At 50.6% G+C, this 142,150-nt stretch overlaps 1 protein-coding gene and 1 pseudogene across 2 annotated transcripts; one reads left to right on the top strand and one right to left on the bottom strand.

Annotated features, from left to right (window-relative positions):
• Positions 1 to 30,153: 30,153 nt before the first annotated feature.
• SBK1 (SH3 domain binding kinase 1) lies at positions 30,154 to 97,648 on the bottom strand. 2 transcript variants are annotated; one of them, XM_009196208.4, is made up of 4 exons: positions 96,736 to 97,648; positions 36,472 to 36,704; positions 34,808 to 35,010; positions 30,154 to 33,902 (listed from the first exon to the last, which is right to left on the bottom strand). In XM_009196208.4, the coding sequence occupies exons 1-4, from the start codon at positions 96,828 to 96,830 to the stop codon at positions 33,057 to 33,059; spliced, it is 1,377 nt and encodes a 458-aa protein (XP_009194472.1). In that variant the 5' UTR covers positions 96,831 to 97,648; the 3' UTR covers positions 30,154 to 33,056. The 2 variants fall into 2 exon arrangements, with proteins under 2 accessions (XP_009194472.1, XP_021787550.1); XM_021931858.2 differs by lacking the exon at positions 96,736 to 97,648 and adding an exon at positions 62,705 to 63,475.
• Positions 97,649 to 115,651: 18,003 nt separating this feature from the next.
• On the top strand, positions 115,652 to 117,321 carry LOC101026317 (annotated as a pseudogene).
• Positions 117,322 to 142,150: the final 24,829 nt, after the last annotated feature.

Consider the following 142,150-nt stretch of genomic DNA (forward strand, 5'->3'; position numbering starts at 1 on the left):
TTGCTATTTTATTGCTAATGTTAAAATCTTTTTTTTTTTTTTTGAAACAGGATCTTGTTCTGTCACCCAGGCTGGAGTGCAGTGGCACTATCATAGCTCATAGCTCACTGTAGCCTTGACCTCCCCAGCTCAAGTGATCCTCCCACCTCAGCCTCACTAGTAGCTGGGACTGCAGTGACACAATGCTCAACTAATTTAAAATTATTTTTGTAGACATGGGGTCTTGATATGTTGCCCAGACTGGTCTCAAACTCCTGGACTCAAGTGATCCTCCTGCCTCAGCCTCCCAAAGTGCTGCTGTTACAGGCATGTGCCACCGTGCCTGGCCTTGTTTAAACCATGAATGTAATTTATCCTGGTGTAAGGTATGAACTATGAATCTGCATTATTATTATTATTTTCAGATGGCTAAACTTTGTCCCAAAGCCAACTTGTTGCATAATCCGTATTTTCTCCACTCACCTGAAAAGGTGCCTTATCTGTGCTAAATTTCCTTGGCCTATTTCTGGATTTGCTGGTCTATTCTGCTAACTGCTGTCTATTCATGGGGACATTTTAGTTGGCACCACCAATTTATTGAGCAATTCTGTGCTGTGTGTTCTACATATAAGCTGTGGTAGTTAACACAGTTAGAATACCGGGCTGGGCTACGTGGCTCACGCCTGTAATCCCAACACTTTGGGAGGCTGAGACGGGCAGATCACTAGCGGTCAGGAGTTCAAGACCAGCCTGGCCAACATGGAGAAACCCCGTCTCTACTAAAAATACAAAAATTAGCCAGGCATGGTGGTGGGTGTCTGTAACCCCAGCTACTTGGGAAGCTGAGGCACGAGAATTGCTTGAGCTGGGAGGCAGAGGTTGCAGTGAGCCGAGATCGCGCCACTGCACTCCAGTCTGGGTGACAGAGCAAGACTCTGTCTCAAAAAAAAAAAAAAAAAAAAAAAATTAGAATACTGACTCAGTGGCTGTGTGAACTTTAGCAAGTGACTTCATCCCTCTGCCTCAGTTTCTTCAGCAATAAAGTGGAAAATGATAATAGTGCCCATCTCATAGGCTTGTTGGGAAGATTGCGTACACTTTTTTTTTTTTTCCCCAGACAGAGTCTTGTTCATCCTATCACCCAGGCTAGAGTGCCGTGGCATGATCTCCGCTCACTGCAACCTCTACCTCCCAGGTTCAAAGTTCAAACAATTCTCCTGCCTCAGCCTCTTGAGAAGCTGGGACCACAGTGTGCGCCACCACACCCGGCTAATTTTTGTATTTTTTGTAGAGACATGGTTTTGCCGTGTTGGCCAAGCTGGTCTTGAACTCCTAGCTTAAAGTGACTCACCCGCCCTGGCCTCCCAAAGTGCTGGGATTATAAGCATGAGTCACCATGCCCAGTTGGGATTCAAGAATTGAATGTACTATGCAAAGTGCCTAGAGCAGTGTCTGGCATATAATATACACTAAATAAATGTTAGTCATTTATTTTTATTATTTAGCGTCTTTTTTTTTTTTTTTTTGTACAGACGGGTGTCTTGCTATGTTGCCCAGGTTGGTCTTGAACTCCTGGCCTAAAAAGGTTCTTGTGCTCTGGTCTCCCAAAGTGCTGGGATTACAGGTGTGGGCCATCACACCTGGCTGTAAGGCCATTTTTCCTACTTCCTTCAGCCCTGTGACTGTTGACCCAGTTCTTTGGATGAGGAAACTGGGGCTTGAGGCCCTGAGACGAGTTGCCCAGGACCTTGGTGAGTGGTGTCACTGGTTTGGAGAGAGGCTTCCCTTGTTCTTGAGACCCGTGTGCATAAGCCTGGCCACTTTGAGCTGTCAGATCTCTCTGAATTCTCGTGGGAGAGATGGGGCCTTTTCTTCCTTCCTTTCTGTCACCCCAGCACCGCGGTGGCTGATCCCCGAAGAGGAAATGTCACATGAGATTCCAGCAGCTGGAGCCTCAGTAGCTCGGCCCCTCCGTGCCAGGCCTACAGGGATCCCAAGTCTCTGAGAAGGTGGTGGCCTGCCTGGGCAGCCCTGGGGCCTTGGAAAGAGACCCCCACAGCCCATCCCTCACCAGCAGCAGGGGGACCTGGGGCAAAGGCCTTCCCCTGTCTGAGGGTCAGTGTCCTCTGTGAAATGGGCAGGTTGTAACAGGGCTCAAAGAAGGTGATGGGGGCCTCGAGGGCTGGTGTGGAGATTTGCAGTGGGCTAGTGATTTAAAATGGCAAACAATGTGTTCTGTTTCCTACCGTCCCCACCCCACAAAAGCAGCTGGGTATGGAGACAGAGGGCCCAAACTGCCAGTTCAAAGGTCTGTGTGCCAGGTGTGAGGCAGAGAGGACCCAGGAAGCGCCAAGTGGGAGAATGAGGTTTCTCCTGCCAGCAAGAGGGAAGATGTAGTGAGCTGGAAAGGGAACCCAAGGGAGGGTCTGGTCATGGGGGCAGGTGGAACTTGGGGCCAGTCCAGGGGGAAAGAAGGTGGCGTGGGGGAAGAGGTAGATGGAAAGGGAGGAAATACAGAGGAAGGGCGCCCCCTGGGGATTTTGGGGTATTTGAGGGAGAGGCGGATTGGCATCCTCCTCCCTAACTGGAGTGGCTGGGCTGTGTCTTTACAGACAAATCCAGCTCTATGGGTTGGGCTGGCCCGATTTGGCAGATAAAAATGCAGGATGCAATTGCTGGGACATACTTATACTAAAACATTATTGCTATTATTATTATTACTATTATTTTAGAGATGGAGTCTTGCTCTGTTGTCCAGGCTGGAGTGAAGTGGCATGAACATGGCTCACTGCAGCCTTGACCTCCTGGGCTTAAGCAATTCTCTTGCCTCAGCCTCTCAAATAGCTGGGACTACAGAGGTGTGCCACCACACCTAGTTAATTTTTAAATTTTTACAGGGACAGGGGTCTCGCTATGTTGCCCAGGCTGGTCTTGAATACCTGGCCTCAAGGGATCATCCATCTTGGCCTCCCAAAGTGTTGGGGTTACAGGCATGAGCCACCGTGTCCAGTCACTAAAAGATTATTTGTTGGTTATCTGAAATTCAAATTTAACTGAATGCCCTGTATTTTATCTGTCTCACCTACCCAGGGGGCCTGAGGAGGACAGGGCCAGAGGGTGGTGATGAGGTATTACATGGCCTGTGTATGGTGCAGAAATGCTTCAGGAGCTTCTGCAGGCTCTGATAGGGATATAGAAGGTAGCTGGGAGGACATGACCTTGTAGCTGACGGCTGGTCCCAAGCAGGCGTCGAGCGGGAGGCTTGAGAAGCCTTAGCAACAGCAAAAACGAAGAGGAAAGCCTCCAAGCTGCAAGAGAAACCGCAGTGCTCCTGCAGGTGGGAGGCTCGGGGAGCAACCTATCAGCCAGCAGCTTTGTCCAAACTCTCTCCCCTCCCCCCCGTCACCCAGCTACATTCGTGGGCTCCCACCCTGTGGCCTGGGGGCTGAGGCTCTCCCAGGGGCAAGTGAAGCGGAAGAAACAACACCATGACGGTCCTCAGAGAATGACTGGGGCTTGGAATCTTCAATACAACTGAAAAAAAAAAAAGTCACAGATTTGGACTGAATTTACCCAAATATGTCTCAATGATGTTGTCAGAGGTGGTGAAGGTTGGAGTCAAGAAAATTATGTTTGGGCTGGGTGCAGTAGCTCACAGCTGTAATCTCAGCACTTTGGAAGATCAAGGCAGGAGGATCACTTGAGTCCAGGAGTTCAAGACCAGCCTGGGCAACATAGGGAGACTTCATCTCTACAAAAAATAAAGAAATTAGCCGGGTGTGGTGGTGCACACCTGTAGTCCCAGCTACTTGTGGGACTGAGGTGGGAGGATCACTTGAGCCTAGGAGGTTGAGGAGGCTACAGTGAGCTATGATGGTGTCACTGCACTCCAGCCTGGGTGACACAGGGAGATCCTATCTCAAAAAAGAAAAGAAAAGCCTTTGCGTGGTGGCTCATGCCTGTAATCCCAGCACTTTGGGAGGCCAAGGCGGGCGGATCATCTGAGGTCAGGAGTTTGAGACCAGCCTGGCCAACGTGGCGAAACCCCATCTCTGCTAAAAATACAAAAATTAGCTGGGTGTGGTGGTGCGCCCCTGTAGTCCCAGCTACTCAGGAGGCTGAGGCAGGAGAATCCCTTGAACCCGGGAGGCAGAGGTTGCAGTGAGCCGAGATTGTGCCACTGCACTCCAGCCAGGGCAACAAGATTGAAACTCCATCTCAAAATAAATAAATAAAAATAAAATAAAATATAAAATAAGGTTATGCTGTTTTCTTCTACTCTGGTGCCCTGTGCCCCGTCTATTTGCTCCATGTTGAGTGCCCGGCATGGCTCCTGACACCCAGTCCCCGGACACGGGGGCATGAGCAGGGCATTGAGGAGGACTTGAACACCCAGGGCAGACGCCCAGAGAAGTGCTCCTTGTGATGCAGACTCTGAAGTCACTGGCAGAGGGAGGTGAGACCTGCTTGAATGTAGAACGAAGTGCTGGCACTTGAAGGGGTCACAGTCACTTGTTCCTATTTTCCCAACACTTCTCCAGCATTAACTGTGGCCCAGCCCTGTCTTAAGTGCTTTATAAATATCACTTTATTTTTTTTTTCCTTTATTTTAAAATTTGTTTTTAAGAGACACTGTCTTACTTTGTCACCCAGGCTGGAGTGCAGTGGTGTGATCATGGCTCACTGCTGCCTTGAACTCTTGGGCTCAAGGGATCCACCTCCCTAAACCTCCTGAGTAGCTAGGACTACAGGCATGCGCCATCACACCTGGTGAATTTTTTTTTTTTTTGAGACGGAATCTCCATCTCTTGCCCAGGCTGGAGTGCAGTGGCGTGATCTCGGCTCACTGCAACCTCTGCCTCCCGGGTTCAAGTGATTCTCCTGTCTCAGCCTCTCCAGTAGCTGGGACTACAGGCATGTGCCACCGTGCCCAGCTAATTTTCTGTATGTTTAGTAGGGATGGGGTCTCACCACGTTAGCAGGATGGTCTCAATCTCCTGACCTCAAGATCTGCCTGCCTTGGCCTCCCAAAGTGCTGGGATTACAGGTGTGAGGCACTGCACCTGGCCCACCTGGCTAATTTTTAAAAATTGTTTTGCAGAGATGGGGTCTCACTTTCTTGCCAAGGCTGGTCTTGAACTCCTGGGCTCAAGTGATCCTCCTTTCTCAGACTCCCAAAGTGCTAAAATTACAAGTGTGAGCTACTGCGCCTGGTCCTTTTCTTTTATTTTCATTTAAAATTATGATGATGATGATGATGATGATGATGATGATGATGATGATGATGTAGATAGAGTCTCGCTCTGTGGCCCAGGCTGGAGTGTAGTGGTGCGATCTCAGCTCACTGCAACCTGTGCCTCCTGGGTTCAAGCAATTCTCCTGCCTCAACCTCCCGAGTAGCTGGGATTACAGGCACACTCCACTATGCTCGGCTAATGTTTTTGTATTTTTAGTAGAGATGGGGTTTCACCATATTGGTCAGGCTGGTCTCGAACTCCTGACCTTGTGATCCACCTACCTCAGCCTCCCAAAGTGCTGAGATTACAGGCGTGAGCTGCCGTGCCCAACAAAAAAATTATTTTTTAGAGACAAGGTCTTGCTATGCTACCCAGGCTGGAGTGTAGTTGCTATTCAGAAGTGCAGTCCCACTACTGATCAGCCTGGGAGTTTTTGTTTGTTTATTTGTGTGTGTGTGTGTTTGTTTGAGATGGAGTCTTGCTCTGTCACCCAGGCTGGAGTGCAGTGGCGTGCCACTGTAGCCTCAAGCTCCTAGGCTCAAGCCGTCTTCCTGCCTCAGCTTCCTTAGTAGGCTGGGGCCACAAGTACGTGGCACTACGCTCGGCTCATTTTTAAAACTTTTGTAGAAATGGGGGTCTTGCTCTGTTGCCCAGGCTGGTCTTGAACGTCTGGTTTCAAAGGATCCTCCCACCTCAGCCTCCCAAAGAGTTTGGGATTACAGGCATGAGCCACTGCACTTGGCCCCAGGTCTTTCATTCAATGAACAGGCTGTATGAGACGGCCTCTGGGGCGGGCCCTGTGGCTGGGCTCTGAGGACAAGCACGGAAATGAGATGCTGGACAGACACTAATAATTACAATCCAACATGATCAATGATATAAAGAGCCGAGTTTACTGTGGGCCAGGCCATGTTCTAAGCACGTTGCCCTGCTCATTTCTTCGTCCTCACAACAACCCCCTGAGATATCACTGGCCTCATTTTGTAGATGAGCAAACAGAGGCTCAGACAAGTTCAGTCATTTGCCTATGGTCGCAGCAAGCAAATGGCAAATTTGGGATTCACACCTGGGAGCTCTAAGTGTAGGGCTCTATGGGGGCACATCCCAGAGGGCTTCCTGGAGGAGGTGACACTGCCCCCTGGAGTAGTACAGAAGGGGTAGTGGAGAGAAGGGGAAGGTGTCGTAAGCAGAGGGAACTGCCTATAGAGTCTGGGAGGTGACCAGCCTGGCACTGGAGGAGTTGGAGGTAGTTGTGGGGCTGGAGCTAGTGCAGTGCCTGGTCTAGGCTCCTTGGTGGTGGGCAGAGCTGGTGCCCACCCACTCCTTCCTCAGAAGGTGGTCCCTGCTCACCATTCTCAGGGGCTCTGGCTGGGCTGGGTGGAAGGGGAAGGACAGGACAGGACTCAGAGCAGGCAGGAGTCCGAGTCTGCAGGGGAGCCATGAAGGCGCCACTGCACTCCAGCCTGGGTCACGTAGCAAGAATCCATCTTAAAAAAAAAAAAAAAAAAACACCCAGGGCAGGACCCCACCTTGCCTGGCCCTTGGGACAGCGTTGAGGCAGGAGCACCCGTCATGGAGGGGCAGGATTGCATGAGTCTCCACAGGCTGCCTGAGTTTGCTGCCTGCCCTGTCCTTTGCTGGCTCTGTGACCTTGAGCAAGTCACTCTCCCTCTCTGAGTCTCAGTTGCCCCATCTATAAAACAGACAAGAGTATCAGATTTCTTAGCAGATGCAGAGGTTTAGAGCAGGGCCTGGAAGTAAGTATCTGTGGTGTCAGCTGTTATTAGCACTGACACAGTGACCTTCAGCAAGTTCTCTGCTTTCCTTAGGGGGAGGGGAGCCCGTGGCAGTTGCAGGGCTAGTGTACCCCCTGCCTCCTTGCGACACCTTGGGATCAGGCCTCGGCCCTTCCCTAGGGCCCAGCCCTGCCACACGCTTGGGTCTGAGCCTACTGGGGGTGTCGTAGGCAGCTCCCGGCAGCCGGGGGAGGGGTGGGAACCAAGAGAAGTGGTGACTAAGACGGGAACCTGAAATGCACTCATATGGAGGCCTCCCCCAGGGAGGTGGGTTTTCACTCTGCTCTGGTGGGTGACTCATGCGGGGGCAGGTACGGAAGGTGCCAGGACACAGGGGTGATACGCATCCCTCCCAAGAAGCTGGTGACGCAGGGGGCTGTGGAGGGCTGGTGGTGTCTCCCACATTCTGGGGGCAGAGGGATAGACTCTGTGACTGGGAGGCCTGGAGTCAGAACGACCTGGGCTCCAGTTCCAGCCCTGTTAGCTTTGTGACCTTGGGCAAGTAACTTCCCCTCTCTGTGCCTCAGTTTGCCCATCTGTAACATCAGGTTCATCTCACATCCACATCCCAGCACTGAGTCGGCTCTTGGCCACTCCCCTCCTCAAGAACCTGCACTGGCTCCACATTGCCCAACAACAAAATGCAGCCCTTCTCTGTTAGGGGGTGGTGAGGAGGACCAAGGAGGAAACACGTTTATGGGATATCTGCTCTGGGCCTTGGGCTTATTTATTTATTTTATGTATTTTTTTAGGGTAGAGTCTCGCTATGTTGCTCAGGCTGGAGTGCAATGGTGCAATCTCAGCTCACTGCAATCTCCACCCTCCGGGTCCAAGCGATTCTCCTGCCTCAGCCTCCTGAGTATCTGGGATTCCAGGTGCCTGCCATCATGCCCGGCTAATTTTTGTATTTTTAGTAGAGACAGGGTTTCACCATGGTGGCCAGGCTGGTCTCGAACTCCTGACCTCAAGTGATCCACACACCTCGGCCTCCCAAGGGAGGGGATTATGGATTGGGCCACCGCACCTGGCCCTGGGCTTATTTGAACCCCACACAAACCTATTTTACAGCTGAGAAAGCCAGGTCCCTGCAGGTGTCCAAGTCACCCAGGGCCACGCCGGGGACAGAGCTGGGCTTCAAACCCTTGTCCATCCCTCTCCATCCCCCAGAGTCCATCTCTCTCCTTCCCACACAGCTTCAGATCCAGTCAATAAAACGGCAGGAGTTTAAATGTGAGAGTGTTTTTATTACAAAGAAGAAAAAAAGAGGAAAGCAGAGAAAACCACCAATTGCTCTTCAGGGTCTCACCTCCTCGCAGGTAACATATGGTGACAATATCTGGCCTACTCCTGAGTGCTGACACCAGAAGACAGCTGTTAAGAGGAGGCGGTGGGTGTCCCCTCTCCCTTGCCCTTTTAACCAAGCTGAACCTTGGTGACACGATGAGTAAGTTATAAATGTACTTTAACTCGGCTCTGGGGTCTTCATTCTGTGCCTCCTAACTTACATGTATGTTACATGCCATTTTGTGTGCACAAAATTGTTTGTAAAGGCACCAACCCCTGATGGTTTCAAAGGTGAGTCTAGTGGATCGTCAGATAAAGTGAAATGAATTTAGCTAAACTATTCTAGGTTATAGAAAAAGATAGAAGGCCGGGCGCGGTGGCTCAAGCCTGTAATCCCAGCACTTTGGGAGGCCGAGACGGGCGGATCACGAGGTCAGGAGATCGAGACCATCCTGGCTAACACGGTGAAACCCCGTCTCTACTTTAAAAATACAAAAAACTAGCCGGGCGAGGTGGCGGGCGCCTGTAGTCCCAGCTACTCGGGAGGCTGAGGCAGGAGAATGGCATGAACCCGGGAGGCGGAGCTTGCAGTGAGCTGAGATCCGGCCACTGCACTCCAGCCTGGGCGGAAAAGCGAGAAACCATCTAAAAAAAAAAAAAAAAAAAAAAAAAAGAAAAAGATAGAAACTCTTGGATTTTTTTTATAAAGGCAGCATGACCTTCCTATGAAAATCTCATAAACATAGTAGGCTGGGCACGGTGACTCATGCTTGCAATCCCAGCCTGTGGGAGGCTGAGGTGGGTGGATCACCTGAGGTCAGGAGTTCGACACCAGCCTGGCCAACATGGAGAAACCCTGTCTCTACTAAAAATACAAAAATTAGCCGGGCATGGTGGCGGGTGCCTGTAATCCCAGCTACTTGCTATTCAGGAGGCTGAGGCAGGAGAGTCGTTTGAACCCGGGAGGTGGAGGTTGCAGTGAGCCAAGATCGTGCCATTGCATTGCACTCCAGCCTGGGTGAGAGAGTGAGACTCCCTCTCAAAAAAAAAAAGAAAATCTCATAAACATAGTAAACCAACAAGCAAATTACAACAAGAACAAAAAACCAAAAACAAGCCAAGAAGAGGAAATTGAAGATTAATGATTTGGGTATAAAAATTCTAAATAAAATGTTAATAAAGTACAACTGTATATCAAAGAGTAACATACCTTGAGCAGTTTACTTCAGGAATGATCAAGTACAGTAATTGATCAATATAATCGCATAGGGAAAGTACAATGTGATCACATCAATTGATATTGAGAAGTCAGCTGGAAAATTCAACAGCTTTTTCTAAAAAAAAGAAAAACAAGGCCGGGTGCGGTGGCTCATGCCTATAATCCCAGCACTTTGGGAGGCTGAGGCGGGCGGATCACGAGGTCAGGAGATCGAGAACTCGATCTGGCTAGCACGGTGAAACCCTGTCTCTACTAAAAATACAAAAAATTAGCCGGGCGTGGTGGCAGGTGCCTGTAGTCCCAGCTACTGGGAGGCTGAGGCAGGAGAATGACCTGAACCCGGGAGGCGGAGCTTGCAGTGACCCAAGATAGCGCCACTGCACTCTAGCCTGGGCGAAAGAATGAGACTCCGTCCCAAAAAAATAAAATCAAAAAAAAAGAAAAAAAAGAAAGAAAGACAAACAAAACCCCCAAAACTCAAAAAAGGAAATAAAAATTAACTCCCCAGGCTGGGTGAGGCAGCTCCTGCCTGTAATCCCAGCATTCTGGGAGGATCATTTGAGCCCAAGAGTTTGAGACCAGCCTGGGCAACATAATGAGACCCTGTCACTACAAAAAAAAAAAAAAAAATTAGCTGGGCAGGTGGTGCATGCCTGTGATCTCAGCTACTCGGGAGGCTGAGGTGGGAGGATCACTTAAGCCTGGGTGGTTGGGGCTGCAGCAAGCTGTGACTGTGCCACTGTACCACTCCAGCCTGGGCATGAGAGGGAGACTCCCTCTTAAAAAAAAAAACAAAAAGTCTCATAAGAAAATTTAGGAAACTATATATATATAACATGGAAATTGTGGAAGATATTTGTTATTTATTTATTTATTTTTTTGTGACAGAGTCTCACCCTGTTGCCCAGGCTGGAGTGCAGTGGCATGATCTTGGCTCGCTGCAACCTCTACCTCCCGGGTTCAAGTGATTCTCCTGCCTCAGCCTCCTGAGTAGCTGGGACTACAGGCATGTGCCCCCATGTCTGGCTAATTTTTGTACTTTTAGTAGAGACGGGGTTTCACCATGTTGGCCAGGCTGGTCTTGAACTCCTGACCTCAGGCAATCTGCCCACCTCGGCCTGCCAGAGTGCTGGGATTACTGGCGTGAGCCACTGTGCCCAACTGGGAAATTGTTAAACCAATAAAAGAAGCCCAGAAATCACCAAGAATCTTTTAGATGAATCTTTGTTAAAATTGGAGGAAAAAATTATGGGAAAATATCCTAAGCAAAGTTAAAGGGTGACTTGGGTTTGCCAATATGGCAAATGAACAGCCTGAATCTGTGGCGCATAGACGGGCCTTGCAGACTGTCAGCAAAAAGACAAACAATACGAAAGAAAAACAGCCAAGAGGAGGAAGCACAAGAAATTCACAGAGGAACAAATTTAAATAGCAAATAAATAAGCAAAAAATGTTCAGCCTCATTAGTAACCAGGGAAACACAAATTGAAGGACCAATGAGGTAGCAGTTTATACCCATCAGGTAAGCAAAAATTAAAGAGCTAATGAAGTTTTAGGGGAAGCATAGTCATATATTGCTGGTGAAAATGCAAACCCCAGTGGGCATTTTAGAAATCAGTCTGATAAGATCCAACGAAAAATTTTTTTTTTTGGCAAGATCTCAAAAAATACTCCATTTATTTATTTATTTATTTATTTATTTATTTATTTATTTATAGAGTTGGACTCTCGCCCTGTCACCCAGGCTAAAGTGCAGTGGCATGATCTTGGTTCACTGCAACTTCTGCCTCCCAGGTTCAAGTGATTCTTCTGCCTCAGCCTCCCGAGTAGCTGGGAATACAGATGTACACCACCATACCTGGCTAATTTTTGTATTTTTAATAGAGATGGGGTCTTACCATGCTGGCCAGGCTGGTCTTGAACTCCTGACCTCAAGTGATCTGCTTGCCTTGGCCTCTAAAAGTGCTTCGATGACAGGCGTTTTTTTTTTTTGAAAGCAAGGTTATTAAGAAAGTAAAGGAATAAAAGAATGGCTGCTCCGACTGGGCACGGTGACTCACGCCTGTAATCCCAGCATTTTGGGAGGCCGAGGCGGGTGGATCACAAGGTCAAGAGATTGAGACCATACTGGCTAACACAGTGAAACCCAGTCTGTACTAAAAATACAAAAAATTAGCCAGGAGTGGTGGCGGGCGCCTGTAGTCCCAGCTACTTGGGAGGCTGAGGCAGGAGAATGGCGTGAACCTGGGAGGTGGATGGAGGTTGCAGTCAGCAGAGATTGCGCCACTGCACTCCAGCCTGGGTGACAGAGCGAGACTCCGTCTCAAAAAAAAAAAAAAAATGGCTGCTCCATAGGCGGAGCAGTCAAAAGTTACTTCTGATGCGTTCTTTAACTGGGTAACTATAGGAGAATGCACTCCACCAAAACAAGAAAACAAACCAAGTAAGAGGAACATAATGGCATCTAGGAACAGGAGATTCAACATACGAAACAGGGGAAAGGAGGTGGGGCGGGGTGGTTCACGCCTACAATCCCAGCACTTTGGGAGGCCGAGGTGGGTGGATCACCTGAAGTCAGGGGTTTGGGACCAGCCTGGCCAACGTGGTGTAACCCCGTCTCTACTAAAAATACAAAAATTAGCTGGGTGTGGTGGCGCACACCTGTGATCCCAGCTACTTGGGAGGCTGAGGCAGGAGAATTGCTTGAACCCGGGAGGTGAAGGTGGCAATGAGCAGAGATTGCCCCACTGTACTCCAGCCTGGGTGACAGATTGAGACTCTGTCTCAAAGAAGAAAAAGACAAAATAGGGGAAGGGTCTTCTCGGGGAAAGGATGAGATGAGAAAGACCCCACGGTGACATCGTGCAGCAGGCCTGGGCAGGAGTGCATTCATGTTGGAGCATGGCAGGAGGCAGCAGCAGAGATTTTTTCTCCAAGAAAATGAAATTCACAAACCACTTAATCTAAGTGAACATCTTGAGAAATGATATAAACAACTGATGGAGAGCTTTGGATTGAGTTAATAAGCGTGTCGAAAATGCTAAGCAAATGAAGAAAATGAAAATGACTAACCCTAGGAAAACAAAAATTGTGCAGAAAGGAAAGGTAATAGTAATTTACTGCACAGCTTAGCTCTGAGTTGTGTTTACATGTCAATAATGATATTCGCTAAGATTTTGGTAGTTTAATGTTTTTCATCACATTTAGGATGCTTTCAGTCATTATGTATTTATTATTATTATTTTTTGAGACAGAGTCTTGCTCTGTCACCCAGGCTAGAGTGCAGTAGTATGATTTCGGCTCACTGCAACCTCTGTCTCCCCAGTTCAACTGATTCTCCTGCCTCAGCCTCCCGACTAGCTGGGATTACAGGTGTACACCACCACACCCAGCTATTTTTTGTATTTTTAGTGGAGACAGGGTTTTGTCATGTTGGCCAGGCTGATCTCAAACTCCTGACCTCAAGTGATCCACCTGCCTGGGCCTCCCAAAGTGTTGGGGTTACAGGTGTGAGCCACTGTGCCTGGCTGGCTTTCAGTCATTATGTCTTCAATTTTTTTCTACGCCAATATGCTTTAAAAGCTGAGTATTACAGCAGAGTTTTTGCTGCAGGAAAAACTGGAACCGAAGTGAGCGTCCACCCAGGAGGAGATGTTTGAGCCATTTGTGGAGCATCCACATGGTAGAATGTTACACAGCAATGAGACAGAATGAATCACACATCTATCCTGGCTGCCCTGGCAGGATTCCATCAAGTGTTCTTGTTTTTTGAGACAGAGTCTTGCTCTGTTGTCCAGGATGGAATGCAGTGGCGCGATCACAGCTCACTGCAGCCTCCAACTCCTGGGCTCAAGTGATCTTCCTGCCTCAGCCCCCCTGAGTAGCTTGGACCACAGGCAGGCACCACCACAGCCGGCTAATTGTTTTGGAAAGACGAGGTCTCAGTATGTTGACTAGGATTATCAAGTGTTCCTACAGGAAGAAAGTAAGATGGTGAGAGATATGAATAATAAGACTACAGTTTTATAAAACAAAAGCGACCTTCTTTACATGAATATATGGACTTGGCTATGATCAACAGTAGAAAAGGTATGGGAGGGAACACATTGAATTGTTAGCTTTGGTCACTAGTGTTAAACTAGAGCTCATAATACTGATGGGGCCAGATGCCATGGCTCATCCCTATAATCTCAACACTTTGGGAGGCTGAGGTAGGAGAATTGCTTGAGGTCAGAAGTTTGAGACCAGCCTGGGCAACATAGTGAGATTCTATCTCTTCAAAAAATTGAAAAAACTCAGCAGGGCATGGTGGTACGTGTCTATAGTCCAAGCTAGTCGGGAGGCTGAGGTGGGAGGATTGTTTGAGCTTGGGAGGTCAAGGCTTCAGTGAGCAGGGATCATGCCACTGCACTCCAGCAGGGGTGACAGAGCAAGACCCTGTCTCAAAACAAAAACAAACAAACAAACAAACAAAAACAAAACGAACAAAAAAGTAACATTGACAGAATGGACTCTTTGTGGCAATAAGATACCAAATTATAACATGCTGGGTAAAGGTTAAGTCATGCAGTTCCACACTTAAAGAATAAACTGGCTGGGCATGGTGGCTCACACCTGTAATCCCAGTACTTTGGGAGGCTGAGGTGGGTGGATCACAAGGTCAGGAGTTTGAGACCAGCCTGGGCAACATGGTGAAACCCCATCTCTACTAAAAATACAAAAATTAGCCGGATGTGGTGGCGGGCGCCTGTAGTCCCAGCTACTCAGGAGGCTGAGGCAGGAGAATCGCTTGAACCCAAGAGACGGAGGTTGCAGTGAGTCGAGATCGTGCCACTGCACTCCAGCCTGGGTGACAGAGCAAAACTCAGTCTCAAAAAAAAAAAAAAAAAAAAAAAAGGAATAAACTATGCTCTAACTGCCACAAGGGTTTTCTTTTTGTCTAGTAGCTAAACAAGCAGTGGCCTTGTTGCAACTGGACCACCAGACGGTGACTAATAAACACATTTCCTCATTCCATAAGCCATAGCCACAGCATTGCCTGGACAAGAGACTGATTTCAGCAACTTTTTTTTTCTTTTTTTGAGACAGTCTCACTCTGTCACCCAGGCTGGAGTGCAGTGGCATGATCTCGGCTCACTGCAACCTCCATCTCCCGGGTTCAAGAGATTCTCCTGCCTCAGCCTCTCAAATAGCTGGGATTACAGGCACCAGCCACCATGCCCAGTTAGTTTTTGTAGTTTTAGTAGAAATAGGGTTTCACCATATTGGCCAGGCTGGTCTCGAACTCCTGACCTCAAGTGACCCACCCACCTCGGCCTTCCAAAGTGCTAGGATTACAGGCATGAGCCACTGCACCCAGCCTGATTTCAGTAACTTTCTCCTGACAAGAGGCCACTGACATAGACTGGTCCTGGCAGGTTTACAGAGGCTGTGCACTGAATGCTTTCGGGCCCTCTGCTTTACCTACCTTCTGACATCTAGGGCCTCACTGTAATGCACTTACATGTTAAGTCTCCAGCTCAAAGTGAACATGGGATGCATGTTTGTTTACTGAGTATGTGTGCGCCCTCTCCTTCATGAATATTCATAGCTCCTCCTGTAACCTCTTAAATATCTGATATAGTTTGGATATTTGGTCTGCCCTAATCTCCTATGGAAATGTAATCCCCAGTGTTGGAGGTGGGGCCTGGTGGGAGGTGTTTGGGACATTGGGGTGAATCTCTCATGATGGCTTAGTGCTGTCCTCAGGGTAGTGGGTGAGTTCACACGAGATCTGGTTGTTGGAAGGTGTGTGGTACCTTCTCCGCCCCCTTGCTCCTGCTTTCAAGATGTGATGTGTCTGCTCCCACTCTGCCTCCCACCATGAGTAAAAGCTCTCTGAAGCCTCCCCAGCAGCTGAGCAGATGCCCGCACCATGCTTGTACAGCCTGCTGCACTGTGAGCCAATTAAACCTCTTTTTAATTTTTTTGAGATGGAGTCTCATTCTGTCGCCCAGACTGGAGTACAGTGGTGTGATCTCTGCTCACTGCAACCTCTGCCTCCCAGGTTCAAGTGGTTCTTCTGCTTCAGCCTCTAGAGTAACTGGGATTACAGACACCCACCACCATGGTTGGTTAATTTTTTTTGTGTGTGTGTATTTTTTTAGTAGAGCCTGGGTGTTACCATGTTGGCTAGGCTGGTCTTGAACTCCTGAACTCAGGCAATCTACCCACCTTGGCCTCCCAAAGTGCTGGGATTACAGGCATGAGCTACCGCACTCGGCCAGACCTCTTTTTTTTTTTTTTTTTAAATAAATTACTCAGTCTCAGATATTTCTTTATAGCAATGCAATAACAGACAATATGTATACTTAGCCAATCTGTTTGGCATACATTTCTCTTCCACTTTTCCCTCCCTTGAAGTGCCTGCTTTTGGTCTCTACTGGAGGCTATGCTTCCCAGCCTGCAAGCTGCAACTTTTTATAAGAAGCAAAATCTCCTCTCAAATGGAGGAAGACCGTATTATTTTTCAGTTGACACTGGGGAGGGATGCCATGGGGGAGAGGGAGGGTGGGACGTAAGTCAAGAGAAGGAAGAAGGCTGCCCATGATGAACGATGCTCATGCATATGACCCGCTTACATACATCTCTGTGTGTGTTCGTGGGTGTTTGTTTTCATGAGGAAATGCTTGAAGGGTGCTCACTGAATGAAACAGGGGCTATTTCAGGGTAATGGGATTCTAGGTGACTTTTACTTACTTTCTTGTTTTTTTTGTTTTCTTTTTGGAGACAGAGTCTCACTCTGTCACCCAGGCTAAAGTGCAGTGGCAGGATCTCAGCTCACTGCAACCTCTGCATCCTGGGTTCAAGTGATTCTCCTGCCTCAGCCTCCCGAGTAGCTGGAATTACAGGCGTGTGCCAGCATGCCCAGCTAATTTTTGTATTTTTAGTAGAGACTGGGTTTCACCATGTTGCCAGGCTGGTCTCAAACTCCTGACCTCAGGTGATCCACCCGCTTTGGCCTCCCAAAGTGCTGGGATTACAGGCATGAGCCACCACACCCGGCCTATTTATTTTCCTTCCTGTACTTTTTAAAAAATACTTTTTTTTTGGAGACAGGGTCTCACTCTGTCACTCAGTTTGGAATGCAGTGGCCTGATCACGGCTCACTGCAGCCTCAAACCCCTTGGCTCATGTGATTCTCTCACCCCAGCCTCCTGAGTAGCTGGGACTACAGGTGTGTGCCTCCACGCCTCCTGTTCGGTTTTTTTTAAATTTTTTTTTTTTTTTTTTTTTTTTTTTGAGATAGAGTTGCTCTGTGGTCCAGGCTGGAGTGCAGTGATGTGATGTCTGTTCACTGAAATCTCTGCCTCCCAGACTCAAGCGATCCTCCTGCCTCTGCCTCCCAAGTAGCTGGGACTACAGGCATGAGCCACCATGCCCAGCCTAATTTTTTATTTTATTAGAGACAGGGTCTTGCTGTGCTGCCCAGGCTGGTCTTGAACTTCCTGACCTCAAGCAGTCCTCCTGCGTCGGCCTCCCAAAGTGTTGGGATTACAGGCATGACCCACTGTACCAGGCCACTTTTTTTTTTTTTTTTTGAGATGGAGTTTCACTCTTGTCACCCAGGCTGGAGTGCAATGGCGTGATCTCGGTTCACTGCAGCCTCCGCATCCCAGGGTCAAGTGATTCTCCTGCCTCAGCCTCCCAAGTAGCTGGAATTACAGGAATGTGTCACCACGCCTGGCTAATTTTGTATTTTTAGTAGAGATGAGGTTTCTCCATGTTGGTCAGGCTGGTTTCAAACTCCCGACCTCAGGTGATCCACCTGCCTCAGCTTTCCAAAGTGCTAGGATTACAGGTGTGAGTCACTGCGCCTGGCAAACCAGGCCACTTTTATTTTAATTCTTTCCTATGCATATGGATCATTGACATCATCAGAGAAGTCAATTTGTCAAAAGAAAAGGATTAAGAGATCCCCAAGCCTCAAGAGGACAGGTTTCTTTGACCCGGGTCCTTCAGAGCCAGGGTCTGTCTGTACTCATAAGAGGTCCAGAGTGTGACAACATGGTCTTGCAACCTTGTGCTCAGGGACCCTGGAGCCAGTCTGTCATAGGCCTACTGGACCTCGCCACCCCAGGACTGCAGGCTCTGCCTGGCTGCAATCAAGAATCCCCTGGGGCCAGGTGTGGTGGCTCGTGCCTGCAATCCCAGCACTTTGGGAGGCTGAGGTGGGCAAATCAGCTGAGACCAGGAGTTCGAGACTAGCCTAGCCAACATGGTAAAACCCTTCTCTACTAAAAATACAGAATTAGCCGGACGTGGCGGCGGGTACCTGTAATCCCAGCTACTCAGGAGGCTGAGGCACAAGAATTGCTTGAATCCAGGAAGTGGAGGTTGCAGTGAGCTGAGATTGCGCCACTGCACTCCAGCCTGGGTGACTGAGCAGAATCCACCTCAAAATAAATAAATAAATAAATACATAAATAAATAAATCCCTGGGGATCTTGGATTTGATCCCGGTGCCAAGGGAATCGGGTTTCTTTGGTCTGGGTGGTGCCTTGGCATCTGTATTACGATTATCATTTGTCAATGATTATGAATTTTTAAATTTCACACAGCTTTGGGGAAGCAAAGAACCTGGGCTTGTTCAGAACAATCAGCTATTGACACCAGAGGCTGCCTCTGGGTTATAATTGGACAACTATCCTTTCCTGGTGCAGACATTAGTGGCTCTCTTGTGCTTGGCCATGAACCATTTGCTACATCCTCCATGTGGCCAAGCATCAAAAGGATAATGTTTTCCTTTTTTAATTTTTGTGGGTAATGGTAGGCATATATATGTATGGGGTGCATGATACCGGCATGCAATGCGTAATAATCACATCAGGGTAAATGGGGATCCATTACGTCAAGCATTTATCCTTTGTGTTACAAACAATTCAATTACACTCTTTGAGTTATTTAAAAATGTACAATTGACTGGGCACAGGGGCTAACACCTGTAATCCCAGCACTTTGGGAAGCCAAGGTGAGCGGATCACTTGAGGTCGGGAGTTTGAGACCAGTCTGGCCAACACGGTGAAACCCCGTCTCTACTAAAAATACAAAAATTAGCTGGGCATGGTGGTGCTTATCTGTAAACTCAGCTACTCAGGTGGCTGGGGGCAGGAGAGTCGCTTGAGCCCAGGAGTTCGAGATTAGCCTGGGCAACCTAGCAAGACCCCATCTCAACAACAAAGCTACAGATTCAAAAAAAATCAGACCATATCACTCTCTGCTTAAGGCCTTCAAGGGTTTCCTCATGCATTCAGGATAGAATCCAAACTCCTTAGAATGACCCAGAGGGACTGACACAGTTGGGCCTGGCTCATCCCATGGCAGCCTCCTGCTTGTTCAATTAGGTTGTGATGCACTAGTCCCTCCCCCACACCCTCCCCAGATTTATTTCATTTTATTTTACATGTTTTTGAGACAGGGTCTTGCTCTGCTACCCAGCCTCGAGTGCAGTGGTGCGATCATAGCTCACTGCAGCCTTGAACTCCTGGGCTCAAGCTATGCTCCCACCTCAGCCCCTCAAAATACTACGATTACAAGCATGAGCTACTGCATATTTATAAACAGCTTTAAGTATTTAAAACATCCAAACATATAAGAGTTGGAAAAGGTATAATGGTCACTCATACACCTGTCCTGAAATTCAGTAATTACCATTTTGTCATATTTTCTTTGTGTGTATGTATGTATTTTGCTGAAACATTTATTTATTTATTTATTTATTTATTTATTTGAGATGGAGTCTCGCTCTAATGCTCAGGCTGGAGTGCAGTGGCACGATCTCGGCCCACTGCAACCTCTACCTCCTGGGTCCAAGTGATCCTCCTGCCTCAGCCTCTCAAGTAGCTGGAATTATAGGTGCCTGCCACCATGCTCAGCTAATTTTTTTGTGTTTTTTGTAGTGACGGGGTTTCGTCATGTTGGCGAGGCTGGTCTGAACTGCTGACCTCCAGTGATCCACCCGCCTTGGCCTCCCAAAGTGCTTGGATTTCAGGCGTGAGCCACTGCGCCTGGCCAACATTTAAAAGTTAGTTGTAAGCCAGGCATGGTGGTGTGGGCCTATAGTCCCAGCTATTGGAGAGGCTGAGGCAGGAAGATCACTTGATCTCAGGAGTTTGAGGCTGCAGTGAGCTACGATCACGCCACTGCACTCCAGTCTGGGTGACAGAGCAAGACCCTGTCTCTAAAACAATAATAATAATAGTAATAATAAATAAATAAATAAAATAAAAGTTAGCTGTAGATATCGTGCCACTTGACCCCTAACGACTGCAGTGTGAATCTCCTAAAAATAAGCGTCTTCCCTTATAGCCAGCCGCATGTCAGCACCCTACCCAAGAAAATTAATATAAATTTTCTAATATTGAGTCCACGTTCAAATGAACCCAGTTATTCCCTGAATGCATTTTAAAGATGTTTAATTTCCAAATCAGGACCCAATCAGGTTTGCACATTGTGGTTGGCTCCAGTTTCTCTTTGGAGTCTCCTAGTCTGGAACTTCACAGTGTGGTTTGAGAGCAGCAGCATGAGTATCACCTGAGAATTTGCTAGAAATGCAACTTCACAGGCCTCACTCCCAACCTGAATCAAATTCTGGGGTGGGGTCCAGGAATCTGTTTTAACAAGCCAGGTGATTTTTTTTTTTTTTTTGAGAAAGGGTCTCGCTCTGTCGCCCAGGCTGAAGTGCAGTGGTGTGATCTTGGCTCACTGCATCCTCCGCCTCCCAGGTTCAAGTGATTCTCCTACCTCAGCCTCCTGAGTAGCTGGGACTACAGGCACCTGCCACCATGCCCGGCTAATTTTTGTATTTTTAGTAGAGATGGGGTTTCGCTATGTTGGCCAGTCTGGTCTACAATTTCTGACCTCGAGCAATCTGCCCACCTCCGCCTCCCAAAGTGCTGGGATTATAGGCACGAGCCACTGTACCTGGCCTCAGCTACTTATCTTCATGGCTGTCTCTTCCCTTTCTTTTTTTTTTTTTTTTTTTTTTTTGAGACGGAGTCTCGCTCTGTCGCCCAGGCTGGAGTGCAATGGCCGGATCTCAGCTCACTGCAAGCTCCACCTCCTGGGTTCACGCCATTCTCCTGCCTCAGCCTCCGGAGTAGCTGGGACTACAGGCGCCCGCCACCTCGCCCAGCTAGTTTTTTGTATTTTTTTTAGTAGAGACGGGGTTTCACCGGGTTAGCCAGGATGGTCTTGATCTTGTGACCTCGTGATCCACCTGTCTCGGCCTCCCAAAGTGCTGGGATTACAGGCTTGAGCCACCGCGCCCGGCCTTCCCTTTCTTTTATTTAATAATAATAATAATATTATTTTTGCAGAGATAGGGTCCCACTATGTTGCCTAGGCTGGTCTTGAACTTTTCGCCTCAAGTGATTCTCCTGTCTTGCCTCCCAAGGCCCTAGAATTACTGATGTGAGCCACTGTGCCTAGGCTGTCTTTCTTCTCTGTGCTCATTAGTTCTTCTCTCTTTCTCTCCCTCCTTCTATTTTCCTCCTTTCCCTCTCTTCTTTTCCTTCTCTCCTCTGCAAAGAAACTGATTCCTTCCCTTCCTGGGCATGTATTTCCCAGCCTTCATTGCTGTTAGGTGTGGTCACGTGACTGGTTTTTGCTGATGGAAGGTGGGTGGAAACGACGCGGCCCCCGTCTGGGGCTGAGATGGTTAAGATCATGGATCTGTCTTTTCCTCTCTGCATTGTTTGCCATCTACCAGTAGAGGCCCCGAGAGAGAGCAGAACCACAAGGTAGTGGTCCCTGAATGGCCATGTGGCAGACCTGCCTTAGACTGTTATCTGAGCAGGTAATAAAATTCTGTAATGTTAAGCCACAGAGATTTGGGGGCTTATCTGTTCCAGCAACTGGCATTACCGTAAGTAACAAACACATGGACTCTCTCCGCTTTTCTAGGCTTTCAACTAAACACACCTGCCCCACGACTCCTAAGTTCTCATATTTTTCATTATAACAGATACTGATTGGCTTCTCATCTCAATTGTAACCCTCCTTGTAATGGGCCCAGTTTGGGACTCCTTGGAGCCACTCCTAAAATGATCAGCTATAGCTGGTGGGGACAGTCCTATGATTTGGAGATGACAGGAGGCCCCCCCTACTCTTCCCTGCCAGTAAACGGTAGGGCCATTCTGTTTTTTTTTTTTTTTAATTATTATTATTATTTTTTAAATAGAACTGAAATCTCATTATGTTGCCCAGGCTGGTCTTGAACTCCCTGGCTCAAGAGGCAGGGCCAGGCATGGTGGCTCACACCTGTAATCCCAGCACTTTGGGAGGCTGAGGCAGGCGGATCACCTGAGGTCAGGAGTTCAAGACCAGCCTGGCCAACACAGTGAAACCCTTTCTCTACTAAAAATACAAAAATTAGCTGGGCGTGGTAGCGGGCTCCTGTAATCCCAGCTACTTGGGAGGCTGAGGCAGGAGAATCTCTTGAACCCAGGAGGTGGAGGTTGCAGTGAGCTGAGATGGCGCCATTGCACTCCAGACTGGGCGACAGAGCGAGACTCCATCTCAAAAAAGAAAAAAGAGGCATCAGGTCATCCTGCCCATGAGAGAAGGGCACTGCAAAATTACATGGCCAAGGGCATGGGTAGGGGAAGGGTGAAGAGTTAGGGCCAAATAATGTACACCTTACCTAATTTCCCACTGAAGAACACCCCCTTTCAGTCAATTACTTTGGGTGGGGCTCCAGCTCAGGGGTGGAGCAGGTGACAAAGACCTCAGCCAATCAGAGAACAGCCTTGCCCATCTGGAAGGCCGAGGCTCCATTGGGGACTACAGGTGCGCACCATCACGCCTGCTAATTTAAAAAATTTTTTGTAGAGGCTGGACGCTGGTGGCTTACGCCTGTAATCCCAGCACTTTGGGAAGCCAAGGCGGGAGGATCACGAGGTCAAGAGATCGAGACCATCCATGACAACATTGTGAAACCCTGTCTCTACTAAAAATACAAAAATTAACTGCCCCTAGTGGTGCGTGCCTGTAGTCCCAGCTACTCGGCAGGCTGAGGCAGGAGAATCGCTTGAACCTGGGAGGCAGAGGTTGCAGTAAGCCTAGATTGCGCCACTGCACTCCAGCCCGGGCGACAGTGTGAGACTCTGTCTTGAAAAAAAAAAAAAAAAGAAAAAAGAAAAAAAAAAAGAAGTCATAGAAGGGCTCAGTGGCTTCCAGTGTTCAAGGCTATTGGATTGCACAGGAGCTGTTATAGGGCAAGCCCCGTGGATACTGGCGGCTCAGGGGTCTTACAGATGAGGTTTCACTGGAAACCAATCAGAACTCCCTTATTTGCAAGTAACAGACATCAAACTCGAATGGATTTGTGAGAATATGTTGGCTCATGTAATTGAAACAGCCACTTGAGGCTGGGAGCAGTGGTTCACGCCTGTAATCCCAGCACTTTGGGGGGCCAAGGTGGGGCAGATCACTTGAGGTCAGGAGTGCAAGACCAGCCTGGCCAACATGGTGAAACCCTGTCTTTACTAAAAATACAAAAAGTAGTCGGGTGTGTTGGTGCGCGCCTGTAATCCCAGCTACTCGAGAGGCTGAGGCAGTAGAATCACTTGAACCTGGAGGCAGAGGTTGCAGTGAGCTGAGATCGTGCCACTGTACTCCAGCCTGGGTGTACAGAGCCTGGGTGACGAAACAGAAAAGAAAAGAAAAGAAAAAAAGCTATTTGGATTTCAGACACAGATCCTAGTACTGATATAATGCAATCAGAATCCATTTCTCCTCATCTCCTGGCCCAGCTTCATTTACTCTGTGCGGGCTTTATGCCTGGCCAGAATCTCCCTAAGCAGTGGCAAAGGCAGCCACCAGCAAGTCCAGGCTTACATCCCACACGCTTAGCAACTCCAATGAAAAGGGAACACACTTTCCCCTAATAGGTGCAGAAGTCCAGGAGCAGCCTAGCTTGGACTAGGGGCACACAGCCGCGGCTTAGGGATGGAATGTGCTGATTAGCCAGACCTGGGTCATGTGGCCACCCCACAGAACGAAGGGGTGGGGTCGGCCTCCGCTGAAGGAAGGGCTGGTTCAAAGGAAGCTTGGGGTGCTATCACACAAAGCAGAACCAGTGGATGCTGAACAGGCAAAAATAGCAGACGTCCGCTACATCTCATTACTCTTAGCACCTTGTGGTCCTTATTACAATTGTAATTATCACTCCAAATCCTCTACCTGCTACAATCACCTCCCATTTTCCTTTTTTAAAAAAATATTATTATTATTTGTCTCTGTCAAAAAATAATAATTATTATTATTATATTGTCGCCCAGGCTAGAGTGCAGTGGCGCGATCTTGGCTCACTACAACCTCCGCCTTCCGGGTTCAAGCAATTTTCCTGTCTCAGCCTCCTGAGTAGCTGGGATTACAGGCACCCACCACTGTGCCCGGCTAATTTTTGTAGTTTTAGTAGAGACGGGGTTTCACCATGTTAGGCCAGGCTGGTCTCAAACCCCTGACCTCAAGTGATCCACCCAGCTCGGCCTCCCAAAGTGCTGGGATTACAGGCATGAGCCAACGTGCTCGGCTAATTTTAGTATTTTTAGCAAAGATGGGGTTTTGCCATGTTGGCCAGGCTGGTCTTGAATTCCTGACCTCAGGTGATCTGCCCCCCTGGGCCTCCCAAAGTGCTAGGATTACAGGTGTGAGCCACGGTGCCTGGCCCCATTTTCCTTTAACATCAACATTGAATGACTTGAGCCCACATACTAAGAAAAATCAAGGCCTAGTGTGGTAGCTCATGCCTGTAATCCCAGCTCTCTGCGAGGCTGTAGTGGGAGGATCACTTGAGGCCAGGAGTTTGAGACTAGTCTGGGCAACATAGCAAGACCCTGTCCCTAAAAATTAAGATATTAGCCAGGCCTGGTGGTGTGTGCCTATAGTCCCAGCTGTCTGAAAGGCTGAGGCAGGAGTGTCAGGGGCATTTGAACCAGAGCGACTCCATCCTGAGTAGGGGCTAGGTAAAATAAGACTGAGACCTGCTTGGCTGCATTCCCGGGAGGTTAAGGCATTCTAAGTCACAGGATGAGGCAGGAGGTCGGCACAAGATACAGGTCATAAAGACTTTGCTGATAGAACAGCTTGTAGGCTGGCCACGGTGGCTCACCCCTGTAATCCAAGCACTTTGGGAGGCCAAGGCAGGCAGATCACCTGGGGTAAGGAGTTTGAGACCAGCCTGACAAACATGGAGAAACCCCGTCTCTACTACAAAAATACAAAATTAGCCGGGCGTGGTGGCACATGCCTGTAATTCCAGCTACTTGGGAGGCTGAGGCAGGAGAATCGCTTGAACCTGGGAGGTGGAGGTTGCAGTGAGCCGAGATTGTGCCATTGCACTCCAGCCTGGGCAACAAGAGAAAAACTCCATCTCAAAACAAAAAACAAAAAACAAAAAACAGGGCCGGGTGCAGTGGCTCATGCCTGTAATCCCAGCACTTTGGGAGGCCAAGGCAGGTGGATCATGAGGTCAGGAGTTCAAGACCGGCCTGACCAATATGGTGAAACCCCGTCTCTACTAAAAATACAAAAATTAGCTGGGTGTAGTGGCATGCGCCTGTAGTCTCAGCTACTTGGGAGGCGGAGGCAGAAGAATCGCTTGAACCTGGGAGTCAGAAGTTGCAGTGAGCCAAGATTGCACCACTGCACTCCAGCCTGGGCGACAGAGTGAGACTCTGTCTCAAAAAAAAAAAAAAGCAATAAAAATAAAAAATAAATTAATAATAATAATAATAAATATTTTCAAAAAGGAAAGCCAAGCCCCCTCCACGATGTCTCTGAGGCATCCCAAGATGGGGCTCCCCGTCTCCTGAGTCCACCATGCTCGGCCCACTTCCTGGCTGTCCTTGTCTGCTCTTGGCCTCTGGACCCATTGTCCCCTTTCTTCGCCTCCAAATCAAAACCTCTGTTTTTGTCCATTACACCAAAGCTCCACTAACCCAAGGCTGGGTGAGGAACAGTCTCCTCCCCTCAGTTGCCAGTAAGTACCTCTAAATTACTTTTCTTACACCCACATTTCCACCCTAAACCAGACACTAGATGGGTGTATAGATGTTGACATTTCTGAGAGAGAGAGATGCCGTTTGGTGACTCTCCCATGGTGATGTGACTGTAAGTTGAGTAGTCATCTATGGCTGTGTGTGAGGGGTGTCATGGGGTCTTTGCAATCACTTTGCAAATCACTTCGCCTTGGCCCGCTTAGCTGTGACTGCTGAGGAGTTGGGAACATTTGCATAGACCTCAAGGAGTGTCTTGGGAAAAAAGGAATCAAGGCTACAACTCCCTTTCCTTCTGAAGTTTAATGTTTTTTATTTTATTTTATTTTATTTTAATTTTTTGAGATGGAGCTTTGCTCTGTCACCCAGGCTGGAATGCAATGGTGTGATCTCAGCTCACTGCAACCTCCACCTCCTGGGTTCAAGTGATTCTACTGCCTCAGTCTCCCCAGTAGCTGGGATTACAGGTGCCTGCCACTATGCCCAGCTAATTTTGTATTTTTAGTAGAGATGAGGCTTCACCATGTTGGCCAGGCTGGTCTCGAACTCCTGACCTCAAGTGATCTTCCCACCTCAGCTTCTCGAAGTGCTGGGATTATAGGTGTGAGCCACTGCAACACTGCAACCGGCCTTGAAGTTTAATGTTGTTTTTTTTTTTTTAATTTATTTTTTATTTTTGAGACAGTTTCACTCTTGTTGCCCAGGCTGGAGTGCAATGGCGCGATCTCGGCTCACCACAATCTCCGCCTCCCAGGTTCAAGGGATTCTCTTGCCCCAGTCTCCCAAGTACCTGGGATTACAGGTGTTAGCCACCACACCGGGCTAATGTTGTATTTTTAGTAGAGACGGGGTTTCGCCATGTTGGCCAGGCTGGTCTAGAACTCCTAACCTCAAGTGATCTGCCCGCCTTGGCCTCCCGAAGTGCTGGGATGACAGGCGTGAGCCACCGCAGTCGGCCGGAAGTTTAATGTTATTGGAACCTTTTTGATGGACTGATTAGTCTGGATGGCAGACTATGGACAGGATACCAGCACCCTCAAGAAGGAATGTGCCATGATCAGGGGAGGTGACCAAGGCTAAATTAAAGGACAGAAGGGGCCACAGGGACAGGGCTAGTTATCTTGCAGCGTGTGGGTGAGATTAGAAGCCCTTCCAGTCAAGCCATGGGCATGGCAGGACAAAAGCTTTGTAGCCTGGAGGATGCCTGATATTGTCCAAGTGAATTCAGCGGTGACATGAGTGAATGGCGGAGACAGAAGCCATGGCTGCCGAAAGCCGGGGCCCCCTGGTGGCGAGTTCCGCCACTCTCTGACTCAGTGGGGGATCTGAAGAGGTGATGTTTGTCCACCAAGCTGGGGAACCAGTGATGCTCTTTTGCGTTTGTAGATTTCTCCTCCATCCCTAACAATCCATTAAAGTGGACGACACCTTTATCATGGCAGGGAAGTGGCAGCCATTCTGAAATGACAGAGCTTTCTTTAACATATCCCAAATCAAATACTTGGGTAGGAGTCCTTTCTGCCCCGTAGGGCTTTTTTCTGTTCTTTTTGGCCTCCCTCTCTTTTTATTTCTGCCCCCGCCCCATCATTTCATATATAATTATGTAACTTATAGAATGTCTGTTTTCCTCTTTAGAACAGCAGCCCCCAACCTTTTTGGCACCAGGGACTGGTTTTGTGGAAGACCATTTTTTCCACGGACCGGGGGTGGGGTGGGGTAGGGTGAAGCGAGGATGGGGGTGGAGGGATGGTTTCGGGATGATTCAAGCACGTTACATTTATTGCACACTGTATTTCTTTCTTTCTTTCTTTTTTTGAGACAGAGTTTCGCTCTTGTAGCCCAGGCTGAAGTGCAGTGGCACGATCTTGCCTCACTGCAACCTCCGCCTCCTCGGGTTCAAGCAATTCTTCTGTCTCAGCCTCCTAAGTATCTGGGACTACAGGCTCATGCCACCATGCCTGGCTAATTTTTGTATTTTTAGTAGAGATGGGGCTTAGTAGAGATGCCTGTAATCCCAGCTACTTGGGAGGCTGAGGCAGGAGAATGGCTTGAACCCAGAGGTGGAGGTTGCAGTGAGCCAAGATGGCGCCACTGTACTCCAGCCTGGGTGACAGAGTGAGACTCCATCTCAAAAAAAAAAAAAAAAAAAAAAAAAAAAAAAAAAAAAAAGACTGGGCGTGGTGGCTCAAGCCTGTAATCCTCCAGGCTACACTTTGGGAGGCTGAGGTGGGTGGATCACTTGAGGTCAGGAGTTCAAGACCAGCCTGGCCAACATGGTGAAACCTCATCTCTACTAAAAATACAAAAGAATTAGCCGGGCATTGTGGTGTGTGCTTGTAATCCCAGCTACTCAGGAGGCTGAGGCAGGAGAATTTCTTGAACCCGGGAGGTGGAGGTTGCAGTAAGCCAAGATTGAGCCACTGTACTTCATCCTGGGCAACAGAGCAAGACTCCATCTCAAAGGAAAAAAAAAAAAGAAAGAATTAAAAAGGAAAAAAAAGTAAGTCTCAGAGGATGTGACAGGGATTGTGTGTCTTGTTTATTACTGTTTCTTTGGTCCCCAAAATAGTAGTGGGCATGCATTCATTCATTTGACAAGTTGTTATGGAGCTCCCATCACCATACCAGGCCCTGTCCCAGGCGTGGGGGCTGGAGGGAAGTAGCAGTTTGCCAAACACTGCCTCTGCTCTTATGGAACTTCCATTCTAGCGGGGAGAGATGGGTAACAAACAAATACATGGTCCTGCAGGTGGTGATGAGCGCTCAGTGTGCAGCGAAGCAGGCTAAGGAGGGCTTCTCTCCACTAGGCTGCTCAGGAAGTTTGCTCTGACCCTGAAGGAAGGGCGGGAGGGAGCCCTGGGGGAGTATGAGGCAAAGGTGAAGGCTTCCAGGTGAGCACATTCTCAGCAGGCAGTACAGGGATGAGGCTGGAATGTGCCGGGATTGAAACTTGACCTCGACATAGGCTCTAGGCCTCCTGTGACCTCTCGGAGCTCGTGGGACCTTGGAGACCACTCTAAGCACTTCAGCTTTGATTCGGGGTGGAACAGGAAGCCATTGTAGGATTCTGAACACAGTGACAGATCTTATCAAAAGGATCTGTCTGGCCGGGCACAGTGGCTCATACCTGTAGTTCTAGCACTTTGGGAAGCCAAAGCAGGAGGATCGCTTGAGCCCAGGAGTTGGAGACCAGCCTGGGCAACATAGTGAGACCCCGTCTCTACAAAAAGTAACAATAAAACTAAAATAGTCCAGAGCAATGGCACGTGCCTGTAGTCCTAGCTACTGGGGAAGCTGAGGTGGGAGGATCGTTTGAGCCCAGGAGATTGAGGCTGCAAGTGAGATATGATTAGACCCGGGAGGTGGAGGTTGCAGTAAGCCAAGATTGAGCCACTGTACTCCAGCCTGGGCAACAGAACGAGACCCCAACTCTTGGGGAAAAAAAAAAAAAAAAAAGAAGAAGAAGAGCCTGTAGAGTCTCAGGAGAGGAGGCTCCTGCCCTAGGCCAGGAAGGCTACGTCCAGAGGCAGTAATGCAGGCGATGGGCAGTTGCTGCCTTGGGATGTGTCTGTATTTGAAGGCAGAGCCAACAGAGCTGCTCTGTTGTCACAAGCAGGTAATTAACAAATATTTGTTTGAATGCATGTTGAATCATGAAACTCCCTACAGCCCACGGAAGCTCCCCCTCCTTCAGAACATCCACCTCGCCTGTTACTGGAGTCTACACCTGCAACCAGCCCTTTTAGCTTCCTCCTGTCCCTTGCTCTGGCCTCACCTTCAGGGAGCATCTGTGGGCTCCTCCAAACTCGATGAGTCTCCCAGTTCCGTGCTCTCACTGAACCCAGCCTGCTGTTTGGGCAATGTCTGCCTTCATCATTAGATCACCAGCTGCCCAAGGGCAGGGGCCCTGTCTGTCCTGCTCAATGCTGTGTCCCCAGCCCCTAGGAGGAATCCCGGTAAACAAAAGGTGCTCAGTAAAAAGATGCTGAGTGGTGAACTGGCCTGCACCATCCCTCTGGGCTTTTGCCTCTATTTTCTGGCTAGGCAGAAGGGCTACAAGCTGAACTCCAGGCAAGGGACAACTGCCTGCCCCTTGTCCCAGAATCTGGGTCCTGTTCCCCTCACCCTCAAGCTCTGAGAGGTCACAGGAGTCCTAGAGCCTATGTCAAAATCAAGTTTTCTTTTCTTTTTTTTTTTGAGATGGAGCTTTGCTCTTGTTGCCCAGGCTGGAATACAATGGCACGATCTCGGCTCACTGCAACCTCTGCCTACCGGGTTCAAGACCTCCTGCCTCAGTCTCCCAAGTAGCTGGGATTACAGGTGTGCGCTACCGCGCCCAGCTAATTTCGTATTTTTAGTAGAGACGGGGTTTCACTGTGTTGGCTGGGCTGGTCTTGAACTCCTGACCTCAGGTGATCCGCCCGCCTCGGCCTCCCAAAGTGCTGGGATTATAGATGTGAGCCACTGTGCCCAGCCCAAGTTTTCATTTTCTAGAGTACCTGTGTGCCCCCACCCCCCCCGCCCTCTCCACCCCCACCGCCCTCTCCACCCCCACCGCCCTCTCCACCCAAACCTGAGAAAAGACAGCCACCCAGTGGTCATTTTTCTAAACTTTTGTTTATTTTTATAGCAATCGTCATGTTTAGAGAAGTAAATAACACATTTAAAAACCTTCTCAGGGCCAAAGGATGCCAGAGTATTTACAAACACATGGGGGAAGGGCAGCAAGACATGAGGGGCTAGGGCTCTGGGGCTAGGACTCCATCCAGGACCCTGCCCCAGGCCCTGAGCCAAGCATGGACGCTGATGCCAGCCACCAGGACTGTCCCACCAGCCACAGCGTGGGCTCAGGGAACATTTGGGCAGCCATGGGGCTCTGTTCAGTGGGCCTGGTAGAGACCCTCTGGTCGACCTGTGGCCCCGCCTCCCACCCAGGGGGCTCCCCGCACCCCACAGGCCAGCTCAGAGGGGTCTCTGGGAAGCACCGAAGGACGGGGGCCAGTGTGGGGGACACCGGGTCTGGGACAGAGGCCAGGATGCCCTGGCCTGCCTGGCGTGGGACAGAGACACGCACACACACACACACACGCACACACACACATACACACTGTACCTTCACAGAAGAATCGCAACAGGGGAGATTTTTTTGTGTGTGAGTTTTTTTTTTTTTTTGTCTTCTAAGTCTTCATGTCTACAGTGTTATTTTTTGCTATTATTTTTTGTTTCTTCGACAGTGACATAAACTGAGGTAAACATCTGTGACCAACACCTCTCCTAAGGGGCAAAGGGTCCCAGCCCAACCAGCAGAGGAGGTGGCAGCACCAGGGCCCCAACCTGGTGTTCCGGTTCCGCTTTGAGGTCAGGCTGGTGGCTGGCCCTCTGGGTGCCTCTGGGAATGAGGGGGCTGGGCTACATAACTACGGTCCCCTCCCAACTCTAACATACTAGATACTACAACGGCTGAGGGAAACTCCCGAACAGGATCTTAACAGAGAGAGAGAGAGAAAGAGAGAGAGAGAGCACGGCAAGGGACGTCTACTGTGGAATCTCGATTCCTTGTTATTGCAGGAGAGATCAGGATGTCGCGAGGCCTAAGGCAAAAGGAGAAGTCGCGGCTGGGAGAGGCAGCCCCGATGGGCTCCAGGTGGGCCGGGGGCAGTGATGGGGGCCTTCTCTGAGACCTGGCCCTTGGAGGGAGTGGGGGTTTGCTACTTACCTGGCATGTAGAGGGCCCATACCCACTGGGGAGGTGGGGTCTGGAGAGGAGTGGGCACAGCGGGGAGAGCGGGGCCAGGCCCTGGGGCCACCCCACACTGTTTGTAAACTGGACCCGGGCAGGGCAGGGGACCTATAGCCCTTTTTCAAGGTGGGAATGAGTGGGGAGTGGGGGCATCAGCCAGAAAGTGGTCAGAGTTCACTCTGGCCAGCCTGGCCCATCAAAGAGCCCCTCAAATGGCCCAGAACCCCAGGAGGGACCCTGGCAGGGGTGACCTGGGGCAGAGGGCCAGGCACAGGGACAGCCTCACCCATGTGGAGCTTATTGCGGGGGTCCCAGGCCTCCCCAGAGAGGGGCAGGGAGTCAGGAGGGAGCACTGGGGGAGGCAGGGGTCTGTTGTCTCTGTCTTGCTGCCTGGGGGCCTGAACCAACCTGCAGGGGCCTCCTTGCGGGATTCCCTGAGGGGTGTGGTGCAAGGCAGGCCTGGGCGCCCTGGGACAGCTGCCTGGGAGCACCAGGGTGGTGGGGGCGCGGCTGAGGTGTCTGGACGCACAGTCACTGAATGCATAGGAGGACACCCACGTGTCTGCACCCTATGCGTGTGCACACACACCTAGTCACACACTCGCCCCCTCGCTTCCACCGCCCCCGTTCTCACACCCACACATGCAGGTCCTACACCCTGCACACTCCAGTGCCAGAAATGTGGGAGACGTGAGGATGGGGTCTTGGAGGTTGGCATGTTTGACCCCAAGAAACCTAGGAGAAATTTCCAGCACGAACCAGCTCGCCACCTGCTGGAAGCCCAGGCTACTACGTCTAGGCTGGTGCGGCAAGGGCTGGGAGGACCTGGCAGAGGTCCCTGGGCCTAGGACGGTGCGGCCGGCAGGGGGAGCTGGGCCCTGCCCTCAGCTCCACACTCACTCCCCTGCCCTAAGGATGCGGGGGCAGCTGAGACTCCCGCCCTGTGAGCCCTTCTATCCCCAGAAGTTGTCAGGACAACCCCTTGTGGTTGGGGGGAGGGGCGGGGAGACAGCTCCACTTCTCGGCCAGTGCCAAGCTGCCCTCCCTCCTGGGCTGTGATTTCATTCGTGCAATGGGAGTGCGCAGGAGTCACTGGTTTCTCGGGGCCTGTCCCGCACATATACGCACTTATGCGACACCCAGACATTTGCTACATTTTCCAGGGACTTGGCCTCTCCCCTCCAGCCTCTAGGAGAAGGGAGGGCAGGACACAGCTGCCCTCCGCTCACTGCCCTGATCCCAGCCAGTACCCAGGAGCCTTAAGTCCCCTCTCTGCCCAACACTTCAGTCCCTTTCTGTACCCAGGGTGTGGAGGGGGCAGAGTGGGATGGCCAGGAGGAGGGGATCTGGGGTGGGACCGCAGGATGATCTGCCAGTGGGTATGGAGGGCCAGGAGCAACGAGTCCGGGTTCCAGGGCTCAGGGAGGCATCTGGGAGTGTGGACCGAAAGCTCCCTTGCTCCTGGCGTGCGTGTGTGTGTGTGTGTGTGTGTGTGTGTGTGTGTTGGGGGGGCTCCGAACTCTCGGGTCTGTGGGGCTTAGCTCCTCTGGGCCAAGTCCCCGCTCACCAGGCCGCGCTAGGGGTCTTTGGTAGCCCCCTCACCAGCCCGCCGGGGACGGACCGGGTGCCAGGCCGCGTCCTGCCTAGTCTACCGCTGCGCCCCCTGTCCCGCGGCGAGGTGGCTCCATTCCCCACCGCCGCACCGGGCACCGGCTGGGGCGGGCCCGGGCGGCTCCCCGGTCCGAGGGCGGCGGAGGCGACTCAGACGCAGATCTCGATGGCCGTGGCCAGCACCACCTGCCCTTTGCTCTTGTCCGCGCGGCCGTCGGTCCGGCCGGGGGGCCCCGGGGGGGCCAGGCCGGGCTCGGGCACCGGCACTGGCACGGGCACCGGCACCGGCACGGGCACAGGCACGGGCACCGACCCGACCGCGGTGGGCGCGGGCCGGGAGCCGCTGCCGCTCTCGGTCAGCACCGTCCGCTTGAGCGGCCCGGGCGCCTCGAGGCGCAGTGGCCCGGCGGCGGGCGGGCGGTCCCCGGGGGGCTTGCGCGCGCGGTGCGAGGGCCGGCGGCGCAGCTCTGACGTGAGCTCATGCTTGAGGAAGCGGAACACCTCCTTGGCCGGGCCGCGGCGCTCGGGCTCCAGGGCCAGCAGGCGCTGGAACATGCGCAGCGCGGGCTCGGTGAAGCGGCGCCACTGCGAAGGCAGACCCGGCAGGCGGCCCCGCTGCCAGCGCACGAACTCCTCAAAGAAGGCATCCGCGCCCGACGCCGCCTCCCACGGGAAGTTGCCGGTGAGCACACAGAAGATGAGCACGCCGAAGGCCCACACGTCCACGCCCGTGTCCACCGCCAGCCCGTCGGCGCGGCCCGCCTGGCACACCTCGGGCGCCGTGTAAGGGATGGTGCCACTCACGCGCTTGACGCGGCAGCCCACGCGGCGCGTCATGCCGAAGTCGGCCAGCTTCACGCGGCGGCACTCGCGGTCGAACAGCAGCACATTCTCGGGCTTGATGTCGCGGTGCACCAGCTGCCGCCCGTGCATGAAGTCCAGGGCCAGGCCCAGCTGCTGCACACATCGTTTCACCGTGTCCTCCGGGAGCCCCACCTGCGGGCGGCCGGGGGGGGAGCCGCGCTCGGTTTCCAGCTCTCCCGCGCCCGCCCCGCCGCCCTCCCCTCCAGCTCCCTCTCTAGCAAGGCAGTTTTCGCCTCCCACCCTGTCCCCAGTAACTGGAGCGACCGCGCAGACGCGAGCCTGCTGCGGCCCGGGTGCTGCTGAGCGCCCTTTCCCTCGCTGTCTCATCCAATCCTCTTAGTGCCTGCTATGCCTGCTTGTCCTATGGGGACATCGGGGCCCTCCAGGAGAAAATTGACGAGGGGGTCCGCGGCCACCTCCACCTGCTGTCATTTTGCCCTGCCTGCTAGATACTTATCTCGTCGGTCTCCCCCAACTAGAACGGGGCTCCCTGAGCTTCCTGTCTTGTTCCTTGCTGTGTCCGTGCATCTTTGTCCCCAGATTCTGGCATGTAGTAGGTGCTCAGCAAAGGAGGACCTACTCCAAAGGTCTCATCACTCAGCTAGCAAGCGGCAGGGCAGATTTAAAGTTAGTGCCTGAAACTTCCCCCACCCTCCTGGCTCCAGGGTCGCTTCCTCTGAGGGCCCCTTCTCAGGTGGATCTGACACCTCTCCTCTTGTGCAGCCCCAGGGGAGGGCGCAGTAAGACTTCATCCCATCATTGTCACTGTCCCTTTCAGGGGCTCATCTCCATCTGTTATTATCTGACCCACTGTGGAGTGTCAGTTTCCCACTAGAACAGGGACTTTTGTCTTCCTTACTGCACATCCCCAGCTCCCCGAATGGTAACTGACATACAGCAGGCGCCTAGTAAATACTTGCTGATTAAATGCTCTGACTCCACTCCCACTCTCACACTCTGGGACCCTGAAGAGTGTGACCCTCTCCCAGAGTCCTCTCTGGGACCCTCTCCCCGCCCTACGCCACCATCCCGAGTACCTGGGGAGGGATGATGTCAAATAGGTCCCCAGCAGGTGCGTACTCCTGGGCAAAGACGTAGCAGTCCTCTGTCTCAAAGACCACGTCAAAGACCTTGATGATGAAGGGGCTGGAGGAGAGGCTGTTGGTGATGCTCACCTCCCGCAGGAAGTTCTTCAGCTTGGTTTTGCTCTTGTTCACAAACTTCAGTGCCATTTTTGTGCCTGATGGGAGCAACAGCAACAGGGTTGAAGCCCCCTCTCCCAGTGCCTCCGTGCTGGATGCACCCGTGCCTGTCTCTGGAACAAGGTGCAACAGGGTCCGCAGAAGGCATGACTATCCTCATCTCACGGATGGGAACCGACCCAGCGAGAGGAAAGGACTTGCCTAAAGCGATGCAGGCAGGGTCAACCTGGGCCTTCTACACCCAGTCTGCAGCCCTCCAGGAGGAGGGGGCGAGGGGGCGAGGGGGCCTGTGGCACCCTCCACTTCTCTCATTTTGTCCTGCCCGCCATATGCTTATTTATCTTGTCGGTCTACCCCAGCTAGAATGGGTCTCCATAAGCTTCCTGTCTTGCTAAATGGATGAATGAATAAGAAATGAGACACTGCAAGGCACATGTCCACAACTCTGTGCCTGGGCAAGCATCTGTGCCCATCTGGCACATAGCTGTGTGGTACACACATGTGTGTCCACGGAGCATTTACACATCACAGGCCCTGCCTTCAGCACTGCACATTCACAACTCACACTTCATTATGACTGTATGAGTTGTGCACTACTGTTACCCTATTTTACAGAGAAGGACTATTTTACAGAGAAGGACCCTATTTTACAGAGAGGCACAGAGAGGTGAAGTCACTTGCCCAAGATCACACAGTAAGCAAATAACAAAGCTCAGGTGACTCCATGTTAGGTGCTCTTCCTGCTGCCCTCAGTTAGCACAAAGCCCCTGGACCCAGGCGTGTGCAGCTGTGGGAGCTCATGCAGCCCCAGCCCCTGGCTGACTGGGTGGCATGGCTGTGACCTACAGTATGGGAGAGGTATCAAGCTCAGTGACTAAGCAACAAGGCTCTGGAGATGACTCCTGGGGTCTCGTTTTGGTTCGCAGCCTCTGTAGCTGCAGGGCATTGGATATGTGGCTGAAATGGCCTAGGTCTCCCTGTCCTCACCTGAGAGATGGCGATGGCCATACTGACCTCACAGGTCCTTCCACCACCCATTACGTGTGGCACCCTGCTCCTGAGGAACTGCCCTCACTCTCTGTCCACCTCCCTGGGGCCAGCCATCCCTGAGACACTGGTGATACCCAGACACAGCCGGCAGCCCTGCCCTCTCCAGAGGCTCCTGACACAGCCCCTTGGCTGTCTCAAAGGCACCCCAGATGGCCCCAGAGCAGCCCATCCTGTACCCTGGCCACTCTGCCCCGGATTCCTCCCTTGCCCCATCTGCCCGGTCTCCTCCCCCGTGGGCTGCCTCAGGCCTCATTCTCTCCATCTGGCCCCTGACCCTGCCTCCTTGCTTCCACAAAGCACCAGAGAGCCGCGGCCCAGCTGGAAGGTCATGTCCCCCTACCCCGACCTCCCAGCCCTGCCCCACCCCAACCTCCCAGCCCTGCCCCACCCCAACCTCCCAGCCCTGCCCCACCTCAACCTCCCAGTCCTGCCACGCTGCACTTGCTCACCTGTGCCCTTGTAGACCACCAGGTCAACCTTCCCGTAGGTGCCTTTGCCCAGCTCCCGGACTAGTTCGTAGTGCTTGGTGACATCGCTGGCAGCCAGTGTGCGGAGAGTCAGGGCCTGCATGTCTTCAGTGAGAAGGGGCACGCCGGCACCAGGCCCAGGGGCAGCCCCTGGCCCACAGCAGGTCAGGGAGCGGGGCGGCTCAGGCTCTGGGCAGCCCATGCTCATCTTCTCCCTGTTGGGTGGGGGTGGTGAGCATGAAGTGTGACATCAGGCAAGGGTCCCCTCCTCCAGCCCCTCTGCCCTCCCCAGAACCCAGAAAACTTGAGGATGGGCCCAGATGCCAGGCCCAAGATAACCACAAGGGGGCGACAAGCATCTTGGTCTCGTCGCCTTCCCCAAAGCCTCAGGGGCCAGCCTGAGTCAGCTCCCTGAAGACCGTCACTGCTCGACCCTGTGCTTGGTGGCACCAGCCCCTCTGCCTCATGCTGCCACCCGCACACAGTGTCAGGCAAGGCCCCTGTTTATGTCACACAGACACAGCCAGATACCGAGTTCACACGGGTACTCCCATTCACAAGCGTTGGTTTTGTTTATTTGGATTGTAGAGAGGGGGTCCCACTGTGTGGCCCAGGCTGGTCTCCAAATCCTGGCCTCAAATGATCCCTCTGCCTGTCCCTCCCAAAGTGCTGGGATTACAGACATGAGCTACTGCACCCGGCTTGTTTTTATTTTTATTTCTGAGACAGTGTCTTGTTCTGTCACTCAGGCTGGAGTGCAGTGGCACGATCACAGCTCACTGCAGCTCGACCTCCCAGGCTTAAGCTATCCTCCTATTTCAGCCTCCTGAGTAGACTGGACTACAGGCATGCGCCACCATACCTGGCTAATTTTCATTTATTTATTTAATTTTAATTTTTAATTTTTAGGTATGGGGTACATGTGCAGGATGTGCAGGTTTGTTACACAGGTAAATGTGTGCCATGGTAGTTTGCTGCACCTATTACGCCTGACTAATTTTTAATTTTTTTTTTTTTGTAGAGTTGGGGTCTCACTATGTTGCCCAGGCTGGTCTAGAACTCCTGGCCTCAAGTGATCCTTCCACCTCAGCCTCCCAAAGCACTAGGATTACCAGCATGAGCCACCGTGCCCAGCTTATTCACAAGTACTGACGAAGCACCTGCTGTTCCCCAGGGCTCTCCAAAGCCCGGAGTACACAGCATGGAACGAACACCTAGGATTCCCTGCCCCGTGGGGCTTACACCCCAGGGGGAGAAGGGCAGTAGACACAGTGATCACACCAGTTGTATATTATGATGGAAAGTGATATGGGCTCTCCATAAGGTAGGAGGTGGGGAAGAGGTCTGAGGGGCATGATTGCAGCATCATGTATCTTGGCCACATGGTCTCAGGCCAAACCAGCAGGATGGTATAGATGTGGCCACACCATCCCACCACACACATGGCCACACATCAGCACAGCCTGGCAGCGCCTCCCCCACCGCAGACGACCTCACCACCCGACTAATGAACACTGCGCCCGGCCGACCTGACTTTTTAAAAAATTGTATTTAGGCTGGGAGTGGTGGCTCACACCTATAATCCCAGCACTTTGGGAGGCCAAGGCAGGCGGATCACTAGAGGTCAGGCGTTCGAGACCAGACTGGTCAATGTGGCGGAACTCTGGGAGGCCAAGGCAGGTAGATCACTAGATGTCAGGCGTTCGAGACCAGATTGGTCAATGTGGCGGAACTCTGTCTCTACTAAAAATACGAAAATTAGCTGGGCATGGTGGTACACGCCTGTATCCCAGCTACTTGGGAGGCTGAGGCAGGAGAACTGCTTGAACCCTGGAGGCGGAGGCTGCAGTGAGCAGAGATTGCGCCACTGCACTCCACCCTGGGAGACAGAACAAGACTCTGTCTCAAAAAAGAAAAAAAAAATTGTATTTGTATTGAGACAGGGTCTTGCTCTGTTGCCCAGGCTGGAGTGCAGTAGGGTGATCATAGCTCACTACAGCCTTGAACTCTTGGGCTCAAGGGATCCTCCTGCCTCAGCCTCCTGAGTAGCTGGGACTGCAAGCATGCACCACCACATCTGGCTAATGTTTAAATTTTTTGTAGAGATGGTGTCTTGCTATTTTTCCAGGCTGGTCTCAAACTCCTGAGATCAAGCGATCCTTCCACCTTAGCCTCCCAAAGTGCTGGGACTACAGCGTGAGCCACCACGTTGGGCTGAGACCTGACTTGTCACGTGGGTGACAGTGAACTAACTCTCCGCCTGTGGCCTTCATTTCTTTATTTCCCCTTATCTCATGTCATTTTTCTAGTTTTATTGAGGTATATTTAGTGTTCAAAAAACTACACGTTTGAAGTGTACAGTGTGATGATTCTGACATATGTATACATCCCTGCCGTCGAGACCATGAACACATCCATTACCCCAAAGTTTCCTTTTGCCCCTTTCTAAAACCCCATCCCTCTCTGCCCCTGTCTTCCAGGCAACCACTCTGGGCGTTCATTTCTCATCTGTAAATGGAGAGGGGTTGACTAGGGCGAACGAGCCTTTTCCAGGCGCAGGCACACATGAGTATGTGTCTGTGTGTGCAACAGCAAGAGAGGCCAGGGCTGTCTCCTTTAGAAGCTGCCACCAGCTTCCAGCCCGAGCACCTGCTTCCCAGTGCAGCCTCCCTCCCTGCACTCCCTTCTCCCTCTTTTTCCTTTTTTTCTTTCTTTTTCTTTTTTTTTTTGAGACGGAGTTTCTCTCTTGTTACCCGGGCTGGAGTGCAGTGGCATGATCTTGGCTCACTGCAACCTCTGCCTCTTGGGTTCAAGCGACTCTCCCACCTTAGCCTCCCAAGTAGCTGGGATTACAGGTGTGTGCCACCACGCCTGGCTAATTTTTGCATGTTTATTAGAGATGGGGTTTCACCATGTTGGCCAGGCTGATCTCGAACTCCTGACCTCAGGTGATCCACCCGCCTCGGCCTCCCAAAGTGCTGGGATTACAGGCGTGAGCCACCGCGCCCAGCCCCTTCTCCCTGTAATCCCAGACACGTCACTCCAGCATCCCTAGCCTGCCCCTAAGCACCCCTGTACCCTGAAGAACAAAGACCACAGCTCCATCTGGGAGAAGGCACAGATGGAGAGCCAGACAGCCTGGGTCTGAGTCCCAACTCTGTCACTTGCTAGCTGAATGTCCTTGGACAAGTTACTTCCTTTCTCTGTGCCTCAGTTTCCTCATCTATACAAAGGATGTAATAATAGTGCATTGGGCCAGGCAAGGTACCTCACATCTGTGATCCCAGCACTCTGGGAGGCCAAGGCGAGAGGATTGCTTGAGGCCAGGAGTGTGAGACTGGCCTGAGCAAGACTCTGTCTCCACAAAAATTAAAAAAAAAAAAAAGTTAGCTGGGTTTGGTGGTGCACACTTGTGGTCCCAGCTACTCAGAAGGCTGAAGCAGGAGAATCGCTTGAACCCAGGAATTCCAGGCTGCAGTGAGCTATGATCACTGCACTCCAGCGGGGATGACAGAGTGAGACCCTATCTAAATATTATAATAATAATAGTAATAATAATAATAACAGTGCCTTCTCCCAATGCGTTCTTGCGAGGGTTAAATAAGTTAATAGGCGTGAAGCCCTGGCATGTGGCATGCAGTAAGTGCTCCATAGGTGCCCGAGGTTACTGTGTTGTTCTCGTCATCATCACCGGCTTTCTCTCCGGCTGAGCAAGGGCGGGCGGGGATGGCTGGAGGCTGGGAGGGGGTGAGCACTCCACGAGCCTTGCATCCTCGCCCGGCCCGGCAGCTCCCTTCCAGGCCCCAAGCCTCTCCTCCTCCTCTGCCTTCCCCTTCACTCTCGGCACGACCCAGCCTCCCACTTCACACGGAGAGGAGGAACATCAGGAGAGAACTTCCTGGCCTCCCACCCAGCCCCAAACGGAGCTCCATCTGCACCGTCCTCTCAGCTGGCTGGGGAGGAAGGAGCCCTCCCCTCCCCGCCCTGCAGCCTGCTCCCATCCCTGTCTCCCTAGCCTCCTGCCTCCCTCCATTCATGAACCAGCTCATCTCCCTGTCAGCATTTTTTTTTTTTTTAAGACAGGGTCTTGCTCTGTCACCCAGGCTGGAGTGCAGTGGCATGATCTCAGTTCACTGCAACTTCTGCGTCCTGGACTCTGGCAATCCTCCCATCTCAGCCTCCTGAGTAGCTGGGACCGCAAGGTGTGCGCCACCACACGTGGCTAATTTTTGTATTTTTTTGTAGAGATGGGGTTTCAACATGTTGCCCAGGCTGGTCTTGAACTCCTGACCTCAAGCAATCCTCCAAAGTGTTGAGATTACAGGTGTGAGCCACCGCATCCAGCTTCCCATTGTTTTTTTAATTTTTTTAAAACAGGGTCTCGCTCCGTTGCCCAGGCTGGAGTGCAGTGGTGCCCACATGGCTCACTGAAGCCTCCAGCTCCTGGGTTCAAGCAATCCTCCCACCTCAGCCTCTTGAGTAAGTGGGACCAAAGGCATGTGCCACAAAGCCCAGATAAAGTTTTTCATATTTATTTTATTTTATTTTGAGACAGAGTTTTTTTTTTCGTTTGTTTTTTGTTTTTTGTTTTTTTTTTGAGACGGAGTCTCGCTCTGTCGCCCAGGCTGGAGTGCAGTGGCGCGATCTCAGCTCACTGCAAGCTCCGCCTCCCGCCATTCTCCTGCCTCAGTCTCCCGAGTAGCTGGGACCACAGGTGCCCGCCACCACACCCGGCTAATTTTTTGTATTTTTAGTAGAGACGGGGTTTCACTATGTTAGCCAGGATGGTCTTGATCTCCTGACCTTGTGATCCGCCCGCCTCAGCCTCCCAAAGTGCTGGGATTACAGGCATGAGCCACCGCACCCGGCCGAGACAGAGTTTTATTCTTGTTGCCTGGCGCGATCTCGGCTCACCGCAACCTCCACCTTCCGGGTTCAAGTGATTCTCCTGCCTCAGCCGCTCGAGTAGCTGCGATTACAGGCATGCGCCACCACGCCCAGCTAATTTTTGTATTTTTAGTAGAGATGGGGTTTCTCTATGTTGGTCAGGCTGGTCTCGAACTCCCGACCTCAGGTGATCAGCCCGTCTTGGCCTCCCAAAGTGCTGGGATTATAGGCGTGAGCCACTGCGCCAGGCCCACATTTTATTTTTTGTAGAGATGGGGTCTCACTATGTTGCCCAGGCTGGTCTTGAACTCCTGGGCTCAAGCAATCCTCCTCGCTTGGCCTCCTAAAGTGCTGGGATTACAAGCCTGTGCCACTGTACCCGGCCTCCTCACCCCTGTTCCAACAGGACCTTCCTATCTAGCAACTGTCTTTTCTTTCCTAGCTCATTTCCACCTAAACATGTGCCCTGGCCTCGCCCATTCCACAGTCCCCTCCACCAGAGGTAGGAACGGTGCCAGGCCCAGAGAACCCAGTCCCGCATGCCCTTCTTCTCTACCCTAGCGTGCTCACCCAAACGCAGACATGCCACTTGCCACCATGTCTCCACGCAGTCCCAGCTCTGGGCTGGACAGCACTGGGTCTTTCCCACAGCCACCAACTGGGCTTACATGGGGCGACATCTCCGCGTGATTGTCTTTCCCTGGTCTCAGGCTTGGAAAAAATCTCCTCTTCCAACCCCTGTGAAATGTCCACCCACCACCTGGGTGATGAGGCTTCCGAGTTAGAAAACTGAGGCGACCGCTGCAACACCAGCAGGGTGAGGCAAGGCTGCTTCTGTGCAGGCCTCCCCGGGGCCAGCGCGTCCTTGGGCCCTTTCTGTGTGGACTGCGGGGCTGTCCCCCAGGGGCTCTGATGAGCACGCAGCCCTCTTTGCCTCAAACTCCTCCCCACGCCCACCAGGGAGACGCTGGGCTGCTCCCCTGACCTACTTTTCCTGATGCTTGTGGAGTCCCCAAGGGCTGCTGAGGTGGGCGGTCCACGTGCGTACAGCACACGCGTCCACACGTGTGCAATCCTCCCGCCTTGGGCTTTGGCCCTGCAAGGCTACCTCAGGCTGTTCTGTGTCCCCTGGGAGCTTAATTGGTGGCCACCAGTGGCTACAAGCTCTCCTTCCCTCCCACACCCAGGGACGGGATGCTTGGCTCATCTCTGCCCTCTGGGGTGTCTGCCTCAGAGTTGCCCTGGGAAGGGCTGGGCTGGATCAGGAACACAGACCAGTGGGCTCAGTTTGGGCCCCACGTGTGCCCCCCACTGTCAGGTTCAGCCCATGCTCTGACCACTACCCCACACTGACTCTCTATGGCTTTATTTAATGAACTTATTTACTTTAATTTTTTTTTTTGAAACAGGATCTTGCTCTGTTGCCCAGGCTAGAGTGCAGATCATGGCTCACTGTAGCCTTGAACTCCTGGGCTCAAGGAGTTCTCCCAGCTCAGCCTTGTGAGTAGCTAGGACTGCAGGTGTGCGTCATGATGCACAGCTAATTTTTTTGTGTGTGTGTTTAGATGGGGTCTCGCTATGTTGCCCAGGCTGTTTTTAAACTCCTAGCCTCAAGCGACGCTCCTGCCAAACCACCGCCCCTGGCCTCTCTAAGGCTTTAGTGTCCTCTATCCTATCTTCTTGATTCCTGAACAGTCTCTCCTGCCTGTTCCACCTCCCTGCCGTGCCTCCTCATCCCCAGGTCTCACTCCTCCAGGAAAACTTCCCTGCTGCCCTCACACGTGCTGACTCCTGCCTCTGCTGAACCGCAAGATTCACAGGGGCTGCCTGTCCCTCTCTCAGGGCCCCTGTTGAATACCTCAGCTGTGTCCCCGTCTGCTCCACCAACAATCCAAGAGCTCCCCAGGGGCAGGGGCTGGATCGGGTTCACCCCTCTCCTGCATCCCTTTCCTGGGTCATAGGGCTCAGCTTTGGGGGTCCCCCTACCGTCCCCTCCCTCCTCCTTTTCCTTCTACACTTCCCTCTCCCTTCAGGCCTTTTCTCCGCAAGGTGTCAGCAGGAGACAAGGAATTAATCCACGAGCCCATCCCTGCCTCTGCGTCATCCGCCAGGTACATGCTGCCTCTGACCCAGTTCCAACGCACGTGGCTTCAGAGGCACAGGGGGAGCAATGGACCTTGAGACTTGGCCTTGATCCTAATGTGCGCCACTTTTTTGCTGGGTGACCTTGAGCAAGTCACACCACTGCTCTGGGCCTTTGTTTTCTCATCTCTACAATGAAGAAATAAAATAACAACAACAATAATAATGGCACCAACATTCACACAGGACTTACTACCTGCCTGGCCGTTCTCAGGACTAATGCACTTAATCCTCACAAATATGAGGTAGGCATTATTGTTAGCTCCACTTAAAAAAAAAAAAAAAAGGCTGGGCGCGGTGGCTCACGCCTGTAATCCCAGCACTTTGGGAGGCCAAGGCAGGCGGATCATGAGGTCAGGAGATCGAGACCATCCTGGCAAACACGGTGAAACTCCATCTCTACTAAAAATACAAAAAAAAAAAAAAATTAGCCAGGTGTGGTGGCGGGTGCCTGTAGTCCCAGCTTCTCAGGAGGCTGAGGCAGGAGAATGGCGTGAACCCGAGAGGCGGCGGAGCTTGCAGTGAGTGGAGATCGTGCCACTGCATTCCAGCCTGGGCGACAGAGCAAGACTCCATCTCAGGAAAAAAAAAAAAAAAAATAGAGACAGGGTCTCGCTATGCTGCCCTGGCTGGTCTCCAATTCTTGGCCTCAAGCAATCCTCCCGCCTTGGCCTCTCAAAGTGCTGGGACAGATGTGAGCTGCGGCACCGGCTTTTGAGACGAGGAAACAGGCACAGAGACTAGATAACTCGCCCAAGGTCACACAGCTAGCATTGGTATTGGTTCCAAAGCTGTATCTTTCACTCCGGTGCTTTCCCAAGGCAGGATGTTGGGAATATCGCACCCAGATTTCCACAGCCAGGTGGGGAAACTGAGGCCCAGAAGAGGGCTGAGTCTCAGTGGGAACTCAACCCTCAAAGTATTTCGTCATTGGTCATCCCTGCCTCCACTTGCAGGAGCAGCTGTGGATGTGACAGCTGTGAACTTGCCAGCACCAGGCAGCGGAGGCCTCTCTGACCTCTGTTCATGCCAGGCAGTCAGCGCCGCATCCACCCACACTCAAGAGGGTGGAGGAAGGGTGCACACATCTCACGCCTCAAGGGTGTGTCCTCACTGGCCCCAAGGGAGGCCTCCATCTGCCATCTGTGTTGCCCAGGGTGGGTGGGGGTCCCCCCCGACTTCATGGCAGTTGTCATGGCTCTGCCACATGCTGGGAGGGCCACCGTGGTGGGGGAGGGTTTCCCAAGCAAGAAGCAAGACTGAACCGCCCACCACTTCCTGCTGGCGGTCGGCAAGTGCTGGCACCACCTTATGAAACGACACCCAACTCATCGTCTGGCTCAGGCCTACTTTGGAGTCCTTGTTGCTCTCCCCCCCAATACACACACACGGACGCACAAGCATCCACACAGACACGCATGCACACATGCACACACACACAGACACACATGTACACACAGACTTACATGGTGTGGCCAACTTGGAAAAATTTCATTCACTGAGTCCTCGTAAAACCCCTGAGAAGGGGGGAGTGCTTTCTATTATTTTATTTTTTAAAGCATTTGCATTTGCTTGAGGTGAGGTTTCCCCATTTTGTCCAGGCTGGTCTTGAACCCCCGGGTTCAAATGATCCTCCTGCGTCAGCCTCCCGAGTAGCTAGGACCACGGGTATGCGCCACCACATCCAGCCTGAATTCTTATTTTGAAAAAACAGCTTAATTGAGGTATAACTTATATACCACCTAACTTGCCCATGGAGTGAACAATTGAATGGTTTGAGTAAACGCACAGGGCTGTGCAGTTGTCACCACAACCGAGTGATGCCTTCGATTTAACAGACAACAAAAGAGGCCCAAGAGGTGGATGATTTGCCCATAGTTATGACACAGACAGTCAACTGTCCCTCAGCAACGCATGTGTCCTTTCCTATACTACAAAGTCGGGCTGGAGAGTGGCCATCCAGCAGGGAACCACGTTTCTCGGCCTCCCTTGCATCCAGGCTGGCCATGTGACTGGCTCGCCACAGGAGTGTGCACAGAAGTGGTATGTATGTCGCTGTAAGCCTGGGGCTTCAAAGGCTCAGGGAAGGTTTATCTGTGCTCTCTTCTTCCACAGTGGTTTGATGCAGAGGACTCTAAAACCCCAGAAGATGGTGGAGCCGCAAGAGAGGAGGCACCTGGGTCTCCAGGTCACTGTGTGAAAGCCTCCTGCTGTGGAGGATTGCCCATCTGCATTGTTGTGGGAGTCACTGGGAAACCTCGATCATGTTCGGCTGCTGGGATCTGGGGGCTTGTTTGTTACAGCAGCTGGCACTACCCCAGTTCAAGGGTTATGCAGCAAGTAAGCAGAAGAGCTCAGATCTGGGGCTGCGAGTAATGGAACCTGTAGTCCCACCACTTTGGGAGGCCGAGGTGGGAGGATTGCTTGAGGTCAGGAGTTCGAGGCTGCAGTGAGACATGATCATACCACTGTATTCCAGCCTGGACAACAGAGTGAGGACCCCATCTCTATCAATTAAAAACAAAACAAAACAAAACACACACACACACACACACACACACCCCAAAGATGCCAGGCATGATAGCTTGTGCCTGTAATCCCAGCAGTTGGATTGGGAGGCCAAGGCAGCTGGATTGCTTGAACCCAGGAGTTCAAGACCATCTGGGTAACATAGCAAGACCTCCATCTCTATCTACAAAGAAACAAAAAAATTAGCTGGGTATGGTGGCACACACCTGTAATCCCAGCACTTTGGGAAGCTGAGGCAGGCAGATCACTTCAGGTCAGGAGTTTGAGACCAGCCTGGACAACATGGTGAAACCCCGTCTCTACTAAAAATACAAAAATTAGCCAGGCGTGGTAGTGGGCGCCTGTAATCCCAGATACTTAGAGGGCTGAGACAGGAGAATCGCTTGAACTCGGGAGGCGGAGGTTGCAGTGAACCGAGATGGTGCCACTGCACTCCAGCTTGGGTGACAGAGCGAGACTCCGTCTCAAAACAAACAAACCAGAGAGTTTAGATTTGAACCTTAGCGTGTTCAACTGCCTGGAATGTGGCCAGAGGAGGTTAACCAGGACGGTGACAACACTGGGCACCGAGTGACAAGGAACCAGTTACAGAAGTGGGTGGAGAGTGACTAGCCTGTAAAGAGAGGAGGGCCTGTTCCTATCCTGCTCTGTGGGAGAATAATTATGCTGGTAGATATTTGTTGAGCATTTACTATATGCCGGGCACTGTGCTAACCACTGTGGATTAAATCTACTACATAATAAGCCCAGCAACCCTGGGAGGTGGATGCTACCATCACTATCCCCATCTTACAGGAAGAGATACTATCATGGTTTGAATGTCCCCTCCAAAACTCATCTTGAAATTTATTTCCTTCCTTCCTTCCATATTTCTTTCTCTCTTTCTCTTTCTTTCTTTCTTTCTTTCTTTCTTTCTTTCTTTCTTTCTTTCTTTCTTTCTTTCTTTCTTTCTTTCTTTCTTTCTTTTCTCTCTCTCTCTCTCTCTCTCTCTCTCTCTCTCTCTCTCTTTCTTTCTTTCTTTCTTGAGTCTCATCTATTGCCCAGGTTTGAGTGCAGTGGCATGATCTCGGCTCACTGCAACCTCCGTCTCCTGGGTTCAAGCGATTCTCCTGCCTCAGCCTCCTGAGTAGCTGGGACTACAGGCATGAGCCACGATGCCCGGCTAATTTTTGTATTTTTAGTAGAGATGGGTTTTCACCATGTTGGCTAGGTTGGTCTCGAACTGCTGACCTCATGATCTGCCTGCCTCAGCCTCCCAAAGTGCTGGGATTACAGACATGAGCCACTGCGCTGGCTTGAGGTGGGTGCTTTCAGAGGTGATTAGACCATGAGGGCTCTGTCCTTATTAATGAATTAATGCTGTTATGGCAGGAGTGGGTTCCCCATAAATGGATGTCTGGCCTCCTTTTGGTTGATCCCTCCCTTCCTCTCTCTTTTTCTTGCTCTTTTGCTGTGGGATGATGTGGCAGGGAGGCCCTCACCAGATGCTGGTGCCTTGATCTTGGACTTCCCAGCCTCCAGAGCCGTAAGAAATAAATTTCCATTCATTATGAATTGCCCTGTCTGGGGTATTCTGTTATACTGAGGTGCAGATGGGCTGAGTAACTTGCCTAAGAGCTCATGATTAGCAGTGCTGGGATTTGAACTCAGGCTTTTGGGCTTCAGATCCCATGCTCACATACACTGTGTTTTGCAAGGCTCCGAAGGCCGACCCAGGCAGACATCGACTCACAGTAGGAAGACGCAGGAAGGAAGTGCGCTCTGCTCACTGGGCGTGGAGAAGCGAGGCTGGATGCTCATCTGCTGGGGACTCCGTTGGGGGTCGAGATTGCACCAAGCGATGCCAGGCCTTTCTGACTCTCACACTGGGTTCCCAAGAGATTCTCTGTCCCTACGCCCAGGTCCTCTCCCTCAGGCCGCTGGACTTGTGCTGTACCCCTAGCATGGACAGACTCCAAGGGTATCCTTAACAAGATGCTGGCCTGGAAGGAAGGCATGGACAGGAGGACTGTTCTTGGGTGGGTCACCTCACTTCTAGGTTAGTGTTATTATTAAAAGCCCCTGTGAAGAAAGCAGCCATATGGTGGAACTTTAGGCCCTGAGCACCTCTGACCTCTCTCACCTGCTTCACTTTGCTTCTCTGTAAGGCAAGGGGGCCAGAGCTGAATTCCCTTAGCCTGCAGAACCGAGCCCACTCTGCACCTCCATATGACCCCTCACCTGCCTCTAGGTTTCTCCCCGCCAGATCTTTCTTTTTTTTTTTTTTTTTTGAGACGGAGTCTCGCTCTGTCGCCCAGGCTGGAGTGCAGTGGCCGGATCTCAGCTCACTGCAAGCTCCGCCTCCCGGGTTTACGCCATTCTCCTGCCTCAGCCTCTCGAGTAGCTGGGACTACAGGCGCCCACCACCTCGCCCGGCTAGTTTTTTGTATTTTTTAGTAGAGACGGGGTTTCACCGGGTTAGCCAGGATGGCCTCGATCTCCTGACCTCGTGATCCGCCCGTCTCGGCCTCCCAAAGTGCTGGGATTACAGGTTTGAGCCACCGCGCCCGGCCCAGATCTTTCTTTCTTTCTTTTTTTGGAGATGGAGTTTCGCTCTTGTCGCCCAGGCTGGAGTGCAATGGCGCATCTCAGCTCACTGCAACCTCCACCTCCCAGGTTCAAGTGCTTCTTGTGTCTCAGCTTCCCAAGTAGCTGGGATTACAGGTGTGTGCTACCACACCCGGCTAATTTTGTATTTTTACTAGAGACAGGGTTTCACCATGTTGGTCAGGCTGGTCTCAAACTTCCGCCTGCCTCGGTCTCCCAAAGTGCTGGGATTACAGGCGTGAGCTACCGCACGTGGCCCCGATCTCTCTCTCTTTCTCTCTCTCTCTCTTTTTTTTTTTTTTAAGAGTCTTGCTCTGTTGTCCAGGCTGGAGTGCAGTGGTGCAATCTTGGTTTACTGCAACCTCTGCCTCCTGGGTTCAAGCGATTCTCCTGCCTCAGCCTCCCGAGTAGCTGAGATTACAGGTGCCTGCCACCACGCCTGGCTAATTTTTGTATTTTAGCAGAGATCATGTTTCAACATGTTTCACCATGTTGGCCAGGCTGGTCTTGAACTCCTGACCTCAAGTGATCCACCCCCCTCAGCCTCCCAAAGTGCTGGGATTACAGGCGTGAGCTACCGTGCCCAGCCCTGATCTTTCTTATATACAGTCAGATAAACTGTCTTAAAACCAGATTTGACCCAATCCTTGCCTTGCTTACATATTTTCAGTGGATTCTTGAATGGGCATGTGGTGTTTTCTGTTCCACATCAGTTTCCCTTTCTTGCAGTAATGGCCCTCTCTCTGCCCGTGAAGTTTAGAAGGGATGTCTCCTGCATGCTTTTGCAGGGAGGGCCTGGCCAATCAGCAGATCAATCCCATCTGCCAGGTCACTGTGACTTGTTCAGAGATGAACAAGTGACCAAAGGTGACCCACCGAGATCTAGCCCTAGGACTGTTGGTGCAGCCATCAGGAAAGAGGGACCCTCTCACCCTGGGCTGCAAAGCTGCAGGACACAGCTGTGCCGCTTCTGTGGGTTGGCTTTTCCATCATGGGGGAAGGGGAGAGCCCGCTTGAGAATAAAGCAACGAAGATATAAGCAGAGAGGAGAGAAAGGTGGAGAGATTTCCGATGACTTTGAGTTCTGGGGCCAAGCATGCCTAAAGCCAATTATACTCTTGAACATTTGTTTCATGAATCAATATACTTCCTTCTTGGCTTAATTCAGCTAGTTTGAGTTGAGTTTATGTAACTTGCAAGCTATTCGGGCTCAGGCACTGTGCGGGGTGTTGGCATGGGGTGCCTATGTTAGAGCAATGCAACAGACAAGTGGGAATGAGCCCACAAATCAGAGAGGCAGGTAAAATATGGACACACATAACCATGAGGCTAGGGCAATGGTCAGGGCTCCAATATGTCCAAGCAGAGCCCTGGCAATGAGGATCAGGGTGGCTTCCTAAATCAGGAGGTGGCGCCTGAATAGGCCTTGAAGGGGATTAACAACCCAGCAAGAAACCCAAGAGCTCCTTGAAAGCAAGCCCTATGCCTTCATCATCTCACTATTCCCAGCACTTAGCCAGGGTGTGACAAATGCTGGGTGAATAATTCTCTACGTGTTTGGGAAATTGTAACTTTTTATATCTTGGCTTTCCTGAATGTGACCCTGTAGGCACATAGCTATTTTCCCAAGGGCCTGCACAAAGTATCATCAGTTCCATTTCACAGGCACAGAGACTGATGGCCAGAGGGGAACGGCGATTTGCCGAAAGTTACATAGGAAGTCAGTGGGCAGGGCTGGGCTAGAAGCCAGGGCATCGCAGGGCAAGGTGCTGTCTCCCTCCAGCAGCCCCAGCCCCAGCCCCAGCACAGTGCAGTACAGATGGGGGTGGCTGTGAGTAACAGCGGCCGCTGTGAACAGAGAGGCTGGGGGTGCTAGAATAGGCTGATGATGCCAACAGGGAGGAAAGTGATGATAAATAGCTGACACTCACGGAGCCCCTGTCATGTACCAAGTGCCTCATGTAAATGAACTCACCTAATCCCCACAATGTCCTATGACACAGAGACTATTATTAACCCCGATAGACAGATGTGGAAACTGAGGCACAGAGTGGTCATGTCACTTGTTCAAGATCATACATCCAATAGGTGGCAGAGCCAAGATTCAAATCCAGGAACCATCACTCCAGTGTCCAAAAGCTTAATCACTATGCTTCACTGTCTCTGAAATGACAGAGTAAAAATTACCATTTATTGGCTGGATGTGGTGGCTCACACCTGAAATCCCAGCACTTTGGGAGGCCAAGGCGGGTGGATCACTTGAGGTCAGGAGTTACAGACCAGCCTGGCCAGCATGGTGAAAACTCATCTCTACCAAAAGTGCAAACATTAGCTGGGTGTGGTGGTGCGTGGCTATAATCCCAGGTACTCGGGAGGCTGAGGTGGGAGGATCACTTGAACCCGGGAGGTGGAGATTGTAGTGAGCCGGGATGGTGCCACTGCACCCCAGCCTGGGTAACATACTGAGACTCTCTCTCAAGAAAAAAAAAATTACCATTTATTTTATCAGTGTGCTGAGGCTTTACATTGCTGCTGTCAATCAATCTTCGTGGCAGCCCCATTTTACAGATAAGGACACTGAGGATCAGAGGGGTTAAGCAATTTGCCCAATGTCACTCAGCTCCTCAGTGGCAGAGCCAGAGACTGAACCCTGAACGTCCCCCTGCTCTGTCTCCCCTTCTTTATTCTCAGTCTCTGGTTCGCAGCACCTGCCTCTCTCCAGCTCCACTGTCTTCAGCACCGCAGGCGTGGACAGCACCCAGGCCTGTCCAGCATTAACTGCGAGGCTGGGGGAGGTTCCAGGAGGATAGGGAGCCAGGCACGGAGGAACTGCCGCAGAACTGGAACTAAGGCCCCCAGGGCTTGAAAGGCATATACGGATGTACTGCCATTCATTTAACCAAACTCTGAATGACAGACACTTGGGTCGTGACTAACCTTTTGCTATTACTATAAACAATCAGTAGCCTTGTACAGAAGTCATTTTGCCACGTGAGGTGAATCCGTGTGATAAAGTCTAGAAACAGGCTTGCTAGGTTAAAGGGTGAGTGTGTTTGGAATTTCTGGAGAGTGCCCAACACCCCTCATGCCATCCCACAGAGCTGTGGCACTGAACCTCTCCCAGCCAAGTAGGAAGGGGCTGCTTCTTGGTGAAACACAGCAGCTGTCAGTAGCTCCCTCACCCTCTCTGGGCCTCGGTGTCACTTTGGGACATGGCCAGACAGTCCCAGGTAGTTAATATGCTACCTTGCAATGGGGGAAAATCGTGGGTGTGGTAGCTCATGCCTATAATCCCAGCACTTTAGGAGGCCAACAAGGGAGGATCACTTGAGCCCAGGAGTTTGAGACCAGCCTGGGCAACATGGTGAAATCCCATTTCTACAAAACTTTTTTTGAAAAGCAGGCAGGAGTGGTGGCATGTGCCTGTAGTTCCAGCTACTCAGGAGACTGAATGGGAGGATTTCTCGAACCCAGGAATTCGAGGCTGCAGTGAGCTATGATTGCACCACTGCACTCCAGTCTGGGTAACAGAGCAAGACCTTGTCTCAAAAAAAAAAAAAAAAAAAAAAAAGAAAGAAATGGTGAGAACAGGTTTCTCATTTGTATTTGCATAAAATAACTCTAGAATCAACACTAGACATTAGCAAGGTGCTTAGCCACCTCAGCACCCAACCTGGTCACTCTCCACTCACTCCCACCTCTCTGAGCCATCATCAGTCACTTCTCAGCTACCACAGCAACCTACTAACTGGTCCCTGCCTCTAAGCCCTCTCAACACAGCTGCCAGGGAGCATCCCCTTACTCCCAGGCTCAGCAGCCTCTACTGGCTCTCATTGTGTTCCAAAGCCCTTACCATGGCCCTCCATTTACTCTTTGGCCTATCTCTTCCTCATCTTCTCCCTCCCTCTGCTCAATACGCTGGTCCCCCTACTGTTCCCTGAACATGCCAGCCCCTTGTCTGGGGGCAAGTCCCTCTGCCTGGACAGATCTTCCCCTAGATATCCACAGCACGGCTCATTTCCTACAAGTTCTGTTCAAATGACACCTTCTCAACCAGGGTTACCCTACTGCACTCCCGACCCCCCATCCCCGCTCTATTTTTTTCCTGGTAGGATGTATCACTTTCTCATGTATTATATAATGTACCAACTTCTGACATCTATTATGACTGTCTCTTTTCCTCACTAGAACTTAAGCAGCTGGAGGGCAGGGATTTTACTGTCTGGTCTTGTTCACTGCTGTATCCTCCTGCTGCTAACATGTGCCTGGAGTATAGAAGGCACTTAGTAAATATTTGTTGAATGAATGAATGAACCTCTGAGGAGAATGGCAGGAACTAGGTGAAAAGGGGTAGGGCAGGCATGAAAATTCCTACCAGGTACAATCCAGTTGGGTCTAGGGAGTAAAAAGAACCAGGAGATCAGACAGTGCCAGAGGAAAGTGCCAGGGAGGGGTTGCACCTGCCTGCCTACCTGCCTGGCACCCCCAGAGAAGGGCTAGAGAACAACTGCCCCCTGAACTCCCACAGCAGGCCAGTCTGTGCTCAGGAAGAGGGGGAGGAATCTGGGATCCCCCTTCACACCCTACCCAAAGTGGAGGCCTCCCTCTGTGTCCTGAGGTGGGTGTACCAGCCTGGCTCTCTGCCTTATAACACCTTCCCTGAAGGATGTCCCCGACCTTCGCCTTTGTTTACTCCAGTGCAGAAATCTGTTCACTTGTGGACTCTCCTATTCACTGCCAGAGGGTGGGGGGCACCAAGCCAGGCTAGTGAGGTGCTTGGAAAAATTTTGGCCTCTGCTGTTGGTCCCAGGGAGCCCTGGCCAGCCCCTCCTTCTCTCCAGTTATCCAGTGGGTGAAATGAGCTAAGCTGGTAGTTCTGCCTTCACGGAGCACCATGAGGCTCAGGACCTTCTCCCCTGAAAAATGTCCCATGTAGCACATGCATACTTCTACACACAACAGCAGGGATGGGGCTCCCGGGAGCCTACAAGCCTCTAGATAAGGCCTCTTCCTCCCCTTGGTCCTCAACACAAATACAGACGCCAGCAAGCATTCTATTTTGGCTCACAAGGAGAAGGAGGAGAATATTCTCAAATCCCCTCCTTGTCTTTCCTTCGGGGTATAAATCCTGGCTCCATCCCTTCTTAGCTGTGTGACCTTGGGCAGTTTGTGCCACCTGCCTAAGCCTCAGTTTGCCCATCAGTAAAATGGGGCTGAGAATGCTCATTTAACAGGATGGGGCACAAAGTGGGTGTCAGTAAGAAGTTGCTGGTCAGAGGGGCCTGGACCTTGGATCTGTCACTGATTCTGCAGGTAAGCCTGGGGAAGGCCTTCCACTCACTGTGCCTTTGTTTTCTGTTCTGTAGATGGAGGCCATTTGGCTTTGCTGAATCTCACCCCTGAATCCACTGGAGCCAGAAGGCACTGTGGGGATCACCTGACCCTGTTCCTCCACTTCCCACATGGGGAACCTGGGAGGAAGAGTTCAGACTTTCCCGAGATCAAGCTGCAGACATTTGGACATTCTTCCTCACTGCCCTCCCCACCAGGGGCAGCCTGGGGTTCCCAGGGCTGTGAACTTCTGTTCGGCTCCGGCCTCTGCCTCAGCCTCCCCTCCCAGCTGGTGCACAGCCCGCCCCTTCTTGGGGCACATCTTTGGTGGCTATTAATAGCTTGTGACGCTGCCTTCCTGCAGCTGGTGCCCAGAGCTGGAACAGGCTCTCCAGCCTCTCCTGCTCTCCCCAGTGAGGCACTGTGGGAGGCAGGCGCCCTGGGTCCTATCCTCCTGGCTACTGGAGGGTGCGGGGCCTGGGGCAGCCCCTGGGGGTATGGGATGAGCTGGGGAGGTCTTCCCAGCCTGGCTGCCTGGGTGAGGCAGGGGGCCCAGCACTCAGGGGTATTAACAGGATGGAGGATGCTGGGCACTGTGGGTGCCCACCACTGGCTGACAGGCAAGGGGACTGAGTTGAATGTCTACCAGTGGGCAAGTGGTGGTCTCTGGTGAGATGGCTGGGTGAGCAAAGGCCCCAGAAGAGATGGGCCCTTCTCCAGCTGCAGCCCTCACCTCCTTCGCCTCTCTGAGCTCCTACACTGGGATGGACCGAAGACAGCCCAGCCTAGGTGCCTGTGCTTCAGGTTCAGGCTTTCACCGCCACTGCTAGCCTGGAAGCTTTGGATCTGCCACTTACTGTCTCCATGGCCCCATTTCCCCATCCTCAGTAAAGTGAAATAATAAAATAACAGTGTGGGTTAGCGTATTATTAGTAATAGCCAACATTTATGAGCCACTGAAAGTATAAGCACTGTATATATATTGACTCATTTCAACCTCATGACAATCTCAGGAGAAGCTATTATTATTCCCCTTATGTCCTTTACAGCTCAGGAAACTGAGACTCTGAGATAGAAGCTCGGCTGGGCACAGTGGCTCACACCTGCAATCCAAGCACTTTGGGAGGCTAATCCAGGCAGATGGCTTGAGCTTAGGAATTCAAGATGAGCCTGGGCAACATAGCAAGACCCCATTTCTATACAAACTTTTTAAAAAATGAGCCGAGCATGGTGGCATGAGCCTGTGGTCCTAGCTAGTTGAGAGGCTGAAGTGGGAGGATCACTTGAGCCTGGAAGGTCAAAAGTGCCATGAGCTGTGATGGCACCACTGCACTCCAGCCTGGGTAACAGAGTGAGATCCCATCTCAAAAAAAAAAAAAAAAAAAAGAAAGAAAAGAAAGAAAAAGATAGGAAGCTTAAGTGATGTGTCCTGTGTCACACAGCTAAGAAGTCACGTAGAGATTATCTATCTGGCTCCAAAATATTCAATAAGTATTTGTTGGCCGGGCGCGATGGCTCAAGCCTGTAATCCCAGCACTTTGGGAGGCCGAGACGGGCGGATCACGAGGTCAGGAGATTGAGACCATCTTGGCTAACACAGTGAAACCCCGTCTCTACTAAAAAATACAAAAAACTAGCCGGGCGAGGTGGCGGGCGCCTGTAGTCCCAGCTACTCGGGAGGCTGAGGCAGGAGAATGGCGTAAACCCGGGAGGCGGAGCTTGCAGTGAGCTGAGATCCGGCCACTGCACTCCAGTCTGGGCGACAGAGCAAGACTCCGTCTCAAAAAAAAAAAAAAAAAAAAAGTATTTGTTGAGCACCTACCATGTGCTTGGTACTATTTTTGGGTCTGGAATACATTCGTGAACCAAACAAACTGTCCTGCCCTCAAAGAGCTCATATTCTAGTTTGGAGGCACACAATGACAAAGATGAGCAGATGTGTGTCAGGCAGTGAGAAGTCCTCAAGGAACAGCAGAGCAGGGAAAGAGACAAGGGAATTGTGGGTGGGAGGCCAGCCCATGGAGAAGGCTGCATACACATGGGCACTGTGGTGGGCGGGCTCTCCTGGCAGAGGGCACTGTGTGGAGGCCTAGAGGTGGGACCTGCTGTGTGCACAGGGATAAGGGAGTGAAGGGCAGGAGATGAGAGCACAGGTAAGAAGAGATGGCCGTTGTCATTCGGGGCCTCCGAAGCCATGGCGGGGACCTGGCTTCCACTCCAAGTGGGATGCACTCCAAACAAACCCTTTGGATGCAGGGCGGGATGCAGACCTGAACAAACCCTTCCTGAAGCCAACCTAGCCTGGAAAAGTGAAAAGTGACTCAGAAACTCCAAGGCCAGCTGTGGCAGTGTTGCACACTGTCCTTGGAGTGGGGCTGAGGAGGGGGTGGGGAAGCTTAGAGGTTTTCAGGGAGGCCTGGGGCCAGAGCTGCAGATTCCTCCCTGGCACAATTCTCACTGCCATGGCCCCGTGTGAGTGGAACCACAGGGCAGGAAATCTAGCCCTGGAGCCCAGGTGAGGTCCCATCAGGTCCATTTGACTGGCCTTGGCTTGTGGACCACGTGTGAATGGTATCAAGGGAGGCAGACTCTTCCCTAAATCCCAGCTACGGAACCCTGAGGAAACACCTTCACCCATACACCTCCAGTTTTCTCCATCTGTAAAGATGGGGCTCACTTTCCCTTTCTGCTCAGGGCTTTGAGCAGAAAACGAACAACAAACCCTTAATGGGTACTGGGTGCCATTCGCGGCACTTTACGTTCATTCTTTGACTCCTCACAATGACCCTAAGAGGCAAGTACTAATATCATCCCCCTTTTTTATAGATGATGAACCTGAGGCACAGAGAGATTAAGCACCTTGTCCAAGGTCACACAGCGGCATCTAGGGATTGTGCTTTTTACCACTATGCTGGGTTATCTGCGGGCCCCATTGTGCCTCCTGGATACACCTAGGGTCAGGGCTGGCAGGCACCTGAGCTCACAAGGCGGAACAGTCTCCTCTCTGCAAGGCCTTGAACCCTGGCTCAGAAAGTCACATGTTATGCTCATGGATAGGTAAAGCCCTTCCTGCTATGGTGGGGGGCCCAAACAGACCCAGAAGAGCTGCCCTGGAGGCAGTGGGGGCCCAGCACTGTGCAGCCTCTCTGGGCCCAGATCAGGAGGAAAGGGAGGATGGTCCCCTCCAGCCCCACCCCTGCCCCATCTCCCAGCCCCTTGGGGCCATCCCAAAGCCCAAAGGCAGTTGGAACATCCTCGGCCCCTCTGGTGGTTGCCTAAAGCCATGGGGGAAGGAGTGCTAGTGCAGTGCGAGGTCACAGCGGGTCTCAGGCCTGGATCGGCTTATTTGCATACCCCGGCAGGGCAGGACAGAGCAAACGCTTAAGCAGCAGGCCCTGCTCAAGCTCTTCATCTGCAACAGATCCACTTAATCCTCACGACTTTCGGAAGTGGCAGCTATTATTATCTCCATTCTACGTCAAAGGAAACTGAGGCCCAGGAGATAACTGACCTGCCCAAGGTCACGCAGCCAGCGAATGGTGGAGGTGGGCTTCAAACCCAGGCACTCAGATGTCTGCTGGCTTCACACAAACCTTTGGTGGCCCACAGAGCTGGGTGCAAATCCTGACTCTGGGGTTAACACGGTGCTGTCCTCAGGGCTAAATGAGAAAACGCTGTCCAGCACTGAGCACTCAACACTAAGAGATGTTCCACTGCTTCCTCTCCAATCCTGATGTTACATGGTTTCCCAAGGTGGGGCTGAGCTGGACCTGTTCTCTCTCCAGGTGTGGCCAGGCAACGGTGGGGCGAAGGGAGGGTGGCTGGGGAGGAGACGGGACTTTAACTGGCCTTTCCAGGCCTAGCTGCCACCGCTTCCTGAGACCTGAAAGGGGGAGCAGAAAGGGGGGCAGGGGAGGGGTGGTTTGGGGAAGACTTTGGCCTGGGGCCCATCCTCCTGGGGCAGAAAGTCTCCAGGAAAGTCTCCAGCATAAGGCAGCAGGCGCCTCACGTGGAAAGCATAGGCTGAGAAGGAGGAGGGCTTTAACCACAAAATCACGCTCCCAGCCCTCAGGAAGAGTGCTAGGAGAGCCTCAGGGAGGGCCTCCACCCTCACCCACACCCGGGGCAGGGGCAAGCTCCATGGCACAATGCTATCCTGCCTCCCAGAGATCCCTTCCCTTTCTTGAGGACAGAACCAGAAGCCTTTGCCTCCCTAGACCAGCTCCCAAGGAAGTGTAACTGTGGAGGCTCAGTCACCCACCTGCCGACGCCCCATTTAATAAGGGCCAATAGTTAGTGAGCACTTTTGATATGGGATACCCTGTCCTAGGTCCCTTTCATTCTTTAGCCTGTTTAATCCCCCTGATGATCCTGCAAGACAGTATTATTCCTGTTTTATAGACAAGGGCATTGAGGCCCAGAGAGGGTAAGTGCCTTGCTGAAGGTCACACAGCAGCACAGTGAGCTTCAGGTCCAGGCAGAGTCCAGAGCCTGAGCTCTCCACCATGGTGCTCTGGTATCTCCTTTGACCTCAGGCTGTTGGAGACCTGTGTTCAGAAAAAGGGTGCACTCCCTTCTAGAGCCATGCCCAGTGACAGGGGCCTGCTGCTGGCCCCCAGCCCAGCTACTCCACAACGCCCATCAGTTTCATTTCTGTTTAGGAAATGACAAATTTTTTTCTTTTTCTTTTGAGACGGACTCTCACTCTGTCATCCAGGCTGGAGTGCGTGGTGAAATCTCGGCTCACTGCAACCTCTGTCACCTGGGTTCAAGCAATTCTCCTGCCTCAGCCTCCCTAGTAGCTGGAATTACAGGCATATGCCACCGCGCCTGGCTAATTTTTTGCATTTTTAGTAGAGACAGGGTTTCACCAAGTTGGCCAGGCTGGTCTTGAACTCCTGACCTCGAATGATCCCCGTGTCTCAGCCTCCCAAAGTGGTGGGATTACAGGTATGAGCCACTGCACCTGGCCAATATTTTTGAGTAACTCCTATATTTAGGCCCCCAGCTCTCCCGCCTGACCAAAACTTAGACCAACTTGGACTTAGTCTTAGAAAGTTAGAAGGAAGAAACTTACAGCTGCAAGAAGCTTTCATCCAATTCTTCTCTGGTCAGAGGGGTGAATGGAACCCTGGACAGCAGTCCTGCCCCAAGAGTCCTGAGCAAGACCTGCACCTAGAACCCGGTCAGAAGAGGAAGGGAAGGACTCGAGTTTGCTGTCCCTGGGACATATGGGGCAAGTGGGACAGAGAAAACAGGTTTTTGGTTGCTGGATGTCACTAGTTTAGGGGTAAGGGTGCAAGACGGGATCAAGAGCAGAAAGTGGAACCAGGCTGGAGAAGTTCAGGCTCACTTCACCACGTAGCCCTTTAGACCCTGGATGGACACCGCTCTGTGCACCTTCTAATTTGACCATGGGGGTGGGAGGGAACACCAGTGAGTGCAGAACACACACAGACGAAGGTTGCCCACTGAACAAAGATTTTTTGGGCTGGGCATGGTGGCTCATGCCTGTAATCCCAGCATTTTGTGAGGCTGAGGCAAGTGGATCACCTGAGGTCAGGTGTTCAAGACCAGCCTGGCCAACAGGGTGAAACCTCGTCTCTACCAAAAATACAAAAATTAGTTGGGTGTGGCCGGGTGCAGTGGCTTATGCCTGTAATCTCAGCACTCTGGGAGGCTGAGGCAGGTGGATCACGAAGTCAGGAGATCAAGACCAACCTGGCCAAGATGGTGAAACCCCATCTCTACTAAAAATACAAAAAATTAGCCAGGCATGGTGGCAGGTGCCTGTAATCCCAGCTACTCGGGAGGCTGAGGCAGAGAATTGCTTGAACCCAGGAGGTGGAGGTTGCAGTGAGCCGAGATAGCGCCATGACGCTCCAGCCTGGGCGACAAAGCGAGACTCTGTCTCAAAAAAAAAAAAAAAAAAAAAAAATTTAATTGGGTGTGATGGCTGGGTCTTTAATCTCAGCTACTTAGAAGACTGAGTCAGGAGAATTGCTTGAACCCGGGGGACTGGAGGTTGCAGGGAGCTAAGATCTCACCATTGCACTCCAGTATGGGCGACAAGAGCGAAACTCTGTCTCACAAAAAAAAAAAAAAAAAAAGATTTTTCTGGGCCTACAAACCCAGATGCCAGCTTCAGGGTCCAGGAGGTGGCCTAAGGGAGTGAATGGGCTGCCTGTGGGTGGACTGGAAGGCATGGGCCCTGTCTAAAGAAGGTGGTCATTCTCCCGCTGTGGCCTGGGGTTGCCACATCATCTGATTTTTCAAGAAGATCCAAAAATCAGCTTTTGAATGTGAAATTGCCTCCCTTCGACTTTTTTTTTTTTAGCACTCACAACAAAGGCAAACATGTAAAATACACTGGCCCAACAAAAATCGTCTATAGGCTGTATTTTACAGCACGTGCCCGACCATACGCTGGGCTCTGAATTAGACAATGCTGATGCAGTGTGGACAAGACAAACCTGGTTCCCGTCTCCTGGAGCCGAGTCTAGATGTGGAGAAAAACTCTCACTGCACATGTAGACACACGCCACTACCTCCAAGCCACCAAGCCACCAACCAATCAAATTCAGCTCTCTACTACATGCCAGCTCAGGTCAGCTCAAAAAGGGAGGTGGAGGCAGAAAACTGCTCCGGAGCCATCCTAGAGTGGGGCTTTTCAGGTCAGGGGAAGAGCACGTGACGGAGGGAGAGAATCAGAGGACACGGAGGAGATGGGCTAGGAGAGGTGGTTTAGGGCCAGGCTGCAGGAGCTATCACTGTCCGGACTCAGGGACTTGATTTTGGACTCCATGGGGAGCCACCGCAGGTTAGTGAGGAGGGGAGGTCTTGCTCCTTGTCCTCCTCTGGCCTCCTCATGATTTGCCCTGGTCACAGTGACTCAAATTTCTGCTCTTCAGCCTCCGGTTCCACTGCCTTGCCTGTGGGGTATGTGACAAAGCCCTGGGCTTCTGACAACCCCCACTGGGGGGAAATGAACTCCTTCAGCAATGGGTAGAGCAAACCTGGATGCTTCTCCTGCCCAATTCCATCTCCAACTGCCCTTCAAGCTGCAGAGAGGCTCCCTCTCTGTCATTTTCTCTGGGAAGTGCCACATGCTTGCCCAAGGTCACCCAGTCTTCAGGGCGCCTGGTTCCCCCACAGCCTGTGCTGAAGGTGGCTGCCTCAACTGTCTGGAAATCAGCAGGAGGGGCTGCCAGAGGTCTGCCCGCATCAAGCGCCCCCCACCCTCTTCTCTTGCTGGTCACACCGTCACCCTTGGGTCAGTGCCAGCAGCAGTTGGGGGTGGGGGCACTTCATGCTGGGAAGGTGGGAGATGAGGACTCAGCCACCCAGGCTCAGGGCTCCCAAGGCTGTAGCAGGACAGGGATCAGGTGATTCAGGTGTGGGGTCAAGAATCTGTTAGCTGGACCTGGCCAGGTCCACCTCAACAGGCCCAATGGGAGGTACCCAGGGGTCTGATGATCACGAGACATCAAGAAAGGAGATAGGAATGAAGTGGGGAAAAGGACCCCGACTCTAGTGCATGGTCCATCACAGACACTGGTGAAAGGTTTGTTGAATGAATAAGTGAAGGAACTACTGGCAGGGCTAGCCGTACCCTGGATCCCGCCTTCCCAAGCCTCAGTTTGTGCACCTATCAAACGGGTCCAGCATCACTGCTTGCCTGCAGAAGGCTCAGAGAGAAGAGATTGGGGAAACTCCTAGAAGCCCAGAGTGTGTTCCTTCCATGCAGTCCAGCTCCTTCTCAGGATCTCTGATTCAGGATTTCAGGGTACAGTGTCCCCTAGGGCCTCTCAGCTTCCCCATATGCGGTAGAACCTGGGGTTCAAGACCTCACTGAGGGCCAGGCTGGGGTACCGCCGTGTATATCACCTGGAAAGCCACAGGGAGACTCTGGAATCGGCCCTTGGTTGTCTGGGATACACTGAGCCAGCCAATCCTTGGTTTAACCTGGGTGTTCTCCAGGTTAGGAGGGGAAGGGAAGGACTTGGGTTGCTGTCCCTGGGACAAATGGGAACAGAACGGTGCCCTGACCTGAAATGGCTTATTCATCTAGGCTACCTCTCCTCCCCAGAAACTAGCGCCTCGCTTTGGGGGATACAAACTCCCTCTCTGTCCCACAGGGAGTACAAAGTATGGTCTAGGCGAAGACCCCCAGTGTGGCCTGAGTCGGGCAGCCAAGTCACAGGGAAGATGCGATTCCCATCCATCCTCTCAAACACACCCCTTCCCTGCGCTCTCACAGACAAAGACACACACCGGAAGCCCCAGCCATCACCTAGGGCCACATAAGGCAGCCCCCCTCACCTGTGGGCTCCCCCAAATTTTCCCCTCCCGGAGGGGACTTCACTAGAAGCTCAGCTTGGCTGTGGGGGAGGGGTATACACACTTCAGGGACCTGGGGTCCAACCTCCAGGCTCGCAGCTTTTGGGGGGACTCTCTGCCCTCTTCCCCCCTCTTCATGGTACAACGGGCTCCACCACCACTCCCCCGTGGGGCCGGGGAACTGCGCCCGAGCCTCAAGACTAGGGAGTGGGGTGGGGGAAGGGAGAGGAGGAGGGGGCGGCTCCTCCAAGCGAGACACAAAGAGACGTCCTTCAGCCTCGGCTCCATGGCGACGCTGGGGAAGGGGGAGCGCGCAACCTGATACTTCCTTCCCCACCTGCAGGGCTATGGGGACCTCGGTGACCACTCACCTGCCGCCCCTCACCTGGGCCCGGCTTACCTGGGCTGGGGCCGCGGGGACGCCGCGGCAGGGGGCCTGGGCGCCGTCGCGGTCTTCGTCTGCCCGGCCCCGGGGGCTCAGGGCGCCACGACCATGGACTGGGGTGCAAGCGGTGCCGCCAGGGGCTCAGTCGCCCCAGTACTGAAGCTTTGGGGGGTCCCCGAGGCTTCTTGCTGGTGAGGGTGTCTCTTGCTGTCCCCGGCTGCCTAGATTTGGGATTTCTGTGTACCGGAGTTGGGGGGGATTGGGATCCCCTGATCTAGGGGCGTTCTGAGCTGGGTCTTCTTGTCTTGAGGTGTGGAGTTGTAATGACCGGATCTTGGGAGGGGGTTCCCGGCCTGGGGGGCACTGCGTTCTAGGTCTTGGGGGGCCCAGAGTGAGGAGGGGGAGTTCTTGCGGTGCTATAGGGGGCTCGCTGTCTTCTAAATACCGAGGAAGTCTCCGCTTTCCCCGCAGGGGAGTCGCTCCGTGTCGGATCCAGGAGGGCCCCCCTCTTCCCCGAGGCTCGCCGGATCCTGAATGTGGAGGGGGGCTCCCCGCGCTCCTCGGCTGCGGGGGCTTTACTGGGTCCCGGCCACCGGCGGGCGCTGGGAGGAAGCCCCTCAGCCGCTGGGGGGCTCGGTCGCCACCGCTACGAGCAGCCCGGCCCTGCGCTCCCGGCCCCCGGCCTGACCCGGGCTCCGGCTGCGGCTCCGGCTCGCGCTCCGCCTGGTGCTCGGGCCCCGGCCCCGGCGCCCGCCCGGGCTGCGCTCCATCGCGGCATCGCGGCTCCGCCCTCCAGCCCGCGCGCACCTGCCCGCCCGGCCCGCGGCTCCGCCCTCCGGCTCGCGCGCCGCCGCCCGCCCCTTTGTCCGCCCCGCTCGGCGCGCGCCCTCGCGCCACCGCGCTCACCAGCCGCGCGCCCGCCCTCCCGCCGCGCGTCGCGGGGCGCAGATTCTCGCCGCGCGGCCCCACCACCCGCTTCCGGCCGCGCTGGGTCCTAGCGCCGGTGGCTCCCGAGCTGGCTCCCACCCCCCCCCCCCCCCCCCCGCCGTTTCTAGGTCAGAGCCCACGAGGGGGCGAGAACGAGGTTACAGAGGGCTCAGGGGAGTCTGAGAGGGTCACCTGGTCCAGCTTCCTGGCACTTGCGGGACCAGACTGCCCCAGACTGTCCCAGTCTGTGATTGTGGGGCGGAGCCTGTGTCTGTTTGAAGGAGGGAAAACAAATCCAAGTTCTGTATTCGAATATGCATTCATTCATCCATGCGTTCGCCTGTTCCTCCGCCTGCCTGCCTGCCTGCCTGCGCTTCCAACCATCCGTCCGTCCGTCTGTCCATCCATCCATCCATCCATCCATGCATCCTATTTCCAGCGAGACCTCAGAGAACTCACAGCCTTCTTAGGGAATAGGTCATAAACTTGGGCCTGGGTGGATGCCCTGTCCAACTGAGGTCGCCTTTGCGATCCCTGCTGCAAATAGGCAGTGACTAGCCCAGGAGTGCAGCTGGGAGGAACTGCTCGCCAGACAGAAGGGAAGAAAGGAGATTCTAGGCAGAGGTAGCAGCAGGTGTAAGGGATGTTGCATTGTCTGATAACCGGAAGTTGGTGGCCTGGATGAAGTGGGTGGTTGAGGACAGAGATGAGATAGGGACAGCTCGTCCTTCCAGGCCCTGTTCTTTCTCCTCCCTGCAGCTCACTCTTTCCCTAGTGAGAAAGCCCCCAAGGACGCCTTCCCTATTTCTTCTAAGTTTTTGATCAGGCTGTTTTCTCAAGCCAACCTAATCCTCCCAACCACTCCGACTGTTTCTAGAGCTTTCGGAGCCAGGGATTGCAAACTGAAGTACCTACAGGCGCAGACATGAGCGACTGGGGTCGCGTGTAAAGTGATAGAGAGGGTGGAGAAGAGGGGAACTGGAGACATCGTGGGCTGTGCGTGGCTGGATGATATTCAAAGAGAAGCAGGAAATCCAGAAATCTTCCAACTTTTAAATGTTTGAAACGAATTCCCAAAATTCAGAAATATTGAATGGGCCAAATGAAACACACTTTGCAGACAAATCTGGCCCCCAGGCCATAGGTTGGCAACCTCTACCATTGAGAATATTGTTTCAGTTCTTAACTGGTCTGCCTCCTGTCTCTGTCTAGATTGTCTTTTTTCTTTTCTTTTCTTCTCCCTTCTTCTTCTTCTTCCTCCTCCTCCTCCTCCTCCTTCTCCCCCTCCCCCTCCTTTTTTTGATGGAGTTTGGCTCTGCTGCCCAGCCTGGAGTGCAATGACATGATCTTGGCTCACCGCAACCTCTGCCTCCAGGGTTCAAGTGAATCTCCTGGCTCAGCCTCCTGAGTAGCTGGGATTACAGGCGTGTGCCACTATGCCTGGCTAATTTTTGTATTTTTACTAGAGACGAGGTTTCACCATGTTGGCCAGGCTGGTCTCAAACTCCTGACCTCAAGTGATCCACCCGCCTCGGCCTCCCAAAGTGATAGGATTACAGGCATGAGCCAATGTGCCTGGCGATTGTCTTTTTTCTAGAATCCAAATCCTTTAGGGTTATCAGCTCCGTAAAATACATATGGGCTGGGTTGCTGTCTTACATAAAACTACCAAGGACTTCCTGTGTACCATCAGCGTAAAGCCTAACCTTATGTTGGCATTCAAAGCCCTTAACATTTAGAGCCTGGTCTCCATTCACCTACAGAGGACCTCTCTTTTCCATTCAGCCTTGACCTCAGCCACACTATTCTAGGACATCTGCCTCTGTCTTTTTTGTTTTGTTTTGTTTTTGTTTTTGAGACAGGGTCTCACTTTGTCACCAAGGTTGGAGTGCAGTGGTGCGATCATGGCTCACTACAGCCTCGACCTCCTGGGATCAAGCGATCCTCCCGCCTCAGCCCCCTAAGTAACTAGGACTACTGGTGTGCACCACCATGCTCTACTAATTTTTGTATTTTTTGTAGAGATGGGGTTTTACCATGTTGCCCAGGCTGGTCTTGAACTCCTGAGCTTAAGCCTTCCACCCACCTCAGACTCCCAAAGTGCTGGGATTGCAGGTGTGAGCCACCGCGTCCAGCCCTGACATCAGCATTTTTTTTTTTTTTTTTTTGTCCTGAGATGGAGTTTCACTCTTATTGCCCAGGCTGGAGTGCAATGGCAATGGCACAATCTTGGCTCACTGCAGCCTCCGCCTCCCAGGTTCAAGTAATTCTCCTGCCTCAGCCTCCCAAGTAGCTCAGATTACAGGTGTGTACCACCACGCCTGGCTAATTTTTGTATTTTTGGTAGAGACAGGGTTTTGTCGTCGTTGGCCAGACTTCAGGTGAACTCCCGACTTCAGGTGATCCGCCCACCTCAGCATCCCAAAGTGCTGGGATTCCAGGTGTGAGCCACTGTGCCTGGCCTGACATCTGCTTTTCATACCTCTACACCTTTGTCCACTCGGTTTCCTTTGTCTGGAATACCTTTCCCTTCTTCCTTGTTTTCCAAACAAGTTCTCTTCTAAGAACTCTGTGTCTTCCCTTGGACTCTCCCACACTCCTTATCCTGCCAATGTAGAGGAGTTTCAGATTTCATCCTAACTTTGTTCTAATCCTCTGCAAGGCCTTAGTGCCGTAAATAAACGAATAGCAGGATTTCAGTTATTGGGTGTGCAGAAGAGGGGGCTGGAGAGGGAGAAAGCAGGAAGAAAACATCTTCCTGTGTCTAAAAGCTGAGTCTCAGAATGTTAGCCCTTAGAGAGTGCTTTCCTCTTTTTACAGAGGAGGAAACAGACCTAGAGAGGGGAGAAGTCAAATCAAGCCTCGCAGTGCCCCTAGCCACAGTTATCAAGGGCTGCCCAGTTCAAGGCCACCTTCTGCAGAAACCTTCCCCGATTCCTCATCTGGGGCTTTGATTACCCATAGTGCAGTTAGTAAAGGCTTGCTGGCATGCACTGTGGGTAAACAAGTCCTCTTCCCGACTCCCTCTCAGTTCTACAGGGTGGGAAGTCCTGGTCCCCAAAGGGAGTGCACTCTAGCCAGGGGACACAGCATGGGTCCCGTTAAATTTAAGCTATGGCCAGGGCCAGGAAACTTTGGACTCTATGTGTTCTGAGACGAGCAGGGGAGAAGAGAAGGCACCATCATGGCCGCACTGACTGACCCTGGTCAGCAGAGAGGGCAGGGCTGCTTTTACAGTGGGAAGACAAGGAGGAATATATGGGAATCCAGTGATTCATGGGTTACAATAACCAATAATTTCATTCCCTCAGGACTGAAGAGTTGGGTCACATCATCAGGTAACCCACCAAGGCCTACCAAGGCGACAGTGGAGAGTGTGGATAATTTAGAATGGATAGTGAAGGAAGAAAGAACAAGCGCTGGTTATGGCTCTCGATAACTGCAGTAAGGAGGCGGGGGCTCTAGCATGTTCCACTGATCTCCCTCTTCGACGTTTTCCCCTAGAAAGAGAGGCTCACAGGATCCATGGTAGAGCTGAGCAGTGTGAGGGATGGAATGTGACGGCCCTGAAAATGTGCCACTCAGACCTCTGACTTCAGGAAAAGTCATTGACCAAGGGCAGCAGCTGTGAAATCCATCTGTGGTTCACACAGGAAGGCTCTGGTTTGCTTCCCACGAGCCGATCCCAGCCAAAGAACTAAGGCACGTCTGTTCATGGAGACACAGGACTCCTTGAATGGGCAGCTTTGGATCAAGGACTCCCCCTTGACTTTGTAGAAACTTTCTCACTGCACTGCAGTTGAAGACTCTTCCTATCCCGTCGTCCTTCCTTCTGCCTCTCTCTTCCACGTGTTAGATCTAGTAAAGTCTGATGATCTTCCCAGCCTCCTCTTCCTTTCTCCTTGGTCCCTCCCAAGGGTTTTCCTCAATAAATTGTTTGCACATCTGGCCCACCTTGCCTGCTTTTCAGAGGATGGAACCAACACAACACATGTGAAGAGAGGAACAGAAGTGGTGACTTTGGGAGGCCAAGGTGGGCAGATCACCTGAGTTCAGGAGTTCAAGACCAGCCTGGGCCAACATGGTGAAACCCCATCTCTACTAAAAATACAAAAATTAACTGGGCATGGTAGTGCGCACCTGTAGTCCCTGCTACTTGGGAAGCTGAGGCACAACAATCACTTGAACTGTAGAGGAAGAGGTTGCAATGAGCCAAGATTGCACCATTGCATTCCCGTCTGAGCAGTGGAGTGAAACTCTCTCTCTCAAAACGAAACAAACAAACAAAAACAAAAAAAGAAGTAGCAGCCTGCAATGGTGCAGTCCTTTGTCCCTGACACCTAGGGATAAGCCACTCTTGCTAGTTCAAAAGTGCCAGCTCTCCAGAGAGGGTCTTGATGGGTATAATTTGGATAGCAAAACACAAAGAAAAAACTTAGCCATGATTTTATTTTCCTTCTTTCTTTCTTTTTCTTTTTTTGAGATGGAGTCTTGCTCTGTCACCTAGGCTGGAGTGCAATGCCACAATCTCGGCTCACTGCAGCCTCCAACTCCCAGGTTCAAGCAATTATCTTGTGTCAGTCTCCCACGTAGCTGGGATTACAGGTTGTTTTTTGTTTGTTTGTTTGCTTTTTGTATTTTTAGTAGAGACGGGATTTCACCATGTTGGTCAGGCTGGTCTCAAACTCCTGACCTTGGGTGATCTGCCTGCCTCGGCTTCCCAAAATGCTGGAATGACAGGCATGAGCCACCTAGTCTGGTCTCTTTTCTTTTCTTTTTTAAATTTAATTAATTAATTAATTTTATTTTATTTATTTATTTTTTGAGATGGAGTCTCGCTCTTCTCCCCCAGGCTGGAGTGCAATAGTGCGATCTCAGCTCACTGCAACCTCCATCTCCCGGCTCCAAGCAATTCTCCTGCCTCAGTCTCCCGAGTAGCTGGGACTACAGGCGCCCGCCACCATACCCAGCTACTTTTTGTATTTTTAGTAGCGACAGGGTTGCACCATGTTGGCCATCCTGACCTCAGGTGATCCACCTGCCTCGGCCTCCCAAAGTGCTGGGATTACAGGTGTGAGCCACTGTGTCCAGCCGGCCATAATGATAGACTCCCTGCTTTGGGAAACTGATGGCATTTGGGGATTTCCCCAGCATGTCCTGTGATGCTCTTGATTCCTTGTGTCTCCAGTCATGACAGAGAGAAGGCATTCCTGGCTTTTTGGTCCGCATTTATGATTTGTTGTTGTTGTTGTTGAGATGGAGTCTCACCTTGTTGCCCCGGCTGGAGTACAGTGGTGCAATCTTGGCAACCTCCGTCTCCTGGGTTCAAGTGATTCTTCTGCTTCAGCCTCCTGAGTAGCTGGGATTAAAGGTGTGTGCCACCATGCCCGGCTAATTTTCATATTTTTAGTAGAGACAGGGTTTCACCATGTTGGCCAGGCTGGTCTTGAACTCCTGACCTCAGGTGATGTGATCCACCCGTCTTGGCCTCCCAAAGTGCTGGGATTACAGGCGTGAGCCACTGTGCCTGGCCTGTGATTTTTTTTTTTTTTTTTTTTGGAGAAGGGGTCTTGCTATATTGCCCAGGTTGGTTTTGAACTCCTGGGTTCGAGATCCTTCCACCTCAGCACCCTGAGTAGCTGGGACTACAGGTGTGAGCCACTGTGCCAGGCACAATGGTCTTTTGTAGAGGAGAACCTCCTCCCTGGGACCACTGGAAGACACAGACCAAGTTATTGCTGATAGGAAAACCAAGAGGTCCGCCAGAACCCAAGACGGATCGGATGGAAGATGGCACAGGTGCCCGGGATGTGAGGCACTGGAACGGGTGATGGATCCTGGAATCTCTCCATCCCTTTTTGGAGTGTACATTCTGCCGTGAGAAACAGTGCCCCAGCACAAGTGCTGATGAGCTCTCCATTGCCATGCCGAAATACAATTCTGTGGCCATGGCCAGCGGGGAGCCACTGATGAGGGGAAACACAGTGTGGTGGTGCCCAGGGAAAGAACCTGCTTCTCTGTGACATCACGGAGCTGCTGAGCCGATTGAACTTGGAGCCCCTTGGAGTTGGGAATTCTGACTTTTTTGCAGCTGAAAGTGTGCCAGCCCCATATGAGAAGAATAGCTGCAGGTCCACGTGCGGCGGCTCGTGCCAACACTTTGGGAGGCTGAGACAGGAGGATCTGCTTGAGCCCAGGAGTTCGATACCAGCCTGGGCAACATAGTGGGATCCTGTTTCCACAAAAAAAAAAAAAAGTAATGAGAAGAATAACCCTAAAATCATGAGAGTGGTTGCCCCTTGGGATGGCACCTAGGAAATAGGACTGGTAGGGGGAGTATAACAGGAATTCATCTTTATTAGTCTTTTTTTTTTTTTTGAGACAGAGTCTCATGCTGTCACCCAGGCTGGAGTGCAGTGGTGTAATCTCGGCTCACTGCAATCTCCGCCTCCCAGGTTCAAGTGATTCCCCTGTCTCAGCCTCCCAAGTAGCTGGGATCACAGGTGCATACCACCATGCCTGGCTAATTTTTGTGTTTTTAGTAGAGATGAGGTTTCACCATGCTGGCCAGGTTGGTCTTGAACTCCTGACTTCATGATCCACCCGCCTTGGCCTCCTAAAGTGCTGGGATTATGGGCGTGAGCCACCCAGCCCAGCCCTATCTTTTTTAAAGTTAAAAATATCTGACGCAGGAGCCAGGTGCTGTGGCTCACACCTGTAATCCCAGCACTTTGGGAGGCTGAGGAGGGAGAATCACTTGAGACCAGGAATTCCAGATCAGCCTGGGCAACATGGTAAGACCTCTGTCTCTACAAAAAAATAGCCAGATGTGGTGGCACACCCCTGTAGTTCCAGCTACTCGGTAGGCTGAGGCAGGAGGATTGCTGGAGCCCACAAAGTCAAGGCTGCAGTGAGCTGTGATCGTGGCACTGCACTCCAGCCTGGGTGACAGAGTGAGACCCCATCTCTGAAAAGAAACACTCTGACACAAATGTGATAAAATGTTGACACTGTTTCTATTATAGCTGTAGGTATGCACAGTTTACAGTTTTGTGTAAATTCTTTCACTTTTTCCAAAATAATTAAAAACTATTCCGTGGAAGTGTTTTAAAATGGGATCTTAAAAAGAAGGAGGAGGAGAGAAAGAAGGAAAAAGAAAGAACTTTTTCACTATGTGATTCTGTTTTCTTGAACTTCTGACCTTAAGTGATCCTCCCGCCTTGGCCTCCTAAAGTGCTGGGATTACAGGCATCAGCCACTGCGTCTGGCCTGATTATCTGTGTTTTCTAAAGCCTGGTCTGAGAATGACTGGAAATGTCCTCCTCTCTCACACTCTGAGAAGCACTAGGATTAGGTAGCAAGTTTGGCTCCCTGGCCCCTGCCACCCTGAGCTCCTGCTCATGACGGCTCTGGGTGCTGGGCTCCTTAGGACTGGGACGAGGCCATTGCCCCTGGAAGCTATGCAGCAAGGATCTGATGGGGCCTGACCCCACCCAGACCCATGGGGGTGTGTGCTGGGGGAACAGGGGGCATCCCCTGGAATTCCCAGAATGGAGACAGGATTCTCAGAGCTGGCTCCGCCCCAGCTCCTTCACAGGCACGGGTCAACAAAGCCAGCCCCAGGAATCGCAGACACTTGGCAGGAAACAAGTGCCGTCTGGAACACATCCCTAGGGGGCTGGCTTTAATGATGTCCTAGTTTGGGTTTCCCAGAAACAGACCCTGAGACAAGGATTCTAGAGCAAGCAGTTTGTTTGGTAGGTGATCCCAGGTAGCGGAGTGGTGGGTCAGGGGGTGAGACAGGAAGACAGCGACAAGCGTTGTGTTACCAACTCAGTCACCACTGTGGGCAACAGGAGGTGAACCCCACTGAGGAACTCAAAAAGACAGCGTACAACACACTGCTCAGGGTTACCGCATCCAAAGGCAAAGGAGCTGGGGTATTGACACTCTGCCTGTCAGTCATTCGGGAGAGCTGCTGGGGCAGTGGGGAGGAGGGGAGGCAGCACTCTGGATGCTGGCAGAGCAGGCGGGGGCCAGAGAAGGCCCTGGGAAAAAGAGATGAGGACTCTGGCAGGTTGGAGTGGGGAAGGGGTGGGGAAATTACGTGTCTGTCACCAATTTCTAGCACTTAGAACAGTGACCGGCTGGATCTGGCATGATGCCCACATATTCCTCTGTTACATAGGCTCTGTCTTCTACCTGTTAACAGAACCCCAGTTTCCTCTGGGAACCCACATTCCCTGATACATCCTTCCCTACCCATTAAGGGTTCTGATGGTGGGGTTCACCTGTTCGACTCTAGGGGTGGACTTGTGACCCAGCCCCCATTGATCAGTGTGTAACAACCCCATGGCCTTAGCAGTTGTTTCTGAGATTGGTCTGTTCCCTGAGCCAGGCTAGTAGGATAGAAGTTGTCTTTCTATGGCGCTGAAAAGCAGTAGGATGTAAGCCTGGAGTTGCTGCAAGCAGGGAGAACCCCTCAGAGGAGAAGGCCAACACAGCAGACGGCAGAGCCAAGAGAGGTAAAGAGAGAATCCTTGTCATCGTTTGATCCCCTTGATCTAGCCATGCCTGAAACCTTGAACTTTTCAATTACATGACCCAATCAAGTCCTTTTTGTGCTTAAGTCAGTTGGACTTCGGTCTCTGTCACTTACAATCCCCTAGAAATAAAGTGTTTAAAAATGTGGGAGTATGGCCAGGTACGGTGGCTCATACCCAGCACTTTGGAAGGCCAAGGCGGGCAGATCACAAGGTCAAGAAATCAAGACCATCCTGGCCAACATGGTGAAACCCCATCTCTACTAAAAATACAAAAATTATCCAGGTGTGGTGGCGCACACCTGTTATCTTAGCTACTCGGGAGACTGAGGCAGGAGAATCGCTTGAACCCAGGAGGCAGAGATTGCAGTGAGCCGAGATTGCGCCACTGCGCTCCAGCCTGGCGACAGAGTGAGACGCCGTCTCTCAAATAAATAAACAAATAAATAAACAAATAAATAAAAATGTGAGAGTAATTAAACACCATCTCCTCTGTCCCACACAGTCACTATATTTCCTCAGCATCCCAGGGTATGCTGGGGATTCTTAGAGGAAGCTCAGCCTTCCCCTGAGCAGGGATTTGGGTCCTTGGAGTTTAGCCCTTGCCCTCTAAGAATGGTTATTCCTGGAGCCATGTGAAGAGCTGGGTGGGTTCATAGCTGCCTGGGCTGCCATATGGGTCCCCTTTCCCTCCAAGCTCCAGGAACCTCTGGTCCAAGGCACTTCATTCATTCATTCATTCATTCATTCATTCACACTTGTTCCCAGGCCCCCAAAATGTGAAGGCTCTGGGATAAAAGGGCCTTGTTTATTGGGGTTGTTATACACTGATCAATGGGGTCTGGGATAAAAGGGCTGGCTAAAAAGCACAGTCTGTGCCCTCAGGAGTTCCCAGACTAGTAAGAGAGACACTGCACTAATCATGCCAACAAATGTAAAATTCCTACTGAGACCAGGTACAAAAGAGACACAAAGGTCGGGGGCTTCCGGGAGGAAGGCATGACCGTGCTGAGATCTGAGGGGTGACTGGGAGCTGAGTGAGCTGAGAGCCAGCTGGTGCTCAGGCTCCTTCTCCCCTTCCCCTCAGTGCAAGTGCCCACTCATCTTTCCCCAGAGCCCACCCAGCAGCTCAGACACCTCTTCCCCCTTTCCGTTGCCGAGATCTTGCACTCTTCAACTCTGGTAAGTCCTGCCTGATGTCTAACCTGCATCCAGCCTGCTGCCTGCACAGCACACTTTCCTTGCTTGGGTCTCAGGGGAGGTGTAGGTCACCTTCACTAAGCCCCTCCCTGCAAATGCTTTTTGGGTCACCTCCCATCTCAGGGATGAGTCTAGATTTTGATTAGGCATCCGGAATATGCCAGGTACTTTCACAGGGCGAGGGTCTTCCCCCAGATGGGGAAACTGAGGTACAGAGGGCATAGGTAATGAACCAACAAGGTCAGTTTCTTCCATCCCCGGAGGAGGAAGAGGATACCGAGGCCTGAGTCCTCCCAGCCCACTTTTTACCTCTTTAACCTCTCCTAGGCCATGGCTTTTTCCAGCCCCATCCATTTGTGGCACCCCCCAGAGCTTGCCTGGTTTCCCCACCTGGCTCTTCCCTCCCCTTCTCCAGCTTTTCGCCCTCAGGGGGCCTCCGTTCATGCCCACCCACTTATTTAACAAGCACAGATTTGTGCCAGGCTGAGTTCTAAGCCTTTTACACAAATGAGCTCATTTAAACCTCGCCACCACCCCAAGGGTGTGGATGCTATCATCATCTATCAGGCACACAAAGAGGCTGAGGCATTTGCTGAAGTGCACACCCTAGCTGGGACTTGAACCCATGCAGGCTCCTGAGTCCAGGCCCTAACCACCCTGCTACCCAGCCTGTCCGTCAGCCACCAGCCTCACCTCCTCCTCCCACCCGATTCCATTTTATTCTGATTCCATCCCTCGCTCCATTCACTTCCCGTCCCCATTTCTATCCTGCCTCTGGGTTGCTGCCTGGGAGGGGCACTGTCCTGGTGTCCCGGGACTCAGGGAGGGACACAGGGTGAAGGCCTGGGTGCTGGAGGGGCCCAATTCACACCTGGCTCCATTCCCAGGCTGAGGCAGGCTTGGCTGAGCCAAGAGCAGAGGAAGCAGGCTGGGGTGGAGCAGGAGGGGGCTGGGAGGAGCTGGGTCTGCAAGCCCTAATTAAGTCAGTTAATTAGGAGGGGAGGAGAAGTCTTGCGGGAGTTAATGAGCTCGGCTAATTAAGTGGATCCAGGAGGATGGCTCAAATCCTAGTGGCTGGGGAGAGACAGAGACTCAGCCAGGATGGAGGGAGGGGAATGAGATGCTAGGTGCCTCCTTGCTGTTACCAGGGTCTGTCTGAGGACACCACCAAGGTCTGAGGTCACCAAGGTTGCCACTGGGTCTGAGGCCACTGAGATCACTACCAAGACCTGTAGCTACCCACAGAGTCTGGTTTGAACTTGTTGTCAGGAGCCAGGCATGGCGGCTCATGCCTGTAGTCCCAGCACTTTGGGAGGCTGAGGCAGGTGGATCACCTGAGGTCAGGAGTTCGAGACCAGCCTGGCCAGCATGGCAAAACCCCCATCTCTACCAAAAATACAAAAATTAGCTGGGTGTGGTGGCATGCACTTGTAATCCCAGTTACTCAGGAGGCTGAACCAGGAGAATTGCTTGAATCCGGGAGGCAGAGGTTGCAGTGAGCCGAGATTGCACCACTGCACTCCAGCCTGGGTAACAGAGTGAGACTCTGTCTCAGAAATAAAATAAAATAAAATAAAATAAAATAAAATAAAATAAATGAAGTTATTGTCAGGGTCTCACAGTAGGGCCATAGAGGATATCCACACCTGGGCCTGAAGTCACCACTGAGGCCCCATCCCTTGTCAGCCATCCTTAGGGGGTTAAAGCTGGATCCCCTTTGAACATTTCAAGGGGTGGGGGTAGAAATTGAGTCCTGGGCTGGGCGTGGTGGCTCACATCTGTAATTCCAGCATTTTGAGGCCAAGGCAGGAAGACTGCCTGAGGCCAGGTGTTCAAGACCAGGCTGGGCAACATAGTGAGATCCCATCTCTGAAAAAAACATATATATATATATATATATATATATATATATAATTTTTTTTTCAAATTAGGGAGGCATGGTGACCAGGTTGAGCCAGGAGTTTGAGGTTTCAGTGAGCTATGTTTATGCCACTGCACTCCAGCCTGGGCAATAGAGCAAGATCCTGCTCAAAATAAATAAATAAATAAACAAAACTAGCAATTGAGCCCCTGACCGTGGGGCCCTTCAGAGGAACCATGGCAATCTCCGGCAGGTCAGGAACCATCGCTGCTGCCCACACGTCCCCCCACGCTTCAGTTTGCAAAGACATCCTCACCTGCTGTCCCTGCTGGAAGCCAGGCGCCTCCCCGTGCACAGTGGGACAACTGAGGTCCGGGGAGGTTGTCATCCGGGGAGGGGCTCATCCCCAGCCTGCTGCCCTCAGTGCCGACCCTGGACTCAGGATCCTGGGGAGGGCAGGGGAATGTGGTCCCCAGGCCTGGCACCAGTCACCTTGAAGGCCATCAGCTGTCCCTGGGGCCCCTGGGCTTTGTCTTGCTTGCCTGTTTCTCTCTAATCATAGGATCCTAAATAACCACAGCTCCCATGATGGAGCACTGACGATTTTCGAGGTGTAAGTACTTGACCCTGTGCCCGCGACAGAATGCAGGAGAAATTTAAACGTGGGGCCTCTTATTTCCTAAATTGGAAACAAAGCTTCTTCCTTTCTCCCTTAGTCTTCTCCCAGCCTGTAATGGTGGATTTTTTTTTTTTTTGTTTTTTTGGTTCTTTAGAGACCAAGTCTTGTTCTGTTGTCCAGGCTGGAGTGCAGTGGTGCAATCATACCTCACTGCAGCCTCCAACTTTGGGGCTCAAGTGATCCTCCCACCTCAGACTCCCAAAGTGCTGGGACCACAGGCATGAGCCATCACCACCAGCTGTGTGATGGTGTTATTTCCTTTCCTTTTTTTTTTTTTTTTTCAGTCTCGCTCTGTCACCCAGCAAGCTGGAGTGCAATGGTACCATCTCGGGGCACTGCAACCTCCGCCTCTTGTGTTCAAGTGATTCTCCTGCCTCAGCCTCCCGCATAGCTGGGATTACAGGTGTGCACCACCACACCCGGTAGACACTGGGTTTCACCATGTTGGTCAGGCTAGTCTTGAACTCCTTCCTGACCTCAAGTGATCCACCTGCCTTGGCCTCCCAAAGTGCTGAGATTACAGGCGTGAGCCACCATGCCCGACCCTTTTTTCCTTTCTAATGTCGTGCTCCCTTGGGCACAGGGAGGTTGGTGGGGCAAGTGCAGACTCACAGGTGCCTGGGGCCACGTGGCGGCAAACCTGACACCGATCCTGCCCTCACCCAGGCCCCTGGCTGGGGACAAATAGCGGGAGGCGGTCAGAGTGTGATCGTGCCTGGTGCGAGGCAGAGGCTCCAAGGCCTGGGCACATGCTCCACGGGCCCATCAGACTCCCCTTACAAATTCAAACATGAAATTATTTAGAATTTCAAACTGGGGCCGAAATCGCGCCATTGAACTCTAGCCTGGGTGATGGAGTGAGACTCTGTCTCAAAATAAATAAATAAAATAAAATAGAATAGAATAAAATAAAATAATAATTAAAAATTTCTCGGGCGTGGTGGCACCTGCCTGAAGTCCCAGCTACTCAGAAGGCTGAGGCAGGAGGATGGCTTGAGCCCGGGAGGCTGAGGATGCAGTGAGCTGGGATCAGGACACTGCACTCCAGCCTGGGCGACAGAGCAAGATCCTGCCTCTAAACAAAAGCAGGGTGGGCGAGGTGGGGGAGGTGGCTGCCTCCTCTCTTTCCTTGTCCTAGAGGTCGCCTACCTCCCCCTGCTGTCCCCTACCCCAAAGTCGATCTGTCTCTCCTGGGACCGGATCTGGCCTGGGGAGGGCTGGGCGGAGGGGCTGCGGGAGAAGCGAGAGAGACGGAGGCCATGGCGAAGCCTCCCCTTCTCGTGGGGCCATTCGTTCCCCACTGGACGCTGCTCTGCCTACGTGGCCCCGTGCATCCTCCCACCACCTTAGAAGGTCGGACTTATAGCTGTGCCCATTTTATGGCTGACCAAACAGGGTCACAGAGCTTTTGTGTAACCCGGCCGAGGCCACAGGGCCCGGACGAAGCGGACCTGGGGCCAAGCCCAGGGGTCTATGGCTAAACAGAGACTTTGGCAGCGGAATCCGCCACCTGCCGGCCCTTCTGCATAAGTGAGCACAGCGCGCCCTCTAGTGGCCATTCCGCCGCAGCGCAGGACGATCCGAGGGACCGCGGCGCGCGCTCTGTCTCTGTCTCTGTTCTGTCCGGTTCTCGAGGGGAAGACCACGACGTTTCCATCTTATGCTCGCCCACAACCCAGGACATGAATCCCCTCCCTAGCTGGTCCCCTCGAGGTCCTCTGTCTGTGCCAGCCGCAGATTACCTTTTTAAATTTGTATTTTGGAGAAAGGGTCTCACTGTAGCCCAGGCTGGAGTGCAGTGGTGTGATCATAGCTCACTGCAGCTTCCACCTCCTGGGCTCATGAAATCCTCTCGCCTCAGGACTACAGACGAGCACTACCATGCCCGGCTAATTTAATTTTTTGTAGAGATGGGGGTCTCACTGTATTGCTCAGGCTGGTCTCAAACTCCTGGTCTCAACTGATCTTCCCGCCTGGGCCTCCCAAAGCACTGGGATTACAGGCGTGAGCCACCGTTTCCCGCATTAGGGTGCCTTCTTGTTACTCCCCTGTTGTCTTTTTTTTTTTTTTTTTTCCTCTGTCTCTATGTTTATACCGTGGTTCTCAAACTCTGGGGAGCTTTCAAAAGTCCCCACGGAGCCACACCCCAGAGCAAATGAATCCGTTTCCTCTCTCACTATCTTTAGATTCGTGGGGTAAAAACCTCAGAGAACAGAGGACCTCTCAGAAGCCTCCAGCAGCCTCTCAGCTCCCTGACCTCCTCCCGTCCCCTTCGACCCTCTCCTCTGCAAGCCCCTTGGCCACCGCTCCCAGGCCCACACCCCAGCCCGCGTAATGACCCCACACCTCACCCCCTCTGAGTTCTCTATTTCCGGCACTCCCCCCTCTGCTCCGTCCCTCCCTTCTCTTCATCACTTGCCCTGGTATCTGCAGGCATCAACTTCAATCCACCGGCTGGGCGCGGTGGCTCACGCCTGTAATCCCAGCACCTTGGGAGGCCGAGACCGGCGGATCACGAGGTCAGGAGATCGAGACTATCCTGGCTAATATGGTGAAACCCCGTCTCTACTAAAAATACAGAAAATTAGCCAGGCGTGGTGGCGGGCGCCTGTAGTCCCAGCTACTCGGGAGGCTGAGGCAGGAGAATCACCTGAACCCAGGAGGCGGAGGTTGCATTGAGCCGAGATCACACCACTGCACTCCAGCCTGGGCAACAGAGCAAGACTCCGTCTCTAAATAATAAATAAATAAATAAATAAATAAAATAAAAACTTCAATCCAGCACCAGCAGCACTTTCTCACTACCCAGCAACCCCCTTCTGCCATCACCACGATGGCCTTCTGGAAAACATGTCCACTCCCATGCCCATCTGTCCTGCTATAGGACCAGCCTGGCACAGCGCTAGCCAGGCATCTGCTCTCTGCCTGCACCAAGCAAGCCAACACTGCTCGGGAGGGTCACCCCACAGCTGCCAGTGTCCCTTCTCATTCAGGGGCACATGTCTCAGAGAGGCACTCAGCACGGTGCCCCCAACCTCTGCCCTCACTATGCCTCCCAGTTGCTTGTTCCTGCCCTTTCTGAGCAGCTTCTGAAACTGTAATTCACCTGTGAGTCTCCTAGGGGTCTTGGTGAGGCCCGAGATTCCGCAGGTCCACCCCGCCAGCCCCCAGGCGTGCTGACGTCGCTGTCTGTGGAGCCCACTCTGTAGCAAGGTCTGGGATGACTTCCCACCTCCTCCTGTCTCCTCAAACAAACCGTGGTTCCCACTTCGTTGAGAAAACAGATGGATCAGAAACACTTCCACTGCCTCCACCATCAAACCACAACTCCTCCTCCAGCCTCCCTTCTCCTGCACTTCTTCTATCCGCTTCAGTGGCAGAGGGCCCTTCCCCATGAGGGGCTGCAGGGACCCTGTTTCTTCAGAGGTTCCCTTCTTCCACACTCCATCCTCCTCTCTCTCTCTCTTTCTTTCTTCCTTTCTTTCTTTCTTTCTTTCTTTCTCTCTTTCTTTCTTTCTTTCTTTCTTTCTTTCTTTCCCTTTCTTTCTTTCTTTCTTTCTTTCTTTCTTTCTTTCTTTCTTTCTTTCTTTCTTTCTTTCTTTCTTTCTCTTTCTTTCTTTTCTTTCCTTCCTTCCTTCCTTTCTCTTTCTTTCTTTCTCTTTCTTTCTCTTTCTTTCTTTCTTTTTCTTTCTTTCTTTCTTTTCTTTCTTTCTCTCTCTCTCTCTCTCACTCTCTCTCTCTCTTTCTTTCTTTTCTTGAGACAGGGTCTTCCTCTGTCACCCAGGCCGGAGCTCTGGAGTGCAGTGGTGCAATCATAGCTCACTGCAGCCTCAAAATCCTAGGCTTCAGTGATCCTCCCACCTCAGCCTCCTGAGTAGCTGTTACTACAGGCATGCACCATGGTTGGCTAATTTTCTTATTTTTTTGTAGACTCAGGGTTTCATCATGTTGCCAAGGCTGGTCTTGAACTTCTGGGCTCAAGCGATCCACCTGCCTTGGCCTCCCAGAGTGCTGGAATTACAGACATGAGCCACTGCACCGGGACCCCCTCATTCTTTTTCCATGACTTTCTCGTGGGCACCGAGGCTCTGGCGTCTCCTCCTGACCCACGTCTTGAGCCATTTCTGGGCCCCCCGAACAAAGCTTCTTGATGGAACTGGCTTCCTTCTCTCTGCTCTGCAACTTCCCAGTCTCTTTCATGTGTTACTATTTCTGCTTTTCTTATATACATATAGAAAATATACTTTTGATTTTTATTCAAGTTAGATATGTCCATTGTTTAGAATCAACATGCAGGGGCAGCCTCACTCCCATTTCTCACTTATTTTTTAAGAGATGGGGTCTCACTCTGTCACCCAGGCTGGTGTGCATTGGTGTGATCACGGCTCACTGTAGCAATCCTCCCGCCTCAGCCTCCTGTGTGTAGCTGGGACCACAGGCACAAGCCCCCATGACTGGCTAATATGTAATTTTTTGTAGAGATGGGGGAGGGTCTCACTATATTGCCCAGGCTGATTTCGAACTTCAGTCCTCAAGAGATCCTCCTGCCTTGGCCTCCCAAAGTGCTGGGGTTACAACGTGAGCCACCACGCCCAGCCCCTTTTCCCACTTCATAAGGACAACCATCTCAACTCTTTTAGCTCGTGATTAGTCATTTTTACCTCCGCATTTCCTACATAACATGTTTACATTGCTTCTTTTCCAGTTTTAGGCATTCCTTACCAACCTCCCACTTTGGGAGAAGAGGATTTAGCTCCTTATGTCCATCCACTCCCTCTCCCACCCACTCCCACATCCTATCCCCCCTCACATCACAGTTGCATCATAACATTGGTAAGACTGGAAATGTTTACATATTGTGGAAATGTTATTTACAGCTCTGTGTGGAACACTATAATTCCTTTCTCTTTTCTTCCTTTTTTTTTTTTTTTTTTTAATAATAGGCTTTGTATTTTAGAGTAGTTTTAGGCTTACAGAACAATTGAGCAGAACGTGTTTCTTTTTATTTTTTGAGACGGAGTCTCGCTCTGTCACCCAGGCTGGAGTGCAGTGGCTCGATCTCGGCTCACTGCAACCTCCGCCTCCTGGGTTCAAGAGATTCTCCCGCCTTAACCTCCCGAGTAGCTGGGATTACAGGTGCCCGCCACCATGCCTGGCTATTTTTTTTTTTTATTTTTAGTAGAGACGGAGTTTCACCATGTTGGCCAGGCTGGTCTTGGACTCCAGACCTCAGGTGCTCCGCCTGCCTTGGCCTCCCAAAGTGCTGGGATTACCTGTGTGAGCCACTGCACCTGGCCTGAGCAGAATGTGTTTGAATGGACCAAGAGACTTTCAGTTTTGTAGTATACTTCCTCTCCTCCCAACAAATTTCTCCTACCATTAACATCTTGTATCAGCGTGGTGCACTTGTTAAAACTGATGAACCAAGATTGATACATAGTTACTAACTAAAGTTCATATGTTACATCTTCGGGGCTCACTCTTTGTATTGTAGAGTTCCATGGGTTTTGACAAATATGTTACAGGTCCACCCTCCTAGTATCATACAGAATAGTTTCACTGCCCTAAAAATCCACCACGCTCTACCTCTTCATCCCTCCCTCTCTCCCGCCAGTCCCCTGGCAACCGCTGATCTTTGTACTCTTTAGTTTTGTTTTTTCCAGAATGTCATATCACTGGAGTCAGAGAGTACTTTTCAGACTGACTTCTTTCACGTAGCGATACACGTTTAAGGTTCCTCTATGTCTTTTGGGTGGCTTGATGGCTCATTTTATCACCAAATATTCCACTGTACGGATGTACCTATGGAAGGACATTGCCATTGTGGTTTCTTGCAAGTTTTTGCAATTATGAATAAAGCTGCTATAAATATTCATGTGCAGATATGACACCAAAAACACAGGCAGCAAAAACAAGAATAGACAAGTGGGGCTGGGCACAGGGACTCTCGCCTGGAATCCCAGCACTGTGGGAGGCTGAGGCGGGTGGACTGCTTGAGATCAGGAGTTCAAGACCAGCCTGGGCAACATGGCAAAACCCCATCTCTACAGAAAAATGAAACAGACAAGTGGGACTACATCAAACTAAAAAGCTTCTGCTTAGCAAAAGAAACAGTCTACACAGTGAAAAGATAATCTATGGCCGGGCGTGGTGGCTCATGCCTGTAATCCCAGCACTTTGGGAGGCTGAGGCAGGCAGATCACCTGAGGTCAGGAGTTTGAGACCAGCCTGGCCAACATGGTGAAACCCCGTCTCTACTAAAAATACAAAAATTAGCTGGGCATGGGGGCGCATGCCTGTAATCCCAGCTACTTGGGAGCCTGGGGCAGGAGAATTGCTTGAACCCAGGAGGTGGAAGTTGCAGTGAGCTGAGACCGCACCATTGCACTCCAGCCTGGTCAATAAGAAAGAAACTCTGTCTCAAAAGAAAAAATAAAAATCTGAAAGACAGGCCAGGTGTGGTGGCTCACACCTTTAATCCAGCATTTTGGGAGTCCAAAATGGAGGGACTGCTTGAGGCCATGAGTTCGAGACCAGCCTGGGCAACATAATGAGACCCTGTCTCTAAAAAAAGAAAAAAAATTCTCAAAATGGTATTAGCACTCCTGTGTTCTTTACAACAATATTCACAATAGCTAAATGTAGAAATAACCCAAATGGGTTCAATGGATGAAAAAAAATGTGATCTATACATGCAACAGACTACTACTATTAAGCCTTAAAATTATGCGATGACAGGCCAGGCACGGGTGGCTCACGCCAGTAATCCCAGCACTTTGGGAGGCGAAGGTGGGTGGATCACCAGGTCAGGAGTTCGAGACCAGCCTGAAACCCCCATCTCTACTAAAAATACAAAAATTATCCAGGCATGGCGGTACATGCCTGTAGTCACAGCTACTCAGGAGGCTGCGGCAGAAGAATCACTTGAACCTGGGAGGTGAAGGTTGCAGTAAGCCAAGATCACGCCACTGCACTCCAGCCTGGGTGACAGAGCGAGACTCTGTCTCAAAAGAAAAAAAGAAAGAAAGAAAGAAAAAAAAATATGCGACGACGTAAATGAAACTCAAGGACATTATACAAAGCAAAATAAGCCACAGAAGGACACATATCTGATAATTCCACTTATATGGGATATCTAAAGAAGTCTAATTCCTAGATTTTGGTTCTATAGTTGTCAGAGTTGCAGAAGAAAATGGGGAATAGCTCATCAATAGACATAAAGATTCAACAAAGCAAGATGAATAAGCTCTAAAGAGCTGCTGCGTAATTCTGTACTTATAGTTAACAATACTGCATTGTGACTGGGCACGGCAGCTCACGCCTGGAATCCCAGCACTTTGGGAGGCTGAGGCTGGAGGACCACTTGAGCCCAGGAGTTCAAGACCAGCCTGGACAACATAGCAAAACTCTGTCCCTACAAATAATTTAAAAAATTAGCTGGACATGGTGGCATGTATCTGTAGTCCCAGCTACTCTGGAGGCTGAGGATGGAGGATTGCTTGAGACCAGGAGATGGAGGCTGCAGTGAGCTGTGATTGTATCACTGTACTCCAGGCTGGGCAACAGAGTAAGACCATGTCTCAAATAAAACAACCATGTATTGTACATTTAAAAATGTGCTAGGAGGACAAATCTCATATTAAGTGTCCTTACTACAGTAAAACGAAACTAGCAAATATTCATGTGCAGGATTTTCTGTGGGCATAAATTTTCAACTTATTTGGGTAAATACCAAGGAACACTTGATATTTTCTGCCATTCTATGGCTTCTCTTCACATTCTCTTGGCAGTGTCTTTTGCAGGGCAGAAATTTTCATTTCAAATTTCTTTCCCTTTTCTGCTCAAAAGTTTTGGTTTTCCTGGGTTTGACAACATTTTTGGAGAGGGAAGTACTTGTTTACCTACATGTTTATATATCGTTCAACCCATATTCTCCCCTACTTGTGTAAATGTCTCCAAAATTCAAAGACATTAGGTATTCTATCAGTTTCATCTTCTTGAAGCAATCTCTTCTCTTATTTCAGTGTGAACTGCGAGATTTCCTTCTCCTCTCTCTTATGTTCAATTCCTATTTCCTGGAGTCCAGATGTTACTCCTTTTTTTTTTTTTTTTTTTTTTTTTTTTTTTTTTTGAGATGGAGTCTCACTCTGTCTCCCAGTCTGGAGTGCAGTGGCATGATCTTGGCTCACTGCAACCTCCGCCTCCCAGGCTCAAGTGATTCTCCTGTCTCAGCCTCCTGAGTAGCTGGGATTATAGGTGCGTGCTACCATGCCTAGCTAATTTTTGTATTTTTGGTAGAAATGGGGTTTCACCATGCTGGCCAGGCTGGTCTCAGACTCCTGACCTCAGGTGATCCGCTTGCCTTCGCCTCCCAAAGTGCTAAGATTACAGGTGTGAGCCACTACGCCCTGCTCAAGTCTTACTCTTTATTTTCTTGTTTACTGTTTCTTGTTTTACTTGGTTTACTCCCTTACCTTAGTGGAGTACATCCTTCAGTAGCTTTCTCAAGAAAGGGTGCATAGGAGGTAAAATTTTTGAGTTCTTGCCAATCTGAAAATATTGTTTTTTCTACTCTCACTTTATTAGTAGTTTGGCTAAGTATTGAATTCTATGCTGAGGCTGGGCACAGTGGCTCATGCCTGTAATTCCAGCACTTTGGGAGGCCAAAATGGAAGGATCACTTGAGCCAGGAGTTCAAGACCAGCCTGGGCAACATGGCAAAACCCTGTTTCTACAAAAATTAAAAAATTAGCCAGATGTGGTGGCACTGCCTGTGGTCCCAGGTACCCAGGAGGCTGAGATAGGAGGATCACTTGGGCTCAGGAGGTTGAGATTGCAGTGAGACATGATAGTGCCACTGCACTGTAGCCTGGGTGACAGAGCAAAACCCTGTCTTTAATAATAGTAGCAAAAAAAATAATAATAATTTTAGGCTGAAAATAATTTTCTTTTCTACTTTTGAAAACATAGTTCCAGCAGGGCGCAGTGGCTCATGCCTGTAATCCCAGCACTTCGGGAGGCCGAGGTGGGTGGATCACGAGGTCAAGAGATGGAAACTATCCTGGCCAATGTGGTGAAATCTCATCTCTACTAAAAATACAAAAATTGTCTGGGTGTGGGGGCATGCGCCTGTAGTCCCAGCTACTTGGGAGGCTGAGGCGGGAGAATCGCTTGAACCCAGGAGGCGGAGGTTGCAGTGAGCTGAGATCATGCCGCTGCACTCCAGCCTGGCGACAGAGCAAGACTCCGTCTCAAAAAAACAAAACAAAACAGAAAAACATAGTTCATTGTCTTCTCGTTTCCAGGATTGCTGTTGAGAAGTCTGATGCCATTACGATTCTTGATGCTCTATACAATATTGGAGAATTTTCTTCTTGTCCCTGTGTTTTGAAATTTACTGGTGATAGGCTTTGGCATGGGTCTGTTTTTATCCTTAGTTTTTGTTTGTTTGTTTGAGACGGAGTCTTGCTCTGTCACCCAGGCTGGAGTGCAGTGGTGCCATCTTGGCTCATGACAACTTCCACCTCTTGAGTTCAAGCGATTCTTGTGCCTCAGCCTCCAGAGTAGCTGGGACTACAGGTGCGTGCCACCACTCTCGGCTAATTTTTTTTTTTTTTTTGTATTTTTAGTAGAGACAGGGTTTTACCATATAGGCCAGGTTGATCTCAAACTCATGACCTCAAGTGATCCTCCTGCCTCGGCCTCCCAAAGGGCTGGGATTACAGGCATGAGCCACTGCATCTGGCCTATTTTTATCCTTTGGATGGTCACTCCATGGGCTCTTTCAATCGGGAAACTCAGGCCCTTCAGTTCTAAGAAATATTGGAAACATTTCTTTGACTATTTCCTCTCCTCTGTACTGTCTTTCTGGAGCTCCTTTGTTCAGATATGGGATGCCTGCAATGATCCTCTAATCCTCATACCCTTTCCTTCCTATTTCCCATCTGTAGTAGTCATGGAGGTGGCTGCTTGGTTCTCCCTTCAAGAAAGAACTTTCAGGCTGGGCGTAGTGGCTCACACCTGCAATCCCAGCACTTTGGGAGGCCGAGGTCAGTGAATCACCTGAGGTCGGGAGTTCGAAACCAGCCTGACCAACATGGTGAAACCCCACCTCTACTAAAAAATACAAAAGTGAGCCAGGCATGGTGGTGGGCACCTTTAATCCCAGCTACTCAGGAGGCTGAGGCAGGAGAATGACTTGAACCCAGGAGGCAGAGGTTGCAATGAGCCGAGATCACACCATTGCACTCCAGACTGGGTGACAGAGAAAGACTCCATCTCAAAAAAAAAAAAGAAAGAACTTGCTATTTGGATTTGAGGATTGCAGTTGGCTGACAGCCTTCAACTACAGTGTCTTTGAGATCTGCCACAGAATTTGAGCCAAGACAAACGTCTTGTTGGGCAGCTCCAGCCAATGACTGAGGACAGTGGGGACAGTGGGGACACTGGGGCTCCTCTCCTGCACAATGTTTGCCCTTGAGCTCCTCCATGGGTTGGCCAAGACTGCTGGATCAACATCAAAGTCGCTGCCTAGCTCTTTAGCTCTTTTTACCTTCTTTTCTTTTCTTTTCTTTTCTTTTTTTCTTTGAGATGGAGTCTTGCTCTGTCACCCAGACTGGAGTGCAGTGGTATGATCTTGGCTCACTGCAACCTCTGCCTCCCAGGTTCAAGTAATTCTCGTGTCTCAGCCTTCCGAGTAGCTGGGACTACAGGCGCGTGCCGCCATGCCTGGTTCATTTTTGTATTTTTAGTAGAAACAGGGTTTTGCCATTTTGGCCAGGCTGGTCTCGAACTCTTGACCTCAGGTGATCCACCCACCTCGGCCTCCCAAAGTGCTGGGATTACAGGTATGAGCCACCGAGCCTGGTCAATAGTTTTGATTTCTGGGCAACATACTGAGAATCATCTTCACCCACAAAAAACCATTTTTAAAAATTAGCCAGGTTTGGTGGTGCACACCTATGATCTCAGCTACTCAGGAGGCTGAGGTAGGAGGATTGCTTGAACCCTAGAGGTGGAGGCTGCAGTGAACCCTGATCCCACCACTGCCCTCCAGCCTAGTTGACAGGGTGAGACTCTCTCTCTAAACAAAAACAAAACCCAAAAAACTCACAGAACTATTACTACTATATTTAGATATTTAAGAAAATATACTATAACTATGAAACAAAAGCTAGATGCTATTTGACAGGGGGAGGGACCTCCAGGAATGAACAAAACTGTTTTGTAAAGATGGGGTCTCACTATGTTGCCCAGGCTGGTCTCAAACTCCTAGGTTCAAGCAATCCTCCCACCTCAACCTCCCATGTAGCTGGGACTACAGATGCACACCACCATGCCTGGTTAAGTTTTACCTTTTTTAGAGACAAGGTCTTGCTATGTGGCTCAGGCTGGTTTTGAACTCCCGGCCTCAAGCAATCCTTCCAGTTCAGCCTCCCAAAGCGCTGGGATTACAGGCATGAGCCACTGCGCCTGGCTGCAAGGACATTTGAGGATTTAAGCCCTTCTTACCCTAGTCCTTCTGGGGTTCAGCCCCAGCTTTACTCTCATTTCCAGAGGTACTTAGGCTATTAATGCCAGCACCTTTGGGGGATTTCACAGTATAAATTATACTCACTGGCCTGTCTTAACCCCAGTTTAGGGTTCACTTAAAGTGCAAATTCCTCAGCCTGCTAAGTCAGTTATTACCACGTGTTCATTTACCATCCCAGATTCCAAAATGGTGTTGCTATTTTCTCCATTTTCATTTGATTAGTTCTCACTGCTTCATGCTGTGTTAGGCAGAACAATGGCCCCCTGCAAACGTCCATGTCCTAATCCCCAGAAGCCGTGAACATGTTACCTTCCGTGGCAAAAGGGACTTGGCAAATGTGATTAAGGTTAAGAAGCTTGAGAAGGGGAGATCAGTCTGGATAATTCAGGTGAGCCCAATCTAATCACATGAATTGTGAAAACCTTTCCCAGGTGTAGTCAGAGAAAGTGATACAGCCACGAATAGTGGCCCACACCTGTAATCCCAGCACTTTGGGAAACCGAGGCGGGAGGATCACTTGAGCTCAGGAGTTCAAGATCAGCCTGGGCCACATGGTGAGACGCCCCCGCCTCTCCCTGGCCCAATCCTTATAAAAAATTAAAAATTAGGCTGGGTGCAGTGGCTCAAGCCTGCAATCCCAGCGCTTTAGGAGGCTGAGGTGGGCGGATCACCTGAGGTCAGGAGTTTGAGAACAGCCTGGCCAACATGGTGAAACGCTGCCTCTACTAAAAATAAAAAAAATTAGCCGGGTGTGGTGGTGCACGCCTGTAATCCCAGCTACTCAGGAGGCTGAGGCAGGAGAATTGATTGAACCCCGGAGGCGGAGGTTGAAGTGAGCTGAGATCTCGCCACTGCACTCCAGCCTGGGCAACAGAGTGAGACTCCGTCTGAAAAAAAAAAAAAAAAAGAAAAATTGGCCATGGTGTAGCGGCGCATGTCTGTAGTCCCAGTGACTCGGGGGACTAAGGAGGGAGGACCACTTGAGCCCAGGAGGTCAAGGCTACAGCAAGCCTGATTGGGCCGTCGCACTTCTGCCTGGGCTACAGAGCGAGATCCTGTTGTTGTTGTTTTTTTTTTTTTTTTTTTTTTTTGAGACGGAGTCTCGCTGTGTCGCCCAGGCTGGAGTGCAGTGGCGCGATCTCGGCTCACTGCAAGCTCCGCCTCCCGGATTCACGCCATTCTCCCGCCTCAGCCTCCGAGTAGCTGGGACTACAGGCGCCCGCCACCACGCCCGGCTAGTTTTTTGTATTTTTAGTAGAGACGGGGTTTCACCATGTTAGCCAGGATGGTCTCGATCTCCTGACCTCGTGATCCACCCGCCTCGGCCTCCCAAAGTGCTGGGATTACAGGCTTGAGCCACCGCGCCCGGCCTGTTGTTGTTGTTTAAAAAAAAAAGAAAAGAAAAGAAAAAAGAAAGTGATGTGATGAGAAAGCAGAGAGATGCTACCTTGCTGGAGGGAGGGGACCACAGGCCAAGGCATGCAGGCACCTTCTGGAAGACGGAAAAGTCAAAGAAATGGGTTCTCGCCTGTAGCATCCAGAAAGCCCTTCTAGGAAGAGCTTCCTAGAGCCATCCTGTCAACACTTTGATTTCAGCTCAGTGAGACCTGTGTCAGTTTTGACATATAAAACCATAAGAATTAATTTGTTTAGTTTAAGGCAACTAAGTTTATGGCAATTTGTTATGGAAGCAATAAAAGACTGATGCCCGCACCTTAAAAAATCCACTCACTATCCTTTTCCTTTTCTTTCCTTTTTTTTTTTTTTTTTTTTTTTTAGAGACAAGGTCTCCCTTTGTCACCTAGGGTGGAGTGCAGTGGTGTGATCACAGCTCACTGCAGCCTTGAACTCCTGGGTTCAAGCCACCCTCCCACCTCAGCCTCTCCAGTAGCTGGGAATACCGATACATGCCACTATGCCCAGCTAATTTTTAAAAATTTTTTGTAGAGACAGGGCCTTGCTTTGTTGCCTGGGCTGGTCTTGAACTCCTGAGCTCCAGTGATCCTCCTGCCTTGGCCTTCCAAGGTGTTGGGTTACAGTCGTGAGCCGCTGTACTCAGCCTCACTATCCTTTCAATGGGGCTTTAGGATATAGAGAAGTTACATGTGTGTGTTCAATCTTCCTTCTTTAACCACATCAAACCTGGTTTTGTTTCCACCGCTTCATGATTGCATTCTTTTTTTTTTTTAATTGAGACAGAGTCTCGCTCTGTGCAGTGGTGCAATCTCGGCTTACTGCAACCTCCGCTTCCCAGGTTCAAACGATTCTTCTGTCTCAGCCTCCCGAGTAGCTCAGATTACAGGCGCACGCCACCACGCCGGGCTAATTTTTGTATTTTTAGTAGAGACAGGGTTTCACCATGTTGGCCAGGCTGGTCTCGAACTCCTGACCTCAAGTGATCCACCTGCCTCAGCCTCCCAAAATGCTAGGATTACAGGAGTGAGCCACCGTGCCAGGTTTCATGATGCATTCTTATCAAAGTCACTCTTGACTTCTACATCACTAAATCTAATCTTTTTTCTCTTTAAAAAAATTACTTACGTTTTTAATTTTAATTTTTATATATATATATATATTTTTTTTTTTTTTTTTTTGAGACGGAGTCTGGCTCTGTCACCCGGGCTGGAGTGCAGTGGCCGGATCTCAGCTCACTGCAAGCTCCGCCTCCCGGGTTTACGCCATTCTCCTGCCTCAGCCTCCCGAGTAGCTGGGACTACAGGCGCCCGCCGCCTCGCCCGGCTAGTTTTTTGTACTTTTTTAGTAGAGACGGGGTTTCACCGTGTTCGCCAGGATGGTCTCGATCTCCTGACCTCGTGATCCGCCCGTCTCGGCCTCCCAAAGTGCTGGGATTACAGGCTTGAGCCACCGCGCCCGGCCAAATTTTTATATTTTTTAAAGATAGGGTCTTCCTCTTTTGCCCAGGCTAGAGTGCAGTGGTGCAATCACTGTAAGCTTGAACTCCTGGGCTCAAGCAATCCTCCCGCCTTGGCCTCCTCCCGAGTAGCTAGGACTACAGGTGCATGCCACCATGCCTGACTAGTATTTATTTATTTATTTATTTATTTATTTATTTATTTATGAGACAGAGTCTCTCTGTCTCCCAGACTGGAGTACAGTGGTGCCATAATGGCTCGGTGTAGCCTTGACCTCCCGAGCTCAAGCAACCCTCCCACCTCAACCTCCTGAGTAGCTGGAACTACAGACACGTGCCATGATGCCTGGATTTTTTCCTTTCTTCTTCTTCTTTTTTTTTTTTTTTTAATAGAGATGGGGTCTCACTATGTTGCCCAGGTTAGTGTCAAACTCGTGGCCTTAAGTGATCCTCCTGCCTCTGCCTCCTCAAGTGCTGGGATTATAGCTGTGAGCCACTGCGCAAGCCCTATTTTTTTTTTCTCTAACTTTTTGTAAAGATGGGGGTCTCCCTATGTTTCCCCGGCTGGTTTCAAATCCTGGGTTCAAGCAATCCTCCTGCCTTGGCCTCCCGAAGTGCTGGGATTGCAGGCATGTTCCAACGCTCCTGGCAGCTTAATCTAATCTCGTTTCCCTGGAGTGTTCACATCTTTGAAGCGGGTGGACCATGCCCCCTCTCCTCGAGACACTTCCTTGGTTTCCGTGACTGCACATGCTCTCAGTTTCCCTCCCACTTTCCCAGCTGCTCCTTCTCTGCCTCCCTCGCTGGCTTCTCCTCCACATGATCTCAATACCGCAGAGTCCTCAGGGCCCTATCCTGGAGCCTCTTCCCTCCCCTCTCTCCTGTGAGATCTCATGGCTTGAGACACCATCTGTTTACCAATGACCCTGGAGTTCCGCCGCCAGCCGAGAGGCTCCTCTTCTGAACTCCAGACTCTCATTATGATGTCCTCTCTTGACATCTTCACTTGGACACCTAAGCTGCTTCTCAAATGGAAAATAGCCATGACAGGACTTTTTTTTTTTTGAGACGGAGTCTCGCTTTGTTGCTCAGGCTGGAGTGCAGTAGTAGGATCTCCGCCCACTGCAACCTCCGCCTTCCAGGTTCAAGCTATTTTCCTGCCTCAGCCTCCCTAGTAGCTGGGACTACAGGTGTGTGCCACCATGCCTGGCCAATTTTTGTATTTTTAGTAGAGACGGGGGTTTCACTGTGTTGGTCAGGCTGGTCTTGAACTCCTGACCTCAAGTGATCTACCCGCCTCGGCCTCCCAAATTGCTGGGATTACAGGCATGAGCCTGTATTCTTGATGTTCTCACCAAGCCTCTTCCCTCCATCGAATCTGCCCATTATACATGCACCTCTGTAATTCCCAAAGCCCAGATCACCCCAGGTTCCCTTCCTCCTCTAACCCATCAGAAAATTCTGTGGATTTGTCTCCAATGTTTGTTTTTACTTTATCTTTGTTTTTAGAGACAGGGTCTTGCTGTCTCACCTAGGCTGAAGTATGGTGACACAATCACAGCTCACTGCAGCCTCAAATTCCTGGGTTCCAGCAACCCTCCCACCTCAGCCTCCCGAGTAGCTGGGACTACAGGCCCGTGACACCATGCCCAGCTAATTTTAGAATTTTTCTTTTGTAGGGATAGGGTCTCATTAGGTTGCCCAGGCTGGACTGGAGCTCCTGGGCTCAGGCAATCCTCTATTTATGGTCTCCCAAAGTGCTGGGATTATAGGTATGAACCACTGTGCCCAGCCTCCTTAATATTTTTTTTTTTTTTTTTGAGACGGAGTCTCGCTGTGTCTCCCAGGGTGGAGTGCAGTGGCGTGATCTCGGCTCACTGCAAGCTCTGCCTCCCGGGTTCACGCCATTCTCCCGCCTCAGCCTCCCAAGTAGCTGGGACTACAGGCGCCCGCCACCACGCCCGGCTAGTTTTTTGTATTTTTAGTAGAGACGGGGTTTCACCATGTTAGCCAGGATAGTCTCGATCTCCTGACCTCGTGATCCACCCGCCTCGGCCTCCCAAAGTGCTGGGATTACAGGCTTGAGCCACCGCGCCCGGCCCCAGCCTCCTAAATATATTCAGAAAGCACTTTCTTACTTCCCCATCTCCAAAGCTGCCCACCACCATGACCTCCACGTTGGCGTCCTCTATTCATTCTGGCCTATCACCATTGATTCTCCCAAGCATAGCCTGAAATATCCTTTAAAATGTTGATCAGATCATACAACTTCCCCCATTTAAGAGCTCTCAAAGGCTTCCCAATTCCATCTGGAACAAAATCCATTCTCCTCGCCATGGGTGCCAAGGTCTGCGTGGCCTGGCTGTTCCTGTCCCTCATGCCCTGCCTCTTGTCACTGTCTCCATCATTTGCTCTGCCTCGGCCACACTGAGCCCTCTCCATGCCCCTGCCTACCTGTTGCTCTCAATTTGCTTTGCCCAAGCTGCTGTTACCACCCCTCTCCCCACTGCTGGCTCCTTCTCATTCTCTAGGTCTCAGATGAAATGTCTTCACCTCCCTGTTTACCGTATACAAAGCGGCTCTCTCCAGCATCCCCGGTAATTTCCTTCGCAGTGGGCTTTGAACCTTGACGATTTGTTCACTTGTGTTTTGTTTGACTCCCTCATTAGATATAAACCCCATGAGAGCAGGGATACTATTTTCAGTCCAGTTTCTGGTGCTAGCCCTCAAAAGCTATGCAATGAAATTTGTTGAGTGAATGAATGAACAAGCACATTGGGCATCTATTATGTACTGGATGCTTTCATGTGGACTGGACTACATTTCCCAGCTTTTCTTGCAATGAGCTGTTCTGGCCAATGCATGTGGGCAGAAGTAAAGGAGGCCATTTCCAGCTTTGCTTCATAAAAACCTCATGTGTGGTCTCCACTCTTGTTCTTCATCTGCAAGCTGGATGCAGAAGATCCAGCAGTGGCCCTGGGTGATGATGGAGTCACAAGATGAGAGGAGCCTGGATCCCTGAAAGATCACGTGGAGCAGAGTCTCCTCCATCACCACCCCCTGCCAACACACACATACACAGAACATAAGGCTCTTCTGTGTTGAGCCATTATGATTGCCAAGCTTATTTATTCCAACAGCTTGGCTCACCTTAATTAATACATCAAAACACCAGATGTAGGTGGCTGGTGAACATCACTGTGGGTGATGCGTTTGCTGACAAATTTTCATCAAATGCAGATGTGTTCCCTGTGGGGCTGTCTCTTGCATCGTCCCACAACAGAAGCCGAGGGCACAGTGCTCACACCTCTATTATAGCACATTGCGCTGTCTGTTGGAGCCTGTGTTGTTTTGTCTTCACTAGGCGGCAAGCCCCTCCAGGGACATGGCTGTGTCACATTCATGGCAGTGGCTTCAGCATCCAGTCCGCAGGGAGCCTCAGGGGAAATGTACTGAATCCACAAAGGAGTGAACTGGTCACCTGCCCCGCTTCGTTGCCTTTCTTTCCCTACAAATGCCTGAGAAAGTCCAACTCTTTAATTTTACAGAGACCCAAAGAGAAGTGACTTCCCCAGGATCACACAGAAGCGGGATGCACCAGAATTAGCCTGCCCGGGGCTGTGAAACGTGGCAGCCAGCTATTCTAGGAGTGAATCCTGGAGCCTACCAGGGGCTGGAGCAAGGCTGGGAGAGGCGGGGCAGGGTTGGCTGGGGGCAGCCACAGATTTCTCTAAGTCCCCAAGGTGACCCCACCCAGCCTCACTGCCCCACTGCCCCTCCTCCAGCAGCAAAGAAACACTCCAGAGCCTTCCGTCCCACCCTCCCCAGCCAGCACTGGCTCCTGCAGCCTGGGCGGACGCATCACTCAGTATTTTTAGCTTCACCACCTGGCACCTGTGGTCACTGTCTCTGCCCAGCCTGGCCCTGTCCCCTCCCAGGTCTTAAAGGGCCAGAACGTGCCAGCTAGAAAGGAGACAAGCTCCTGCAAACACAGGCTACCATCCTCCCAGGGCAGGAGGCAGAGAGATATCCCCTACAGAGTCCCCCAGAATCAGAAGTGGGAGATGAAGGGATGAGGGAGGAGGGGGCAGGATTTCACAGCTGCCAACCCTAAGGCCTGTGCCTGTCTCTTTCTGAGGCTTCCCAAACGCTAGTTTGCTTAAGTTGTTCACCTGGAGGAAACTGATCAAAATTACACATCCATCCTAAGGCCTGAAGCTGCAAAATCTCCGAGGCAGGGTCTGGGAGTGTAGTATTTTTTAACAATTCAACTCAGATTATTCCCATGCCCTTTCTCTCTCTTTCTCTTTTTTGAGACAGGGTCTCGCTCTGTTGCCTAGGCTGGAATGCAGGGGCGTGATCATAGCTCAGTGCAGCCTCAAACTTCTGGACTCAAGGAGTTCTCTTGCTTCAGCCCATGGAGTAGCTGGGACTACAGGTGCATGCCACCATGCCTGGTTAATTTTGTGTGTGTGTGTGTGTGTGTGTGTGTGTGTGTGTGTGTGTGTGTGTTTAGATGGGGGTCTCACTATGTTGCCTAGGCTGGTCTCGAATTCCTGAGCTCAAGCTGTCTATCCGCCTTGGCCTCCCAAAGGTCTGTGGTTACAGGTGTGAGCCATCACACCCAGCCTGATGCCCTGTCTTTCAATATCATATTCGTTCATTCATTCACTCATTTATTCATTCAGCAAGCATTTTGTGTGTTCACGATGAACATGGGGTTCTATCATGAGACCATTGCTCTGGAGTTCAAGAAGCCCTTCTGCACCTATTATTCCCTTGCCTCTCCTCACTTGCCCCTATTTTGCCTCGAGTCTTCTCCATTGCTTGCTCCAGTGCCTATGGGTCAGGTCCCCAGCTCCGCATCCAGGCCCTCTATGATCTGGACCCATTCTGCCAGCCTCATTCCCACCATCCACACTTCATTTCTTGTTTGCACCAAGCCTTCCCTCTTGCTGTTCCCACTGCCTGCGATGCCCTTTCCTCAGCCTCTCTCGCCCCTGGGAGGGCACTTGCACGTTAAGACAGACCTGGTGGGCCTCTGATGGCTCCTGTGGGCAGAGGTGGTCCGTCTTGCCTCCTGACTTCCCAGGCACTGTGCAACCATGCCCATCAAGATGCCCACTACTCTGTGCGGAACTGACCTGTCTTCTCTTTTGTCTCTCCTAGCAGGCTGCGACCCTGTGAGCCGGGTTCCAGTCCCCAGCCCAGGCCCTGGCAGTCTGTGGGTGGCCAGTCACTGTGTTGAACGTTAAGCTAACAACCACAGCAGGGAACATCCTCCCATTTCACAGACAAGGAGACAGAGGCCCACGGAGCGGGAACTGTGGACCCAGAGTCCAACAGAGAAAGTCAGGGAGGAACCCGGCCTAGGCTGCAGGAGCCCATGCCTGGCCCGCTTGTCCTGCAAGGGTCCTGGAGGGGAAAACTCGCTTGGCCCACGCCTGCCCTTCTCCCCACCCAGGGCACGGCAGTGCTGACTCAGACAGTGATGGAGGCGCAGGCAGGCTGGGCTGGAGCAGAGGTGACCCCTGTCTCCCCTGCAGATCACTCCCAGAGCCTGTGGTCACGGCTTGGATAATGCACTTGGCTGGAGCCTGGGTTTCCCTGCAGGTGGGGGTGGGGAGAGCTGGCTAAAGGAACAATGGTCTCTAGGGCATGAACTCCCACTGGGCCCCAGGCACAGCCCTTCCCGCCACATAGCTATGCAGAACTCACACCTGCTCCCACAAACATGTACACAGGCTCACAGTCACACACGGTCACCCCCAATACCCAGTCATGCAGCCACACAAACCATTCTCTCTCTCTCCCTCTCTCTTTTACACACACACACACACACACACACAAGCAAATACACACGCACACATTTTCACTTAAGAATTCAACAAAGATGGAACACCTGTTAGGTGCCACTGCCGTGCAGGATGGAAAGGTGGCTCTCAGGTTGGGGTGGGACAGGGACATCCAGGAGGGCTTCCTGAAGGAGGAAGTGTTGCAGCTGGGCCTGGATGGAGGAGAACAGGGAAAGAGAAGTCTGGGCAGAGTTTCACTGGAGGTGAATATAGGGGAACACAGTGAGATGAGGCGGGGGATGTTGGCCCCAATCACGCAGGCCTTGAATGCTCAGCCGAGTGTCAACTTCATCCCACGGGAGCTGGGAGCCATGGAGGGCTCTGAGCAGGGGAGGGACATGCTCACTGTGGAAGAGGACGTGAAAGCCACTCTGGGGCCAGGGTGGGGGAGATAGGGAGGAGGCTGTGGCAACAACCAGGTAAGAGATCTGAGATCTGAAGCAGGAAGTGGCAGTGGGTGGTAAGCAGTGGACAGAGAGAGATTGACTTGAAGCAAGATTGCCAGGTCCAGAGACACCCCAGGTCGAGCGCTGTGCCCACCCACTGCCCACCCGCTGGCCACCCACAGGCACTGACCTCCGCAATGGGACTTCTTCCAGCAGCTCCTCCTCCTCCTCCCTGTGGAAGCAGACGAAGCAGAAGGCCGGCACATCATCGACTCCGCAGCCCATGGGCCAGGCCGGAGGTAGCTCCAGGACAGGGCAGGGGTGGCCGGGGGTGGCCTCCACAGCATCGTCGCCAGCCTGGGCAGGAGTCCCCGAGCCAGGGCGCTCCAGGGTCAGCAGCCCGTCAGCTTCGGGGCTCTGCACTTGCCCGCCCGCCACCTGTGCCTTCTCACTCAGGTTGCCCGTCGCCTCGGTGGGTGGAGGAGCCGGGGGCTCTGGTGGGAGCTCCTGTCGTGACCCGCGGGGGTTCCAGCCACGGGGCTGGGCCCTGGGAAGCAGTGTCCAGCCACCTGGACTCCGAGGTGGTTGGTGGGTGGATGGAGGTCCGGCGGTGCTCCCCCACTGTCCCTGTGGAACCCTAGGTCCCCCAGCTGCCCACTCTGTGGCTGTCTGTCAGAGGCAGGACTGGGAGGGCAGGCTCGCAGGTGTCCTGTGCCCCAGTCCCCCTGTCTGTCCAGCCTGTCTGATCGTCTGCTCCTCCCAGTTCAGCCAGCACGGCCGCAGAGGTGGCTTCCCTAAGAAAGTTTGTTCTCCTTGGCTGGGGTGGGTGGCATGGGTGGCCTCCAGGAGAGAGGGTTGGGACCTGCAGCTGAAAGATGGGCAAGGGCCAGGTGAGGTTGGCACGGTGCCCACGCCGTCCTCGAGAAAAGTTCTGACCCCTGGAGTCCCGGTCCCGGCTGTGACTGGCGGCTCTCCCGGCTCGCTGCTCTCCCCAGCTCCAGTGGCTTCTCTGGCAGACTGGCTGGGCTGTGGGTATTAATAGCTCTACATTCACGCTGAGAAGCCTGGAGGTTAACTCCTTCTCTGCCAGAGCTAGGGAGGCGGGCAGGGCGGGCGGGTGCGGCCAGGCGGCCTGGCGAAATGGCTTCGGGGAGTGCAGGGAAGGGCGGTGCCTTGATCCTGCCCCCGCTCTGAGCCTGGCTGCGGCAGCGGGACCCTCAGTGCCACCTCCTGCCCACGAGTCTCTGTGCCGCACTGGGCTCCCAGGGCTTGGGAGTGTGTTGGCCACCTGACCCCTCCACGTGCACCTCCAGGAAGCTGGGGGGCCCTGGGAGGGGGGACTGGGGGCTCAGGGCAGCACCTCTGGAATAGACAGGGCTCAGAGCTTCAGGGAGCATCCCCAGGGCTCCCAAACTCACACAGTCACCCCTCAACTTCCTGGGTCCTCCCATGTTCCCTTAACAGTCACCTTTGCCAACCCTGGGCCCAGTTCTGGGGCTGGCTTCAGTGAGACCCAGCGACGAAGCAGCCATAGTGCCTAGCATATTTTATTGAGGAGTATGGGAAGAGGGTGGGAGTGGGGGAACCAGAAGAGAATTTGTTTGCCTGAATTTATTTATGTATGTATTTATTTTTTTGAGACAGGGTTTCGCTACGCTGCCCAGGTTGGTCTGAAACTCCTGGGCTCAAGCGATCTTCCCATCTCAGCCTCCCAAGTAGCTGGGATTGCGGCGACTGCACCAGGCTTGGAAATGTTTATTGAGCACCTGTCTAGTGCCAGGCACCGTGTTGGACATGGGCATGCAGCAGTGAAGTGAGCAGGTGCCATTCCTCTTTGGTGGGTTTGGGTGTCACTGCAGGAGGTGACACCAGCGGAGCTGCAGCTTGCCTGCATAGTGCCATCATGTGGATTAGGAAAAGCTGCTTCCCACCAAGCAGGTACAGCCCCAGCACCAGCTTGTAGTGAGGACCCAGGCTGGGTTTCAGCCCCACTCACCTCCTCTGCAATTGACAACATGCACAACCATTCACAGTGGCTCTGGAAGCGCCCATAAACAAAGGAAAAATAAATTCAGATTGTCCAAAGTGCTAAAAAAATAAAATAAAACAGAGACATGTGACAGGCTGATGGGGAGGTAGTTAGATGGGGTGGTAGTTAGATGGGGTGTTCAGGGAATACCTCCCAAGGAGGGAACACTGGAGCTGAAACCCGCAGGGGGAGGAGGAGAAGGAGGAGGAAGGATGAGGAACCAGCCAGATCTGGAGGGAGAACATTCTAGGAAGAGGTGCAAAAGCCCAGAGGCAAGAACTGGCTGGCATTTGAGGAGGAGAGTGAGAGGCAGAGGTCTTTAAGCCGGGCCTTGAAGAGTGAGTAGGGTTTTTCAGGGGGCTCAAGAGAGGAGGTTTTGCCAGCAGAGAGAATAGAGTGTGCGAAGGCTCAGAGGCGTGAAAGGCAGGGATGCCACACTGCAAAGCAGCAAGAAGGCAGAGGTAATGTAGTCGGAGATGGGAGATGCAGGAGGGATTCGCTCCAGAGCTGCCCATCCAGGGCTCTGAGGAAGAAGGATGGGTGGGAGGAAGATGGAAGTGGGAACTTGGGTTAGCTAAGGGGCTGAGGAGTTTGGAGGTGGGGAAGCAGAGAGGCTTGGAAGGGACCATCGATACATGTGGAACTGAATTCCACTGGCTGGAAGAATAGGTCTGGGCCTCCTTGGCCCAGAGAAGGTGGAGGCTTGGAACAGAGTGGCCATGTACAGTTGTTTAGGCTGTGCACAATGCACAAGGAGACCCTGGCAGATAGGAGACAGTCGGGGGTAAGGGAGAGAAGAGGGGAGGGGAGGGGAGAGATGGATGGGGGCTGGTATCCAGCCCTACCTCTGCTCTGCCAAGACTTGCACTTTTCAACTGTGACAGCATGGGGAGTTGCCTTTTTCTTATTGGCCCACCCAAAAGGTGCTTTTTTTTTTATTGGTTAGTCTGAAGGGTGCCTTTAAAAAATTAGTTCCTCTAGGCCAAACACGGTGGCTCAGGCCTGCAATCTCAGCACTTTGGGAGGCTGAGGAGGGTGGATTGCCTGAGGTCAGGAGTTAGAGATCAGCCTGGCCAATATGGTGAAACCCCATCTCTACTAAACATGGGAAAATTAGCCAGGCGTGGTGGCGCACACCTGTAATCCCAGCTACTCGAGAGGCTGAGATGGGAGAATCGCTTGAACCCAGGAGACGAAGGTTGCAGTGAGCCGAGATCGCGCCACTGCACTCCAGCTTGGAAGACAGAGAGAGACCCTGTCTCAAAAAACAACAAAAAAAAATAGTTTCCCTAGAAGGGTGCCTTTTTCTAATTGATCTATTCAGAGGTCATGCATTCATTTTCAAATTGGTACGCTCAAAGGAGTGGCCTTTTCCAGCTGGTTTACCCAAAGGGGTGCTTTTTTCTGATTGGCACAAAGGGGTCCCATAGACTGGGCTGGGGGAGAGTGCCCAGTGGTCCAGGCTCTGCTGCAGACCTGCTGTGTGACTTTGGACATCACTGTCCCTCTCTAGAACCACAGACTGAGCAAGAGGCTAGCTGGGCTGATCACTGCACTGTGCAGAGGCGGAGAATGAGCCCAGAAAGGGGCAGCAACTTCGCTGAGGTCACACAGTGACACACAGCAGAGCTGCCACCCCTGACTCTTGCCTCAGTGCTCTATCCTCCCTGCTCCAGCATCGGCTTAGGTTGCTGGCTGCACCATGGACTTCATGTTTCTTTAAGGAGAGGACAGGGAATGAGAGGGGACAAGAGACAGGGAGGGGAGGGCAGCCTAGACTATGGCTCCCTGGGGTGGGGGTCAGAAGGGGTCAGGGTGCCCCAGGCCTCTAGAAGTCCCTTCCCGCCTCCATCCAGCCCCATGGGGTTGTCATTTGCAGATGTTAATTATTCACGACGCTGCTGCTTTGCCTGGTTTTAATGCACTTTGATGGCATTCTCTAGCTAATGGGGAAAATCAATAGGTCTTAATTCTTAGTGGCTGTGAAGCTCTGTCTGTCTCCTGTTTGGGTGGCTGGGCCTGGCTCTTTGGCTGGAGGTAGCGGGTGGAGGCTCAGACGCAGTTCATAAGAGCCTGAGACTCCACCTTTCCCTCTCCCACCTCCAACCCTCTAGGAAAGGAGGATTAGAGTCACCATGCAGTTCCAAACTCTGCTCCGAACATCTTGGAGGGTCTGACCCCTTCGATCTCAGCCATTTGCCACCCTTCCCAGAGGGATGGTGGTTCCCTCTGCCTCCCCCCAGTCCCTCCTGGCCACCGAGCCAGACCTATGGGCCACACCATGGGACAGCAGGGGCCATGTCACAAACTTCTGGCGCCAGAGCCAGACCTGTAGCCCTTGGCTCTGTTGCTTTGGGATGCGGGGGAGCTTTCCTCTCACTACTCAGGGTCAGCCCTGGTCATCCTCCTGGGTTCAGGCCTGGCTTACAGACCTGTCTTGAGGAGTTGGAGGAATCTGGCCTGGGCCCCACATTAAGAACCTTAAACGTAGACTCACTTGGCCGGCACCGTGGCTCACGTCTGTAATCCCAGCACTTTGGGACGCCAAGGCTGGTGGATCACCTGAGGTCAGGAGTTCGAGAACAGCATGGGCTACATGGTGAAACCCCGTCTTTACCGAAAATACAAAAATTAGCAGGGTATGGTGGAGCATGCCTGTGATCTCAGCTACTTGGGAGGCTGAGGCAGGAGAATCGCTTGAACCCAGGAGGTGGAGGTTGCAGTGAGCCTAGATCACGCTGCTGCACTCCAGCCTGGGTGACAAAGTGATACTTCATCTCAAAAAACGAAAAACAAGAAAAACAAAACGTTGACCTGTGGTATTATCTTTGCATGCCGTCCTACACTCAGGCATGACAGTTTCTCTGATGGGATTGAGAGCTGAGACATTCATGGGACGTCATTCAGGAAACCTCCCCTTCTCAGACCACACCCTCCTCTGCTACCCCGTGGTGGTCAATGTCCTGTATGAGTCCTGTAATTATCTTGTGAATGGAACAGCTATACGACCCTGTATTTGTGTGTCTGTATTAAGAGTGTTCATTGCCGGGCGCGGTGGCTCAAGCCTGTAATCCCAGCACTTTGGGAGGCCGAGACGGGCGGATCACGAGGTCAGGAGATCGAGACCATCCTGGCTAACACGGTGAAACCCCATCTCTACTAAAAAATACAAAAAACTAGCCGGGCGAGGTGGCGGGCGCCTGTAGTCCCAGTTACACGGGAGGCTGAAGCAGGAGAATGGTGTAAACCTGGGAGGCGGAGCTTGCAGTGAGCCGAGATCCTGCCACTGCACTCCAGCCTGGGCCACAGAGCGAGACTCCGTCTCAAAAAAAAAAAAAAAAAAAAAAAAGAGTGTTCATTACAGCCGGATGTGGTGGCTCACTCTTGTAATCCCAGCACTTTGGGAGGCCGAGGCCAGTGGGTCACCTGAAGTCAGCAGTTTGAGACCAGCCTGACCAACATGGTGAAACCCCGTCTCTACTGAAAATACAAAAATTAGCTGGGCGTGGTGGCTGGCGCCTATAATCCCAGCTACTCGGGAGGCTGAGGCACGAGAATCGCTTGAACCTGGGAGGCGGAGGTTGCAGTGAGCCAAGGTCGCACCACTGCACTCCAGCCTGGGCGACAGAGTGAGACTCTGTCTCAAACAAGCAAAACCAAAACAAGAGTGTTCATTAGGCAGATGTAAACATTTAAGATACACCATGGTTTTCATAATGTTGTTTTTGGTATTTTTTTTTTTTTTTTTTTTTTTTGAGACTGAGTCTGGCTCTGTCGCCCCGGCTGGGGTGCTGGGGCCGGATCTCAGCTCACTGCAAGCTCCGCCTCCCGGGTTTACGCCATTCTCCTGCCTCAGCCTCCCAAGCAGCTGGGACCACAGGCGCCCGCCACCTCGCCCGGCTAGTTTTTTGTATTTTTTAGTAGAGACGGGGTTTCACCGTGTTAGCCAGGATGGTCTCGATCTCCTGACCTTGTGATCCGCCCGTCTCGGCCTCCCAAAGTGCTGGGATTACAGGCTTGAGCCACCGCGCCCGGCGATTTTTGGTATTTTTTAATGTTTCCAAAACACAATGAGCCTCCAAAAAAGGAAGAGGCCTGAGATAGCTCCACCTTGGGGAGGCCCTTCCTGCTTCCTGGTGGGCCCAGGCCCTTCCTGATGGAGCCGAGGCCCACCCTTGGCTGGCTGGAAATGCTCGGACCATTCAGAGGATCTGTCTGCTGGGGCCCTCACCTATCACCATAGCTATCTGGAACCCAGGATCCAGGGCTTGGAGAATGGCCTCTGCCAGGCTTCATCTGCTTTGTCCGCCCAGGCCCCACCTAGGCATGATCATAGCTCACTGCAGCCTTTATCTGGGCTCAAGCAATCCTTCCACCTCAGCCTCTTGAGTAGCTGGGACTGCAAGCATGTGTCACCATTCCCAGCTAATTTTTTTAATTTTTAATTTTTGTAAAGAGGGGGGTCTCATTATATTACCCAGGCTAGTCTTGAAGTCCTGGCCTCAAACAATTTTCCCACCTCAGCCTCCCAAAGTGCTAGGATTACAGAGCATGAGCCACCTCGCTGGGCCCCTGGTTTCCTAGAAGAAGTCTTACTTGAATTAAAGTTTATCAGAACGTTGCAGCCAGGGAAGGTAGCTTACGCCTGTAATTCCAGCACTCTGGGAGGCGAAGGCAGGTGGATCACCTGAGGTCAGGAGTTCAAGACTAGCCTGACCAATGTGGTGAAACCAAAACCCGTCTCTACTAAATACAAAAAATTACCCAGGCGTGGTGGCGCATGCTTGTAATCCCAGCTACTTGTGAGGCCGAAGCAGGAAAATTGCTTGAACCTGGGAGGTGGAGGTTGTAGTGAACCGAGATTGTGCCACTGCACTCCAGCCTGGGCAACAAGAGTGAAACTTGGTCTCAAAAAAAAAAAAAAAAATGTTGCTTTCTTCATTTTGTCAAGGATGCCAATGTCTTCCCAGGGGGAGGTTGTGAATTGCATCACATGGAAAAACGTTATATCCCAAGCCAGGTTTGGGCCAAGTTTTCTTTATCACAAGGCAGAATTTTGTTTCTCAGGTAGCAGTCCAGGGGTTGGTGGTCTTCTTGGTCTAAAATGACTTATAGGCATCATGCTCACATTTTAGTCCTCAAGAAGGAAGAAAGATGGAGTGATGCCTAAGTGACACTCCTTACTCCTACTCATTTTCTGTTAGCAAATAGTTGGTTCCTCACTGCAAGAGAGACTGGGAAATTCAGTCTATAGTGGCATGGCCATATGCATTGTTTAAGGTTCAAAAGTGGATTACTATTGAAAAGAGGGAGGGGGAAAGTAGGATACAATTAGCAGTCATAACCTAATTCATAGCAGAGGTTCCAAATCCTCCTTTCTGCTTCCTGCCTCAAACTCTGTTTAGGAACCCATTTCTTGCTCTTTTTTTTTTCTTTTCGGAGTCTTGCTCTGTTGGAGGAAATACTTGGAGCAACCAACCTATATTGGGTCAGGAGACAGGGGCTCTAAGGCCTAGATTATGCAATGTGTTTGAATCTACTAAGAAGAGCCTTTCAGTTTTGCCAGGAAGGTTTGTGAATGCACTGATAAAGGTGAAATGAAAATATTAAGCAATGATTAACTCCAGGGAAAACAAAAAGTTGTACAAAAAACGAAATGCCATCATAGTATACTATGTGGCTGAGCTGTGAATGTTATCTACAAAGGTATAATAATATAAATACCAAAAATTATTTTAACCAAAAAGGTTATGTCACCATATTTAACCAAAAAGGTTATGTAACTATATTGGGAGGATGAAGATAGAATGCATGTGTGTGGAAGAGAAGGGATAGGATATTAGATAACTACATTTTCATTTTCTATAGTAGGAAGTAAGATCAAAATCAGAAAAATCAAGAAATAGCTGTGTTCGCAGATTCTTTAGAATCTTGCCATTCAAAGAATAATCCATGGACCAGTAGCATCAGTATCACCTGGGAGCTTATTAGAAATGCACAGTCTTGGAACCTACCCCAGACCTGCTGAATCAGAAACTGTATTTTAACAAGATCCCTGGGTGATTTTCATGTTGCTTAGAGTTTGAATGACCTTGACTTCCAAAGACAACAGCAAACAGTAGGATCAACTAAAAGAGTTGAATGCACTGCCTAATTTAGAAAGCGAAGAGTTGGAGTGCAGAGCAGCAGGATAAGGGGCTGCTAATTTTTGAGATACCTCCTGTAGCTTTGAGTTTTAAACTGTGTGGAAGATTTATGTTGCTGAAAAAAAGTAAATCATGTACATGAATTCAAATCCCAATGCTGGTTGGGTGTGATGGCTCACGCCTGTAATCCCAGCACTTTGGGAGGCCAAGGTGGGAGGATCACTTGAGGTCAGGAGTTCGAGACGAGCCTGGCCAACATGGTGAAACCCCGTTTCTACTAAAAATACAAAAAATTAGCCTGGCATGGTAGTGGGCACCTGTAATCCCAGCTACTCAGAAGGCTGAGGCAGGAGAATCCTTTGAACCCAGGAGGTGGAGGTTGCAGTGAGCCAAAGTCGTGCTACTGCACTCGAACCTGGGTGACACAGCGAGATTCCATTAAAAAAAAAAAAAACTCAGTGCTACAAAAAGGAATATAAAGGCTTCCTCCTACTAGAGGCCCCCAGACTGTCCTTTGCCTTGTCAACAGTTTCTAGAGCACCCTTCCAGAACATTTCTCTGCACATCCAGCCTTTGTGTGTGTGACTATCCTGTTTATTATTTATTTTCATTTTATTTTTTGAGATGGGGTCTCGCTCTGTCACCCAGGCTGGAGTGCACTGGTGCAATCATAGCTCACTGCAGCCTCAAGCTCCCAGGCTCAAGCGATCCTCCCACCTCAGCCTCCAAGTAATCTTTAAATTTTTTGTAGAGACAAGGTCTCACTGTGTTGCCCAGGCTGGTCTCGAACCTGTGGGCTCAAGTGGTCCTCCCACCTTGGCCTCCCAAAGTACTGAGATTACAGGCGTGAGCCACCACTGCTGGCCCTGTTTATTATTATTATCATTACTATTATTATTTCACACACGAGAGCACATGCAATGCACTGTTGGACATCGTGCTATTTTCACTTAACAAGAGCTTGAAGATTGTTCCATATATGTGCATATAGATCTGCTTAATTCATTTACAGATTGCTTTTATAGGTTATTACAGGATGTGTGGTAGTGTAATTTGTTTAACTACTCCCCTATTGATGGGAAATCAGGTTGTTTACAGCCTTCTTCTATTACACACAGTGCTACAATAAGCATTTTCTAACCACAATGTAGAGTAGGGTTAAGGGGACAGAATGTCTGGGGTTGGAAACCTAGGGGTGCTGTGAAAGCCGGTATTTTTCCTCTATGAACCTCAGCTTCTATAGCTGTGAAATGAGAATGAAAATGACATTTACAGTGCCTACTATGTGCACTTATATTCTAGACACAGGGGATTTGGGAATGAACAAAACCAATGTAAGTCCCTACCTTTGTGGAGTTATATTCTCGTGGCAGGAGATAGATAATAAATAAGATAAATTTATAAAAATAGGCCAGGTGCAGTGGCTCACGCCACTAATCCCAGCCCTTTGGGAGGCCGAGACGGGAGGACCACTTGAGGTTGGGAGTTTGAGACCAGCCTGGCCAACGTGGTGAAACCCCGTCTCCACTAATACAAAAAATTAGCCGGGTATGGTAGCACGCATCTGTAATCACAGCTACTTGGGAGGCTGAGGCAGGAGAATCGCTTGAACCCGGGAACCAGAGGTTGCAGTGAGCTGAGATTGCACCACTGCACTGCAGCCTGGGCGACAGAGTGAGATTCCATCAAAAAAAAAAAAAAAAAAAAGAAAGAAATTAATAAAAAAGGATGATGATAATAAGTGATGAAGAAAGTGGAGCAAGAAGAGGATGGAGTGGGAGGTCTGCAATGTTAGGTAGGTGGCTGCAGATGGCCTTACTGATAAAGTGACGCTTAAGTGGCATGGACCTGGAGGGGCTGAGTAGAGAGCTCTGCAAATCCTTGTGGGAAGAGCATTCCAGGGAAAGGAACACGGATGGGAAACACAGTACCTCCCATAGAGCTGCAGGCAATTAAAAGGGCTCTCTATTAGTCAGAGTTCTCTAAAGGGACAGAACTAATAGGATAGATGAATATTTGAAGGGGAGTTTATTAGGAGAATTGACTCACACGATAAGAAGTGAGGTCCCACAATACGCAGTCTGCAAGCTGAGGAGCCGGGAAGCCAGTCCAAGTTCCAAAACCTCAAAATTAGGGAAGTTGACAGTGCAGCCTTCAGTATGTGGCTGAAGGCCCGAGAGCCCCTGGCAAACTACTGGTGTAAGTCCAAGAGTCCAAAAGCTGAAGAACTTGGAGTCTGATGTTCGAGGGCAGAAGGCATCCAGCACGGGAGAAAGATGGAGGCCAGAAGATTCAGCCAGCCTAGTACTTCCATATTCTGCTGCCTGCTTTTATTCTAGCTACACTTGCAGCTGATTAGATGGTGCCCACCCAGATGGAGAGTGGGTCTGTCTCTCCCAGTCCACTGACTCAAATGTTAATCTCCTTTGGCAACACCCTCACAGACACATCCAGTATCAATACTTTGCATCCTTCAATCCAATCAAGTTGACACTCAATATTAACCATCACAAGTTCCCTGTACCTTCCACCTCCTGGGCCTTAGTCTGTCTTTGGGGATCCACACACAATAAGTAGAATCCCTCCCCTGCGTGCTGCACCTGTTCCGTCAAATGCCAGCAAGAGAGCTGCCCCTGCCACGTGGCCGTGTTGAGATGGAGCTGCCCAAAGAACTGTAGTGGCTCCCTGGTGGCCTCAGATGCCCAGCCCAGTGGGGTCAGTCCTTTACCACAGGGGGACTCTGCCCCCTTGCCTGGATCCTTCTCCTGGACAGTTGTGTGCGGGGGAGGGGGAACCAGGAGAGAGTGGGGGCTGGGAGTGCCATCTTAGGGTGAGCACACTTGGCTCACAGAGAAGGATGGCAGCATGGCCAAGCTGTGTGCAGACCTCAGCAAGGTGGGATAAGACCTCTTAGGCGGTTGTCAGCTCTCCTTCTATTTATTTATTATTTATTTATGATGGAGTCCTGCTCTGTCGCCAGGCTGGAGTGCCGTGGCACCATTTCGGCTTACTGCAACCTTTGCCTCCTGAGTTCAAGTGATTCTCCATGTTGGCCTGGATGGTCTCGATCTCCTGACCTCGTGATCTGCCTGCCTTGGCCTCCCAAAGTGCTGGGATTACAGGCATGAGCCACTGCGCTAGGCCCCCTTTTTAATTTTTTAATTTTTTATTTTATTTTACTTTTTAAAATAGAGATGGGGTCTCCCTATATTGCCTAGGCTGGTCTCGAACTCCTAGGCTCAAGCGATCTTCCTGCCTCAGCCTCCCAGAGCGCTGAGATTAAAGGCATGAGCCCCCATGCTCGGCTTCAGCTCTCATTTCAGAGAGTAAGATCCATTTCAGAATTCCTCTGCAGACATCTTTAGGACGGCAATCTGGTTGGAAAAGGAAGAGAAGTGCTGGAGAGTTTGTTTCAAGGCAGCATTGGAAGACAGACATGCTGTTTAACTCAGAGTATGTTTATTTTATTTTATTATCATTATTATTATTATTTTCTTGAGATGGAGTCTTGCTCTGTCGCCCAGGCTGGAGTGCAGTGGTGCGATCTCAGCTTACTACAACCTCCGCCTCCTGGGTTCAAGTGATTCTCCTACCTCAGCCTCCCCAGTAACTGGGATTACAGGCGCCCGCCACCATGCCCGGCTAATTTTTGTATTTTAAGTAGAGACGGGGTTTCACCACGTTGGCCAGGCTGGTCTCGAACTCCTGACCTCAGGTGATCCACCCGCCTTGGCCTCCCAAAGTTCTGGGATTACAGGCGTGAGCCACTGCGCCTGGCTTAGAGTATGTTTATTTGAGAGGACTTGGTGAGGGGAGAGAAGAGCAAGTGGTGGGAGGGCTAAAGTACTGGGTAGGAGGGCCACCCAGTAGCATCACCATTGCTCCAGGGTCACAGGAACAGGAAGGACTCTGGTGTCCTCACTCCCCCAGCCTCGCAATCTGCCTCCAGCAGGGAGTCTAGCAGAGAGCGGCTAAGGTGGTTTGCACAGTTGCGGCCTCAGCATTGCAAAGATGACTATGAAAGGGATAGATTTGAATTTAACACCCGACACAGGGGTGGTTCAGGTCATGAGGCAGGGCCGGGTGTGGCACTAACGCCTGTAATTCCAGCACTTTCGGGGGCCAAGATGAGAGGACCAACTGAGCCCAGGAGTTTGAGACCAGCCTGGGTAACATGGTAAAGTCTGGACTCTAAAAAAATAAAAAACTTAGCTGCACATGGTGGCACATACCTGTAGTCCCAGCTACTCCGGAGGCTGAGGCTGGAGGATCGCCTGAGCCCAAGAGTTTGAGGCTGCAGTGAGCTTCCAGTACAACCTGGACGACAGAGCAAGACCCTGTCTCTAAAACAAAACAAAAACAAAGCAAATTAGTGAGGAAAAGACGGGCTACTCGATGGTCTTCGGAGAAATATAAAGCTGTATTCATAGTTACTAGATACCTTACTCTTTAAACCCTAGGAAACAACAGATGGATCAGAGATTTCAAAGTTAAAAATAAAGCTATAAAAGAATTAGAATAAAATGTAAATGATTAAAAAAAATTTCGATGCGAAAGGGTTTTCCAGGTGAGAAACCAAGTTCAGAAATCATAAATTTGACTAGAAAAGGTCGGGCGCTGTGGCTCACGCCTGTAATCCCAGCACTTTGGGAGGCCGAGGCGGGCAGATCACTGGAGGTCAGGAGTTTGAGACCAGCTTGGCCAACATGGGGAAACTCGCTCTCTACTAAAATATAAAAATTAGCCGAGTGTGGTGGCAGGCACCTGTAATCCCAGCTACTCGGGAGACTGAGGCAGGAGAATCGTTTGAACCTGGGAGGCAGACATCGTAGTGGGCTGAGATCACACCGTTGCACTCCAGCCTGCGCAACAGAGACTCCATTTCAAAAAAAAAAATTTTTTTTCCTACTAAAAAAAAAAGGAAAATTGTCTATGCAGCAAAAACTACCATATGCAAAATAAACACCAATAACAAATGATTTTAAAAGTGCATAATGCAAAGGACAGATAAGGGGTAATATCCATAAACCAAAATTAGTTCTCACAAATCAGAAAGAAAAGCACTGTGAATTCAATAAGAAAAAGAGCAGGCTGGGCTCACGTTTTCACGTCATTAGTCCCAGCACTTTGAGGGGCTGAGGTGGGAGGATTGCTTGAGCCCAGGAGTTCAAGATCAACCTGGCAACATGGTGAGACTCCATCTCTACAAAAAATACAAAAAAATTAGCTGGGCATGGTGGTGGTTGCCCATAGTTCCAGCTATTTCAGAGGCTGAGGTGGGAGGATCACTTGAGCCCAAGAGTTTGAGGCTACAGTGAGCTGTGATCGTGCCACTGCACCCCAGCCTGTTTCAAAAAACAAAAACAAAAATGAAAACAAACTTCACGTCTGTAATCCCACCCAGCACTTTGGGAGGCCAAGGTGGGTGGATTACCTGAGGTCAGGCATTTGAGACCAGCCTAACTAATACAGTGAAACCCCGTCTCTACAAAAATACAAAAAAACTAGCTGGGCATGGTGGCAGGCACCTGTAGTCCCAGCAACTCGGGAGGCTGAGACAGGAGAATTGCTTGAATCTGGGAGCCAGAGGCTGCAGTTACGTGGCAGCTGAGATCCTGCCACTGCACTCTGGCCTGGGCAACAGAGTGGGACTGTATCTAAAAAAAAAAAAAAAAAAAGAGAAAAGAAAAGAAAACAAACAAATGAAAAAACGAGAAAAGAAAAAAGGAAAAAAAGGAAAAAGCAAAGAATGTAAACTGGTAAATGGAAATAAAGAAATATAAATAGCCAGTAAGTATGTGGGGAACGATACTCATCTTCTCTTATTACTGAAGGGTCTTTGCATTTTCTGTGCCTTTGCCTGTGACCCTCCTTTCCCAGGTAGCAACTGTAGCTTACCTTCAATTCCTTGTTCTGTGTCACTCAAAAATCTAAGGACTATTTTGACCAGGAGCGGTGGCTCACAAAAATCACAACGTCTGTGTGTGTGTGTGTGTGTGTGCGCGTGCGCACGTGTGTGTTTTGTTGTTTTGTTTTGTTTTGTTTTTTTGAGATGGAGTCTCACTCTGTTGCCCAGGCTGGAGTGCAGTGGTGTGATGTTGACTCACTGTAACCTCTGCCTCCTGAGTTCAAGTGACTCGCCTTCCTCAACCTCTGGAATAGCTGGGATTACAGGTGCCCGCTACCACGCCTGGCTAATTTTCTTGTATTTTTAGTAGAAATGGGGTTTCACCACGTTGGTCAGGCTGGTCACGAACTCCTGACCTCAAGTAATTCACCTGCCTCGGCCTCCCAAAGTGCTGGGACTACAGGCGTGAGCCACCCTGCCCGGCGGACTTCTAGGCTTCTTGCTTGTGGATCTAGATTGATGGTTTTGCTAGTTACTGAAATAGGGACAACAAAAGAGGATTGGGTACGGAGGACCCTGAAGGCAAGCTTGTCCTCCTGATGAGCCCCAGGGGCCTTGGAAACATCTAGGCGAGGTTGTGGAGCAGGAAGTTGGATGGATGGAATTGACTGCAAGGTGAGGTTTGGGTTGTGTATAATTGCGGGACCCATTGGTGTAGAGATGGTAACCAAGGCCGGGCACAGTGACTCACACCTATAATCCCAGCACTTTGGGAGGCCGAGGCTGGAGGATTGCTTGAGGCCAGGAGTTCGAGACCAGCCTGGGCAACATGGTGAAACCCCATCTCTATTGAAACAAACCAAAAACAAAGTCAAAGTGGGTGGGATCAATGAGGGTCAGTCTGGGGTGAGACAAAAAGAGGGCCTAGGACTCGCCTCCAGGAACCCCGATATCTAATTGCCATGTAGGAGGATGAGCCTGCAAAGGGGATGGAGGAAGGGAGGCCAGCATCATCGCAGAAGTCACAGGATTCAGCTTTGCATGAAGGAAGGAGAGTCAACGATCCTGAACACTCCTTCAGAGGCCAAGATAGATAAAGACTTAAAAACAAAAGTCCACTGGATTTAACTTTGATGTCAGAAAAAATGCTAATCCAGGGTTTCTTTACTTTGTCACTGTTGACATTTGGGCTGGATGATTCTGGGTCGTAGAGGGCTGTCCTGTGTTTTAGCAGCCTTCCTGGCCTTTACTCACCAGTAGCACCCAGTCCCTAGGTTTTTTTTTTTTTTTTTTTTTTTTTTTAATTTTTTTTTTTTAACAGAGTCTCGCTTTGTCACCCAGGTTGGAGTGCAGTGCAGTTCAGTGGTACAGTCTTGGCTCACTGCAACCTCCACCTCCCGGGTGCAAGCGATTCTCCTGACTCAGCCTCCTGAGTAGCTGGGATTACAGGCACACGCCACCATATCCAGCTAATTTTTGTATTTTTAGTAGAGACAGGTTTTCTCCATGTTGGTCAGGCTGGTCTCGAACTCCTGACCTTAGGTGATCCACCCTCCTTGGCCTCCCGAAATGCTGGGATTACAGGCACTAGTCACTGTGCCCAGCCTCTCCTTGCTTTTTGCACTTAAAGGTATATCCTAGAGCTCTTTTCATCACAATACATAGAAGCCTTCTTCATTATTTTATGGCAACAAAATATTCCGTTTTGTGGATTTACCATAGCTTGTTTCATCAGTTCCCTATTGATGATTCCCTAGGCTGTTTCCAGTCTTCTAAAAAGAAAGTCGATAGTACCAAGCAACACACACACACACACAGACACACACACAGACACACAGACACACACACACACAGACACACACACACAGGCACACAGACACACACACACACACACACACACATTTTCATTCATGTCAAGTAGCTCTATAGCATAAATTCCCAGGAGTGTTCAGAAAAAGTAAAGAAAAAAGAAAACATGAGCTATCTGATCAGGAAAAAACATCCCCAGAAATGCCAGAAACGAGACTGCTGAGTCAAAGGATAAATGCATTTGCAGTTTTGCTAGATAATGCCAAATTGTCAATCACAGGAGCGGTAGCAATCTGCACAAGCCATCAGAAATGTACTCAAGAGCCTATGTCTCCTTCACCTCAATAGAGTCAAAAGGAAAATGACAAACTAGGAAAAAATATTTGCAAGTCATATCACAAATGAACGACTATTCTGTCTAATATACAGAATTATTGACTGGGCGTGCTGGCTCACCCCTATAATCCCAGCACTTTGGGAGGCCAAGGTGGGCAGATCGCTTGAGTCTGGGAGTTCGAGACCAGACTGGGCAACATAGGGAGACCCCCATCTCTACAAATAAGTAAATAAACAAAACATTAATGAGATGGATTCAATTGAAAGTGATTGAAATACAAAAGCGAGAAGTTCCTGAGAAGGTGGAAGCGGGTGGGATTCAAGGCCAGGTGTAAGTGTAGGTGTTTGCCCCAGTTTCTTTTCTTTCTGTTTTTCTTTTTTTTGAGACAGAGTCTCACTCTGTTGCCAGGTTGGAGTACAGTGGCAAGATCTTGGCTCACTGTAGCCTCCGACTCCCTGGTTCAAGTGATTCTCCTGCCTCAGCCTCCTGAATAGCTGGGATTAAAGGCATGCGCCACCACACCCAGCTACTTTTTGTATTTTTAAGTAGAGATGGGGTTTCAGCATGTTGGCCAGGATGGTCTCAATCTCCTGACCTCATGATCCAACCACCTCGGCCTACCAAAGTGCTGGGATTACAGGCGTGAGACACTGCATCTGGCCTCCAGTTTCTTTCGATTTTGCTTTGTTTTGTTTTGTTTTGTTTTGTTTTGAGATATAGTCTCACTCTGTCTCCCAGGTTGGAGTGCAGTGGCATGATCTTAGTTCACTGCAACCTCCACCTCCAAGGTTCAAGTGATGCTCCTGTCTCAGCCTCCTGAGTAGCTGGGATTACAGATGTCCACCACCATACCCGCCTAATTTTTGTATTTTTAGTAGAGACAGGGTTTCACCATATTGGCCAGGCTGGTCTCAAACTCCTGACCTAAAGTGATTTGCCTGCCTCGGCCTCCCAAACTGCTGGGATTACAGGTGTGAACCACCGTGCCCGACCCTGCCTCAGTTTCTCCATTCATAAAATGGGGGTTCTCGAGCTAACCATGAAAGGCACCTAGCACTGTTCTTTGTCAAGTGTTTTTTTTTTTTGTTTTTTTTTTTGAGACGGAGTCTCGCTCTGTGGCCCAGGCTGGAGTGCAGTGGCCGGATCTCAGCTCACTGCAAGCTCCGCCTCCTGGGTTTACGCCATTCTCCTGCCTCAGCCTCCCGAGTAGCTGGGACTACAGGTGCCCGCCACCTCGCCCGGCTAGTTTTTTGTATGTTTTTTAGTAGAGACGGGGTTTCACCGTGTTAGCCAGGATGGTCTCGATCTCCTGACCTCGTGATCCGCCCGTCTCGGCCTCCCAAAGTGCTGGGATTACAGGCTTGAGCCACCGCGCCCGGCCTGTTCTTTGTCAAGTGTAACTCATCCCTTTGCTGAGGTCCAGGGCAGACTGGGCTTGGGGCCAACGGGCGGAGGCTGGCCTTGGGAACAGGCCTTGTGCACAGGTCCTCCGAGTGCAGCCTGGAGGATGGTCGGTGGCCAGTGGAGGGCCTGAGCCACTCCTGGAGCCTCACCATAGGAGAGGAAGGGAGACCTTTAGCACAGCCGGAGGAGGGGAACCTGCAGGCCTGGAGCCATCTGTTTGTGAGTCCACCCACATCCTTCTTCAGCTCCACCAAGCCCACGATGGGGACAGATTGGCCCTAAATTTAGCTGAACATCAGCCCCAGACGGAGCTTTTAAGAAGCACAGTGCACAACAGCAGCCATGAGCGCCGTCAGTGGAAGCCCCTGGTTTACAAAAGAGGAAACAGGCTGAGAAAGGGCAGGAGGCTATTTCCAGAGCCATGCTGCAGGATAGGCCTGACTCCTGCTAACAAGTGTGTATTATGGGCTGGAATGTGTCCCCCTCCAAATGTATATGTTGACGTCCTAACTCCCAGTGCCTCAGAATGTGACTGTATCTGGAGATAGTGCCTTTAAAGAGGTAATTAAGTGAAAATGAGGTCACTGGGGGGGGGGGGGTCCCAATCCAATATGACTGGTGTCCCTACAAGAAAAGAAGATTAGGGCTGGGCACAGTAGCTCACGCCTATAATCCCAGCACTTTGGGAGGCCGAGGTGGGTGGATTACCTGAGGTCAGGGGTTCAAGACCAGCCTGATCAATATGGTGAAATACCATCTCTACTAAAAATACAAAAATTAGCTGGGCATGGTGGCACGTGCCTGTAGTCCCAGCTACTCAGGAGGCTGAGACAGGACAATTGCTTAAACCGGGGAGGTGGAGGTTGCAGGGAGTGGAGATCACACGTCTGCACTCCAGCCTGGATGACACAGCGAGACACTGTCTCAAGAAAAAAATTAGCTGGGCATGGTGGTGAGTGCCTGTAATCCCAGCTACTTGGGAGGCTGAGGCCAGAGAATTGCTCGAATCCAGGAGGTAGAGGTTGCAGTGAGCTGAGATGGCACCACTGCACTACAGCCTGGGTGACAGAGCAAGGCTCAGTCTCAAGAAAAAGAAAAAAAAGAAGAGGAGATTAGGACACAGACACACAGAAGGAAGACCGTGTGAAGGCACAGGAAGAAGATGACCATTTAAGGCTCACTGTGGTGGCTCAAACCTATAATCCCAATACTGTGGGAGGCTGAGGCAGGAGGATTGCTTGAGGCCAGCAGTTTGAGGCCAGCCTGAGCAACACAGTAAGAGCCCGTCTTTTTTTTTATTTTTTATTTTTTGAGACCGAGTCTCACTCTGTTGCCCAGGCTGGAGTGCAGTGGTGCGATCTCAGCTCACTGCAACCTCCACCTCCCGGGTTCAAGCGATTCTCCTGCATTAGCCTCCTGGCTAGCTGTGAGTACAGGCGTGAGCCACCACGCTCAGCTAATTTTTTGTATTTTCAGTAGAGACGGGGTTTCACCATGTTGGCCAGGCTGGTCTTGAACTCCTGACCTCAGGTGATCCGCCCACCTCGGTCTCCCAAAGTGCTGGGATTATAGGCATGAGCCACCACGCCTGGCCAAGCCTGTTTCTTAAAAAAACAAAATTGGCTCTCTGCTCCTCCCATTCGACAGACAGCTGCATCTTCTTTCACATCCCTGAGACAGCATGGTGAATGTGAAGGTCGGAACCAATGGATTTGGTCGTATTGGGCGCCTGGTCTCCAGGGCTGCTTTTAACTCTGGTAAAGTGGATGTTGTCGCCATCAATGACCCTTCATTGACCTCAACTACATGGTCTACATGTTCCAGTATGATTCCATCCATAGCAAATTCCACCACACTGTCAAGGCTGAGAACGGGGAAATCCCATCATCATCTTCCAGGAGCGAGATCCCTTCAAAATCAAATGTGGCAATGCTGGTGCTGAGTCCGTCGTGGAGTCCACCAGCATCTTCACCACCATGGAGAAGGCTGGGGCTCACTTGCAGGGGAGAGCCAAAAGGGTCATCATCTCTACGCCCTCTGCTGACCCCCCCCCCACCATGTTCGTGATGGGCGTGAACCATGAGAAGTATGACAACGGCCTCACGATCGTCAGCAATGCGTCCCGCACCACCAACTGCTTAGCGCCCCTGGCCAAAGTCATCCATGACAACTTTGGTATTGCCGAAGGACTCATGACCACAGTCCACACCATCACTGCCACCCAGAAGACTATGGATGGCCCCTCCAGGAAACTGTGACGTGACAGCCATGGGGCTCTCCGGAACATCATCCCTGCCTCTACTGGTGCTGCCCAGGCTGTGGGCAAGGTCATCTCTGAGCTGAATGGGAAGCTCACTTGCATGGCCTTGCATGGCCCCGCTGCCAACGTGTTGGTCGTGGACCTGACCTGCCGCCTGGAAACACCTGTCAAATTGTCAAATACGACGACATCTAGAAGGTGATGAAGTGGGAGTCCGACGCCCCCTCAAGGGCATCTGGGGCTACACTGAACACCAGCTTGTCTCCTCTGACTTCAACCTCAACACCCACTCTTCCCCCTGTGATGCTGGGGCTGGCATTGCCCTCAATGACCACTTTGTCAAGCTTGTTTCCTGGTATGACAATGAATTTGGCTACGGCAACAGGGTGGTGGACCTCAGGGCCCACATGGCCTCCAAGGAGTAAGACCCCTGGACCACCAGCCCTAGCAAGAGCACGAGAGGAAGAGAGAGGCCCTCACTGCTGGGGAATCCCTGCCACACTCAGTCCCCCATCACAATGAGAATCTCCCTTCCTCACAGTTTCCATGCAGACTTCCTGAAGAGGGAGGAGCCTAGGGAGCCCTGCTTTGTGTACCATCAATAAAGTCCCCCGCACTCAGCCAATAAATAAATAAACACAATTTTAAAAGATGATCGTCTACAAGCCAAGAAGAGAGGCCTCAGGAGAAACCAACCCGGCCGACACTTTATTCTTGGATGTCTAGTCTCCACAATTATGAGAAAATAAACTTTTCTTGTTTAAACCTCCTAGTCTGAGGTACAGTTGTCTCTTGGTGTCCCTGGGGATTGGTTCCAGGATCTCCCACATATCAAAATCGGCAGATGTTCAAGTCTTCATGTAAAATGGTATATTATTTGAAAATAATCTATGCAGTATACTTTAAAACATCTCTAGGTTACTTAGAATACTTAATACAATGCAAATGCTATGTATTTTTTATTGTATTTTATTGTATTGTATTTCATTCTTTATAGAGACAGGGTCAGTCTCTGTTGCCCAGGCTGGAGTGCAGTGGCACAATCATAGCTCACTGCAGCCTTGAACTCCTGGGTTCAATTGATCATCCCACCTCCACCTCCAGAGTAGCTGGGACTACTCTGGTGTGTGCTACCCTGCCCAGCTAATTTTTATAAATTTTTCTGACGAGATGGGGGTCTCATTTTGTTGCTCAAGCTGGTCTCAAACTCCTGGCCTCAAGTGATTCGCCTGCCTTGGCCTCCCAAAGTGCTGGGATTACAGGTGTGAGCTACTGAACTCAGCCTAGTATTGTTCTTTTTTTTCTTTTTTTGAGATGGAGTCTCACTCTGTTGCCTAGGCAGGAGTGCCACGGGATGATCTTAGCTCACTGCAACCTCCGCCATCTGGGTACAAGTGATTCTCATGCCCCAGCCTCCTGAGTAGCTGGGATTACAGGCACACACCACCATACCCTGCTAATTTTTGGATTTTTAGTAGAGATGGGGTTTCACCATGTTGGCCAGGCTGGCCTTGAACTCCTGACCTCAGGTCATCTCCAGCCTCAGCCTCCCAAAGTGCTAGGATTACAGGTGTGAGCCACTGCGCCCAGCTTATTATAGTTTTTGTTTTTTCAGATATTTTTGAACTGTGGTTGGTTGAATCTGTGGTTGCAGAACCTGAGGATGTGGAGAGCTGGCTGTTTTTTGTCATGGTGGCCCTCACAAACTAATGCAGTGCATTTCCTATTCATGTCAAATACATCTGAAGGCGAGTGGTCCAAGATGCTATGGCCACAACACAGAGTCTCACACTCCACTTTCTCATCTGCCTTCTATTTTCAAGGTCACCTTTTGGGCCAACATGGCTGCTGGAACTGCCTTACTCCAAGCAACAAGGAAGTGGGGACAAAGCTTATGTTCCTTCCTTTTAAGGCAACTTCCTACAAATCCCAATAGAGCCATTTTGCTTACATCTTATTGGCCACCGCTTAGTCACATGATGACACCTAGCTGCAAGGGAAGCTGGGAAACGTACCCAGCTAGAAGTAAAAGTTTATTCCTAAGGAGGAGGGGGAGAATGGATGCCAGGAGAGGTACCCAGTGGTCTCTGACACAGACTATGATCTCAGACCACATACTCAAGAAGGCATGAAGAACTTTCTTACTTTTTCCATAAGTCAGTAATTTCTCTCCCTTCCCTTCCCTTTCCGTTTTTTTTTTGTTTTGTTTTGTTTTGTTTTGTTTTGTTTTGTTTTGTTTTGAGACAGAGTCTCACTTTGTTGCCCAGGCTGGAGTGCAGTGGTGCAATTTCAGCTCACTGCAGCCTCTGCATCCCTGGTTCAAGCTATTCTCCCACCTCAGCCTCCTGAGTAGCTGCAATTACAGGCGCACACCACTGTGCCTGGCTAATTTTTATATTTTTAGTAAAGATGGGGTTTCACTATGTTGGCCACGCTGGTCTCAAACTCCTGACCTCAGGTGATCCACCTGCCTTGGCCTCCCAAAGTGCTGGGATTACAGGTGTGAGCCACCATACTTGGCCACTCAGCATAATTTCTATTGCAAGCTAGGATGGCATTTTCACCTTTCTATGTGAATGTGTATATTTCTTGGTAACTTTTGAAGTGCCAAACTATGGTGGGAGGGTCCATCCTGAAGTCCTCTGTCCATGCAGGTGTGCCTGAGACATCACTCCTCAGCCATCGACCCCCTGGCTTTCAGCTCACACAGGCTGCTTGTTTCTGTCTGTGCAGCTCCTTCCACCTCTCAGGACCATGCTCAAGGCTCAGAGAATATTCCACTACTCTCATGCCCGCTGAGAACTAGGGCATTGTGTGAAGCATTCTCCCCTCTGCTCTTGTTTTTCTTCTTGAGACAGGATCTTGCTCTATCCCTCAAGCTGGAGTGCAGTGGTGTATCATGGCTCACTGCAGCCTCAACCTCCTGGACTCTAGCAATCCTGTTATCTCAGCCTCCCGAGTAGCTGGGACTACAGGTGTGCACCACCATGTCTAGCTTATCTTTGTATTTTTTTGTAGAGATGGGGTTTCGCCATGTTGCCCAGGCTGGTCTCCAACTCCTGCACTCAAGTGATCCTCCTGCCTTGGCCTCCCAAAGTGTTGGGATTACAGACATGAGCCACCACACCTGGTCCCATCTGCTCTGGACTTTCTGAAGCATCTCTCTGGGGTCTCATTGCTTTTCCCCCAAGAAGTAGAGTTCAGAGCTTCTCCCTCTGAAATTTCCCAAACTCTCTCTTTTTTTCCCATTACTTCCCCTCTGCCTTTCTCTTTTCTCTCTACCCCAGGGGCATCTGAAAGTGACAAGTCCTATGTTTGGCCTTTATCTTTCTCCAATAAGGACTTAAGCTATTGGGATATAAAAGCCTGAAACTCATGGATTTTACCTGCTTTCCACCCTCTCCCATTTCTCTACTGAATGTGAGACAAAGACAGGTTTTGGATTAACAGTAGGGAAGAAAGAAGAAAATAAAATATCAGGCTGGACATGGTGGCTCACACCTGTAATCTCAGCACTTTGGGAGGCTGAGGTGGGAGGACCACTTGAGCCCAGAAGTTTGAGACCAGTCTGGGGAACATAGTCAGACTCCGTCTCTACAAATTAATAATAATAATAATAAAAATGATAATAGTAATAATAATAGTAAAGGTTTTTAAAATCAAGAAATTAAAGAAAACATCAATCTGTGTCTCAGAAAATATTATCCTGCCATATTTACAGTAAAGTATCCTGTGGTTGGCACTATTTGGCATTCCTCACTTCCCTCTCTCTTGCTACTGCCACTATAGGATCTAGAAGAGCTACATTTTCCCTTTCTCAGCCTCTCTTGAAGCTTAAGGAGGTGGTATTTCCCAGTCCTGGTCAATAAGATAGGAACAGAAAGCTGTTCAAGGTTTACAGGAAAGCTTTGACTTTATTCGAAAAAAAGGGGGCTAGGTGTGGCTGGCGTCATTTCTTTCCCTCTGCTTCCTACTTATAATGTGAACATGGCTGGGCACCGTGGCTCACACCTTTAATCCCAGCACTTTGAAAGGCCAAGGCGGGTGGATCACCTGAGGTCAGGAGTTCGAGATCAGACTGGCTAACATGGTGAAACCCTGTTTCTACTAAAAATACAAAAAATTAGGTTGGTGGGGTGGTGGTGCGCACCTGTAATCCCAGCTACTCAGGAGGCTGAGGCAGGAGCATTGCTTGAACCCGGGAGGTGGAGGTTACAGTGAGCTAAGATCATACCACTGCACTCCAGCTTGGGCAACAAGAGCAAAACTCCATCTCAAAAAATATATAATAAATAAAAAGAATGTGAACACAATGCTGGAGCTACAGCAGTCATCTTGCAACCATGAGGAAAAGGCTAAGAGAATCATACAGATGTCATGGCATCATAAGCAGCTATGTCTATATAGTATCATTTATTTACTATTGAGAAAGAAAAATAAACCCCATTTTTAAGTAAACATAATCCCTGGGACATGGTAGGAGCCCCTGGATCAGGCTATGCCTGAAAGCCACCTACACCTAGACTTTTGTTACTTGCTGCTAAAAGCATTCCTAATGTATATATGTTATTAAATTAACACAAATGCTTTTCTCTTTATTGTCACAAACTATGCCCAGACAGTGACAGAGTGACAGGCATCTTGAATTTTTTTTTTTTTTTTTTAAGAGTCTTACTCTGTTACCCAGGCTGGAGTGCAATGGCATGATCTTGGCTCACTGCAACCTCTGCCTTCTGGGTTCAAGTGATTCTTCTGCCTCAGCCTCCCATCTTGAACTCTGAACCACATGGATGCAAGACCATTTCTAACTCTCCTTCCATCATGCTCAGCCCAGGTCCTGCCACCAATTCTGTCCTGAGGGTTCCCATGCCAGGCTCTAATTTTCAGAGTGAGTCGGGTGTGTAAGGTAATGTTCACAGCATACTGAGTGGAAACTCTTGATCCTTCAGACAGGCTGTAGGATGGAGATAGTCCTCCAATTATTGTCAACCTTAGGATCCACCACCTTGCCTTGGTCCCCGTTTCTCAGCAGCAGAGCTCATAAACTGAGTGTTTGAGGGAAGTCCAGACCTGTCTACTAGAAGTCTTCTATAGGATATGTCATTGCTATGGTCTGAATGTTTGTGTCCCTCCAAAATTCACATGTTAAACCCTAACCCCTACGGTGATGGCATTGAGAGGCTGGGGACTTTGGGAGGTCATTAGGTCATGAGGACTCTGCCCTAGTGAATGGAATTTGTGTCCTTATAAAAGAAGTTTAGGCCAGTATGGTGGCTCACACCTGTAATCCCAGCACTTTGGGAGGCTGAGGCAGTGGATTGCTTGAGCCCAGAAGTTCAAGGTCAGTCTGGGCAACATAGCAAAACCCTCTCTTTAAAAAAAATACAAAAATTAGTGGGGTGTGGTGGTGCATGCCTGTAGTCCCAGCTACTCAGGAGGCTGAGGTGGGAGGATCACCTGAGCCTGGAAGGTCAAGACTGCAGTGTGGCCAGGTGCAGTGGCTCACACCTGTAATCTCAGCACTTTGGGAGGCTGAGGCGGGTGGATCATTAGAGGTCAGGGGTTCAAGACCAACCTGGCCAACATGGTGAAACCCTGTCTCTACTAAAAATACAGGAAATTAGTAGGGCAGTAGTGGCACGCACCTGTAATCCCAGCTACTCAGGAGGCCGAGGCAGGAGAATCATTTGAGCCTAGGAGGTGGAGGCTGCAGTGAGCCCAGATCGTGCCACTGCACTTCAGCCTGGGTGACAGAGTGAGACCCTGTCTCAAAAAAAAAAAAAAAAAAAAAAAAGGCCGGGCACGGTGGCTCAGGTCTGTAATCCCAGCACTTTGGGAGGCTGAGGCAGGCAGATCACTTGAGGTCGGGAGTTCGAGGTCAGTCTGACCAACCTGGAGAAACCCCATCTCTACTAAAAATACAAAATTAGCCAAGCATGGTGGCACATGCCTGTAATCCCAGCTACTGGGGAGGCTGAGGCAGGAGGATTGCTTGAACCTGGGAGGCGGAGGTTGTGGTGAGCCGAGATGGTGCCATTGCACTCCAGCCTGGGCAATAAGAGCAAAACTCCGTCTCAAAAAAAAAAAAAAAAAAAAGTGGCTGTGCGCTGTGGCTCACGGCTCACACCTGTAATACCAGCACTTTGGGAGGCTGAGGCAGGCAGACCACAAGGTCGGGAGATGGAGACCATTCTGGCTGACACGGTGAAACTCCGTCTCTACTAAAAATACAAAAAAAATAGCTGGGTGTGGTGGCACGCTGCCTGTAGTCCCAACTACGTGGGAGGCTAAGGCAGGAGAATCGCTTGAACTGGGAGGCGGAGGCTGCAGTGAGTTGAGATCACACCCCTGCACTCCAACCTGGGTGACAGAGTAAGACTCTGTCTCAAAAAAAAAAAAAAAAGGGTTTGAGGGAGCCTGTTTGCCACTTCTTCCGGACACAGTAACAAGGTTAACAAGGTGGCGTCTATGAGGAACAGGCCCTCACCAAATTGGCCAGTACCTTGATCTTGACTTCACAGCCTCCAAAACTGTGAGCAATACATATCTGTGGTTGGTAAATTACCCAGTATATGTTGTTACAACAGCCTGAATAGACTAAGACAGTCATAATGTATTGGGAAGGTTCCTGACTGCTCTGAGGTGTAGAGCCAGGCTCAGGGCCCCTCTTCTTCTTTTTTTTTCTTTTTTTGAGACGGGGTCTCACTCTGTTGCTCATGCTGGAGTGAAGTTAAAGTGGCACCATCTTGGCTCACTGCAACCTCTGCCTCCCGGGTTCAAGTGTTTCTCCTGCCTCAGCCTCCCGAGTAGCTGGGATTACAGGTGCCCGCCACCACACCCGGCTAATTTTTGTATTTTTGGTAGAGATGGGGTTTCGTCATGTTGGCCAGGCTGGTCTCGATCTCCTGATCTCAGGTGATCCACCCACCTTGGCCTCTCAAAGTGCAGGGATTTTAGGCGTGAGCCACTATGCCTGGCCACTCCTCTTCTTTGAGAAGTCTCTTTGCTAGTCTCTCATTTATACAGTCTCCCTCAGCTGAAGTCACCAGGGCCTGGAAATGGAGAGGTGACAGAGTACAGATATGGTTGGTGCATGGAACATGTGTCCCGTGGACTTCAGATCTGGTTTCAGTCAGCTAAAAAGTGATGATCCAAGCCAAGTCAACCAGAGTAAGTCCTAGGACTCTTTCCAGAACAATTCAGGAGGAGAAACTTTCTTTCCTTTAGACTTAATCCTGAGAGAATAACAGTCTAGAATAGCCAGGATCCATCACTAGGGGAAGTATGCCCTAGAGTAAAGTGAAAGCTAGGAGGGTAGGCATGGTGGCTCGTGCCTGTAATCCCAGCAGTTTGGGAGGCCGAGGCAGGCAGATAACCTGAGGTCAGGAGTTTGAGACCAGCCTGGCCAATGTGATAAAACTCTGTCTCAACTAAAAATACAAAAATTAGCCAGGCATGGTGGCAGGTGCCTGTAATCCCAGCTACTTGGGAGGCTGAGGCAGGAGAATTGCTTGAACTCAGGAGGCAGAGGTTGCAGTGGGCTGAGACTTCGCCATTGCACTCCAGCCTGGGCAACAAAAGCAAAACTCTGTCTCAAAAACCAAAACCCAAAAAACAAGCAACAAAAAAGAAAGCTAGGAGACAGAGAGACCAAGTCCCTAGGACATGGTAGAACCCCTGGATCAGGCTATGCCTGAAGGCCACCTACACCTAGACTTTTAATATATGCAAATTAGAATAGATCCTCCAACTCTTTTTTCTTTTTTTGAGGCAGAGTCTCACTCTGTCGCCCAGCCTGGAATGTGGTGGCATGATTTTGGCTCACTGCAACCTCTGCCTCCCAAGTTCAAGCAATTCTCATGCCTCAGCCTCCCAAAGAGCTGGGATTCCAGGAGTGAGCCACCTCGCCCAGCCAGTTTATGATCTTTTGTTATTGAAACCTGAATGGAATAAGGCACACGTTATGTTGTTTAATCTTCACAGCAATTCTCATAGGGCTCAGAATACTTCAGTAACTTGCCGAAGGTCATCCAGCTAGTTAAGTGACAGAGCCAGGATGCAAGGCCAGCGTTCCTTCCATCATCCCATGCTGACACCCAAAACTCCATCAATGAGCTAAGCTCTGTGCTAAGAGCTATGTGGAAAAATTCAATCAATAAGAGCTAGCCACTGGCCTGGAGGAGTTAACTTCAAAAGAGAAAAATTGAGGAACAGCCCAAGTTTGCCAAGATTGAAAGACCATCTCAGGACAATAACAGATGAGATGGCACGTACTTCAGTGCCAAATGCACTGCACTGGCAAATGTGGAGAAGAGAGAGGTGCACTTTGGGCTGAACCCAATGGTCTGGGAAAGCCTCAGAGACAAGGCAGAGTACAAACATCAGGAAAAGCTTCGGACACATAAATTCTCCCAGGGAGACTTTGGATTCAGACTCTGGTCAATCAGTGCATGGCGATGGATCTGACCGCAGGCAATTTGGGCTTTAGATCTCAGCCTAGCTGCCTGCGTACCGCAGTGTTTTCATCATGGGCTGAAATTCTGGAGACTTTTTTTTAGAGAGAAAGGTAATTCCAGTTGACTTTAACAAAAGAGGGATCCACACTTGAGGCCAGGAGTTCGAGACCAGCCTGGTAAACATGGGGAAACACATCTCTACTAAAAATAAAAAATAAAAAAATTAGCCTGGCGTGATGGCACACACCTGTAATCCCAGCTACTTGGGAGGCTGAGGCATGAGAATTGCTTGAACTTGGGAGGCAGAGGTTGCAGTGAGCTGAGATCATGCCACTGCACTTGAACTTCGAGACCAGCCTGGCGAATATGACAAAACCCCATCTCTACTAAAAATACAAAAAAATTAGCCAGCTTGGTGATGGGCACCTGTAATCCCAGCTACTCAGGAGGCTGAGGCACAAGAATCGCTTGAGCCTGGGAGGCAGAGGTTGCAGTGAGCTGAGATCATGCCACTGCACTCCAGCCTGGGCGATGAAGCGAGACCCCATCTCAAAAAAAAAAAAAAAAATGAAGATAATAAACTGGGTGGCTTACAAACAACAGAAATTTATTGCTCACAGCTCTGGAGACTGGCAAGTCCAAGATCAAGATGCTGGAAGGTTCAGGCTGGTGAGGGCCTGTGGTTCTTACATGGCACCTTCCAGCTGTGTCCCCACATGGATGAAAAGGCAAGGCAGCTTTCTGGGACCTCTTTTATAAGGGGACTAATTCCAATCATGAGGACTCTACTTCCATGACCTGGTCACCTCCCAAAGACTGCACCTCCTAATATCATTGCATTGGGAGTTAGGATTTCAAAATATGAATTTAGAGGGGATGCAAACATTCAAACCACCGTGATGTGTCGTTCAATTGTTTGTTCAATCAATAAATATTTATTGAGTACACATTCTATGTCAGGCATGGGGCTATGGACTGAAAATACAATGAATACAATGGTGAGTGCTTAAGATACACTGGCTGGGTGTCGTGGCTCACACCTGTAATCCCAGCACTTTGGGAGGCCGAGGTAGGCAGATCACAAGGTTAGGAGTTTGAGACCAGCCTGGCCAATATGGTGAAACCCTGTCTCTACTAAAAATACAAAAATTAGCCAGGCGTGGTGGCGTGTGCCTGTAATCCCAGTTACTTGGGATGCTGAGGCAAGAGAATCGCTTGAACCTGGGAGGCAGAGGTTGCAGTGAGCCGAGATCGCACCACTGCACTACAGCCTGGGCGACAGAGTGAGACTCCATCTCAAAAAAAATAAAACAACAACAACAACAATAATAACAAAAACACTTTGGTTGGCCGGGCGTGGTTGTTCATGCCTGTAACCCCAGCACTTTAGGAGGCTGAGGTCAAAGGATTGTTTGAGGCTAGAAGTTCAAGACCAGCCCAGGCAACACAGCAAGACCCTGTCTCTATTTTATTTTAATGAAGAAAAAAATTTTTTTAAAGATACACTTTGCAGCTGGGAATGATGGCTCATGCCTGTAATCCCAGCACTTTGGGGGGCCGAGGCAGGTGGATCACCAGGTCAGATCGAGACCATCCTGGCCAATATGGTGTAACCCCGTCTCTACTGAAAATACAAAAATTAGCCGGCCATGGTGGTGGGCACCTGTAGTCCCAGCTACTTGGGAGGCTGAGGCAGGAGAATCGTTTGAACTTGGGAGGTGGAGGTTGCACTGAGCTGAGATCACGCCACTGCACTCAGCCTGAACAAGTGAGACTGTCAAAAATACACTTTGGTTGCTTGCATGGCGACAAACCCTGGTTGCCTTTTTTCTTCAGCACACATGAAGCTGGAACTACATTATTTCTTTTTGAGGCGGAGTCTCACTGCCTGGGAGGCTGGAGTCCCCGGTGCGGATCTCAGCTCAGCTCCACCTCCCGGGTTCACTTTGTTCCTCCTGCCTCAGCCTCCCGGTGGCTGAGTTCTACAAATGCATCATCCAGCCAGCTAGTTTTTTGTATTTTTTAGTAGAGACGGGGTTTCACCGTGTTCGCCAGGATGGTCTTGATCTCCTGACCTCGTGATCCACCCGTCTCGGCCTCCCAAAGTGCTGGGATTACAGGCTTGAGCCACCGCGCCCGGCCTAGACTACATTATTTCTTAGCCCCTCCCGCAGCTGGATGGGGCCATATGAGTAAGTTTTGGTCAATGCAGTGAGGGCAGAAGTGATATATGTTGCTTCTAGGCCTTTCTCCTAAAACCCTTCCAGAAGAAGATCTGATGTAGGTCCAAAGACCTAGAGGAATGTTAAGCCCCAAGATGGAAAGGGCCTGGGTCCCTGAATAACTGTGGAGTGGAGCCCCACTGCCAACTCACTGTGACTGTGATGTGAACCAGAAATAGGCTTTTCCTTTGTTAAACTACTGGGGTTTTATTTTTAAATGTTATTGATTGATTTGTTGCTTCCAAGACAGAGTCTTGCTCTGTCACCCAGCTGGAGTATAGTGGTGCGATCATGGCTCATTGAAACCTCCACCTCCAGGGCTCAAGTGATCCTCCCATCTCAGCCTCCTGAGTAGCTGGGATTATAGGTGTGTGCCACCACATGCAGCCGATGTTTAAATTTTTTGTAGAGATGAGGTCTTGCTGTGTTGCCATGGCTGGCCTCGAAATCCTGAGCTCCAGTGACCCTCCTGCCTCAGCCTCCCAAAGTGCTGGGATTACAGGTGTGAACCACTGTGCGTGGTTCCTGGGATTTTAGATTATCTGTTACACCGGCATAGCCTACCCTGACATCAATTCTGGCCAACTCAAGCAAAAATGGATTTCTCGGAAGGAAATGGGATGCTCATAAAGTCGACAGCTAACTTGGAAATGAGCAGCTGTGGAGGCTAGAAGGGAGGACTGGTCATGGAGAGCATGCACTCATTTTGGAACTGTCATCCAGCCATTTCAATCTCTTTGTCTCAATATTAAAATTTCCAGGCTGGGCGTGGTGGTTCATGCCTGTAATCCCAGCACTTTGGGAGGCTGAGGTGGGCAGATCACAAGATCAGGAGTTTGAGACCAGCCTGACCAACATGGTGAAACCCTATCTCTACTAAAAATACAAAAATTAGCCAGGTGTGGTGGTGCGTGCCTGCAATCCCAGCTACTTGGGAGGCTGAGGGAGGAGACTTGCTCAAACCCTGGAGGCAGAGGTTGCAGTGAGCCGAGACTGCACCACTGCACTCCAGCCTGGATGACAGAGAGAGACTCCGCCTCAAAAGAAAAAAAAAAAATTTCCAGAAGGGAGGATTTATCTGGCCTAGTTTTGATCATATGCCCCTCACCTTGGCTAGAGGATAGCAGACCTTTTATTTCAATCCCTACCAACTGTATTTATTTATTTATTGGTGACAGAGTCTCAATTTAGTATCTACACATACTAAAATTAGTTGGGTGTGGTGACACACGCCTGTAGTCCTAGCTATTTGGGAAGCTGAGGTGGGAAGATCACTTGAGCCCAGGAGCCAGAGGTTGCAGTGAGTTATAATTTTGCCACTGTGCTCCAGCCTGGGTGACAGAGCAAGAGGTTGTCTCAATCAAATCAATCAACCCACCAATCAATCAATCAATCAATCAATAAAGGGGGAAAGAAAAGGGAAGGACATATGTAACAGCTATGAAGTACTACAATAAATGCAAATTTCTCTCCTCTTCTCCTCACTGAATGTGCAGGGCTGAAGTATTTTATTTATTTATTTATTTTTGAGATGGAGTTTCACTCGTTTTTCAGGCTGGAGTGCAATGGCACAATCTCAGCTCACTGCACCCTCCACCTCCCGGGTTCAAGCGATTCTCCTGCCTTAGCCTCCCGAGTAGCTGGAATTACAGGCATGCACCACCACACTCAGCTAATTTTGTATTTTCAGTAGAGACGGGGTTTCTCCACGTTGGTCAAGCTGGTCTCAAACTCCAGACCTGAGGTGATCCGCCCGCCTTGGCTTCCCAAAGTGCTGGGATTACAGGAGTGAGCCACTGCGCCTGGCCTGAAACATTTTATTTTTAGTCACTTCTGGAAAATGGAAAAAGTGGCTGGGTGTGGTGGCTCAGGCCTATAATCTTAGCACTTTGGGAGGCTGCGGTGGAAGGACTCTTTGAGGTCAGAAGTTTGAGACCAGCCTGGGCAACACAGCAAGACTCCGTTGCTATTCTATACATTTTTTAAAAAATTAAGAAAAGAAAATGGAAAAAAGGAGATAAAATTAACATGGTTTACAGATGATACAGCCTTATACCAGGAAAACCTAAGTGAATTTGTTGCAAAAAAAAATGATAAAAATATTCAGGGCTGGATGCGGTGGCTCAAGCCTGTAATCCCAGCACTTTGGGAGGCCGAGGTGGGCAGATCACAAGGTCAGGAGATCGAGACCATCCTGGCTAACATGGTGAAACCCTCTGTCTACTAAAAATACAGAAAAATTAGCCAGGTGTGGTGGCGGGCGCCTGTAGTCCCAGCTACTAGGGAGGCTGAGGCAGGATAATGGCGTGAACCTGGGAGGCAGTGCTTGCAGTGAGCTGAGATCGAGCCACTGCACTCCAGCCTGGGCGACAGAGCGAGACTCTATCTCAAAAAAAAAAAAAAAAAAAATTCAGTTAGTTAGCTGGGTCCAAGATTAAAAAAAGGAAATCAATTGCTTCCTTATTAATACCAACACCAACCACTTAGAGGGTGTAATGGAAGGGGTGACCCCATTTGCAACAGCAACACAAAAGATGAAAGACCTAAGAATAGATTTAACAAGAAATGCATAAAATATATATGAAGGAAACTTTAAAATGCTGCTGACGAAGGCAAAAGAAGACCAGAACTCACAGGATGACAGACTTATTCTTGAAAGAGCAAAGTCAACAGCATAAAGACATCACTTCTCCCTGAGATGATGTATACAATTAATGCTACTAGAATTAAAAGTAATTCTTAGACCAGGTGTGGTGACTCACACCTGTAATCCCAGCATTTTGGGAGGCCAAGGCAGGCAGATCACTGACGTCAGGAGTTCCAGATCAGCCTGGCCAACATAGTGAAACCCTGTCTCTACTAAGAATACAAAAAAAATTAGCCGGGCATGGTGGCAGGCTCCTGTAATCCCAGCTACTCGGAAGGCTGAGGCAGGGGAATCACTTGAACATGGGAGGTGGAGGTTGAGGTGAGCCCAGACTGCACCACTGCACTCCACCCCAGGCAACAGAGTGAGACACTGTCTCAGGAAAAAAAAAAAAAAAAAAAGTAATTTTCCACCTGTTGAAAACTCAACATTTATTTATTTATTTATTTTTTGAGACAGAGTCTCACTCTGTCGCCCAGGCTGGAGTGCAGTGGCCGCATCTCGGCTCACTGCAAGCTCCGCCTCCCGGGTTTACACCATTCTCCTGCCTCAGCCTCCCGATTAGCTGGGACTACAGGCGCCCACCACCTCGCCCGGCTAGTTTTTTTGTATCTTTTAGTAGAGACGGGGTTTCACCATGTTAGCCAGGATGGTCTCGATCTCCTGACCTCGTGATCCGCCCGTCTCGGCCTCCCAAAGTGCTGGGATTACAGGCTTGAGCCACCGCCCCTGGCCAATTTTTTCTTTTTTTTTGAGACGGAGTCTTGCTGTGTTGCCCAGGCTGGAGTGCAATGGCTTGATCTCGGCTCACTGCAAGCTCTGCCTCCTGGGTTCACACCATTCTCCTGCTTCAGTGTGAGCTGAGCCACAGGCGTGAGCTACCGTGGCTGGCCCAACAATTTTTTAAAGTTCAGCTCAAATGCCATCACCTCCTACATGAAGCCCTCCTGAAAATTAGGATGCATTATTCATAGCCTCTTGATTTTTATTTATTTTATTTTTTGAGATGGAGTCTCACTCTATTGCTAAGGCTGGAGTGCAGTGGCACAATCTTGGCTCACTGTGACCGCTGCCTCCAGGGTTCAAGTGATTCTCCTGTCTCAGCCTCCTGAGTAGTTTGGACCACAGGTGCATGCCACCATGCCTGGCTGATTTTTGTATTTTTAGTAGAGATGGGGTTTCACCAGGTTGGACAGGCTGATTTCAAACTCCTGACCTCAGGTGATCCACACACTTTGGCCTCCCAAAGTGCTGGGATTACAGGCGTGAGCCACTGTGGCTGGCTGTTCACAGTCTCTTGACCTTTATTTTATTCTGCTTTTGGTCTTAGAATTCTTGGCTGATACATGTGACTCTTCTTTAAGAATTAGAACCTTAGGCCGGGCGCAGTGGCTCACACCTGTAATCCCAGCACTTTGGGAAGCCACAGCAGGCAGATCACAAGGTCAAGAGATCATAGACCATCCTAGCCAACATGGTGAAACCCCATCTCTACTAAAAATACAAAAATTAGCTAGGCGTGGTGGTGCGTGCCTGTAGTCCCAGCCACTCAGGAGGCTGAGGCAGGAGAATTGCTTGAACTCAGGAGGCAAAGGTTGCAGTGAGCCAAGATTGAGCCACTGCACTCCACACTCCAGCCTGGTAACAGAGCGAGACTCCATCTAAAAAAAAAAGGATTAGAACCTTATGTATGTATTTAACTCCTATTTTTTTTTTTTAATTATTATAGTAGAGATGGGGTTTCCCTATGTTGCCCAGTGTAGTCTCCAACTCCTGGGCTCAAGAGATCTGCCCACCTCAGCTTCCCAAAGTGATGGGATTACAAGCATGAGCCACCGTGCTTGGCCTTATATATTTTTTTTAAGAGACAAGGTTTTGCTTTGTCACCCAGGGTAATCATAGCTCACTGCAGCCTCGCTCACTCCTGGCCTCAAGTGATCCTCCCACCTAAAGTTCCCGAGTAGCTGGTACTACAGGTGTGAGCCACCACGCCCAGCCAATAAGAACTTTTTGAAGGTAAGGACGCTTTCTCACCTGTCTCTATGTATCAGGAAAGTAGGGCTCAGGGAAACAGTGACCTTGAGGCTCAGGAGGCCCAGAGTCCCAAAGGTCAGGCCACAGGCAGGCTTTGTCTGAAGTGCAGAAGTAGCATCCCCCTCCCTTTTCCTGCCCTCCTTATCCCTCTGATGGCTGGGACCCTGGGCTTGCCACCTGATTCTGCTTCTTGCCATTACCCCTACCGGGACATGGTGTTGCCTCCTGTTGTCTTGGAGCCTAAACGTGGCCAGTCCCAGGCAATTCTTTTGCTCCATGCATCAAGTCCTGGCAACTGGCCTGGCCTCTTCCTGGTAACAAAGTCACCTGTCTTTGGTTTGGGTTTGGCTTCTCCGGTCTCAAAACAACAGCCTGGACTGGGCACAGTGGCTCACGCCTGTAATCTCAGCACTTTAGGAAGCCGAGGTGGGTGGATCACCTGAGGTCAAGAGTTTGAGACCAACCTGGCCAACATGGTAAAACCTCATCTCTACTAAAAATACAAAAATTAGCCGGGCGTGGTGGCGGGCGTCTGTAGTCCCAGCTACTCAGGAGGTTGAGGCAAGAGAATCGCTTGAACCCGGAAGGTGGAGGTTGCAGTGAGCCGAGATCATGCCATTGCATTCCAGCCTGGTTGACAAGAGTGAAACTCTGTCTCAAAACAAACAAACAAACAAAGCAACCTGGATTCATACCTCATACTGGACACCAAGATAGACTCCAAGTAGATGAAAGATTTACCCGCTAAAAAGAAAAAACTAGAAAAGCAGTGGAAGAAAGCATGGGCAAATTCCTTTATAACATTGGTATGAAAACCTCCATCTTTTCTTTTCTTTTTTTTTTTTTTTTTGAGATGGAGTCTCGCTCTGCCGCTCAGGCTGGAGTGCAGTGGCGTGATCTCGGCTCACTGCAACCTCAGCCTCCAGGGTTCAAGTGATTCTCCTGCTACAGCCTCCCGAGTAGCTGAGACTACAGGCGCGCGCTGCCACGCCCAGCTAATTTTTGTATTAGGTGGGGTTTCACCATATTGGCCAGGCTGGTCTCGAACTCCTGATCTCGTGATCTGCACGCATTGGCCTCCCAAAGTGCTGGGATTACAGGCATGAATGACTGTGCCCTACCTCTTTCTTTTTTTAGAGAGAGTCTCACTCTGGCACCCAGGCTGGAGTGCAGTGGCACAATTATAGTTCACTGCAGCCTCAAACTCCTGGGCTCAAGGGATCCTCCTGCTTCAGCCTCCCAAGTAGCTGAGACTACAGGCAGGTGCCAACATGGCTGGCCAATATTAGAAATTTTTTTGGTAGAGAGGGAGTCTTGCTATGTTGCCCAGGCTGGTCTCAAACTCCTGGGCTGAAGCGATCCTCCCACCTTGGCCTCCCAAAGTGCTGTGATGACGGGTATGAGCCACTATGCCTGGCCAGGATAATGTGTTCTGTTAATGTAAAGGTCGTTTGCTTTGCTGAGCACCAAGAGTGTGGATATGCAAATGGGGGGCAGCATCTAGGGCAATGCTGAGTCCCATTTCTGCATAATAGTGGGGAGAGTGGGCGGTGTGCAGTGGCTCATGTCTGTAATCCCAGCACTTTGGGAGGCTGAGGCAGGTGGATCATGAGGTCAGGAGTTCAAGACCAGCCTGGCCAAGATGGTGAAACCCCATCTCTACTAAAAATACAAAAATTAGCCAGGGACAGTGGCGGGCGCCTGTAATCCCAGCTACTCAGGAGGCTGAGGCAGAGAATTGCTTAAACCTGGGAGGCAGAGGTTGCAGTGGGCCGAGATCGTGCCACTGTACTCAAGCCTGGGCAACAGAGTAAGACTCCGTCTCAAAAAAAAAAAAAAAAAAAAAAAGTGGGAGAGAAATGTGAGATTTGGAGTGAAATTCTGAAGGGAGGGAAGATGTCCCAGACAGCCAGGCATTATGGGAGATGAGGGGCTCAGGAAAAAATGAGCTAGCAGCAGCCCAGTTGATGAAAAATTGTGAAAAAAGCAGAAAGTATGGAGGAATAAAAAAGCTGAGGGCTGGGCACCGTGGCTTTCCCCTGTAATCCCAGCACTTTGGGAGGCTGAGGCTGGTGGATCACGAGGGTCAGGAGTTCAAGACCAGCCTGGCCAACATGGTGAAACCCCGTCTCTACTAAAAATACTAAAATTAGCCTGGCGTGGTGGCCTGTACCTGTAGTCCCAGCTATTTGGGAGGCCGAGGCAGAAGAATCGCTGGAACCCGGAGGTGGAGGTTGCAGTGCGCCAAAATCAGAGGTTGCAGTGAGCGGAGATCATGCCACTGCACTACAGCCTGGAGGAGAGGAGCGAGACTCTGTCAAAAAAAAAAAAAAAAAGGTGAAACGTGGGCCAGGCACAGTGGCTCACACCTGTAATCTCAGCACTCTGGGAGGCTGAGGCAGGCAGATCATGAGGTCAGGAGTTAGAGACCAGCCTGGCCAACATGATGATACCTTGTCTCTACTAAACATATAAAGATTAGCTGGGTATGGTGGCGCTCGCCTGTAGTCCCAGCTACTCGGGAGGCTGAGGCAGAAGAATCGCTTGGACCCAGGAGGTGAAGGTTGCAGTGAGCCGAGATCGTGCCACTACACACCAGCCTGGGTGACAAAGTGAGTCTCAAAAAACAACAAAAAAAAGGGGTGAAAGGTTAGGTTATTTGCTATGGGGTCAGTAATGTATCCTCATGTATACATTATCTGTATCCTCATGAACTCTTAGTAAAGAAGCATAGGCTAGTGTAGGGGCTTGTGTCTGTAACCTCAGCTACTCAGGAGGCTGATGTGGGAGGATCTCTTGAGTCCAGGAGTTCAAGGCTGCAGTAAACTGAGATCACAACACTGCACTCCAGCCTGGGATACACAGCCAGACCCCATCTCCCTTAAAAAAAAAAAAAAAAAAAAAAAAAAAGTCATGGTGGCTCACGCTTGTAATCCCAACACTTTTAGAGGCTAAGGTGGGAGGATTGCTTGAGCCTAGGAGTTTGAGACCAGCTTGGGCAATGCAGTGAGAGCCTGTCTCTACAAAAAAATTAAAAAATTATCCAAGTGTGGTGGCATATGTTTGTAGTCCCAGCTACTCGGGAGGCTGAGACAGGAGAACTTCTTGAACCTGGGAGGTGGACGTTGCAGGTTGCTGAGATTGCACCACTGCACTCCAGCCTGCGGAACAGAGCGAGACTCTGTCTCAAAAAAAAAAAAAAAAAAAAAGAAAGAAAAGAAAGAAAAGAAAAAAGAAATCTATTGTTCCAACAACCAGCTAAAAGTGAAGGTGGGAGGTTGGGTTCAAGCTCTGAGGGATCTCATCATCTGAAAATTGCCTGAAGTTCTTGGAAGATGTGAGTATGTCTTGCGGTTGGATGGGAGTGGGTTTTTTGTTTTTGTTTGTTTCTTTCTTTTTTGAGATGGAGTCTCGCTCTGTCACCCAGGCTGGAGTGCAGTGGCGTAATCTTGGCTCACTGCAATCTCTGCCTCCCAGGTTCAAGCAATTCTCTGCCTCAGCCTCCTGAGTAGCTGGGATTATAGGCAAGTGCTGCCACACCTGGCTAATTTTTGTGTTTTTAGTAGAGATGGGGTTTCACCATCTTGGCCAGGCTGGTCTTGAACTCCTGACCTCATGATCCACCTGCCTCAGCCTCCCAAAGTGCTGGGATTACAGGCATGAGCCACCGTGCCCGGCCAGGAGTGGTCTTAATGAACATGAGTCTCAGGTACCACCTTTCTTTTTTTTTCTTTTTTTTTCTTTTTTTTTTTTGAGACAGAGTCTCACTCTGTTGCTCAGGTTGGAGTGCAATGGCATGATCTTGGCTCACTGCAGCCTCCACCTGCCGGGTTCAAACGATTCTCCTGCCTCAGCCTCCTGAGTAGCAGGGATTACAGGTGTGTGCCACCATGCCCAGCGAATTTTTGTATTTTTAGTAGAGACGGGCTTTCACCATGTTGGCCAGGCTGGTCTCGAACTCCTGACTTCAGGTGATCTGCCCACCTGGGCCTCCCAAAGTGCTAGGATTACAGGCGTGAGCCACCGCGCCCGGCCTACTTCCTGTCTTTTAAGCATATTGTTAGCAGATGATGGGCCAGGTCTCGACGTCGGGCAGCTGCCTATCAGTTGGTTGACTGGAGTTATGGGCAACTGATTTTTCATAGTCCTACAAGAGAAGAGCTCTGGCTAGACACAGTGGCTCATACCTGTAATCCCAGCATTGTGAAAGGCCAGGGCAGGAGGATTGCTTGAGGTCAGACATTCAAGACTAGTCTGGGAAACACAGTAAGACCCTATCTTTACAAAAAAGGAAAAATTAGGTGGGCCTGGTGATGTGTGTGTCTGTACTCCCAGCAACTTGGGAGGCTTAGGTAGGAGGATCACTGAAGGCCAAGAGTTTGAGTCCAGCCTGGGCAACATAGCAAGATCCTGTCTCAAACAAATTTAAAGTGACAATGTATTATTGTCTCTCACTGTTCTGAAGACTGACTGGCCTTAGCTGGGTCATTCTCATTTGGGGTCTCTCATGTAGTTACAGTCAGGAGGGCTGGGGCTGGAGCCTTCAGAAGTCATGACTGAGCTTAATCATCCAAGATGGACTCTTCACTCACATCTGGCACCTCAGTTGGGCTAGCTGCAAGCGTGGACGCTGGTCAGGCAGCATCCCCTTTCTTCACGAGGTCTTTGCAATTGGTTAGCAAGAACTTCCTTCCAGCATGGCATTCTCAAGTAATCAGACTTCTAACCTGTGGCTGGCTTGCCCTAGAGGGAATGGTTTAAGAGTGTCAGGCAAAAGCTCTAAAAATTTTAGCCATCTAACCTTGGAAGTCATACTCCATTCCACTCATTCCTCTTTCTCTCACTCTCTCTCCCTTTCTCCCTTTCTTTCCCTCCCTCCCTCCGTCCCTCACTCCGTCTCTCTCTCCCATCCTCTTTCATTCTTTCTTCCTTTTCTTTTTCCTTTTTCCTCTTTCCTTTCCTTTCCTCTTTCCTTCCTTCTTCCCTTTCCTTCCCTCCCTCCCTTCCTTCCTCTCTCTCTCTCTCTCTCTGAGTCTGTCTTTGTCACCCAGGCTGGACTGCAATGGCGCGAACTCAGCTCACTGCCACCTCCATCACCTGGGTTTGAGTGATTCTCCCACCTCAGCCTCCTGAGTAGCTGAGACTATAGACACACGCCACCATGCCCGGCTAGTTTTTGTAATTTTAGTAGAGACTAAAACTAGAGTAAAATTTTGTAATTTTAGGGTTTCACCATATTGGTCAGGCTGGTCTTGAACTCCTGACCTCAGGTGATCTGCCAGCCTTGGCCTCTCAAAGTGCTGGGATTACAGGCATGAGCCACTGCACCCAGCCCACTTTCCCTCCCTTCCTTTTTTCCTTCCTTCCTTCCCTCCCTCCCTCTTTCTTTCTCTTTCTTCTTTCTTTCTCTCTCTCTTTCTTTCCTCTCTCTCTTTCTTTCCTTTCTTTCTCTTTGCATTTTTCTTTTTCTTTCTTTTCTTTCTCTCTCTCTCTCTCCTTCCTTCCCTCCTTCCTTCTCTCTCTCTCTCCCAACTTCTCCTCTTTCTCTGCTCTCCCCCACTCTCCTCCTCCTCCTCCTCCTTCTTCCTCTCTCTCTCCTTCCTTCCTTCCTTCTCTCTCTCCCAACTCCCCCTCTTTCTCTGCTCTCCCCCACTCCTCCTCCTCCTCCTCCTCCTCCTCCTCCTCTTCTTCTTCTTCTTCTTCTTCTTCTTTTTCTTCTTCTCTCTCTCTCTCTCTCTCTTTCTCTCTCTCTCCCCGTTTCTTGTCTCTCTATGTTGCCCAGGCTGGAGGGCAATGGAACTATCACTACTTACTGCAGCTTCGACTTCCCGGGCTCATACAATCCTCCAGCCTCAGCCTTCACATAGCTTGGACTACAGGCACATGCCACCATGTCTGGCTAATTATTTTTATTTTTGTAGAGATTGGGTATCACTATGTTGCCCAGGCTGGTGTCAAACCTCTAGGCTCATGTGATCCTCCCACTTTGGCCTCCCAAAGTGCTGGGATTACAGGCATGAGCCACTGTGCCTGGTCAGATTCCCTTTTGATCAAGGAAATGGGTAGAATAAAGCCAGACATGGTTCCTGTAGTTCCAGCTACTTAAGAGGCCAAGGTGGAGAATCACTTGAGCTCAGGAGGTCAAAGCAGCAGTGAGCCATGTTTTCGCCACTGCACTCCAGCCTGGGCAACAGAGCAAGACCCCGTCTCAAAAAGAAATCTGCTTAAGCTATTCTTTAAAACAAAGCCTTATGATTCTAATATCAGAAATCCTATCTAAAAGAGCAACGGGGATGCAAGTGGTCAGTATCTAGTGCCATGTGACTTTTGGGTACAAGGAAGTGGGTCAAAGAGCAGTCTGGTTAATGCTTAACTGTAACTGTATTTCTGTGCAGAATTCTTGTTAATCCTGTGAGGATGGCTTCATTCAGGCAAAGTGTCTCCATTAATCATGGCAATGGACGTTTGCAAACATTCATTTACTCTATGCCAGGAAATCACGGAGTAGGATACATTTGAGTTGGGTCTTTAGGGTGAGTAAGAATTTAAAAGGAAGGGAAAGGGATGAGGAAAAGGACACTCCAAATAGCAGAACATGAGCCTTGGCTCTGAGACATGAAAGAGTCCGCCGGCTGCGGTGGCTCATGCCTGGAATCCCAGCACTTTGGGAGTCTGAGGCAGGTTAATCACCTGAGGTCAGGAGTCCGAGACTAGCCTGGTCAACATGGTGAAAACCCATCTCTACTGAAAAAAAAAAAAAAAAAAAAACCCACAAAAATTAGCTGGGCATGGTGGCACATGCCTGTAATCACAGCTACTAAGGAGGCTGAGGCATGAGAATCACTTGAACCAGGGAGGCAGAGGTTGCAGTAAGCAGAGAACGCATTCCAGCGTGGGTGATAGAGACTCTGTCTCAAAAACAAAAAAAAAAGAGTCTGCTGTTTCCAGGAGCCATGAGGACTCTAGCTTGCTGGGCTTGTATATGGAGGGGAGTTAGAAAGGTGGCATGGAGGCGGGGTGCAGTAGCTCACACCTCTAATCCCAGCACTCTGGGAGACCGAGACGGGTGGATCACCTGAGGTCGGGAGTTTGAGACCAGCCTGGCTAACATTTTGAAACCCCGTCTACTAAAATTACAAAAATTAGCTGGGCATGGTGGCAGGACCCTGTAATCCTAGCTAATTCGGAGGCTGAGGCAGAAGAATCACTTGAACCCAAGAAGCAGAGGTTGCAGTGAGCCAAGATCGTGCCATTGTACTCCAGCCTGGACAACAAGAGTGAGACTTCATCTCAAAAAAAAAAAAAAAAAAAGAAAGAAAAAAAGAAAGAAAGCTGGGATGGATATAGTGATTAATAACTAAAATTTATTGAAAATCTTGACCAGGTGTGGTGGCTCATGCCTGTGATCCCAGCACTTTGTGAGGCCGAGGTGGGAGGATTGCTTGAGCCCGGGAATTTGCAACCAGCCTGGGCAACATAGTGAGACTGGTCTCTACAAAAAATAAATAAAAAATAGCTGGGCGCAGTGGCACATGCCTGTACTTTCGGCTACTCAGGAGGCTGAGGTGGAAGGATCACTGGAGCCTGGGATGTTGAGGCTGCAGTGAGCCATGATTGCATCACTGTACACCGGCCTGGGCAATGGAGTGAGATCCTGTCTCTCTTAAAAAAAAGAAAAAAAAAAGTCTTGTAATATTCAAGCACAGTTCTTTTTTTTTTTTTTTTTTTGAGGTAGAGTCTCAAAAAAAGCCCAGGCTGGAGTACAGTTGGGTGATCTCAGCTCACTGCTACCTCCGCCTCCTGGGTTCAAACAGTTCTGCTCCCTCAGCCTTGCCTCAGCCTCCCAAGTAGCTGGGACTACAGGCATGCACCACCACAACTGTCTCAGTGTTGTATTTTTAGTAGAGATGAGGTTCCACCATGTTAGCCAGGCCGGTCTCAAACTCCTGACCCGACTGATCCACCCACACAGTTCTAAACACTTCCTGTGCTTTGCCGTGGTCATGGTGGGCGGCCGGATCTCTTCCATGTGCTCCCCTGCTGTCACACTTGCCCTGTGCTGCCTGCCCTGTGCCCGGAAGGTTGACCTCTATGGATTACATCAGCAAGCTCCCTTGCTCCCTTGGCTGCAGCTAGACTTACCCAATGTGGATCCCCCAGCAGGAGATCAGCAAGAGAGTGGACAGTGAAGTCAGCGTGTTTATTTCACTGGCGTTCTCCCCACACCATCGCTTTGATTGGCTGCTTCCTTCAGCTGCTCTCACACAATTCTTCCTTTCCAGATTCTGGCCCCGTTCCTCCTCTTGTCCCTGCAGGCTTAGAAGTACTAATAATCATGCTGTTACTAGACCTCATGTGTTGTGTTTTCCTTTGTAGGGTTTCCTTACACTCCACCCTTTAAAAATAGTGCCCTTGTCAGCTAGGCATGGTGGCTCACACTCGTAATCCCAACACTTTGGGAGGCCGAAGCGGGGGGATCACCTGAGGTCAGGAGTTCACGACTAGCCTGGCCAGCACAGTGAAACCTCGTCTCTACTAAAAATACAAAAATTAGCCAGTCATGGTGGTGCATGCCTATAATCCTAGCTACTTAAGAGGCTAAGGCAGGAGAATCGCTTGCACCTGGGAGGCAGAGGTTGCAGTGAGCTGAGATCATGCCACTGTACTCCAGCCTGGGTGACAGAGTGAGACTCTGTCTAATAAAAAAAAAAGTCCCCTTCTCAACATTTCTTTTGTTTTTTTGAGACAGAATCTTCCTCTGTCTTTCAGGCTGGAGTGCAGTGGTGGGACCTTGGCTCACTGGAACCTCTACCTCCCAGGTTCAAGCGATTCTCCTGCCTCAGCCATCTGAGTAGCTGGGACTACAGGCATGTGCCACCACGCCTGGATAATTTTTGTGTTTTTAGTAGAGACAGGGTTTTGCCATGTTGGCCAGGCTGGCCTTGAACTCCTAACCTCAAGTGATCCACCCGCCTTGGCCTCTCAAAGTGCTGGGATTACAGGCATGAGCCACTGTGCCCAGCTCCCTTGTCAATATTTTGAATCCTAATTTGATTTTCCTCACAGAATTTGGTTGAAATAGGTACCTGCCCAGCCAAGTAGGTACTAGTATTATTCCTATTTTATGGATGAGGAAACTCAGGTTACAAAGAGTTTAAATGCCTTGCTCAAGGCCACACAGCTATGTAACAGGCTGAATGAAAACTCAGAGAGTCTGGCTCTAGAGCTGTGAAGGCCTTCAAAGACCGTGAATGCCAGACTATGCAGACAGTGAGTTCCCAACACCGACAAAGGGTGCCAAACTCTCACCCTTTCTTCCTTCTGAGATCCTCACAGAGCTGTCGTGGGGCTCAGAGAGATCCTGGCTAAGGAGGCCAGGCACGGTAGCTCATCCCTGTAATCCTAGCATTTTGGGAGGCTGAGGCAGGAGGATTGCTTGAGCCTAGGAGTTGTTTTTTGTTTGTTTGTTTTGTTTTTTGTTTTTTTGAGACAAAGTCTTGCTCTTGTCCCCAGACTGGAGTGCAGTGGCGCGATCTCGGCTCACTGCAACCTCTGCCTCCCAGGTTCAAACGATTCTCCTGCCTCAGCCTCCCAAGTAGCTGGGATTACAGGTGCTTGCCACCACACCCAGCTAATTTTTCTATTTTTAGTAGAGACGGGCTTTCACCATGTTGGCTAGGCTGGTCTCGAACTCTTGGCCTCAGGTGATCTGCCCACCTCGGCCTCCTAAAGTGCTGGGATTACAGGCGTGAGTTACCATGCCCAGCCGAGCCTAGGAGTTTGAGACCAGCCTAGGGAGACCACCGTCTCTACATTAAAAAAAAAAAAAAAATTAGCTGGGCAGAGTGACTGTAGTCCAGCTACTCAGGAGGCTGAGATGGGAGGATCACTTGAGCCCAGGAGTTTGAAGCTACAATTCAAAATAGGTCCCCCCAGTCTAGCCATAGTGAAGGAGGATGGAACTGCTATGATTGGCTTATAGAATCCCCTGGAGTTGCTTTCAAGTCCTCAGAGTAAACTGGATGTGTGGAGTCACCACATCATAGCTCCATTGCCAGGCTGGGATGAAGATTTAATTTAATGTATATAAAACACCTGGCACATGAGGCATGCGATAAGTCACAGCTATTATAAATTTGACTCCAAGGATTTCGTTCAAGTCAACTAAATAACATTGTGTTATTAATATTAATCTCAAGCCTGTCTTATTCCAAAAAAAGATTTAAGGCTGCTATTACGTTTAGTTGGCACTGTAGGGATGGCCCCCAGCCATCTCCGCCTGCCTATTTCTATTGCTACTGCCCTGATCTCCTGCAGTTAGTTTTTCATTCAACAAACCTTCAGTGAGTGAGTATTAGCTTTGTGCCAAGCCTTTTGCTAAAAATGAAATATTTAAAGTGAATAAGAATCAGG

Source organism: Papio anubis, chromosome 18 (assembly GCF_008728515.1).
Source record: "Papio anubis isolate 15944 chromosome 18, Panubis1.0, whole genome shotgun sequence".
In the NCBI taxonomy this organism is placed as follows: domain Eukaryota; kingdom Metazoa; phylum Chordata; class Mammalia; order Primates; family Cercopithecidae; genus Papio; species Papio anubis.

Bases quoted from the DNA above. Each gene is read 5' to 3' on its own strand.
- SBK1 (XM_009196208.4), bottom strand. From the start codon at position 96,830: ATGGGCTGCGGAGTCGATGATGTGCCGGCCTTCTGCTTCGTCTGCTTC. The intron at 35,011-36,471 runs GTGAGCAAGTGC...TGCTCCCATCAG, and splicing joins GGTGGTCTACAAGGGCACAG to GCACAAAAATGGCACTGAAG. The intron at 33,903-34,807 runs GTACTCGGGATG...GGCCGCCCGCAG, and splicing joins TTGACATCATCCCTCCCCAG to GTGGGGCTCCCGGAGGACAC.